Below are 144,179 nucleotides of genomic sequence, written 5' to 3' on the forward strand. Positions count from 1 at the left end.
TCTCTTTGTCGAAGAAATCTACTTCCATCAGAATACATCTGCAAAAGTACCTTGATGACATTACTGTCTTTGGGGAAACCATGGGCAAGCCAAAAGAAAGGCTGATGAAAGAGTTATATCAATTAACAAAATGGCCTAAAGTTTTCAGTCAACAATTTCTAGTTTGCAAAGCAATAGGAACAATGGCACAAAACAATGGCAGGATAAATATGAAATCCCAGGAGAACTGCACCAACGGTCTTAGTTTTTCTCAGGCAAAGTGGTCAGGTTGAAGATGAAAATATATCTCAAATCCCAAATAGGACAAAGCCCAGCATCTTAGGTCCTCTCAGGCATAACCTCTTCCAGTTCATTTTTAGAGTGGGGAATAATAGCAGTGATAATAGGAACAGGGCAGAAAGTGATGCTGGTAAAGGGTCCTAGAAAGTGCAAAGCAGAATAAATTAGCTCCTCTGAGCCATGGACTCTGGTCGTACAGTTTGGAAGGTGGAGCAAGAGTAACAATAGGAATATCCATGGGAGGAAATGGTCAGGGTAAAGGTGAGAACACATAGCAGAGCCAAACAACTTAGCTCCTCCATTCCAGAGCTACAAACACATAGAGAAATTGCAAATATGGATGGATAACAATTTTCTGATTTTTGTCTTGACAGATGCCAAATTAAATGCTGTTTGCCAGGGATAGGTAGCAGTATAAGCCAACTATGAACTCAGCATACCCTCCTGACCAAAGAAGGCTAAAAAGACCCTGTCTGCCAGGCCACATGACACTAAAGCTATGATGAATGCTGTAGGCAATACCTATGGAGTCGGACCTTAAGCAGATGTAGAACAATTGAAAGTCTGCAACTTCCACTGGAGAGCATGCCAGCAGCATATGTGACTTCACTTGTTTGGCCCAACTTCCTTTGCCTCAGTTGTCTGTATATGACTGGAGGCAAGAGCAGATGGCTGATGTAGGGATACAAGAAGTGCTACAAGCCAAGAAGTAAAGCAGTGATGCCAGAGAACTCAAGTACCAGTCCTTCAAAGGGACTTTACTTTTGAAAAAATGGCAGAAGTTGGCAGTGAACAACAGAGGATTGTATTGGATTATAACAGATCCCCTATGTTACCCAGGAAACAGTGGGTGCCATCCACCACGTATTCCTCTATGATAGCAAAATTTTTACATGATGTCTTTGGATATATGGATCGAGAGAATTGACTGGCCCAAGATGGTCACAAATGTCACCAAGAAATGTGACTTGTGCTTTTTGTATGCAAAGAACTATCTGTTTGTAAAACATATTTGGAGCATATAAGCAATTTAAGGATCATAGATTGTAAGCTGGAAGGGACCTTATAAGCCATCTAGTCCGTGCTACACATAAGGAAGATAAGGAAACTGAGGTTCAGAGTAACTTGTTCAAGCTCCTACAGGTCATAAGAGACAGAACTGGGGTCTAAAATTCAGATCCTCCTATTATAAATCTAGAATTCATCACCATGCCAGGAGGCCTTTGCAATTTGTCAGGAGTAGGGATTTTTGTTTCTAAAAGGAGACTCTAGAAACATAAAGTCATATTTTGGTGGTTACTGATCATTTTACAAGGTATTCAGAGAAAGTTTTATGCACTTTCTGTTGGGATCCATGGGAAGTAAGGGAGGTATTTTGAAAGTACACTATTCAATGAGGTGTTAGTTTTGCCTAGAATTAAAAAGATCATAATTATACATTACCACCTTGTTAGCTGGATAGAACCAGTCTTTAAATTGTGGGTGGCTGGAGCTGAATAGAGCAAACTAGAGATAGGAGAGTCAATAATCAAATAGAAGTTTAATTTCAAAGTGAGGGAAAGGGTTTACAAGCAAGGAGGCAGATTAGACACATGTGCCAAGGCCCTGCCCCTAGTGTGGGGGACCTGCGACAGTGTGGGGAGTCTTCTCAGTAAGCAATAGTGCTGACAATGAAGAATAACAGCATTAGTATGACATATCTGAGCTTCATGACCAGAAACAATTCAAGGATTTTTCTGAGTAAGCCAGATCAGCCAGAGAGTAAGCACAAATAATTGTTGTCACTTCAAATTCAGGATACACCTTACTTCTTGGGCCTTCACTCTAGAAAACAGGATATCTTTTAATATCTTGACATTTTCCCTTTGGCCAAAGGGAGGAGGTCTGAAAGGACTCTCTCCTTCTAGCTAATAAAGAAGAGGCAGGTATAAGCTAAGATGCCATGAGACACCAGTTGGGCCTGAAAGAAATGTTGCCCAGAAGATTAGTTTTTGAGAGAAACCACTGGGGAAGTATTCCAGGACTGTTAGCCATTGTTTGCTTACAAGCAGAAAAGGGGGGCGGCAATAATGTACAAGAAGAAAATGCCAACAGTGCTTGAATCAGGTTCTTGGTGGTTGGGCACATATAACAAAAAAAGAAGATGGGAAAAAAACTACTCAGCTCTTATCTGGAACCCTGGGGTAGCTATCTCATTTGGATATTGGCTGCTTCTGAGTCCATAAACCTTGAGGTCCCTGGAGGGTTCTGCCATCCATCAAAGGGTAGGGGCTTTCTTCAGATGAACCAGGAGTTCAACTCCACAAGTATGGCAGCTGTGGGAGTAGTCAGAAGGACCTGGAAGGGCCCCTTAGAAAAATCTTCTTTCAGGAATCTTTGATTCTGAGTTTCTGGTCAGTATAACATAAGTCTTTAGTTATGAATCTCTAAATAACACATAGAGATGATTCAGTTTCCTCTCTATGCAGAGTATAGTCAAACAATGCAATAAAGTTTTTCTCACAATTCCTGTAATTACATTAAGTCAGATATAGATCAAACTAGTTGAGAGTTCTTACAATGGACTATTTCTGAGAAGGGAGATTTACATGTTACCAAGGTTACCAAGAAAACCTAAACGTAAACATTTTAAAACAGAAGACCAAAGCAATACAATATTTATCCTAAATATTAATTAATATAAGTCTCTATATATTAGCAATCCATTCTTAATATTATGTAACTAGCATATTCTGATGTCTCATGTAGTTATCTGCTCCTTAGATGTCTTTTCTTGAACAATATGCTTTATTCTCAGAACATATCTGAAAGGGGCTCTGCTTCTCTGTTCCAAATCTAGAGATTCCTGGATAATGCTGATTTAATATACTTTAGTACAATCACTTAAATTTGGTTCTCTAGTTTTGAAACTTCAGTTTATGTCATTTATTGTTTCTATTCTTATCTAAATCCTGTACCTAATATAAAAATCTTTTAAAAAATGTATAAGAGTACAACTGTAAATGAATTCTTCTGCCTTTTAAAATTATTAGGCAGATAACTTTAAAATAAATTCACTTTCTTTACCATTATCAATACAATTTACATGTAATTCTTAATCCAATTTTTAGGACTTATTACTAAAATATATTCAAAGCCTGAATTTTCATGATAGATAAATTTGGAAGTCAATCATATAATCCTATTGTTTTCTCAAAACTAACTTCCATTTATTTAGAAAACTTTCACATTATACCTCTGTCTTATTATTTTGTTTAATCATTTCCCCCTTAGGAGGAGATCATCCTTTTATTATAATTTGACCTCACAAATACAGGTTAAAATTGTAAGATGTTCACACTTGCATTCTATCATAGCAATTCAGAGATGTTCCAGTAGCAATTTACTATTTAATAGAATTAATATTGGACTTATAAAACTTCTTGATTATAGAAATTTCCAAGATTATGATAATGTCATATATCATAACAGGTTGAAAAAAACCCCTTAGCTCTGTTTGATATCAGGTGTGCATCATATTTGACATCATGTATAACAGGATAAGCCTCAGGATTAGTTAAGTGGGAAAATTTCCTTTTCAAAAGGAAATAGCACAATGGGGAAATAGAGTCAGGAGAGTTCTATCTGGATTAGGTGGAAGTTGTCCCCAGATATCCTTTAGCAGTTTCTACTCTGCAACACATCATTTTCTACTACTGGCTTCATGATAATTCAGACAACTATCCCTGTAATCAATGCTCAAAACAATAATTACAGCTCTCAGGAATTTTTACCTTAAATGGCAAAATTTAACTAACTGCAACTTAGGACATGAATATCTTTCCTGATGTTTCCCTAGCAGTTACACATTTCATTTATTCTTTATTTATAAATTAAAACTACCCACTTTCTCAGGCTCCAGACATAAAACAAATACCTTATAGCTGACTCATCATTAATATTGAAGCTACATCTTTAAATCTCCCAATATACTTTCCTAAGAGCCAGAAATTTCAAATGAAAATTAGCTGTTGCATATTATCTGCTTTATAACAAAAGATCTCATTAAATATTTAAATTTTCAAATATCTATTTTTTTACTAGATCCTTTTAAAAGCTCAATTCATGTACAACAGCATACAGATTAAAAAAGTTGTTTTGTCTAACAGCATTTCTCTTACAGTGAGCTCTCAAATTTTACAATGTAAAAAAATTTAGAAACACAATAATAACATAAACAATAAATTTTATATGACATCAATTGCATTTCCAAATTATCCCATTTAAAAATCATTGATCTTATCTTTGGCATTTTGAAATCATTTAGAGTTAGCAGGTGTGGAACAATTATATTCAATTAAAGAAATAATGTAATACTTAACATATGCCAGTTACTGTGTTAATCACTTTATAATCATTATAATCACCCTGGAAGTGAGTTTCATTATTGTTTTTCTCTTTACAAATCAGGAAACTGGGGCAGAGACAAGATAACTTGTCTAAATTACAAAGCTAATAAATTTCTGCAACCTCAACAGAGAAGAATGGGATCACCAAGGGCAGAGGTTGACTTCCCTATTTCACCTTGTCCTGCCATATTAGGCGCTTCCAGGGGCACTAAGACCTTCCCAGGCATCTGGGTAGAGCCCTGTGGAGAGCAGGGCTACACTAGAGAAACTGATTGGACTTTGAGGAGTACGGCAGAGAGTAGAATGGGAATCCCAGGGACTGGGGTGACTGGTGTCAGGATTTTCCATTAGTAATAATTTCTGATAGTAGGGCAACTCAGATGCTGGCTGTGGATGGGCCCTTATACCTCTCCTTCCCCTTCCCTCCCAGTACCTACAGCTTTGGAACCAAGTGCTGCTGCTGCAGGATTTATTGTGCTTAGGTACCATCTCCAGCCTTTCCTAAAAGGGAAGGTTGCAGGATGCCCAAGGGCACAGGGATTTGGGGACTACTTCTAGTGGGTGGGAAGCCACTGAGGCTGCTATCCTTCCACCCCCAGGTAGGCTCTCGGCAATGAAGTGTGTGGCTGGAAGGATAGAATGTAATTCAAGCTTCTCTACATTTTTCCAGCATTTTTTTCAACATCTTTATTTGGGAATCTAATTTGGGATGAAAGGGGTTAATACAGAAAGGGTCTCTACTTGGGGGAGTCACAGGGGATCTTTGATTTAAACAATGGTTTCTCTTTTAATGGACAGAAATGATAAGGGTTAAGAAGAGGTTGCTATAAGGTGTAAACTGGTTACCTATTTTTTTCTTTCTTCATTTTGGGATTAAATCTAAACTAGTTGCCTTACTTCACTGCCCTAGAACAATGAGGCTATTAATCTTGACATTTATTTTCAAAACTTTTAAAAAATTTAATCCTTATTTTTACTTAAAACAAATTCTACAGAGTAGTATCCACAATTTTGTAAGATATTTCAGAAGAGTGAATTCCTAGAATGATTCTGAAGTCTCAAGAGTTCTCCCTGAAATCTTAAAATGGTTGAACTTTAAACTCCTTAATCTGATAAATGTTTTTAGTAATTTCACAAACCTTGATTATCCAACTTTATTTCTGTGATTCTAACACAACCAAAGCTGAAAAAATTTTTTTTCTAGGAATTCTTCTTTTTTCTTACAACCACATTTCTCATGGAAACCTAAAGTGTAAGTTAGTCCTACTTACTGAGACATTGCTTCAACTATGAAAGTTCATTATTTTTTCCCCAGTGTTCTAAACTCTCTGGCTATGGCCCATATATTAGTGAATGTATTTTAAATCTTTCAAGGTATGACACTTTACAAGGATACAAACACAGACAAAATGACAAAACAGATACAAACAGACATAAATAATTCCAATACAATGCACAATTACAATCCTAATTTTATCTGGCCGAGTTGAGACACATAGTATTGAGTTATGCACACAACTGAGGTGCTGACTATGTTAGGGAAACTTTAGTTGGAACACAGATCTTAGTGGAATCATTGTACAGTATCCATAGGACATACTGATAATTCCTCTGGGAATGAAGCTACAGGATTTATATTTTACCTACTGAGGTTTAGCTAATCACTATGTCTACCTTTGACTTATGCTTTGGAATCTTTCTATTGTTTCCATGCTGTTGAGAGAAGTTCCTTCAAATGTGTTATGATTCACAGCAATAGGGGCTTTTGGAGAACTGATCCATCCCTTCATACTTAGGCATGGTCCTTAATAATTCCCCATTTTTTTGTTTTATGGGAACACAATTATTTTTTCCCCCAACAGCATGGTCAGTAGGTTTATGCAATATTATGTAGCAATTGTTATCTGAGTCTTCATGCTGCAAAATGCAAACAGCACTATCGAAGTCTTTTCCATCCTATTCCTCTGGATGGTTGCAGGGTAAGACTATAGCAGCTGTTGAATCATGTGAGATGTCATGAAGGCAAACTTTCTGACAGAGAAGTAGGATTATAATCAGAGTAGGCATTTTATATAAGTTTCTCATAAGTCTCCTAGTTGGGCCCTTTGGTGTGTTGGCCATTTTAATTACCCCAATGAAAGGGTCTTATCAGGTCTCTTCTCCCTTACCTTCCCCATGGGTTACTGAAGGAACTCTCCTGGGAGAATCCTATTAACGAACCAAGTACTGCAGAAATTTATTAGCTTTGTAATTTAGACAAGTTATCTTGTCTCTGCCCCAGTTTCCTAATTTGTAAAGAGAAAAACAATAATGAAATTCACTTCCAGGGTGATTATTAAGATAAAAAATAATATAATGATTATAAAGTGATTAACACAGTAACTGGCATATGGTAAGCATTACATTATTTCTTTAATTGAATATAATTGTTCCACGCCTACTAACTCTAAATGATTTCAAAATGCCAAAGATAAGATCAATGATTTTTAAATGGGATAATTTGGAAATGCAATTGATGTCATATAAAATTTATTGTTTATTTGTTTCTTGTGTCCCACGTTGGGCGCCATTTGTTACAGAAGCCTGTTAGTGGCTGCTGGGGATCTAATTCTGACCTGCAGAATAGATCCATCCATGTGAGAGGATGATGATGACACAAAGAGGTTGAGAGGCAGTTGATTTCACAAGCAACATCTGTGTCAATAAAACTGATCTGCAATTCCTTCAAGTGTATTATGATTCAAAGCTGTGGGGGCTTTTGGAGAACTGACCTTCCTCTTTACACTTAGGCACAGTATTGTTAACAGAAATGATGAACAGGATGTGCTCAGAAAAACCTGGAAAATTCTCCATGAACTTAAGCAAAGTGAAATATGCTTTGTATAAAATAATAGCAATGTGGGATGATCAGCTATGAATGACTTTGCTATTCTCAGTTTTCTTAATGGGGTGATAAAGGAGAGAATCTGGAATGCCAAAGTTTTAAAAACAAATGTAAAAAATTGTTTTAAATGCACTGGGAAAAATAAAAATATTAAATAAAAAAATACCAGAATCACACAGTTAGTTCAAATAAAAGAAGTCTGAATCTGGAACCTGCATCTTTTCTGCCTAGAACTTCAGTCTAGTTCTCTGATCACTCCTTCATGAGCTCCTTTGAAGGATCTTCATCCAGGTTAAATGTGGTGATCCCAGGGCTCTGTTCTAGACTCTTTTCTATTTCCTCTATAATATTTCATTTAGTGATTTCATCACTTTTGTTGGGGGGTCAAATGGACCCCCAAGATATTGGGGATTCTAGACCAGTATCATGAGGTATGCAAAAGAATTTGTAGGCTTGGATCTATCTCCAAGTCAAGGGGCAAAGTTTATTATAACTTTAACACCAATTAAAGTAAGCTAAATTCCAAAAGAAGGTAGCAAAGAACTGTTGGAATCCTTACAAACTGCTAACTAATTAGAGTTGATCTAATCTTACAAGAAGATGTTTTGGGCAGAACCTGAAACAAGGTACTAAGTAGAACTAATTAATACAAGGCTTGTGTTCACACCTTTACTCATTGGAGTTCACAAGTATGGCAGTTTCACAAAGTAAACTTTGTAACTTCAAGGGAGTTCACACCTCCCTTGAAGCTCTTTGGGCCAGAGAGCACTATGGGAGAAAACCCACAATCCCTCTCTTGAAGGAGCATAAATAGAGCTTCAATGGGCCAGTCAAAGAAGTTTTTCAGAGTGAAGAAGCTACAAGTCGAGATTTCAGCGGAATTACGCCAGAAGCCCTCTCTCCGAGGCAAGGCAAGAGAGAATATATTTTCCACTTGGCTGGCTGGTCGCAGAAGAGAGTTCAGCTGGACTGGAGAGGAGCACTCTGGTGCAGACAGAGAGCACTTTGAGAGATTTCACCGGAATGACATGAAGAGTGGTGCTGGCTCTGGAGGCTGAAGAAAGCAGAGGCTGAAGCAAAGGACAAAGCGGCAAGAGCTCTTGGAACCAAGCAGAGAGATAGGCCTCTAAGCTAACTGGGCTATATTGGAGATAATAAAAGATCTGAACTTTTATCACCTGGCTGTATTTGGGAAGAAGATCACCGCAAAGAACCAGGAGCAGAAGGATAAATTTAGAGGGAAAAGTTAGAGAAAACAAGTGCTCCATATCACTGATATGCTAATTTTATGGCTTAGAGATGAAATTGAGGAGTGGTCTGGTTCTGACTTTCTCACATATACAGTACCCTTTATACACGTACAGTACTCTCTGGATAGAGCTCATGGAGGGGCAGTGGAGTTAGAAGTGGGGGGAAACCTTTCCAGGGTGTGTTTTTAGGCCTAAAAAAAGTCACTAGTGGTGGCCACCTATCAACTTGCATCAACTTTAAGCACCTCATTATTGTTGCTTATTAGTCTCAGAAACCCAATAGGTTATTATCTGACAGTCAGGGATATTTGTGGACTTAATATCCTGGTCATATAAACTGGGGCAGGATAACTGTGGGAAGAAATACACCATTTCCAACTACATCATTACCAAGGCCAGATGGTCTTAGGGTTATTGCTACATCCTTCCTAAGGGCAGCACCATCTCACTATGATTTCAATATTATCTCCAATATTATAGGACGTCCTATAATTTATTCAAAATGGAACTCATTATCCCTCCAAATCTTTTTCCTTTTCTGAAATTTCCCATTATTAATGAGGTGGTATCAATATCCGACCAGTCATCTGGGCCTACAACCTAGGTATCATGTTATATTCATCCTTTCTCACTCTATGTCTAATCATAGGCAGGCAAATCCTATCAATTTTGCTTTCATAACATCTCATATAGGCCCTCATTTCCTTATATCTGGATTATTGCACTAACTTGCTAGTTGGCCTTCCTACCTTAAGTCTCTCTCCTTTCAATCCACCTTCCTCAGCTATCAAATTAATTTTCCTAAGGCATAGATATGACCTTATCACCTTCCCCCCATCCCTATTCAATAAACTCTAGCATCTCTCCATAACCTCCAGAATCAAATATAAAATCCTTGTTGGCATTCACAGGCTTTCAAAACTTGGTCCCCTCCTACCTCCAGTCTTATTACATATATTATACTCCGCCATATACTCTGTGATCCAGTAACCTTAACTTCTTTGCTGTTTCTCTCACAAGACCCTCCTTTTCCAGATTCCAGCATTTCCACTGGCTATTTCCTATGCCTGAAATACCTTACTTTTCATCTCTGCCTCCCTCAAGTTCCAGCTAAAATTCCATGAGAAACTTTTCTTTATCCCCCTTAATGCTAGTGTCTATACTATACTGATTATCTCCAACCAATCCTCTGCATATACTGTTTTGTACATAGTTGTTTTCATACTGTCTCCTCCATTAGCTTGTAAGCTCCTTGAGAACAGGAACTGTTTTTTCCTTTTTTGCTCTCTAGCAGTTAGCAAAATGCCTGGCACATAGCAGGTATGTAATAAATAAATGCCTTAATAAATGACTGACTTGCTGAAAAGGGTCCAGAAAGACTTAAAGTTCAGATTTAGGAATTGGAGACTATTATTCTGATGACAAGTATTTTTAAACATGGTCAGCAAGTCAATGGAAGACTAAGTCTATTTTTACTAAAGTTAAGACTAACTTTTGATGTTTTAAAGGAATTTGGAAAAGTAGATACAGATGTACCCAGCTTATAACATTAATGTAACTATGTAATTTCTGCTCAGATAATTTCATAGGTTCATTGATTGTTGTTTTAATTACTTTATGTTTTGAGTACTCTTCTGTTTTATTATTTGTTTCTGATAGTATGACCTATAGACATTTTAAGTATTAGCTATGCATAACTTCAGGGTTTATTTGAATATATTACTCATTCTGCATATATTGATGTTTTGTAGACCTCTATGTGATTCTATTCCATGACTATAAGTTATTGCTGTAACAGGTGCATATAATATGTCCCGAGCAATCTTTCCAGTAATGTTTTTCAATGTCTTATATCTAGTACATGTACTATTGATGCTTATTTGCTATGAATGGTACTCTGAAATGATAATCTGGGATACTGGGCTAATTACTCCTAGTTTCTTAAGTGCTAATTTTATTTTGATGTATAATTCTGGACATGAGGTGATTTGTCTGATTTTGCAAAGGGATACAAAATTTCTGACTCTAAAGAGAAATATAACAGTCCATTGGAGACTATTGTCCTATTTATCTACTGAACTCTGAAAGGACTTATCCCCTCCTATTCTTAAGAAGATGAAGAGGAAGAGAATCTTTGTGGGAGATGATGACATCAGAAAATGTTAGAGTTAGAAATTTTCACTACTTCTGCACCTGCTACATAACCATAAGTTCAGAGGAAGAAAATGTGAAATTTTAAGACAAAAACTATATATAGTTTAAGTTATAGGGAAGCCAAGTGAAACTGAAGCTGAGCCTCCATCCCTGTTGAAGGCAAAAAGAGATGACATGAAACTTTTTTTCCCCTTGCAACTCATCTTTGTTTTCTTTAAGAGTCTATTTGCTTTCTATTTTACATCATTTTCAAAGAAACTTGTTTCTTTAAACTAATGGGTTTGCTTAATGTATTAGTGGTTTGCAAGTGCCTGGAAATAAATGCTGCTAAATGGTGAGGTACCCAAAAGGAGAGACACAAAACTGGAAGGTAATCTTGTAAAACATAGGGGTTTCAAGCTAAACCAAAGGGATATTTAATTAATAGTTTATAAGATTTTAAAGTAAAGAATGGCTAATTGCAATAATGAACCTGAATCTAAAGCAAGCCAGATGGGGGAAAGTGTCAGTATCTCTTTCCTTTGAAGGTAGCCTTAGATACCGTTAATCCTCCCTTGCCAGGTTCAAGGAAATACCGCTCCCATAGTAAATAATAAGACTAGAGAGAAAGTACTGTTTTAAGACTGAAGTTGAAAATGTCCTTAGTTTTCTTAATGGGGGGCAATGGGATCTGCTCAGTTAATCCATTCAACCCAAGAGGAACTCTACCTAACAATTGCTAGATTTGTAAAGTACTTCAAGTTGTTTAAAATTAAAATACGTATTCCCAGTTTAGATTACAGTCTCCCTTGGTTAGTCCCTTGACATTATCACATCTAAATTCTGTATCTCCCTCAGCATATATAATATGCTGCATTTGTAGATACAATTGATGAGGTCATCCATCCTCTGTAGGATCTGCTGCATTTGGTAGGTACAATTGATGAGGTGCATCCTCTTAGGAATCTTGGGCAGCCTCATTTTACTTGTCAGAAATCCCAGTCATGTCCCTGAGGTTAAATTTTCCCTATAAACTCTTACTTATGGGCCATCCCATGACTGCTGCCCATCCTTGGATCACTCTGCCACAGCACTCTGCTTCTTGGGGTCTTTCCCCTTACCCCTCTCTCATGTCACATGGTCTCTCCTAACTCTATCACACCTTGTGGTGTCTCTCCTTACCCCACTTCTCCTTCTTAAAGCTAATTTTAAAAAATGTTTTTAGTTAAACTTTACTACTCTTCTATCAAAGAATTCTTTCCCTGGAAAGGAGACAATTTTCAGGCTAATAGGATAGGTAATTCCTTGTAGAGAGTCACAGACAGTGGGGAAACTCTGGGTAAGGTATAAGACCTTTCAGCCCAGAGGGAACCTGCTAACAATGTTTGGTTCAGCTCCCCATCTCCCTTAAAGGCTCTCAGCCTTCCTGAGAAGTCAGGGGGTGGTGACAACTTGTGTTGTGATTGAAGCAGAGTGATACTAGGTGACAAACTACATACAATAGCAAGTTGTTTATGTGGTCCCATGTGGAGTATATACTTAGCACATGCCCAGTGTTGTTTTTATTACATAAGGGTATAAGGGTAATAAATGGACTCCATATTTCCACCATCCTCAGGAATCCTGTCTCATCACTTCTCCACTAGGAAGGTCTATCTTAATCATTCCAGTATGGGGGCTCTAGAAAGCATGGTACATTTTGTCACTCCAATTTGAGGGCCCTAGAAAGCAGGATACAATTCCTTTTTTTTTTAAATAGCTAACTCTTTTAGGGTGCTAAGTCCCTTTCAGGGTTTAGCCTGCTAGCTAAGAGTATGCCCCAACTTCATGGAATGCTACTAATTGTGAATTCCACTGAGAAACTTGTCTTTCATATATGCTCTCCCATTCTATTTCATATTTACCATTCCTGGTATCTACTATATTCCTTCATTTTATCTGTAATTCACTTAAATAAGTCTACTTTTTGCCAAAGAGAATGGACATTGTGAATTCTTCACATAACCAAATACCAACTTTTGGTACCAGCCATCATCTGGTGTCTACATCATTATGAACATATATATATTTTTTAAAAACTAAAACTATGATTTTCTAAGTGTAGAGAGCTCTGGGGACTTGGCAGTTGCTCTACAATTTATATTAAGAGAAGTACATGGGGCATGAAGAGACTAAGTGGTATCCTAGAGGTCAGACTCAAATCAGATATGTATGACTGGGACAAACAAGATCCACTATGTCACATGTACTCTTAATGTTTGATGTAATATAATGTAAATTATTTTTGTTTAAAAAGTTGAGTTTTTGTGCATACCCTTTGATCCAGCAGTGTTTCTACTGGGCTTATACCCCAAAGAGATACTAAAGAAGGGAAAGGGACCTGTATGTGCCAAAATGTTTGTGGCAGCCCTGTTTGTAGTGGCTAGAAGCTGGAAAATGAATGGATGCCCATCAATTGGAGGATGGTTGAGTAAATTGTGGTATATGAACGTTATAGAATATTATTGTTCTGTAAGGAATGACCAGCAGGATGAATACAGAGGGGACTGGCCAGACTTACATGAACTGATGCTGAGTGAAATGAGCAGAACCAGGAGATTATTATATACCTCAATAATTATACTGTTTGAGGATGTATTCTGATGGATGTGGATCTCTTCGATAAAGAGAGCTAATTCAGTTTCAATTGATCAAAGATGGACAGAAGCAGCTACACCCAAAGAAAGAACACTGGGAGATGAATATAAACTGCTTGCATTTTTGTTTTTCTTCCAGGATTATTTATACCTTCTGAATTCAATTCTCCCTGTGCAACAAGAAAACTGTTCGGTTCTGCACACATATATTGTATCCAGGATATACTGTAACCTATTCAACATGTAAAGGATTGCTTGCCATCTGGGGGAGGGAGTAGAGGGAGGGAGGGGGAAAATCGGAACAGAAGTGAATGCAAGAGATAATGTTGTAAAAAATTACCCTGGCATGGGTTCTATCAATAAAAAGTTATTTTTTTTAAAAAAAAAGTTGAGTTTTAACTCTAATTATGAATAGATTTGAAAATTCCAAAATTATAGTTTATTAAGTTGGTTCTATATTTTGTTACTTTTGTATATATGTTTTCCCTTGAAGCAATTGGGGTTAAGTGACTTGCCCAGAGTTACACAGCTAGGAAGGTTAAATATCTGAGACTAGATTTGAACTCAGATCCTCCTGACTTCAGGGTTAGTACTCTATCCACTGCGCCACCTAGCTGCCCTTTTTTGTTACTTTTATACTTTAAGCATGGGAGGAAATATAAGAGAAATTTCTATCATATCTCTATTTGCAAAATAATGGCACTCATTTCTTTGACTAATTTTTCATGGTGCACAAGTAAATTCAAAATTGACAAATGGTTTTTCCTTATATCTACTTAAAAATCTAATTTAAAAAACCCTATAGTCTGAGTTATCCATGGGAAAATAAAGGAAATTCAATAATTTACTCTTCGGCTGATAATTAACCTGGGCTAACAGGTAATTGCCAGTGTTTGGAATTTTGGTCCGGGACTCAGGAAGCCCTAAATTCAAATTCACACTTACTAGCTGAATGTACAAGCCACTGAACTCGTGTGCTTCAGGGTCCTCCTATGTAAAATGTCCCCATTTGTAAAACAACCTACCAGAGTTATTGTGAAGACTCAGCACATGGTCTTTAGAAATGTTAGCTATTTATTATTATTATTAGCAACACACTAATTGAGGGCAGAGACTGGTTTTGCCTTTATATTCACAATTTAGAGTATAGAGTTGTGTGTATGTTGTTTTTACATATAGGAGGCTCTTTACAAGTGTCTCTTAAATTGAACTGGATCGTTTGACCTTCACTTCCCATCTCAGTTCCTTCCTTTGTAAAAAGAGCAACTTGGTATCTTAATGCTCTCTTTTAAGCTCTGAATTCTGAACTCAAATGATAACCCTCTTCGAAGCTTCCCTTGGTTGCGCCCTGACAACTTTGGAGAGGAGTGGGAGTTCTGGATGTAATACCACCCCACACCACAGAGGGCGATGCGATCCTCCGTCGGTCTCCAGCAGACGCTTCCTCTCAAGAACTTACCAAAGCAGGACACAGGAGAGGGGTGACAAGATAGAGAGAAGGTGTGCAAGTGGCCCAGCTCTCATGCTCGCCAGAGTAGTTCCTTCCATGAGTTAATTTGGTCTCTTTCCCGCCGGATTCTCTTACTGCCCGCCCTTTACAGAGAAAGCGGAGGCGACGTGTAGAAAGGATTGAACTATCTCCCCCCCCCCCAGTAGAGAGGGGGAAAGATGTGGCCCCCTTAAGGGGCGGCCTGCACCTGGAAGCAGCTTCTGCAGCCGCTGCTCCGTAGGGGTGAACAAATGTTAGGGGCGCGCTTTGGGACCCACTCGTGCCCCTCCTCCTCCCCCTAGCCGCAGTTCGTGCCTTCTACCTTGCCGAGCCAGCCCATGGGTCTCCATGGCGACAGCGGGAGGGGGGGCCACGGAGCCGCCGTCGCTGTGTTCACTGCTGTGTCAGTCGTGTTCATTCTCACGCTGCCCCCTTCATTGCCGGGAGGAGACTCGGGTAAAGTAAAAATCGGGCCATCTTTCCCTATCCTTTGCTCAAGCCTCAGCCCTTCCTTCTCTCCCTCTTCTCGCGAGTTGGTTTGTGCGGCTACACCTTCGTGGCCCGTCTCTTCCCTGAGACGCACGTGGAATCCCTACTCTGGGGCTGTCTGTTGCTGGGGGAAGGCGTCCCGTTTCCCCCTCCTCTTCGTGCGCCCCGCCCCTAATGACCAACCTCTTTCTAGGGAGCGGACGGAGCTATTACTCTGAGGATTGGTTAGTTCTCTCTTTCATGTGCTCATGGCCCCACCCCCTCATACTTAGCCTCTTTTTAGAGAGTGGATAGAGCCTAAGCTTGGAGTTCTCTTCTCCCTTTATCATTCCTGCCCCTCACTAAAGACTGTGTGGACTTTTATATTGTAGCTACCATTTGTCCTTCCGCTCTGTAGTTGGTCCTCCTTCCCCCCTCTCCCCACTTCGCGCTAGGCACACAGTAAGCGCTTAATGAATGCTTGTTGACTGACTGTATAGGCCAAGATCGAGTTACTTTGTTCTTAGACCTGGGCTGCCATTTGACGAGCCCCTTCCTTTTCTCTCTGTATTTTGGGCCCTCCACCTAGACGCCTGTCTTTTTCAGCATCCAACTTAAGAATATTTTGTCATTTTAGTTTCACCTCTTGGAATTAAGGAAGACTTGTTATGAAAACTAACAAACATTTCCACTTTATTTAAAATCCTAATTCTCCAGGTCAGTTGCTCCATTTTATATATGAGGAAACGAGAGAAATGACTTGACCAAGGTCACAGTTAAATGAATTGTAGAGTTAGAACTTCCTAGATTTAAAGCAGGAAGGTAGTCGGAGGCCATCCAGCCCATTGTGCTCATTTTATAGATGAGGAAATTGAGGCTTTGGAAGGTTATACAAGCAGTCAGCATTGCAAGTAGAACTGGAAACTGACTTCACAATTGTTCTTTGGGACAGTGTTTTCCTGCTACCTACTAGTTACAGGGAACCATTTAAAACCCTCACATCTTTAGCTCCCTTCAGCTGAATTGAGAAAATCGAGGTACAGTGCTTTTGTAAGTTAAGTGAAGAGATGAGCATATAGTATAATAGCTCCAATAAAGTTTTAATGGGGCACTTGATTAAATTTGTCCATATGTAACATCTTTATTCATCAAACTTATGCTAGGGTAATGCTGTCAGTTTGGCTAAATTGAATAAACAGGATTAGTATTGTTTCATTTTAAGGTACTGTTAACATTATTACTTGTCACAATATACTTCAAGCCATTTTACATGAAAGCCTGGAATAATATAACATTTAAGGAAGAGAGAATAGAATTGCAAAAGATAGTTTATTTTATTTAGAAATGAATTTTTTGGCCTACTTTGCAACCTCACAGTCTTTGCAAAAAGAGGAGTTTTTCCTGAGTTTCACTGTTACTCCTTTCCCAGAGGTATGAGATGACATTATTTTTAGTGAAGAAAGTGTAATTCTTCCCAAAGATAGCATAAATCTTCAGAAGACCTTTTAAGTTTTCCATCCTTATGAGGCTGTAATTTAAAGACATTGTCAAATCATTAATCATATTGTACTTAGATCTTACTAAGTATTTTAAAATAAATATTTTTCCAATATAAATATTTTGTCCTTCAGATAGATGTCATTTTAAAGTTTTTCTTATTTGAAGTTCTTACTTTCATTTATTTTTGTATTTGGTAATGATCAAAAAACTTATTTCTATTATATATATACTTTTTTTTTTTTTTGGCCTGGGTAGAATGAAGTATTGTACTTTAAAAAAAAGTGGAATGTTTGTATTTATTTGCAAATAAATGTTCTTTTAAATAAACTTCATATCATAAAACCAGCATAAAATACGAATTTTTCTCCGTAGTGTGTCCTACAAATTGTCTTTTGTGTGTCAATTGGAGATATATTATCATATTGCTCATCTTCCAGTTATGGAAAGCTGACTTTTTAAAAGTTCCAGAACTAGAATGGCACAAGTATTTGAAGTCCTCTGACCAAATTGTTGTGTGTGGGGGAAAGGGCTTCAGTATAAACTAATATTTTGGGGGACTAATGAATTTTTATTACTTCATTAATTAACGGCAAGTGAATCTACTAAGATTTTGCATTAAAAGTATCTGTAGATATTTTATTCAACTTCTTCATTTGAGCCAGACTCCATAGGTTGGGAAAAAGTAGATTCTCTCAAGAAGAGCACATTATGGTACTTAACATATTTTATTATTATTTTCTCTTCTTCAGGTCCAGTATTTAATATTGATACTAAAAGTATCTATATTTAGCTTCTTGTCAAGTATGTATTTTATGCTTTGTACCTGATGCAATTTATCCTTTTTCTCTACTTTTAAGTTTTACTTTAAAGATCTTTAATAGCTGGCAATGAAAATTTCATACATCCCAGATTTCTTACATATTTGAAGCACTCAAGTGTAGGAAAAGACACTATTAACTTTTTGGTAGGGGAAATAAAAGAGGAATACAAATTTTAAAAGTCTTTTTTTTAAGTCAGGAGCTACTATGCTGTCTTAACACATTCACTTTTATGTTATTGACTTTAATAGTGAGTATTTATGGCATGTATGGTAATTTTAAAATTTTGATCCATAGGATCCCTTCTACAATTCTGAGGATTTAGGTATACATGTATATCCATTATGACATATAGAATCACTCAATTTAACAATTATAGAAATAAACAGAAGATTAACACTGCCGTTTTTTTTTAAAGTACTTCCTGGCATGGCTCCTTTCAAATAGGATGGTCTTATTTAATATTGAATCAAATGGTATCAAAGCATTAAATAATCTTGACCTTACCATGAAATATAACCTCCACAGTTGTGTTAATTGCCTAATATTCCACTGCACTTTGAATTGTATCTACTTGGTCCATTAAGAAAATTTTAGATCTGTCTATTTCCTTAAAGACATTAAGAAAGTATTTGTGGTTTACAAATAGTATCTGATGTTTAGTTTTCTAAGTTGATTTTAAGGATTTTGATGAGAAAAATTCAAGGATAAGCAATTGATCCATGTAGGCCAACTTTGTCTTAAGCTGCAGAACGCCTCAAAGGTTATGGATGGATATTAAATAATTCCAAATTGATTTTTGAGTTTTTGAATTGGATCTATGACATTGGCATAGACAACTCTTAGTGAGTAATCTCTCCTTCTCAATGTGAATCAGTGTCTACTCTGCAAATTATAGTCTTAAAAGAGTTGTCTGGGGCAGTGAGAGGTTAAGTGACCTGCCTAGGGTCACTTAGCTATTTAAGTGTTAGTCACAAGACTCAAACCTAGATTTTCCCAATTGCTAGGCTGGCTTTCAAGCCAGTATGCCATGCTGCCTCAGAGTAACTAGCATATGACAGACAAAAATCTAATTATAGTTTTACCATAATTTTCTAGCATTTACTTAGCAGCAAAGATGACAACTTTACATGTTTTTTCATATCTTGAAATAACTAAATATGATAAGCATCTTTAGTCCTCTTAAAGCACAAAATATTGACATTGATGTAAATTTCCCAGTGGTTTTTATTTTAAAATAAATGATCGAAATTGCGATTTAAAGTAAATAGATTCTTGGAGTTGTATTATCTGTTTTTAAAAAATAGTTTCTTATTTAGAAAGTAGAACTATGCCAATAATAGTTAATATAAAATAAATCATTTTATAAAAGCCTTATTCCATCATGGCATAGAGATGACCTCGGATCAGAGAGGATCATCACCAAGTTGGCTTCAAAGTGATGAACTTTTTGCCCATAATTAGTATGAAAGAGCATGTATTACAGAGGATTTATGTTCTTTAGATTAAGGAAACATTTACAATATATTTACAAAAACACAGGTCCATGAAATGTTAAAGTAGTCTCCAAGTCAAAAGTTATCCAGACCCTATATATCTGAATTACTTACTTGAATCTTATTCCACTTGACTTTGAATTGTGGTGTTAGTTTGGTAAAGATAAGGTAGCCAAATATCAAAAAGTTATTGAAACGTATAAAGCAAGCATTGTTTTACATATAATATGTATGTTTTACATATAATAAAATTATTTAAACCACATCATATATGCTATTTAATATATAATTGCAGGCATATTTTACTTGGTACAGTCATATATATTTAAAGAACCAATGTAGGCAGTTCTATACTGAATTCTTAAAGACCAATGCACTGTTTGATAACAGTTTTGCTACTTTTCAGCATTCCTTAGATCAAAGCATTTGTATGTTTTCAGGTTTTAAAAAAATAATAAAATGCAAATAACTTAAGCATATTTAATAAAACTCACCTGTACTTTCACTGACCAATTAAAAAGTACCAAAGACATTTTGTGCAACAAGATCAGAGGGAGAAAATATTCTAAGAAAATTTCATGCCGTTAAATCTCTACAGATTTACAGTTTTATCCAGTCAAATTAATGCAAAACCCCAATGCAAGCATTTGGATTTTGAAAACTTTGGAGGAGTGTCATTTCCTAATAGTAATTATTGGTTTTACATTATTTTTTCACAGGGGAGCTGATCACAGCCGCATATGAGCTTGGAGTAAGTATTAGTTTTATTGTTTAATCAATGCTCTCATTAACAGTTTTAGGAATTAAGAAAGTTTAATTAAGCATGGAGCAAAGTAGATTAATTTATTTTCAAACCACATTTTTTACTAACTTATAAGTACAGTATGTGACAATTTACTTTAAATTTGCAATCCAATTATACTAAATTATAAAGCAAAGGCTTTACTGTATATATAGTAGCTGTCTTATTATCAACCCAAATTTTGTATAAGCTGTGGAGAATAAAATAAATCGGGTTAACAGTTTTAATAAGTTTTATTATTTAATAAACTTTATTATGGTGCATGATCCCTTTAGGCAAGACCTTAGGACTGTCAGCATGGTGGTAATCCAATATGAGTGTGGTCTTTCAACTTTCCAAGTAATGAAATATTTGGAAATCTCCTTTTTTAAATAGCCCTTTGAATGACCCTAATTTACTATGAACCTAATAAACAAACTGTTTAAGAACTGACAATGAAATCTATCCCCTTTCTAAGTAAAGGGCTTTGATTATATACTTTGCTAACCAATTAAAGAAAATACTTGTTTATATTGGCATGAGAAGATTGTTTCAGGGAAACTGTTCAAAGATATAGGATTCTAATCTTGATATTTTAGTTGAGAAAGGAGTTGTTTTTAAGTTAATGTCACTCAAATTGTTTTGACTCAATGAAAACTAAAACTTTGTGACTCTTGCTATTTTGTCCATAGGTTGCTCATCCTCCTGGTTATCCTTTGTTCACTCTCTTGGCCAAACTTGCAATTGGTGTATTCCCTTTTGGTTCCATTGCCTACCGAGTAAATCTTCTCTGTGGCTTATTTGGAGCAGCTGCAGCATCATTACTTTTTTTCACAGTTTTCAGGTAAAGTAATTGATAAGTCAAAAGAATTAATTTTGAGTAACTGGAAAGGTGCTTAAAGGTAGCATTCTTAAAATGAGATCTGAGTTATAAAAACTCAAAATATTTTTTCCCAAATGGTTTTTCTAACAATTTTTTAAAAATAATTTCATATTAATGTCAGATAATTCTCTTTCAAACAGCTGCCCTTTTGGGTTTGTTGCCTACAAAGAAGTGATAGTGTTATTCTGTCTCATTATCACATATCTCTTTTTAGGCAGAACTAATGATGTTTGTCATTTCTGAAAATGCAGATGGTCCTGTTGACAATATGAATTGCACCTTTTGATAAATGGTAAACATAATTTCATTACTTACATTGTTCTTAGTAGACAGACGCTTTTCTATTACCAGAAATGATTTCCCGTTAGGTTGTATTTGGATGTTATATTGTCCCATTTATTTGTTTTCAAAGACTAAAAAAAATTATACTCAGTATAAGTTACAGGCATTTTTTTACTGTTAGAAAAGTAAATCAAAATCAAAATCAAAACCTTACTAATTTTGCCCTTATGTGGTAAAGGCTGCCTCATTTTTTTTTTTTTTTAATGAGGTAGTTATTGGTTTATTATTATTTTTTCTTCTATTTGATAATGATGGACTCTATACTCATAATCTTACTGTGATCTGAATTTCAGAGGATTATAGTAAAAAATATAAATTAAAAATTCTTCTTGAAAAAGAACAAAATAAAAAATTTCTTCTTCCTAAAAACATTGGTATATTTCGTGTTAAATAGTTTTTTAAATGATATTTTTGTCTTTGAGTAGAGAAATATTCTCAAAATACCAAGTGTATACTTATCAAACTGATTTTTTTTTTACATTGTCATTTTTGTTAAATTCATAATTTTATTTTGTGGTAAAGTTTTTAGCAAGATTTTGTTGTCTCCTTTTTAAAAAAAACAGTCCCGTTAACTCTAAAATCAGAAACTAGGTGATTATTTGTCAGGTATGATTTTAGGAATTCCTTTCATATGTGGCTTGGATTAGGAGACTACAGAGTTCCCTACAAACTCTCAAATTCTTTAATTCTATGAATTTGCATCTTTTTTATTTTATTTTTTATGTTACTCCTATATAGTCATAGTTTTTTCCTCTATCATAGCAAATTACCTATGTTTTATATGATACTCTTATATCTTTTACTTACATATATTAAAAGTTATTTCTAATCTTAAAGGTGAGATTAAAAAATAATTCTGTTTGGATTGATAACTGTTAAGAATCCTTTTTTACTTTTCTCTAAGTTGTTCAGAATAATCTTTATTATAGCTTTTCCTACTGGGACTGCTATAATTAAGAATCTGTCAGTCTTTTCATTGAGAGGGAAGCTGAGTTTTCCGGATTTTAAAAAACCTGACATAATCTCCTCTAGTTTAGAATTTGGAAATGCATATTTTTATGTGTATACATTTAAAAATCATATTTTATAAAGAAAATATATTTAAAATTTGTTTATATTTCTTTTGACAGTTCATTGATGTTTTAGAAAGTCATACAAATATTAACAAATATTGTCCATACCAATATTGCATATAATTTATTAATATATAAATTACTTATGCCATTCAATATGAGATTCTAACAATGGAATACCATATATAAAAAGCAACATATTAAAATATCCAAGATAGAATATAGTTTTCTTTTAAAATAACACTTAAAAAAATAAAATTATCTGCATTTTGTCCTTGACAGTAAAGGCCTTTACATATCATAGCATATTATCCATGATGTATTTTTTTGAAAGATTATAATCTTTATTTGGTATTGCTAGGTGTATATTTACATTTGTTATTGTTTTCTATTTTAAATCAAAACTGATTTGAAGAGCTTTATTAAATCTCTACTACATTCTTTTAAAACATTTATTCATACTATAGTTTTACACATTTTAATATGAAAATGTTTCATTATTTCAAATACAAATAATTGACAAAGTACATATCCTTTGGGAACAACATAGTTCAGTTGACAAATCTGTTTTGTCAAACAATAGACACCCTTCAGTAGGGAGCAAGCCATCTCTATGGTAATGGGACTAACAGTACCCTATTGATTGAGTGGAAGAAGACATTATACAATGTCAGTTGGGTTGTTACAATTTCATTTGTCGTGTGACCTGAACTTAACCTTTAAAACCTTTCTTCTGTGAACATAAACCCAACAGCAGGGCATAGTTTTTGTACCGGCATTATAGTCAAGGGTTTTTTTCAACCTGAGTGTATAATAAATGTATTTCTTAAACAGATTTATACTTCTGTTAAGCATTTGTTTGAGATACATTTCACTTCTTTTTTTCATTTACATGTCAAATCATCATTACATTTTGATATCAAATTCACTTTTGTATACCTTAATTTTTTGAGAATCTTACCATACATGTAGGATTAATGCAAACTGGTGTGCAGTAAATTAATTCTTTTAACAGGTTTATGTTTTTCCCAGGTAATTGTTCACATGTCATTCACTATATTTAACTCTTAGGGTGTACATAAAGACCTTTAGTTCCATTTTAAACAAAGATTATATTTTAAAAGCAAATTTCTATTTAAGTGTATTGGTGCAAAGACCTTCAATTTTCAGTAAACAAGACTTTGAAGAATAATTTACTCTGTCTTTGATTACTATGTAATTTTTTGCTTTTTTTGCATCTTTTTACAAACTCATGTAATATTATTAACAATTATTTTATTCAATTCTTAGAAATGATTGTTAGCAACACAACTTAAAATTAGCTAGGCTCTTAGGTTGCATGTGCATCAGGAAAATAGCTTCGTATATTACTGTTTTAGAAGATATTCTCATGAAGTAAACATTATCATATTGTTCAATTATGTACATTTTTTGTAATTGTCAATGTGTTACTCATCTATAGAATATATTTGGGAATATTATGTATATTCATAAAATCACAAGTCAAGAATTAGAAAGGATCATAGAAATTGTCTAGTACTCTCATTTTACAAAAAAAAAAACAAAAAAAACAAAGGGAAACTAAGGCCCAGGGAGAGGAGGTAATTTACTTAAGGTCACACAGATAATAAATCTCAGAAATAGGATAATAGACTTCATTAGCATAAAATCACATACTCATTCAAGGTAATGCCTTTTTCAATATAGTACTATATAACATGTGAATTAAAGTAGCCATTGTGTACTGAAATTTGGTAGAATGATTCTTGAAGTGTATGTTTTGAAATTCACAAAGCCTACTAATTTAAAGGAAAAAAGTTCTTGTAATAATGCAAACTAATGTAGACTTGATGAAAGACTATTATTGGTTATTTGACTTATAAAATTATTTTCCAAGAGGTTATGGAATAGAGAAATCAAATAAAAAGTTTGGGTAACCATGAATGAGGAAAGATTTATGAGTTTCCACATATAACAATGATTACCTTTCTTTTTTAGTGAAAATAGTTGGGTGTTTACTTACACTCACAATCTTACAATCACTGTCAGTTAAACCTCTATATTATTAAGTTTTATGTGTATTACTACAGTATTCTGATATAAGAGTGAGGCATGAGACTATCAGTGAATATGTAAAAGCATTATTCTTTATATTGGGCTTAATTTGCTTTTCGTTCTGGAATCTACCAGATTTTTCTTAGAACTTTTTGCTTGTTTTGTGTTTTGTAAGTAAATACATTAGAAATATATTGTTAGAAGTGCATTGTCACTGGGCATTAGGATGGATAGAGATAGCATTTCTTTTGAAAAAATTAAAGCAAAGTTTAGTTATTTAAAATGTTATATTAAAGAGAATTTCTTTAACACATTTATTGAACACATACTATAAAACTGAAAATGAAGTTCTCTTTACAATAGAAAAATCTAAGGTAGTTTTAAAGAACATTGGAGATGGTTGCAAAACATTATATGAGAGCAAATAGTTTTGAATGATAAAACTGAAAAGATAATAAGTAGTAAGACAATAATATGCACTTTACTGCATAGTAATTCAAACAAGTGTGTGATCATTAAGCTTAATGTAAGGTATGTCATACCTGTGTACTATAATGGTACTGCAACTAATAATATATGCAATTTAAGATTGTTTGGTTCCAGTAAATTGCTCTTTGTCCATATTATTATTTATGGAAATCAGAGAAATTATTTTAAACTTTTCGTTGCTGTCAAAAGATAATTTGATGAAACTTTTGCAAATTAATCCAAACTATTATTATTATAGCTTTGACCATGATTCCATTCAATAATGAATAGAAAATGTAAATTCCATACCTTAAAGAATGTAGAATCTCCTGATTAAGGAATATTACGATTTTCCATTTCAAATATTATTTTAGATTATTGCTAAAGAGAATAATGTGGAGGTTTTCCTCATTTCAGAAATATCTATGCATAAGTAACAAATAGTTACCAAGTTTTAGTAGTTGAAGAATGGAAAGTACTGAAGCATTAATTTCCTTTTAGAAGAATATCTGCTGTGATCCCTAGCTAATTGATCATATATTTTTTACATACTTGTAATAACATTGCATTGAATCAAACTGTTTAAGTACGTTAAAAGCTTGATTCATTTGCATTTTTTTATAAAGCAGACATATTAGGCTCAAGTAGCAGTGTTTCATTGTTGAAGGAAAAAAGCAGGGCAAAAACTCTTTTTTTTTTTTTTTTTTTAAGACTGTGGAGTCTATTCTGACAGCTAGTCAGAGTTAGAATTAGTTCAAGGAAATGTTAATAATGCACTGCCTAGCCTAATCCCTTTGATATCACCAGGTATCCTCCTGTTCATGGGTTAATTGCTTTAAAAGCGAAGGCAGTATTCTGAGCGGTGGGCCGCTTCACCTTTTCACAGCTGTTACCATTGAGTGACAACTAAATCCCATGTGTAAGATGAGGAAGAGCTCAATCTCCAATTGGGAGAAAATTTATGTAAACCGCAATCCCTTCAGAATGTTCGGAAGTCATAGACTTTCTTGATTTACTCTGCTTTTCCCAGAAAGCTCTATTGTTCACTTTCCTAAGTCCCATCAACCCTTTGTAGCAGAATATCACAGCAGCAGCAGATAGCTTGAAATATATAAATGCTATCATAGCTCTGATTAATAGCAGTGCTTATGAGTCAAGTCTGATAACAGTGCAGCTCTCCACTCAATTTCAGATACTGCTAATGGAATCTGTCTTCTTCAATTGTAATATGAGAAGGCCTAATTTGCTATGGAGCTTGGAGCTGTCACCAGTAGGGGATTGTGGGGTCAGATGGGAGCTGCCAGGTTTTTGCCCTGCAGCTTGTATCTCTCACTTTGAATAGAGCAGCCCCCTGCCTGCCAGTTAGCTGATAGGCCGCTATGGGGTTTATGCCACTATATACAATAGGAAAGGACTACATAGGCTGACTTTATAATTGTGAAGTGAGCTCATATTTCCACAGCTACTGTGCTGCATAATTTCTAATAAGTGGTTTTAACAAATGTCAGATTATGAAAAGTTTCCTCAATTACAAAAACTTATAAAACACTTAAATTGCTAAATCTGTTTCCTGCCAAGATTTTGCTACTGGAACTAGTCATCACTTATTATAGTTGTAATATTAAATGTTCATATTTCTTTGAAATTATAAATAAAATAGTAAGTTGGAATTAATATAACTTTTCTGCTCTTTAACAACAGAGTGAAACCATTTTAATGAATTGAAATAAATATGCTGATTATAATTTGAGTAATATAGCTATTAACATTAAAATATATGTTGTTTAAAGTCCATATCAATCCAAATAAAGTTGCTTAATATTGCTAATGAAAAGCATTTCACATCTTTCATTCTTTTTATTTTATTATTTTTTATTTTTGCTGAAATTACCTTGGTTTATTAATTTTTTTAAAAAAGACATTTTGAAATTTTGGAACATATCCTTAGATTTTAGCTTGCAAGTTACAAGGCTTTAGCTGTGATGATATTCCTTATTCTGTGCCTCTAGGAATAATATGTTGGTTTATACTTTTATCCAGTTTTAGTAGTTGTTGAATGCAAAATATACTCTAGACTGAAATACATTCTAGACTGAAAAATGTGATAGCATTTTTTAGTCTTGAAATACATATATATGTATGTGTATGTGTATGTTATATATATATATATATATATATACACACACATATGCATATATGTATGTGTGTGTGTATATATATATATATATATAAATTTCCAAAATGTGGGCCAATCTTGAATTGGAGAGTATCAAAAAAAATCATTGGTAATTTAGGGAATTGATTTGGGTTGGAATTTTATGACTGCTTTTGGATTTTGATCATTGTTTCCCACTATGCCTGATGATTGTCAGAAATTAAGTAATTTTAAGGTTAAACTTTACCCCCTTAAATGACATCTTTCAGGAAAAATGTAATAGAAGAAAGCAATATTTTTTTAGTTTTTGTTTAAGTTGAATATAATTAATTTATCTCCATAATAAATTGAATATAATAAATTCTGTCTCCATAATAGCTCCGGCATCTATACTGTATTTCTATTCATATGGCCACCAATCTATTTTAGACTCATATCACCCCTCATTTAGATTATTACAATGGCTTCCTAATTGGTTTCTCTACCTTAAATTTTTCAGATTTCTAATCTATGCTGTTTCACATAGCCACCAAACTAATATTCCTAAAGCACAAATCAGCTTGGGTCACTCAAACTCCATTGGTCCTCTTTTTGTTGTTGCTGTTGTTGTTGTTCAGTCATTTTTTAAAAATCCTAATAGATTCATCATGACCCCCCCCTTTTTTTTTTTTTTCAAAGATACTGGAGTGGTTTTGCCATTCCTTCTCCAGCACATTTTATAGATAAGAAAACTGAGACAAATAGGAAAAAAAAGTGACTTGTCTAGGGTTAAACAGCAAATGAGTTGTCTGAGGCCAGATTTGAGCTCATGGAGATGAATCTTTCTGATTCATTCCCACTCCTATATCCACTGTGCCATCTACCTGCTCAATTCTCAATTAGCTTTAGAATTACATAGAAAGTCCTGTTTGGCATTTAAAGCCTTTATCATCTAATTCCAACCTACTTTTCCAGGCTAATTAAATGTTATTTCTTTTGACAAATTCTATAGCCTAGTCAAATTGACCTTGCTAAAGAGTATTTCATCTCCTGACTCCTTGCCCTTGTACTGTTTGGTTTTATAACTATAACACTTTTCTTCTTTCCTTCAACATCTTAGAATCTTGTTTTTATCAAAGCTCAAATCAACTATCATCTGAACTAATCTGTTGTTTCCAACCTGAAGCCTTTCCTGATTCCCCAATTGCTAATGTATCCCTGCACTGAAATTGCCTTGTTTTTATTTTATATATACTTATTTGCTGACATGTTGTCTATATGATAGAATGTATACTGTCTAAGGGCAAGAACTTTTATATTTGTCCCAGCATAGAGCATAGAGACTGGCACTTAGTAGGTTTTTAATAAGTGTTGATTGAATAACTGATTAAATAGCTTTATATTTATATTTAACCTTTAGTTATAGTGGACCTTGTATGATTAAATAACATGCTAATAGAATTCTTATTGATTGCATTTATCTAATTTTTTTTCATTTTAGCTTTTTTCTGATACTTAAAATAAAGAATAAATTAGCTTTTTTTTTCCCTTTTAGTAGGAGTAGTTAATAGATAATTTGAGAGTTTGGAGTGGAGGAAAAATCCTCTTTTGTTTAACTCTAGAGTTCCAGGTGATTTGGCAAGTAGATGTAACTATGGTAGGATTTGATTTCAAGAGATAGTAGGGAGTGAGTTATTAGATACTTGTTGAATGAATGGATCAGTCTTTGATGTAAGAAGAAACTGTTTGGTTTACTTATAGTTTTAGCAATGCTGAATTTATTGCTTATTTAAAACTTTTTAGACTTCAGATTTAGCTTTTAGACTACATTTTGTATGTGTGTGTATATATATATATATATATATATATATACATATATATATATCTTTCAAAACTTTGAAAAACATACACATGTACATACATTATACATACATACATTTGCTTTTCATATAGTTGACTTGAAGTATTTTAGGGACAACAAGCCTTATAGACAGCTAGAAGTAGAATTAATTTTATCTCATAAAGGGATAGTGATTTGTTTGAGCCAAGTATGAAAATGACTTTTTGATGCAAAATAATCCTGTGTCATAAATGGCTCCTAAAATTGAATTAAAAAAAATTGTTTCCACAATTCAACTATTAAGGAGATAGGAGATTGCTTGAAATTAGGTAGCAATTGTGTGTATAAATTGGAAGGGTCCTAGGTAATATTGTTTTGTGAACAAGTCTTAGAAAAATAAGATTCATGATAGCATTACCAATTTATTGTTAATCATTTCCTAGTTTAGGACGTGATTTAGAAAGTTTCTTTTACTACATGTTCTCATGGTACCAGTATCAATTTAAGACAGAATCCTTCCATTTCTCTCCTCATCTTACATGTATGTCTTGGACATCAACCCCACTTTATACTTGCCAACTTTGATTCCATTCCCTCCTGTCTACTTCAGCTGATTGCCCATCTCTACCAACATTCCTCGTGCATCATTTCTTTCCTCTCCTTCCTTTCCTTTCTCTGTTTGTCTCCTTTCACCCTTCCCTTTCCCCTCCCCCATTTCCCAAGCTTTTAATCTCTTCTCTTCTACTGGTTCCTTCCCTGCTATTTACAAACTTGCTTAAATCTTCCTCTTTTTAAGAGATCTTACTATACTTGCCAATTGTTCCCTTTTGACCTTTTTGACTAAATTTGAATAAGCCATTTACAAGTAATACTTCCACAAGCTCTCCTCTAACTTTTCTAAACCTTCTCCAATTTAGCTTCTTCATTATTCAACTGAAACTGCTATTTTATGCTTTTTTTATTTTATTATTTAATGACGGAAACTGTCATTACCATACTCTCTTCATCAGATTTAATGGCCTTTTTTTTTTTTTTTTCAAACTTCATCCTTCTTGAACTCTCCGCACTGCATCTGTCACTGTTGAACATATCTTGCCAATACACACTTCTCCGGGTTTCTGTGACAGGTCTCTCTTGATTCTGTTCCTCTGTCTCTCTTGCTGGGTTTCCATGTCACATCATGGGTTCCCCAGGGCGGGGTCCCGAGTTCTTGTCACTTTCCTCTCTCTACTCAATTTTGTGATCTCTTCGGCTCTCCTGGGGTGCAAGTGATCATATCAAAACATGATTCCCAGATCAATTTATCCAAATATAAACTCCTGAGCTCCAATTTCTATTGGTCTTTTTGGACATTTCCAACTAATGTCCTATGTATCTAAAACTCAAAATGTTTAAAATAGAATTCATTATCTTTCCCCCCAACCTAACCCATTTCTCTTTTTAACTTTCATATTACCTTTAAGGGTACCACTATCTTTCCTTATTCTCACTTACCCCACACGTTCAGTCATTTGTCAAATCTTGTAATTGTTTTAATTAAGTATAAACTCCTCTGACATTTAAAGCTTCACAAGTTGGCCCTGTCTTTCTAGTCTTTTGACATATCTATACACTCTAAGATCCAAATCCCATCTTCATGTGCTTGTACTGGCTGTCCCCTATGCCTGGAAGGAATTCCTTATCTCTGCCTCTTAGATTCTCTAGTTTCTTTTAAGACTCAGTTCAAGCACTATTTCCTCCAGGATTTCTTTACAAATCCTTATAGTTGTTAGTGCCTTCCCTTCTATAAGACTACTTTTTTTCTATTTTGCATTTATCTTGTGCATACTGACTTATCTATATCGTCTTCCCCATCAGGGTCAAAATTATCTGAGAATGGCAATATATTTGATTTTTCTTTGTATATCTAGCACTTAGTGTAGCATCTAGCATATTTGTTGTTCAGTTCTTAAATTGTGCCTAAATCTTCATGACCCTACATGGAGTTTTCTTAGCAAAGATATTAGTTATTTGCCATTTCCTTTTCTCCTGGAGTAAGCAGATGGAGGTTAAGTACCTGCCAGGGTCACACAGCTAGTTTGAGCCTGCATTTGAACTCAGATCTTCCTGACTCCAGACTCAGCCCTCTAGCCACAGAACCATAATGAATAGTAACAGATGCTTGTTAATTGACTAGTTAGATGGTTAACTGCACAGGTAGATTCCATTCATGTCAGGTAGCAATGCTATCTTTTCTGTTCCCTAGCGCAACATTGAATAGGAATATTTTAACGAATGTTATGGAGAATGTCAATTATGTATTTAGAAAGAAAGACCTATCACAACCTAACAGGTGGTTATAAATGAACATTTATAATTTTATAATCTCGTAACAGAAAGAGGAAGTCACATTATCAATCGCAAGCCTTTATTACTGGCGTAAAATGTAATGCCCTGATTTACCCAGTGTATCAATACATGAATATTATTTATTGGTAAAACAAAACAAACAAACAAAAACTATTGTTACAATTAGTATTCTTTTAAAAATTTTGTTCAAGGTTCTAAGGAGTCAATCTCTCAATGCTAAAAAAAAACCCCACTAATTCTTTCTTTCTATTGTTTTAATACTAACAAGCTTTAATTATGAAAGTAAGGATTTTCTGCTTTGTGGATAATCTTGGGAGAATTTTTAATATCACAAGGCTACCTTTATAATATTTAGCATACTTCTAAAAGATCTTCTTCACTATCCAATCAATTCTGTTCAGGAATTATATATTTCTGCAATTTTATCTTAATTTAGGTAAATTGTAATTGAAAATAATTTATAAATATCCAACATAATGAATTTTAAAGCCTACTTTAAAAAAATGATTTAATATACTATTTTCCTCCCTTAGTGTCAGTTTGGAGGATTGACCTGATAGTACTACTCTGTTGCATAATATTTTTCCACCTATTCTTGTATCTTTAGTTGACATTTTAATATCTTTAAATAGTTTAGTACTTCTATTATTTAAAATAATAAATATTAATGATAATGATGAAGTGATGAAAAGAAATATTAGAAAAATTGCCACAAAAAATTTAGCCTTCTAAAAATATGAAATTCAGATAAAAATATTTTGATCTTGTTATATTATCAAGTAGATAATTAAGATTAAAAATAGAAATCATATCTAGCTTCACAAACTACTTTTAAGATATGACAGAAAATCATAATTTTCTGTTGATTCTGTTTCATGGTGTATCAGTTGGCTAATTGCCAAATGAGAAAAATTTTTCTTATGAAAAAAAACTTTCCTCTTTTTAACAGATGACCACAACTTAATTACTATGATTATGTTGCAATTATTGTTTGGCTATTGAAGTATTACCTGCTTGAAATTTTTAAAAAGTTCATTTAATGTTCAAATTAATTTTTAATTTTAAGTAATCATCTTAGTGTGGTATTGTAGTTAAAATAAAATAAATAACCTCTTAATTATTTATACTTTTAAAATAATTGGTATCTGATTGATAAAAGAAGAGAAATAATATGACAATTTTAAGTATGATAGCTTGATTGTTGAATGAAAGCAATATGTAAATCTTGATATAATTTTTTCAATTATGCATTTTTTATTTGCCAATAATTATTTTTTTTCCTAGAAAATGCCAATGAAATTCTAGTTCTAATTTTTTTTTTTTGAGGCTATTTATACAAATAAAACTAATTAAACTCATCTGCATAGTGGCCTTTTATTTATTCAAAATAATTCTGGATTCAAACAAAGCAATTTTATTTAAAACTCTTGCTTAGATAATGGACTAAGTATATTTCTTTCCAAAGAAAGATTATTTATAGAGTTACAGAATCAGGCCAACTACACAATTCATTTAATAAAATTGAAAGTTCTAATATTTGTGAATATTGCTTCATTCTTGCTATAGTTTTACTGTTTTGATAACATTTCTATTTTGCCTTTAAGCATTATATGCTCAATTATTTGTTTGCCTTTCAATATAAAATAATAAAGTAATTTATTTTCCAACTTTTGAAATAAATATCTTGCAAGATGAATTTATGTTTTGTTTAGACCCATTCCCAGGAGACCTATTTGATCCTGATTGTAAGGAACTCTGAATAAAGTGGGGATCTTATTAGCCTGGTCTGTAAAATACCAGAATCTCCTATGGCTGATTTGGAAGAAAGGAAACAAATATTTATTCAATGCTTACTATGTGCCAGGTACTGTGCTAAGGGCAGAAGATAAAAAAAAAAATACTGAAAAGAAAGACTTTTCTTCCCTTGAGTATCTAACATTCAAATAAGGGAAAACAACACATAAAAGAAAAGCGTAAGTGGTAGTGGCAGTAGTGCTATGTGATAATACCTTGTAGTATGCCATAATTGTAAAGTACAGAAAAGCAGGAACTAGGGCCATGAGAGGAATGAATAGAAACTAGCCTATTTTCCTTCACAAAATGGAGGCTTCACAAGGAATTTCTGACTAGATTGTATTTCACCGTGAGCAGATGGCAGAACAAGTTGGCATATTGGTAGAATGATCTTGAATAAAGTGGTTTTAGGATTAGACTATAGTGAGGCTGATTTGGAAATCCAGAAAAAGTCTAGAACATGGCCAGGGGAAGGTTTGGAGAGATTCCTAAAGATATTGGCTATTCCATAAATTAAAAGGGAAATTCCCCCAATTTATTATTTTTTTTAAGTTTTCAACATTTACTTTTATAAGATTTTGATTTCCATCTTTTTTCCTCCTTCTTGCCCTCCTCTCAGTGATCTGATGTAGGTTATAGATGTACAACTATATCAACCATATTTCCACATTAATAATTTTGTGAAAGAACAATCAGAATAAATAGGAAAAACCACAAGAAAGAAAAAAAATCATAAAAATGTGAAACTAGTTTGCTTTGATCTGCATTTAGATTCCATAATCTTTTCTCTGAATGTGCATAATATTTTCCATCATGAGTCTTTTGGAATTTGATCATTATATTGATGAGAAGAGCTGAGTTTATCACAGTTATCATCTCACAATATTGTTGATATTGTGTACAGCATTCTCCTGGTTCTGTTCATTTTACTTAACATTAGTTCATATGAGTTTTCCCAGGTTTTTCTGAAACCTGCCTGCTCATCATTCCTTATAGAAGAATAATATTCTATTATGTTTATATACTACATTTTGTTCAGTCATTCTTCAATTGATGGACATCACTTCAATTTCTATTTTTTTTGCCACTACAAAAAGAGCTGCTACAAATATTTTTGCATATATGCATCCTTTCTCCTCTTTTATTATCTCTTTGGGATATAGACCATGTAATGACACTTCTGGATCAAAGAGTATGCAGTTTGATAGCCCTTTGAGTGTAGTTCCAAATTGCTCTCCAGAATGGCTGGATAAGTTCACAATTCCACCCCCACATCCCCTCCAACATTTATTATCATCTTTTCCTGTCACCTTAGCCAATTTAATAAATGTGAGGTGGTATCTCAGTATTGTTTTAATTTGCATTTCCCTAATCAATAGTGATTTAGAGCATTTTTCCATATGACTAGAGATAGCTTTAATTTCTTCATCTGAAAATGGCTTGTCCTTTTTCTTTGCTCATTTATCAATTGGGGAATGATTTATATTCTTATACATTTCACTCAGTTCTCTAGATTTTTAGAATTGAGACTTTTATTAGAAACACTGGATGTACAATTTGTTTCCCAATTTTCTGTTTCCTTTCTAATCTTGGTTACATTGGCTTTGTTTTGTACAAAACATTTTTAATTTAATAATCAAAATTATCCAGTTTGCATTTCATAATGTCTTTCCATCTCCTGTTTGGTCATAAATTTTTTCCTTTTCCTTAGGTCTAACAGGCAAACTTTCTTGCTCCCTAATTTGCTTATGGTGTCACTCTTTATATCTAAATCCTGTCCTATTTTGATCTATTTGACCTTTGCTAGTTGGTCAGTGCCTAGTTTTTGCCATATTATTTTCCAGTTTTCCTAGCAGTTTTTGTCAGATAGTGAATGAATTCTTATTCCAGAAGATGGAGTCTTTGTGCTTATCAAATAGTAGATTACTATAGTCATTGGCTGTTGTGTCTTATGTACTTAATCTATTCCTCTGATTCACCACTCTTTTTCTTAGCCAGTACCAACTAGTTTTGATGATTGCTGCTTTATAATATAATTAAATCTGGTATTGCTAGTCCAACTTCCTTGCATTTTCCCCCATTTTATTTTTCTTGATACTCTTAAACTTTTGTTTTTCGAGATGAATTTTGTTATTATTTTTTCTAGCTCTATAAAATAATTTTTTGATTGATCAAGGCACTGAATAAGTAAATTAATTTAGGTAGAATTGTCATTTTTATTATGTTAGTTCAGCCTTCAAATGAGCAATTGAGGTTTTTCCAATAAACAATTTGTGGGGAAAGTGTTTTATAATTCTGTTCATATAGTTCCTAGGTCTTGGCATGTTGAGACCCAGATATTTTATATATCTACAGTTATTTTAAATGGAATTTCTCTTTTCATCTCTTGCTGCTGGGCTTTGTTAATAACATGTAGATATGCCAGTCATTTATATGGGTTTATTTTATATCCTGCAACTTTGCTAAAGTTGTGCATTATTTCAAGTAGCTTTTAGTTGATTCCCTAGAATTTTCTAAGTATACCTTCATATCAGCTGCAAATAGTGATAATTTTATTTCCTCATTGCCTATTCCAATTTTTTCAATTTATTTTTCTTTTCTTTTTGTAAAGCTATCATTTCTAGTACAATATTAATTTTGTATGATGCTTGCTGATGGTTTTAGATGGATTCTGCTTATCATTTTAAGGAAAATTCCATTTATTCCTATGCTGTCTGCTGTTTTTAATAGAAATGAGTGATTTATTTTGTAAAAAGCTTTTTTGTCATCTATCAAGAAAAATCACATGATTTGTTTTTGATATGGTTAATTATGCTTAAAGTTCTCCTAATCTTGGTTAATTATGCTTAAAGTTCTCCTAATCTTGAACTAACTCTGCATTCCTGGTATAAATCTCATCTGGTCATAGGGTATTGTCTGGTCATTTGGTGATGAATTGCAATACTCGCTTTGATAATATTTTTATTTAATTTTTTTGGCATCAATTTTTTTTCTTATTCTTTTCCTTTTTTTTTTTTTTTTTTTTTTTGGCTGAGGCAATTGGGGTTAAATGACTGCCCAGGGTCACACAGCTAGGAAGTATTCTGTGTCTGAGACCAGATTTGAACTCAGGTCTTCCTTTAGGGCTGGTGCTGTATCCAGTGCATCACCTAGCTGCCCCTTGGCATCAATATTTATGAGGAAGATTGGTCTGTAATTTTCTTTCTCTTGTTTTTGCTTGTCCTGGTTTAGGAGTCAGGACCATATTTGTGTCATAAAAAGAATTTCATAGGATTTCTTCATTTTTTTTTTTCAAATAGTTTATATAGTGTTGGAAGTAATTACTCTTTTAAGTGGTAGAATTCACTTGTAAATTTATCTAGCCCTGGAGAATTTTTCTTAGGGAGTTCATTGATGGTTTGTTCAATTTATTTTTCTGAAATAGATTTATTTATTTTATTTCCTTTTATGTTAATCTGGGCAATTTTTAATTTTGTGAATATTCATCTATTTCACTTAGTTTGTCAGATTTATTGGCATACAATTAGACAAAATAACTTGTTTTAATTTCTTCATTGGTGTTGAATATATACTTTTCATTTTTGATAATGGTAATTTGTTTTTTTCTTTTTTTAAAAAAAAATTTAATCACAGGTTTATTTATTTTTGTTTCTCTCCCTCCCATAAAACCAACTCTTAATTTTATTTGTTAGCTCAATAACTTTCTGACTTTTGATTTTATTAATCTTTCCTTTGATTTTTAGAATTTCTGATCTGGTCTTTAATTGGGAATTTTTAATTTGTTCTTTTTCTAGCTTTTTTAATTGCATGTCCAAATTATTGATCTCTTTCTCTGTTTAATTCATGTAAGCATTTAGAACTATAAAATTTCTCAGAACTGCTTTGGCTGCATCCCATGAGTTTATCTCATGATTGTCATTCTCTTTGATGAAATTAACTGTTTCTCTGATTTGTTATTTGACCCATTCATTCGTTAGGCTTAGATTGTTTAAAATTTCTAGTTAGTTTTTAGTCTATTTTTCGATAGCCTTTTGTTACATGAAATTTTTGTTGTATCATGATCTGAAAAGGATGCACTTACTGTTTCTGCCTTTCTGCATTGGATTGTGAAGTTTTTATGCCCCAGTATGCAATCAATATGGAATGGGTACAGAAAAGAATATACTTTTTTTCTCAGTGGTACATGGAACTATACAAAAATTGACCATGTAGTAAGGCATAATAATCTCAAAATCAAATGCAGAAAAGCAGAAATAGTAAATGCATCTTTTTCACATCATGATACACTAAAAATTATATGTAGTAAAGGGCCAAGGAAAAAATAGACCAAAATTAATTGGAAACTAAATAATCTAATCCTAAAGAATGAGTCATGAAACAAAAACTCATAGACACAATTGATAATTTTATCCAAGAGAAATGACAATAGTGAGACAACATACCAAAATTTATAGGAAGCAGCAAAAGCAGTTCTTAGGCAAAATTTCATATCTCTAGATGCTTATTTGCATAAATAGATCAAAGAGAAGATCAGTGAATTGGGCATACAACCAAAAAAAGCTAGAAGAAGAAAAAATTAAAAACCCTTAATTAAATACCAAATTTGAAATTCTGAAAACATTGAAATTGAAAAATTAATAAAATTGAAAGTAAAAATACTATTGAACTAATAAACAAAATTAAAATTTGGCTTTGTGGAAAAAAAAAACCGAAACAAAATAGATAATCCTTTAGTTAATTTGATTAGAAAAAGGAAAGGAAAGAAGAAAATCAAATTGCCAGCATCAAAAATGAAAAGGGTAAACTTTCCACCAATGAGGAGGAAATTAAAGTAATAATTAGAAGCTATTTTGCCCAACTGTATATCAATAAATCTGATAATCTAAATGAAATGGATGAATACTTACAAAAATAGAGATTGCCCAGATTAACAGAGGAAGAAATAAATTATTTATATAGTCCCATTTTAGGGGAAAAAAATTAATCATATTAATGAGCTCCCTGAGAAAAAAATCTCCAGGGCTAGATGGATTTACAAGTGAATCTACCAAACATTTAAAGTTAATTTCAATACTATGCAAACTATTTGGAAAAATAGAGAAAGAAGGAATCCCTACCAAATTCCTTTTATGACACATATATGGTGCTGATACCTAATTAGGTAGGGTTGAAATAGAAAAAGAAAATTGTAGACCAATTTCCCTAGTGAATATTTATGCAAAAATCTTCAATAAAACATTAGCAAAGAAATTATAGGAATTTATCAACAGGATAATACACTATGACCAAGTAGGATTGCAGGAATGCAAGGCTGGTTTCATATTAGGAAAATTATTAGTACAATTCCAATCAACAGGAATCATATGATTGTTTCAACAGATGCAGAAAAAGCATTTGATAAAATCTAATACCTATTCCTATTAAAAACACAAGAGAGCATAGGAATAAATGGAGTTTTCCTTAAAATGTCAGGAGCATCTATCTAAAATTATTAGCAAGTAGCATATGTAATAGGGAAGAACTAGAAGCATTCTCAGTAAGATCAGGGGTGAAATAATACTGCCCACTATCACTTACTATTCAATATTGTATTAGAAATGTTAACTTTAGCAATAAGAGAAGAAAAAGAAATTGAAGGAATCAGAGTAGATAATGAGGAAATCAAATAATCACTCTTTGCAGATGTTATGATGGTATACTTAGAGAATCAACTAAAAAACTAGAAACAATTAACAACGTTAGCAAAGTTTCAGGATACAAAATAAATCCACACAAATCATTAGCATTTCTCTATTACCAACAAAGTCCAGCAGCAGGAAATCAAATAACTGTAGATGATATAAAATATTGAGGAGTCTACCTGCCAAAACAAAGTTAGGAGTATAATTACAAAATACTTTACACAAATAAAGTTAGATGTAAACAATTGAAAGAATGTCAAGTGCTCATAGGTAGGCCGAGCTAATACACTAAAAATGACAATTCTACCTAAATCTGCTTATTCAATGCCATACCAATGAAGCTGCCAAGAAATTTCTTTACAGAGCTAGAAAAAATAATAACAGTGTTCATCTGGAAAAACAAAAGGTCAAGAATTTCAAGGGAATTAATGAAAAAAATGCAAATAAAGTAGTCTAGTTGTACCAGACCTAAAACTTTATTATAAAGCAACAATCATCAAAACCTTGGTACTGCCTAAGAAATAGAGTAGTCAGTTGAATAGGTTAGGCTCACAAAGCACAGTGGTCAATAACTTGTAGTAATCTAATGTTTGATAAACTCAAAGACTCTAGCTTCTGAGATAAGAACTCACTATTTGACAAAAATTGCTAAGAAAATTGGAAAATAGTATGGCAGAAATTAGGCATTGACCAACACCCAACATCCTATATCAAGATAAAGTTAAAATGAGTTTTTGATTTAGATATAAATGGTGATACTGAAAGCAAATTAGGAGAATAAGGGATCTGTAGAGAAGGAAGGAATTTATGGTCAAAGAGGAGTCAGAGAACATTATGAAATGCAAAATGTATAATTTTGATTATATTAAGTCAAAAAGGGTTTGTACAAACAAAACCAATGCAGTCAAGATTAGAAAGGAAACAAAAAACTGGGAAAAAATTTTATATCCAAGGGTTCTGATAAAGGCCTCATTTCTAAAATACATAGAGAATTGACTCAATTTTATAAGAATACAAACCATTGTCTAATTGGTAAATGGTCAAAAGATATGAGCAGACAATTTTCAGATGAAGAAATTAAAACTATTTCTAGTCATATGAAAAAATGCTCTAAATCACTGTTGATTAGAGAAATGCAAATTAAGAGAACTCGAAAGTAATCACTACACATCTCTCAGATTGGCTAAGATGATAGGATGGCAAGTGTTGTGTAGGGTATGTGGGAAAACTGGGACACTAATAATATGTTTTTGGCGGGGTTCTGAGTTGATCCAACCATTCTGGAGAGCAATTTGGAACTATACCCAAAGGACTATCATACTGTGCATACCCTTTGATCCAGTAATGTCTCTACTGCGTCTGTATCCCAGAGAGATCATAAAATAGGGAAAAGGAACCACATGTATAAAAATGTTTGTTGCTGCCCTTTTTATAATAAAGTGACAAGGAACTGGAAACTATAAACTGAATAAGTTATGATATATGAATGTTATGGAATATTATTGCTCTGTAAGAAATGATCAGCAGGATGATTTCAGAAAGGCCTGGGGAGACTTTCATGAACTGATGCTGAATGAAATGAGTAGAACCAAGAGAACATTGTACACAGCAAGCAAATTATATGATGATCAATTCTGATGGTGGTGGCTCTTTTCAATAATGATGTGATTCAGACCAATTCAATAGTCTTGTGATGGAGAGAGCCATCTGCATACATGTGGGGACTGAATGTGGATCACAACATAGTATTTTCATCTTTGTTGTTGTCATTTGCTTGCTTTTTTTCCCCTTTCTCATTTTTTCCCTTTTCAATCTGATTTTTCTTGTGCAGCATGATATGTTTAGAAGAATTGCATATGTATTTTCACTTTTTTTGTTGTTGTTTGCTTGCATTTTATTTTCTTTCTCATTTTTTTTCCTTTTTGATTTGATTTTTCTTGTTCAGCAAGATAGTTTTTAAAAAATTATTATTATAGCTTTTTATTTACAAGATATATGCATGGGTAATTTTTCAGCATTGACCCTTGTAAAACCTTTTGTTCCAATTTTTCCCCTTCTTCCCCCATCCCCTCACCCAGATGGCAGGTAGATCAATACATGTTAAATATGTTAAAGTATATGTTAAATACAATATATGTATACGTAGCCATAATTATTTTGCTGCACAAGAAGAATCAGATTTTGAAATAATGTACAATTAACCTGTGAAGGAAATTAAAAATGCAAGTGGACAAAAACAGGGATTGAAAATGCTGTGTAGTGGTTTGCACTCATTTCCCAAAGTTCTTTCATTAGGTGTAGCTGGTTCTATTCATTATTGAACAAATGGAACTGATTTGGTTCATCTCATTGTTGAAGAGAGCCACGTCCATCAGAATTGATCATCATATAGTATTGTTATTGAAGTATATAATGATCTGGTCCTGCTCATTTCACTCAGCATAAGTTCATGTAAGTCTCTCCAGGCCTTTCTGAAATCATCTTGGTGGTCATTTCTTACAGAACAATAATATTCCATAATATTCATACATCATAATTTATTCAGGCATTCTGCAAATGATGGGCATCCACTCAGTTTCCAATTTCTAGCCACTACAAAGAGGGCTGCCACAAACATTTTTGCACATACAGGTCCCTCAGCAAGATAGTTTTATAAATATGTATGCATATATTGGATTTAGAATATTTTTAAAACATGTTTAACATAATTGGATTACTTGCAATCTGGGGGAGAGGGTAAGAGAAAAGAGGGGAAAGTTGGAATGTTTTACAAGGGTCAAAGTTGAAAAATTGTCCATGAATATGTCTTGAAAATAAAAGGCTTTAATAAAAAAAAAAATTGCATATGGTTAAACCATATTGGATTACTTGTGGTCTGGGGAAGGATGTTAAGGAAGGGAGGGAAAAAAATTTGAAACACCAAGTTTTGCAAGGGTGAATGTGAAAACTATCTTTGCATATGTTTTGAAAATAAGAAGGTATTGTTAAAAAATAAATTTAAAAAATTCCATCACCCCCTTAACTTTTTTTTATTGTTTATGGGATTTTCTGTTTAGTTATGGTCTTTTCATCAGAAATGATTGAAAACCTTCCTTTTCATTGAATAATCATCTTTTCTCCTCAAAGATTATTTTCAATTTTGTTGAATAGTTGAGTTTTGGCTGTAGTCCAGGTTCCTTTGTCTTCTGGAATATCATATTCCAAGCCCTCCATTTCTTTAATGTGAAAGCTGCTAAGTCCTGTGTAATCCTGATTGTGTCTCCTCACTATTTTGTTTCTGGCTGCTTCTATTATTTTCTCCTTGACCTTGACATGATCATTCTCAATTTTAGCTAAAATATTTCTTAGAATTTTCAATTTGGGCTCTCAGGAGGTGATCAGGATTCTTTCAATGACTACATTACCCTCTGGTGCTAGGCTATCAGGGCAGTTTTCCTTGATAATTTCTTGAAAGATGCTGTCCACAGTCTCTTTTTTTGATCACGGTTTTCAGGTAGTGCGTTAATTCTTAAATTATCTCTCCAGGAACTGTTTTCCAGGTTGGTTATTTTTCCAATAAAATGTTTCCTTTCTTCGTTCTTTCATTCTTTTTATTTTGTTCAACTGATTCTTAATGTCTCATGGAATCATTAGCTTTTGTTTGCCTAATTCTTATTTTATTTTTTTATTTATTTTTGCTGAAGCAATTGGGGTTAAATGAATTGTCCAGGGTCACACAGCTAGAAAGTATGAAGTGTCTGAGGCCACATTTGAATTCAGATCCTCTTGATTTCTGAGTTGGTGCTTTTTATCTACTGTGCCATTTAGCCGCCCCTGCCGCCCCACTTTTATTTTTAAGGAATGATTTTCTTCAGTTAACTTTTGTACCTCCTTTCCTATTTGGTTAATTTCACTTTTAAAGGAGTTGTTTTCTTCAGTCAATTTTTGTTCTTTTCCAAGCTATTGACTCTATCTTATGAACCTCTCATTTCTTTCCCCAATTTTTCTTCTACCTTTCTTATTTAACTTTTAAAGTCCTTTTGAAACAACTTCTTGTTGCCTGTTTTTCTCGGACTAACAATTTGCCTTTTTTTGCTGGGGCTGGAGGCTCAATTGATGGCCTGCTTTCCAGAGGCCTCTTGAGTCAAGATTGAGGTTCTTGATTGTTGATCTGTGTTGTGGCTAAGAGCCCCCTGCTGGCTTGCCCTGGCACTGTCTGTGCTGGGCTGAGCTCTACTTGTATCCAAGTGAGAATGATATTTTCTGAAGTCCTTCCAAGCAATCCTAAACTGGAAAATTGTTTTATTTCGTCTTTTCATGGGTTTTGTTGCTTCAGAATCTGTTCAGAAGCTTATTTCTGTTGTTTCTGAAGAAAACTAGGGAGAGCTCAGAGAATTTTCTGGCTTCTACCTACCATCGTGGCTCTGCCTTCCCCAATCTATCCTTAAAAAAAACACTTTACAAAAATCTTGTCCCATTCTTTTTTTTTTTTTTCATTTACTCTGTGATCCAGTCAAATTGGCATTCTTGTTCTTTCCTGCATAGAACATTTCTGACTGTGTCTTTGCACTGGCTAGTTCTCATACCTAGAATTCAATCTCTTCACATTTTTCTCTTGGAATTTTGTGTCTGTTAAATGTATGTGTATCTATCTGTCTATCTATGTGTGTAAACATGTATGTTCAAGTTGTCTTTTCTATTAGAATGTACGTTCTTTGAGGACTGTTCACTTTTGTCTTTGTATCATATTGTTGGCATATCATATTTGTTGATTGATTGTATAGGTTAGCATTTAATGTCTTCTCTGTTCTTTCTATCTGTATTTGATAACTATTCACCTTCATGCAACTTTATGTTGCAGCCAGATTGGATTGTTCTCTGAATTTGACTCCTCACCTTGATAGTTGTCTGTACATTTGAGTACAATGTTTGTTATAGCTGTAATGTACTTTTTTCTTGTCTCTGCCACTTCAGAATCCTAATCTTCTTTCTGGGTTTTGCTTAGATGTCACTTCTTTTGGGAAGCCTTTCCATGCCCACTCCATTGGTTGGTGCTCTCTCTATATTCAGCTACAATGTGTCTGTTTCTGTATTCTTTATATAGAATGTAATACCCTAGAGAACAAAATTGTTTTCTTTTTTGATTTTGTATTTCTAGCTTTGCACAGTACCTTTTATACATAGGAGTAGAAGATGCTAAATAAATATTGTTTGAATAGAAGATAAAGTTTCTATTTAAAAAGATATTAAGGTTTTGTGGTCTTTTTTCTTTTTTGAGAAATATGCCCATAATTTGGGTCCTTGGTAAATGTTTATTAAGGTATGTGTGTGCACATCTGCATGTAATTAATATCATTTAGTTTATGTTGTATTTTTTGTAAAAACTACATTGTTTTTTATTTTAGTATTCTAACTCGTCTGTTTGCTGAGATATAAATATTTACAGTATTGTAATTAATAGTTGCCAGATGACGAGTTATCATTTAGCTATTTGGAAAGGAAGGGTACTATGTATTATTTCCCCGTCTATGTTAACACTTTTAGACTTGAACTGTTAAGAAGCAGTAATCAGTAAAATTCCTTGTTATTGGTTAAAAATAGAAAAGTATATTAGAAAAAAATTTAGACAAGCAACATTAAGAAACCACTTAACTCAATAACTTAGTGCTTTTTGAATCCAAGGATATAAACTACTTGGAGGACTCCCTTTTTCATAAGAATTTCTGGGAAAACTGAAAAGCAGGTTGGCCAAAAAAAGATTTGAACATTTTATGCCACGTGTCACATCAATTCCAAGTGTATACTCAAAAATAAAAGGTCATATATATTTTTTTAAATTGGGAGAATATCTTTTACTGCCATGACTAGAGGAGATTATTCACCGGACAAGGAATAAAGGGGAACTCAGTGATAAGACAGACAGTTTCAGTTATATAAAATTGTGGGGAGAAACCAAAACTTTTGCACAAATAAAAATCAGTGCAGCTAGGATAAAGAACAGAAGCTTAATTTGGAAAATATCTTTGCATAAAATATCTCAGATAGGAATTTGATATCCAATATAAGTGGAGAATTAATGCAAATATATTAGACCAAAAGCTATTACCAGATAGATCATAAATTTAGGAGCAGAAGTGGCCTTGCAAACAATCTAATCTCCCTCTTTTTATAGGGAAAACTAACACACAGGTATGTTAAGTGATTTGTTGATGGCCATACAATTACTGAATTTCTGAGTTAAGATCTAGATATCTTCTAAGCCCATCGTTCTATGTACCTGTGTTACCAGTTACCTAACTTTAGCTAAGTAATTGGTTAAAGTGTATGAACAATTTTTAAAAGAAGAATTGTAAAATATTAACCTTGTGAAAATTTCCTACAAATCACTGATAATGGTAATGCAGATTAAAATGACATGGAAGCTTTACCTTATATTAAGCAAATTGGTAATCATGAAAAAAAAAGATGGAGATGTTGGAGGAGCTTCTGGAAGACAAATACACTCGGTATGTTATATACTGTGGAAAATTTGGATGTCTCATCATTGTGGCGCTCCACAAATTATTATTAACAAAATTATGTTAATTTTTGACAAAAGCACTTTGGTGTTAACAGTTGGTAAAAAGTAATTTCCTATTAAGAGATAGTTAAACAAAACACAGATTGTGAGTATAATTAAATATTACTGCAATATAATGAAGCCAAATGTATATAAACATGGAAAAGACATATATGAACTGATGAAAATAAATCACAACTGAGAAAGGTATGTATATAATCACATATAGAATGATTACAGTAATGTAAATTGTTTAGTCATTTTTCAGGAATGACTGACTCTTCATGATCCCTTTTGGGGTTTTCTTGGCAAAGATAGTGGAGTCGTTTGCCATTTTCTTCTCCAGCTCATTTTAAAGATGAGGAAACTGAGGCAAACAGGATTAAGTGACTTGCCTAGAATTACCCAGCTAGTAAGTGCCTGAGATCACATTTGGACTCCACATCTGACTCCAGGCCTGACATTTTATTCACTTTATCACCTATCTGCCTGAATATAAATTGAAAGAATAAAACAAAGCAAAACAAAATGAAATGATATGTACTTATTGTATTGAACTAACCAAATTCTGGAAAAAAGATAAGAAAAAAAATGAATCTTTTTTTTTTTTTTTTTGGGGGGGGGCTGAGGCAATTGGGTTTAAATTACTTGCCCAGTGTCACACAGCCAGGAAATATTTTAATGTCTGAGTTCAGATTTGAACTCAGGTGCTCTTGATTATAGGGCTGGTGCTGTATCCACTACACCAACTAGCTGCCCCTGAATCATCTTTCTTTAAAAAAAAAAAAAAAAAAAAAAAAAAAAAAAAGCTTTTTGTTTCTAAGTCATAGTGTTATCTTTCTCAGCAGTTTTTATCAAATGTTATATTCTTGCCTCCCTCCCCCCAAATTATTTCTTAAATTTATCAAACACTAAGTTACTATGGTAATTTCCTACTATATGTTCTGTTACCTAATCTATTTCATTGATCCATCCTTCTGTTTCTTAGTTAATACTGGAGTATTTTGCTAATTACCACTTTATAATATAGTTTGAAAGGTGAATTTGATAGGCTGCCTTCCTTCACAATTTTTTTCATCAATTTCTTAAATTCTTGATCTTTTTTTTTTTAGATGAATTTTGTTACTATTTTTTCCTAGATTATAAAATAGTTCTTCAGTAATTTGATTGGTGTGCCAGTGAACAAGTAAATTAATTTAGGGAAAATTGTAATTTTTATTTTGTTGATTCAGTCTATCCTTGAGCAATTCATATTTTTTCAATTATACATCTCTCTTTATTTGTGTGAAAAGTGTTATGATTGTGTTTATAAAATCTCTGAGTCTGTTTTGGCAGGTAGACTCCCAAGTATTTTATAATGCCTGAAGTTATTTTAAGTGGGATCTCTCTCTCTCCCTGCTGGTTTTGTTGATAGTTTATAGAAATGCTGATGATTTATGGGAGTTTATCTAAATCCTTCAAGTTTACTGAAGTTGTTTTTGGGCTCAGCCAGTTTTTTGTTTGATTCTTTAGAATTCACTAAGTATTATATCAAAATATTTGCAAAGAGTGATAATTTTGTTCCTAATTACTTAGTTTTATTCCTTCAGTTTCTTTTTCTTGTCTTGTTATAGACGGCATCTGTATTATAATATTGAATAATAGTGATGAAAATGGACATCCTTACTTTGCTTCTGATTTTATTGTGAAGACTTTTCATTTATTCCTATTATAAATAATGCTTTTTAGCTGGTTTTAGATAGATATTACTTATCATTTTTAGAAAAGCACTACTAATTCCTATTCTTCCTAGAAATTTTTATAGAAATGGATAATGTATTTTGTTGAACACTTTTTTGTGCATCTTTTGATATAATCATTTCTTTTGTTATTGTTACGGTCATTAGAATTTTGTTACTATTTTTACCTAGGTTTATAAAATAATTCTTCAGTAATTTGATTAGTGTGCCAGTGAACAAGTAAATTAATTTAGGTAAAATTGTAATTTTTATTTTATTGATAAAGTTTTCCTGATATGAAATTAAAATATCAGAGTTTTCCTGATATTAAATTGGATTGCCATTCCTGATATAAATCTCACCTGATCATAGTGTATGATCTTTTGTGATATATTGCTATAATTTCCTTGCTAGTATTTTATTTAAAATTTTTTTAAAAAAATTTTATTTTCATTAAAGAAGTTAGTGTATAGTTTTCTTTGTTTTTTTCCCCACTTCCCTCCTCCTTTGCTCCCCCCCCCCCCATTTTGATATCAAAACAATATTTGGGTCATAAAGGGAATTTACCTATTTCCTCTTCTGTTAATCTGGTAATTTGGTTTTCTTATTTGTTTATTCTTTTTTATTTACAATTGTATTAATCTTTTTCTTTTTTTAGAATTTCCATTTTGGTGTTTAATTGGGGACTTTTAATTTGTTCTTTTTATTTATTTTATTTTATTTATTTAGTTAGTTAGTTGCATGCCTAATTCATCAGTCTTCTCTTTCTCCTTTTTATTGATGTATGCCTTTAGAAATATAAATTTCCTAAATACTGCTCTCCTAGAAGAAATTAAAATGGATCTTAAGAGAGAAGCAAAAGAAAAATGGGGAAAAGAAATGAAAACTTTGCAAGAGTATTCGGAAAAGGAATATAACTCATTAAAAGATAGATTTGATAAAATGGAAAAAGAAAACAACTCTCAGAAAAACAGAATTTGTGAAACAGAAAAGGAAATAATTCCTTAAAAAACAGAATTTGTGAAATGGAAAAAAAAATTCCATAGAACAAAACAACTCATTTAGAAATTTAATTGGAGAAATACAAAAAGAAGTTAAAAAATGTGAATGAAGAAAATAATTCATTAAAATTCAGAACTGAACAAATGGAAATGAATGACTCAATGAGACAAGAATCAGTCAAGCAAAACCAAAAAAAAAAGAAAAAATGTAAAATATCTAATTGGGAAAACAATCAACCTGGAAAATAGATCTAGGAGAGACAATCTAAGATTATTGGATTCCTTGAAATCCATGATGGAAAAAAGAGCCTAGACACTATTTTTCAGGAAATGATCAAAGAGAACTGCCCAGATGTCATAAAATCAGAAGGTAAAATGGCCATTGAAAGAATTCACTGAACACCTCCTGAAAGAGATCCCAAAATTAAAACTCCAAGGAATATTGTGGCTAAATTTGAGAACTATCTGAAACCAAGTAAATACAATTCAAATACTAAAAAGTCACAATAAGCTAGGTCTCAAGACCTAGCAGCTTCTACTTTAAAGGATCAAAGGGCCTAGAATCTGACATTCCAAAAGGTGAAGGAACTTGGAACATATCCAGAAATAAATTACTGCTAAACTGAGCACTTTCTTTCAGGGAAGAAGGTGGACATTCAATGAAACTAGTGAATTCCATTTATGTTTGATTTTTGATAAAAAGACCAGAGCTAAACAAAAAATTTGACGATACTACCTAAATTAATCTAGTGCTATGCCAATCAAACTCCCAAGAAACTATTTACTGACCTAAGAAAAATAACAACAATAGATTAGGTTCTCAGAACAAAATAATCAATGACTATAGCAATGTAATATTTGACAAACCCAAAGACCCCAGCTCTTGGGATATGAATTCACTATTTGACAAAAACTGCTGGGAAAATTGGAAACTAGTATGGCAGAAAGTAGACATAGACTCACACCTAACACCATATACCAAGATAAGGTCAAAATGAGTTCATGACCTATACATGAAGAATGATATTATAAATAAATTAGAAGAACACAAGATAGTTTACCTCTCAGCTTTGTGGAGGAGGAAAGAATTTGGACCAAAGAAGAATTAGAGATCATTATTGATCATAAAATAGATAAATTTGATTACGTTAAAAAAATCTTGTACAAGCAAACTATTTTATAGACAAGATTAGAAGAAAAGTAGTAAACTGGGAAAATATTTTTATATCCAAAGGATCTGATAAAGGCTTCATTTCTAAAATATATAGAGAGTTATCTCAAATTTATAATATTTCAAGCCATTCTACAATTGATAAAGTTCAAAGGATATGAATAGACAATTTTCAGATAAATTAAAACTATTTGTAGTCACATGAAAAGGTGCTCCAAATCACTATTGAACTAGAGAAATACAAATTAAGACAACTCTGAGATAGCAGTACACACCTCTCAGATTGGCTAAGATACCAGGAAAAGATAATGACCAATGTTGGAGGGGATGTGGGAAAACTGGGACACTGATACATTGTTGGTGAAACTGTGAATGGATCCTACCCTTCTGGAGAGCAGTTTGGAACTATGCTCAAAAAGTTATCAAACTGCGCATATCCTTTAATGAGCAGTGTTACTACTGGGCTTATATCCCAATAAGATCTTAAAGGAGGGAAAAGTGTGCAAAAATGTTTGTGGCTGCCCTCTTTGTAGTGGCAAGAAACTGGAAACTGAGTGGATGCCCATCAATTGGAGAATGGCTGAATAAATTATGGTATATGAATGTTATGGAATGTTATTGTTCTGTAAGAAATAACCAGCAGGATGATTTCAGAAAGGCCTGGAGAGACTTACATGAACTGATGCTGAGTGAAATGAGCAGAACCAGATCATTATACATGGCAACAACAAGACTATACAATGATTAATTCTGATGGACATGACTCTCTTCAACAATGAGATGATTCAAACCAGTTCCACTTGTGCAGTGATAGAGAGCCATCTACACCCAGAGAGAGAACCATGGGAACAGAGTGTGGACCACAACATAGCATTCTCACTCTGTTGTTATTTGCTTGCATTTTGTTTTCTTTCTCAGTTTTTCTTTTTCTTCCTTCTTGACCTGATTTTTCTTGTGCAACAAGATAGTTGTAGAAATATGTATACATATATTGGATTTAACATGTATTTTAACAGATTTAATGTGTATTGGACTACCTGCCAGCTAGGGGAGGGAGTAGGGGGAAGGAGGGGAAAATTTGGAACAAAAAATTTTGCAAAGGCCAATGTTGAAAAAATTACCCATGCATATGTTTTGTAAATAAAAAGCTTTACTAAAAAAGAAAGGAAGGAAGGAAGGAAGGAAGCAAGAAAGGGAGGGAAGGATAGCAGGAGGGAGGTAGGGAGAGAGCTGAGCTAGTTCCATAATTGTGTCACAAAATGGAATCAGTGTAGTTTACTCAATTTCTACAACTAATCATTTGGTGTACTAATTCCCTTATTTCTCTCACTTCAACATTTGTTATTTTCCTTTTCTAATATGTTTAGCTAATATGATAGATATGAGGTGATAGCTCAAAGTTGTATTAATTTGTCTTTCTCTAATCAATGATGATTTAATTTTTTCACATGAATATGAATAGATTAGATTTTTTTTCCTTCTGAAAATTGCAAATTCATATTCTTTGACTACTTATAAATTGGGAATGGCTCTGACTTTCTTTAAAAATAAATTTGATTTAGTGCCCTATATATTTAAGAAATGAAATCTTTGTCAGAGAAACTTGTAAAAAAAATTTCCCCCAGTTTCCTGCTTTCCTTCTAATTTTGGTTGTATTGGTTTTTATTTGTGGAAAACCATTTTAATTTCATGAATTCTAAATTATAGATTTTACTTCTTGTGATCTTCATTATCTCTTGTTAATCATAAGCTCTTTCCATATCCATAAATCTCACAGATACATTTTATTATATTCATCTTCATGGATTTATTAAATATCAATATTTGGGCATTTTAAAATAACTTCTAATTCAATTGCCAAAATCTAAGTTTAACAATATAATTAAAAGTTATTCTTTGCATTATATTGTTATATTATACATTCTTTTCATATATATATATGAATTCATGAGTATGCAAAGCACTATTCTAAGTGTTAAAAATACAAATAAAAAAGCAAGATGGTTTCTGCTCTTAAGGAGCTCACATTCTAGTAGGTAAAGACAATGCATATAGGAAGTTTCATTTGTAAGTCGGATGGAAAGAACCATTGCTCATTAGAGAACAGGTGCTACATAAATGATAATGCATTTTTATTTCCATTGATAAAACTATATCTGTTGCTAATGTTGAAACATTTGATAGCACCAAAAAATTTAGTAGTGAGAGCCTATCTTTCCTGCTTATTAATAGTTAGGGCTCCTAAAAATGTAAGAGCTGTAGCCTCTCCAGGAACAAGTCCCAGGGGTTGATTGCTTGTAAGATGGATGCCGGAGGTATGACCAGTGGAAAGGGGGAGAGACTGGCAAAGTTCAGAGAGTGGCAACTATGTGGAATAATAGCTCTAAAATTTAAATGTATATAGTTATGGAAATATAATTGTTCATAAAAGCTTTAAGCAAAAAAAAAATCACTTTCTAAACAGGTTTTCAGGCTGTTAATTCAAGTAATAGTCAACAAATATTTATTATTATTATCTGGAAGGGACAGAGTGAGTCTATAAATAGAAACTGGACCTGTGATTTTATTAATAACTAGGAACAAAAACCTGAGTACAGAAAGTCCTGCCAAAGCAAGATGTTATTTTATCTTCAACTTATAGTTTTAGAGAGGTAGGTTTAGAGAGTTGGAGGTTAAGCAACTTTTCTAGGGTTATAGAACTAATGTGTATTGGAGGTAGGATTTGAATCCAAGTTTTCCTAAGAAGATCACTTCTTTATGCCATGCTACTTCTTATAGGCAAAATTGCTGTATTTACATAGTGGTTATAGATCATATATGTATGTAATATGTATAAAATATGTAATATTTTGTTTGCAAATCCCTTTGCATATATTATGTCACCTCCTTATTACGACCCTTTGAGTTAGATGATAAAAGAATTATTTTCTCTATATTCTTGTTAATATTAGTTCAGATGCATTAATACTTGACCAGAGGTCACATTGTTAAGTAGCAGAGTCTTGATTTGAATCTAGGTCCTTTGACTTCAAACTAGGTTCTCTCTCTGTTATGTCATAGTAATCTCTCTGCTTTTATGGTTCACATAACCCTGATAGAGCACTAGCATATATATAAATACTTCTATTAAACAAATATTTGTATTAAATAAGGAAAACTATAAATGACCTGAGAAGAGCAAAGTACTTGGAGAATATGGAGAAGGAAGAGGTTATTCATCTTTGGGGAGATTGGGGAAGCTTTCAACTGAGTAGGTAAAATATAAACTGAGCCTTAAAGGATAGGTAGAGAGATAGAGGGAATAATGTGAAGGGAAAAAACCATGGAGATGGAAACTGGTAGGGTCTCTTTGAGGAACCATGGATAAAGTCAATTTGTGTTAGTCAAGGATATGTGGATTTTCAATTTTATGGATACTATGTGTTACCTTGATAAGAATTCTGTATTTGGAATTAGAAGAGCTGGGTTTGAATCCTGCCTTTGCTACTTACCAGTTCTGTGACCTCATATAAGACAGTTAACCTCTCTGGACCCATTTCCTTCTCAGGAAAACTGGAACTTTAATTAAAATGGGTATTAGACTTTTCCATCTCTAGACTTTTAAAAACAGTTTAAAGTTACCATATTGGAGTACATTGAATTTACATTTCTCTTTTCAACAACATTTTCTTTCTTAACAAATCTGTTATTAGACCAGTTGGTTTTCCTTTGTTTAATTTAGAAAATTTTGGCTAAAATTTCACAAAACATTAAAGATCTGGAAAACTTTAAACCATTATGAAAAGCAGTGTTGATTACGTTTATTGAAAACTAACAAAACTCATCCTAATTTACATATTGTTTAAGATAATGTTGAAAATTTCTTTGCCCTTCCTGAACACACTCAGTTTCTTATCCTAAGTTATTTCCAAAGGATTCAGGCACCATTCAGCTTTTTACTTAAGATGTGAATGGGATAATTGAAAAGAGGTGCTTGCAATCATTTTACTAAAATTAAAACTAAATACAAAAAAACTACAGTTATTTCAGGTTAGAAATCAAGAGAAAGCCGAACTGGTGGAACATATAAGGCATGATCTTTTTTTCTTTTTTCTTTTTTTTTCTTTTCTATAATTTCCATTGTGCCAGATTGCTTTTATTAAATAAGGCTGCAGGACCCTATGTGCAGACATGTTACTATACCAACTAATGATGCAGAGGAAACAGCTGGGTAAAGGTATATGTAGGTGTGGCGAAAAGAACCCTAAGTTTAAAGTCAGGGGAGACCTAGATTCAAATCCCACTTGAAACTTTACATCTCTTGTGACCATGGGCAAGTCATTTAACTGTAGTTTTCCCAACTGTAATATAGGGATAATTTTATTTGTAGTAACTGCTTCACAGTATGCTATCACATGATGTAAGGTTTGGGAGAACAAATAAAATAATAATCCTCATTTATATAACTTTTTAACATTTACAGGAAATTGTCCTCATAATAACTTCATGGAGTAGGTAATGTAAGTGAGAATAGGAGGTATGATTGAACAAGTTCAAACCCACCAGTGACTCTGGAGCTTTCTATCATAAAGAAGTTCCTGATATTAGCTTACATTTTAGTTATTTGCTTCTTTCATGTAAAGCTACATGCCTTCCTGAGCAGAACAGAATGACTGTAAAATTACTCTGCTAATCAAAGGCTCAAGCAATTTTTCTCAACTTGTTTTCTCTCCTTCCAGAAAATCATCTTATTCATTACTGTTGATATCAATGTCTTTTGACATATTAGCATCACTGAATATATAAACTTTCACTTCCATTTCAGTATCACATTGGACCATGTTTCCTCATTGAGACCACAATTCTATCACACTTATACTAAGTTAGTTCATAGTATGTGAAGAAGAAATATCCCATACCACATCAAAAATCTGTGTTAGGGTGTTTGAGGGAAAACTTATTCCAGAGCTTACAAATTTATCATCACTAGAAGACATTTCTGCTGACATGAAACCAGTCTGCAATTTTCTCCAAGCTTTCCTTAATATTTGACTTTGAAGAGAATTCCAGGCACAAGCAACATTTAAAAATGTATCTTTAATGTTACAAGATTGAAAGTCTTGCATAGTATCTGCCTGATGGAGCAACTCTCTCATGAAATTCACTCTTTTAATAACATTCCATATTTTGAATGACATTGGTTAAATCAGGTAATATTGGGGGAATGGGAAGGTGATTAAAAAAAATTTCTCAAACTAATCCTAACTCCTTAGAATTTGTTCTGCAGTTTGTCTAGGCCTATATTAACTTTACCATCCTCCAGTATCCCTATGATTCTAAAATGATTTTTTGCTAAAGGTATGAAGTGATAGTACTAATCAGAAAAAGTTTTGTCCATCTATACAAAACAACAGGTAGAGATCCTATTGTACTCTATTGAAAACTTTAGGATGATGATGAAATGTTCCAAACACCAAAGAATTGATTTTGTGGGCTCTGTTGTGTTATTATATACATAATGATCAACCCATTGTATTTAAATTTCAGGGAAAGTTGATTGACAAGCATTAGCATAGTAGTTTGCTTTTATTTGTGTGGTAAAACTATACTGGAATTATAAGATTATTAATTGTAGCCCTAAGTCTTTTGCCTTCCAGAAAAGGGTATTCCAGGACCTCCAGTCTTTTATTGTAGAAGTTGCCAGATCCTGGGTAATCCTGACTGTTGCTCCTTGATATTTGAATTGTTTTTGTCTGGCAGCCTGTAGTATTTTTTCCTTGAGATTGTAGTTCTGGAGTTTCTGAGCTCTTTTTTTGATCATGGCCTTCACGTAGGCCTATCATTTTTAAGTTGTCTCTTTTAAATTTATTTTCAGTCGGCTGTTTTTCCAGTGAGGTATTTCACATTTTCTTCTGTTCTTTTTTTTTTTTTTCATTCTTTTTAGTTTGACTTATTCTTGTGCTATCATAAGAGTAGCTTCCATTTGCCTCATTCTAGTTTTTAATTTGTGATTTTCTTCAGTTAGCTTTTGTATCTCTTTTTCCATTTAGTTTATTCTACTTTTGAAGGTGTTGTTTTCTTTAGTGGATTTTTTTTTTTTTTTTGCATTTGGCCAATTGTTTTCTTCTACCTCTCTTATTTGCCTTTTTAATTCTTTTTTGAGCAATTACAACAAGCCTCTTTGGGCCTGAGATCAGTTTATCTCATTCTTGTAGTTTTCCTCTGTGGACATTCTGTCCTCCTTTGAGTTTGTGTTTTAGTCTACCCTGTCTATGGGTAGACTATGTCCACCATAGTAGCTTTCTATGGTCAAGGATTTTTTCTGTTTCTTGCTCATTTTCTTTCTTTTTCTTTTGGTATTTTCTCTTTTTTTTACTTTTAAGGTAGAACTCTGCTTCTAGGGTAAGGGCGGGGGTGGGGGTGAGGTGGGGTGGGGGGAGCAACTATTCCCTTATCTGTGCAGCTCTGAGACTTGGCTTTGATCACAGGGGCCCTTGTGCTTATAAGGGGTATCTTTGCCTGCTCTGTTCAGGAAACTGCCTGGTTTCCCAAAGTTTGCCTTCTTAACTGGGACTGGAAGCTGCCCCGTGCTGTGCTCCTCTGCTGAGCCAGGACCAAAGATCTTAGCTGCTGATTTGCTGTGATTAAAACCCTCTCCCCGGATTTCCCCAGTCTATCTGAGATGACCTAAACCCTTTTCACCCCAGTGAGACTGACCTTTCTTGAAGTTTTTCCAGTCTTACCATGAATTAGAGAGTGGTTTCATTTCATTAGACTCTATTCAGAGACTTGGTTTTATGTGGTGGGGTTTTTTTTGTTTTTGTTTTTGTTTTTGTTTTTTTTATAAAATAGGAGAGCCCAAGCAAATTCTTAGCTTTACTCCATCATCTTGGCTCTATCCCATTTCTCTACATTTTTAACTTAACTGTCTCCTCATCCCATAGTAGAGAAGGCCAGCATTTGACAAGCTTATAATATGCTGATGATTCTTTTTATAATTATTATTATTATTATTATAGCTTTTTATTTACAAGATATATGGATGGGTAATTTTTCAGCATTGACAGTTGCAAGACTTTTTGTTCCAACTTTTCCCTTTCTTCCTCCCACCCCTTCCCCCAGATAGCAGGTTGACCAATACATGTTAAATATGTTGAAGTATAAGTTAAATACAATATATGTATACATGTCCAAACAGTTATTTTGTTGTAACATGTATAGGACTGATTGCCATCTGGGGGAGGGGGTGGAGGGAGGGAAGGGAAAAATTGGAACAGAAGAGAGTGCAAGGGATAATGTAAAAAATTCCCTGGCATGGGTTCTGTCAATAAAAAATTATTTAAGAGAAAAAAAAGAAAAGAATCGGACTTTGAAATAGCGTACAATTAGCCTGTGAAGGAAATCAGAAGTGTAGGCAGACAAAAATAGAGGGATTGGGAATTCTATATAGTGGTTCATAGTCATCTCCCAGAGTTCTTTCCCTGGGTGTAGCTGGTTCGGTTCATTATTGTTTTATTGGAACTGATTTGGTTCATCTCATTTGTTGAAGAGGGCCACATCCAACAGAATTGATCATCATATAGTATTGTTATTGAAGTACATAATGATCTCCTAGTCCTGCTCATTTCACTCAGCATCAGTTCATGTAAGTCCCTCCAGGCCTTTCTGAAATCATCCTGCTGGTCATTTCTTACAGAACAATAATATTCCATAATATTCATATATCACAATTTATTCAGCCATTTTCCAGTTGATGGGCATCCACTCAGCTTCCAGTTTCTGGCTACTACAAAGAAGGCTACCACAAACTTTCTTGCACATACAGGTCCCTTTCCCTTCTTTAAGATCTCTTGGGGATATAAGCCCAGTAGTAACACTGCTGAATCAAAGGGTATGCACAGTTTGATAACTTTTTGAGCATAGTTCCAAATTGCTCTCCAGAATGGCTGGATGCATTCACAATTCCACCAACAATGTATCAGTGTCCCAGTTTTCCCACATCCCCTCCAACATTCCACATTATCTTTCTCTGTCATTCTAGTCAATCTGAGTAGTATCTCAGAGTTGTCTTAAATTGCATTTCTCTGATTAATAATGACTTGGAGCATCTTTTCATATGGATAGAAATAGTTTCAATTTCTTTGTCTGAGAATTGTCTGTTCATATCATTTGACTATCAATTGATGAATGGCTTGATTTCTTATAAATTAGAGTCAATTCTCTATATATTTTGGAAGTGAGGCCTTTATCAGAACCTTTGACTGTAAACATGTTTTCCCAGTTTATTGCTTCCCTTCTAATCTTGTCTGCATTAGTTTTGTTTGTACAAAAACTTTTCAATTTGACATAATCAAAATTTTCTATTTTGTGATCAATAATGATCTCTAATTCTTCTTTGGTCATAAATTCCTTCCTTTTCCACAGGTCTGAGAGGTAAACTATTCTATGTTCTTCTAATTTATTTATAATTTATATAAATATAAAATATTTATAATCTAATTCCTTTAATCTCTTTCTCAACTCTTATTGCCAAAACTAGCATTTCTAATACAATATTGAATAGTAATGGTGATAGTGGGCAACCTTGTTTCATTCCTGATCTTATTGGGAATAGTTCCAGTTTGTCCCCATTACATATGATGCTTACTGATGGTTTTAAATAGATGCTATTGATTATTTTAAGGAAAATTCCATTTATTCCTATACTCTCAAGTGTTTTTAATGTTGGATTTTATCAAATGCTTTTTCTGTATCTTTTGAGGTGGTCATATGGTTTTTGTTAATTTGGTTATTGATATGGTCAATTATACTAATAGTTTTCCTAATGTTGAACCAGCCCTGCATTCCTGGTATAAATCCTACTTAATCTATGCTGATGATTCTTAAATTATAATTAAATTTATAATTTATAATCTTTATGCTTAGGTCATGAACCCATTTTGACCTTATCTTGGTGTATGATGTTAAGTGTGGGTCAATGCCTACTTTCTGCCATACTAATTTCCAATTTCCCCAGCAGTTTTTGCCAAACAGTGAGTTCTTATCCCAAAAGTTGGGGTCTTTGCGTTTGTCAAACACTAGATTATTAAAGTTATTGGCTGTTTTGTCTTTTGAACCTAACCTATTTCACTGATCAGCTAGTCTTATTTCTTAACCAATACCAAATGGTTTTGGTAACTGCTGCTTTATAATATAATTTTAGATCTGGTACAGCGAGGCCACCTTCATTTGATTTTTTTTTTCATTAGTTTCCTTGAAATTCTTGACCTTTTGTTTTTCCATATGAACTTTGTTGTTATTTTTTCTAGGTCATTAAAATAATTTTTTGGGAGTCTGATTGGTATGGCACTAAATAAATAGATTAGTTTAGGTAGTAGTGTCATCTTTATTATATTTGCTTGCCCTATCCAAGAGCATTTAATATTTTTCCAATTGGTTAGATCTGACTTTATTTGTGTGGAAAGTGTTTTGGAGTTTTGCTCATATAGTTTTTGATTTTCCCTTGGCAGATAGATTCCTAAATATTTTATACTGTCAGTAGTTACTTTAAATGGAATTTCTCTTTGTAACTTTAACTGTTGGAGTTTGTTAATAATCTATAAGAATGCTGATGACTTATGTGGGTTTATTTTATATCCTGCCATCTTGCTAAAGGTGTGGATTATTTCTAATAGCTTTTTAGTAGAATCTCTGGGGTTCTCTAAGTATACCATCATATCATCAGCAAAGAGTGATAATTTGGTTTCCTCATTACCTACTCTAATTCCTTTAATCTCTTTCTCAGTTCTTATTGGCAAAGCTAGCATTTCTAATACAATATTGAATAGTAATGGTGATAGTGGGCAACCTTGTGTCATTCCTGATCTTATTGAGAATTGTTGCAGTTTATCCCCATTACGAATGATGCTTACTGATGGCTTTAAATAGATGCTACTAATTATTTTAAGGAAAAGTCCATTTATTCCTATACTCTCAAGTGTGTTTAAATAGGAATGGATGTTGGATTTTATTACATACTTTTTCTGCATCTATTGAGATAATCATATGGTTTTTGTTAGTTTGGTTATTAATATTGAGGCTATTCTTTTTAAAACATATTTTTATGTTCCACCAATTACATATTAAAACATTTTTAACATTCCTTTTTTTAAAAAATTGAAAAAAAATTTGAGTTGCAAATTTTCTTTCTCTCCTTTTTCTCCTACCTTCCTGAGACAGTAAGCCATCAGATATAGTTTATCCATGTGTAGTTATACAAAACATATCTATATTAGTCATTAAGGATAAGAAGACTTGAATAAAAGAAAAAGAATGAAAGTGGAAAAATAATATACTTCAGTCTGTATTCAAACAAAATCAGTTCTTTCTCTGGACACAATATATTTTATCATTAGCCCTTTGGGATTGTCTTGGATCATTGTATTGCTGACAATAGCTAAGTCATTTACAATTCTTCATTGAATATTGCTGGTACAGTTACAATATTCTCCTGCTTCTGTTCATTTTACTTTGCATCAGTTCATGTAAGTCTTTACAGGTTTTTCTGAAGTCATCATGCTTGTCATTTCTTATAACACAATAATATTCCATTATAATCATATACCACAGCTTGTTTAGTCATTCCCCAATAAATGGGCATCCCCTGAATTTCCAATTCTTAGACCATAAAAAGAGCTGCTATAAATATTTTTGCACAAATATGTTCTTTTCCCTTTTAAAAAATATATCTTTGGGATACTGCATTATTGGATCAAAGAGTTTTACCAATTTTATAGCTTTGTAGACATAATTCCAATTACTTTCCAGAATCGTTGGATCAGTTCAGAGCAGAGAGACAACATTCGTAATGAACATATGAGAAAGGGGAAGGTATGCTTTAATCAAGATTAATTGACAGCAGACTACTTTTTTATAATTCCCCAGTTGCATATGATAGGATAAAGAATGTAATATCACTTTTATTAATATTTGTTGAACATTCAAAAGCTCCCAGAAGATTTAAAGGTATCTAACAATATGTTTTCATTGTATATTTATTTGAATCATGCAATATTCCTTGAAAAATTTACAACAGAAATAACCTTGTTGAATGATCACATCATAATTATGCTCACTAAAGTTTGCTTCTTTAATAAAGGATATTTAAATACAAATGGAAGAAGAAGGGTGCTTCCTGATGCTCCTCTATGTGAATGACATTATCCGGAGTGCATTAAGCCTTAAAATATTTTAAAGCTTCCTAAATGAGAACAATAAATTCTCAACTGTTGGATTTCTTATTCACATAGAGAAGTACTTAAAAAATATCTATTGTCTCCACCAAACTGTACAATAAGATGGACATCCCTAACATTTGGTCCTTCAGCATTTCTATGATATACATTGAACTCTTAGTAGAGTGAAATAGAGGAACAGAGTAGGATGTATTGCAGTTATGAGAGTGCCTAATGCTTTTAAGAGCAGCTAAGTGCCATATTGTATAGAATGCCAGGAACAGTTAGAAAACTCATTTTTCTTAGTTCAAATCTGGCCTTAGACACTTACTAGCTGTGTGATCCTAAGCCAGCAAGTAATAATTAATGGATAGTCCTTGGGCTCCATTGGTATCCACACAATATCTAGAGAGCTAGAGAAAAACCCAGTAGCACATTGTGTGGACTTTCCTGGAGAGGGTTTATGACCTGGCAGTTAAAAGCAGCACAGGATATAAAATCATAGCAGGTGACAATCTTTGTCATTAGGAGTACCCAATTTGATAAGACAATAAATCCATTACATTGGATAGAAGTAAACATTGTCCCATTTTTTTTCTTTACTTTTAATATGATGGCTTAGGTTTATCCCTCCTTGAACAACCTTGTAAAACCATCATTGCTTTCAGAAATGGATTTCCTTACCTTATTTTCAGTCTGATCCAGTATCTAATCTCAACTTAGCCTTTTTAAATTCATTTTAATGGTTTAAATCGTTAAAATATTAAATTGCTCCATTTTCTATCTTATTGTTGTTCTTTGTCAATTTTGTCTGTTGATTTTCTTGGGATGATATGGTTTAGTTTGAATCTCTTGCCCTGATTGTTGTACTTATTTGTTAAGTTAGTACTATTTTTTTTGGTGTGGTTTTAAAAGAAAAAACTGTAAACTTCTGACATGTTCATAATAATTTTTACAAATAGATTTGTATCTTAAAAAGTAATATTCCCCCTGGTTGCTATATTTTTCTGCTTGACATAGAGATCTAGATTTTTAAAATATTTTTTGTAGATTTTGCTTTATTTCATTTAAATTTTGTAGAAAATTGTGATAATAAAGATTAATATAGTTACCTTTTTCATTTTCCCATTATTCAGCATTGAAGATTTGTTTGAATAGATTGGGTTGAAGTTATTAAAATGACATCTTTTATCCTTATCTGTCTATTTTTTTCCTGATTTGATATTGATTTTAATCTTTACCATAACTGGTTAATAGCCTTATTGTACATATATATTTGCTTTGGAAAGAAGTACCACTTCAGTTACTAGTCATTTTCTAATTAAGACAGAGTCATTTTCATTTTTTATTATTTGGTACTTGTTGACTTAGTTTGGAGGGTGTTGCTAAATTCTTCTTAGTCTTTTTTACTACTTCATCTTATGGCAGATGTTATTGCATAAGTTGAAGTTATCTTTATGAAAGTCTTTTTTTGCTTTTGCTTATCATGAGCACTAAAATATTCCCCCATTAAAATATAAGTTTTTTGTGAGTAGGAATAGTTTCATTTTTTATATTTGAGATTTCCAAATTCCCTTAAATTATGTTGTTATGTTTTGGTTACACAGTGAAATCATCCATTGCACCATAGTTGATTCAACTATTTTCCGATTCCTAAGCATTTCTTTTGTTTCTAGTTATTTATAAGTAATATAACTTCAAATGTTTATGTAGATTTTTTCCTTTTAATGAAGTCCTTGGAATTTATTTCTCATATGGTCATTTTTATATTTCTTACTACACATTATCTGCTTGCCTTTTTAAATGATTGGGCCAGATTGTGTTTATATCCACAGCGTCTGAGTATACTGTTTCCCCACAACTTTGTCATCGTTGTTTTGTTATTTTTATTATATTTTGTTCAACATAATAAATGAAGTTCTGAATCCAAAGAAAAAAGAAAGATTCCCCTAAATATTTTATGTTCTACCAAACACACATATTTATTAATATTTTATTTTTAGTCATATTCATTCTTTTGACTCCTTCCCATTGTCAGCTATCTTATATACACCATTAACTTGTTTATTTTTAATGAATTTTTCTGTTATAATATTTATATTCTTCACATTCCATCTTTTCCTTCACTGAAATAAAAAAAAAAACTTGCTATGACTATATCAGAATTGCATTATAATCAGTGATTCCCATGAAAAGCATAGAAAAAGGTAATTAAAAGCAGAGATAGTGTCTCCTTTTTTCTATCATAAAGGCCACAGTTTGATTCTTATTTTCCTTTTGCTCATTAACCAGAGACAATCTCACTTAGCAGTCTCACAACTACCTATCATTGAGAGGTCATTAAAGGAACTGGCTAAATTTCTGTGCTTATTTCAAAGCAAAGTGTCATGATCTTCTAATTCTTGCTTCATGGATGATAAATCTAAACTGTCATCTTCTTTTACAAAACACATATCTTAAGTGTGCTCTAATAACATAACATTATTTAACACATCAGCAAATTGCTGGCTAAATTCACTAGATTAATTTATTTTACTTTAATTCCTTCAAACTCAAATAATTTTGTGAAATATTTAAAAATTATTTTATTAATAGCTTTTTATTTTCAAAATATTTGCAAAGGTAGTTTTCAACATTCACCCTTGCAAAACCTTCTATTCCAAATTTTCTCTCTCCACCTTAGGCAGCAAGTAACACAATATGGATTAAACATGTGCAGTTCTTCTAGACATTTCTACATTTATCATGAAAATTTATTAAGAAAAATCAGATGAAAAAGGGAAAAAGTGAGAAAGAAAAAAAATAAGCAGACAACACCCAAAAAAGGTGAAAATACTATGTTGTGATCAATATTCAGTCCCTATAAGTCCTCTTTCTGGTTGCAGATAGTTCTCTCCATCACATCTATTTTAATTGGCCTAAATCACCTTATTATTGAAAAGAGCCAAGTCTTTAAAGGATTGGCTCATCAATTGATCATCATATAATCAATCTTCTTGTTGCTATATATGTCCTCTTGGTTCTACTCATTTCACTTAACATCAGTTCATGTAAGTCTCTCCAAACCTTTTCAAAATTATCCTGCTGAATACAGAAGACAATATTCTATAACATTCATATAACATAACTTATTCAGCCATTCCCCAACTGATGGGCACCCACTCAGTTTTCAGTTCCTTGACACTACAAGAAGGGATGTTGCAAACATTTTTGTGGGTCCTTTTCCCTTTTTTATGATGTCTTTGGGATACAGATTCAGTAGAGACACTGCCGGATCAAAAGGTATGTACAATTTGGGCATAGTTCCAAATTGCCTTCCAGAATGGTTGAATCAATTCACAGATCTATCACAATGAGTTAGAGTCCCATTTTTCCCATACTCTTTCCAACATTTATTTTCATCTTTTCTTGTCATCTTAGCCAGTCTGAGAGGTGTGTAGTGATTATCTCAGAGTTGTCTTAATTTGCATTTCTCTAATCAATAGTGATTTAGAACATTTTTTCATGTGACTAGAAATGCCTTTAATTTCTTTATCTGAAAATTGCCTATTCATATCCTTTGACTATTTGTCAAATGGGGAATGGTTCGTACTTATACATTTGAGTCAATTCTATATATTTTAGAAATGAAGCATTCCCCTCAGTTTTCTGCTTTCTTTCTAATCTTGTCTTCATTGGTTTTGTTTGTACAAAACCTTTCTAATTTAATCTAATCAAAATGATTAGATTAGAAAAATGCATTTCATAATGTTCTTTAGTTCTTCATTGGCCATAAATTCCTTCCTTCTCCACAGATGTGTAAAGTAGACTATCCTTTGTTCTTCTAATTTGTTTATAGTGTCACTCTTTATATCTAAATCATGAACCCATTTTGCCCTTATCTTGGTGGAGGGTGTTAGGTGTTGGTCAATGCCTAGTTTCTGCCATACTATTTTCCAATTTTCCCAGCAATTTTTGTCAAATAGTAAGTTCTTGTCCCAAAAGCTGGAGTCTTTGGATTTATCAAACATTGGATTATGATAGTCATTGACTATTGTGTCTTGTGATCCTAAGCTATTCCACTACTTTATCTGGCCCTGGAGATTTTTTCTTAGGTCATTAATAACCTGATCAGTTTCTTTTCCTAAAATGGGATTATTTAAACGATTTAGTTCCTCTGTCAATTTGAGCAATCTACATTTTTATAAATTCCTCTTCATTGATAAGTTAACCCTTTTCATTTTTGATACTGGCAGTTTGGTTTTCTTCTTTCCTTTTGCTAATCAAATTAACCAGAAGTTTATCTGTATTAGTTTTTTTTTTTTTCATAAAACCAACTTAGTTTTATTTATTAGTTCAATAGTTCTTTCAATTTTATTAATCTCTCCTTTGATTCTAGAATTTCAAATTTGATATTTTACTGAGGGTTTTAAATTTATTCCTTTCCTAACTTTTTGTAGTTGCATGCCAAGTTCATTGATCTTCTCTTTCTACATTTTATTCATGTAAGCATCTAGAGTATAGAATTTTCCCCAAGAACTGTTTTGGCTGCATCCTATAAGTCTTGGTATGTTGTCTCATTATTGTCATTCTCTTGGATGAAATTATTGATACTTTCTATGATTTGTTGTTTGATCCACTCATTCTTTAGGGTTAGCTTATTTAATTTCCAATGAATTTTTGGTGTATTTTTCCCTGGCCCTTTATTATACATAATTTTTATTGTATTGTGATCTAAAAAAGATGCATTTACTATTTCTGCCTTTGATTGTGAGGTTTTTATACCTTTTGATAGGGTCATTTTTTGTGTAGGTGCCACTTTCTGCCAAGAAAAAAAGTATATTCTTTTCTGACCCCATTTTTTCCAAATGTCTATCATACCTAACTTTAAAAAAAATTCTACTTCCTTAAATTCTTTCATGTTGACTTGGTGATATGATTTATCTAGTTTTCATAGAGAGGCTGAGGTCCCGCCTTAGTATAATTTTGTTGTCTGTTTCTTCTTGCAACTCTCCTAACTTCTCTAAGAATTTGGATGTTATTCTTCTTGATGCATATATATTTTATATTGCTATTACTTCATTATCTGTGGTATCCTTTAGCAAGATGCAGTTTCCTTTTTTATCTCTTTTAATTCAGTCTATTTTTACTTTTTGCTTGATCTGAGATCAAGATCACTATCCCTGCCTTTTTGTTTTTTTTTTAAATTTTAGCTGAAGCATAATCGATTCTGTTCCAGCCTTTTACCTTTACTCTGTATTTCTTATAAACAAAATATTATAGGTTTCTGGCTTTTAATCTAGTCTGCTATCCTCTTCCATATTATGGGAGACTTTATCCCATTCACATTTACATAAAATTGCTAATTCTGTATTTCCCACCATCCTATTTTTCCCAAGTTATACTTTTCTTTCTCCTTTCCTCCTTTCCCTCCCCACCTGTGTTTTGCTTTCAGAGCATCACCTCCCTCAATCTGCCTTCTCTTTTTTCAGCCCTTGTTCCCTTCTTATCCTTTTCCTCTTCTACTTCCGTTCTCTCTTATTTTAGCCTCCCTCTTTGCTTTCCATTTTCGCCATCTATTTCCTTATGGAGTGAGACAGATTTTCAAATGAAACTAAATATGTCTGATATTCCCTCTTTGAGCCAAATCTGACAAGATTAAGGTTCAATGTTCATCCATTTCCCTTCTTTTCCTCAATTGTAATAGGTCCTTTTTTTTGTCTTATGTGATGTGATTTACTGTTTTACCTCCCTTTAACTCTTCTTTTAGTACAATCTTGTTTCCACCTCTAATTTCTTTTTTATATTATCACATTAAAAAATTATGTCTATACCCTCTAAATATACCCCTAACAAAGATACGTTCTCAAGGGTTACATATATTATCTTCATATATAGGGATATAAACATTTTAACCTTTAAAAAACATAGTTGCGTTTTTTCCCCCTTCTCTTATTCCTTCTTATACTTCTCTTGAGTTCTGTATTTGAAAATCAAATTTTCTGTTCAGCTCTGGCCTTTTCATCAAAAACAATTGGAAATTCCCTGTTTCGTTGAATGTCCATCTTTTCCCCTGAAAGATAATTCTTAGTTTTGCTAGGTTGTTGATTCTTATATTATTATATTTCAAACTCCTTTGCCTTCCAGAATATCATATTCCAGGCCCTTCAATCCTTTAAAATGGAAGCTGCTAGATTCTGGATAATCCTGATTGCATCTCCTTGATATTTAAATTGTTTCTTTTTGGTTGCTTGTAGTATTTTCTCCTTGATCTGATAATGGAATTTAGCTACAATATTCCTTGGACTTTTCATTTTGGGATATCTTTCAGGAGGTAATTGGTGGATTCTTTCAATGTCTATAAGATATCAGGAAAGTTTTCCATGATAATTTCTTGAAAGAAGTGGTCCAAGTTTGTGTTTGTTTGTTTGTTTGTTTGTTTTTCTATCATGGTTTTCAGGTAGATCTCCTAGATTTGTTTTCCAGGTCAGTTTTTTTTTTTTTTTCTCCAATGAAGTATATTCTGTTTTTTCCCCCCTATTTTTTCTTTCTTTTATTTTTTGTTTGATTCTTTATGACTTATTGCGTCATTCACTTCCATTTGTCCAATTCTAATTTTTAGGGAATTATTTTTTTCAATTAGCTTTTTTACCTCCTTTTGCATTTGGCAAATTGAACTTTTAAAGGAGTTGTTTTATTCATTTGATTTTTTTTTTCCCATTTCACCAATTATATTTTTTAAGGAGTTTTTTTTTTTTTTCCATTTTGCCAAATCTATTTTTTTAAGAAGTGGTTTTCTTTAGTACTTTTTTTTTCTATTTCACCAATAATTTTTTCAGTAGTGTTTTTTTCAGACGATTTCTGTGTTTCCATTTCCAAACTGCCCTGTAAAGCTTTCATTTCCTTTCTCTGTTTTTCTTCTTTCTTTTACAATCCTTTTTGAGTTCTTTCAGGATAACCTTTTGAGTTTGAGATCAGTTCATATCTTCCTTTGGGATTTCATCTGAAAGCATTTTGCGTTTAGTTTTCTCAGAGTTTGAAGTTTGTTTTTCTCTGTCACCATAATAGCCTATCTATAGTGAAAGTTCTTTTTGCATTTTTGCCCATTTTAAAAGGTTGAAGTCTGCTTCTAGGACACAGGGGAGATTGTCTCAAGCTTCTTCTATAGGATTACAGGGATTTTATAATGCCCAGTGGTCCTGCAGACTTCCTCCCTGAGCTGGGTGGGTGTGGCCAACTACCATCTGCTATGTTGGGGTTCAGGGGTTTACTATTTGCCTTCTATTGTTGTGTTGGAGGTCTCCCAGCTAGTCTTCTGATCCACTGGCTTCTGAACTGACAGAGTAGCCAGTGCTGCTGTATTTTGGCCAAGGAGCCTCCCTATTAGATTCTCCTTGAGGTCTCTCTGCCCTGGGTTTCCCTGCCCTGTGCCTGTGCTGGGCTGTGTTAAGACAGACCTTCCCTGAAGTCCTTCCAAGTTATCTTCTGCTGAAAATTTGTTACGCTCCAAATATTTGTGGGTTCTGTCACTGCAAAATCTATTCAGAGTCTTGATCTAATGTTGATTTTGGGAAAAGCCAGGAAGAGCTCAAAATCCTGTCTACTCTTTGCGATCTTAGCTCTGCCTTGAAATATTTTTAAAGGAATAAATTAAAATAATTAAGAATTCTTTTGACAGATGTTAATATCAATTCTTGGATCATCATAATTTACCAAATATAATATTATTATTTTATAAACTTATGTGTATAAATCTTGATTCTTGTTTTTGGGATAGTATATATTCAGAGAGTAATTTTAATTCTATTAAATTTGCTTGTCATGTGCATTTAGTGTGTGCAAATGGTGTGGAGCAGAAGCTTCACTGTGGCCCGGACCAATTATAAACTATTATATTATAATATTATAATATTATAAAATATATTATAAACTAAAATATTATAAACATAGTCAAAGTTAATTTGTGGTTTTCTAAGTCAATGTACAATCCACAGGAATCCATTTCCATTTGAATTTAATGCCACTGATGTGTTGTATTTTTTTACTTTCATGGCCTGAAATTTCATTTATTAAAACTTGGAAACAAATACTTAACTTCTGATGCCTAGGCACTCTGACACTGAGTTACAGCAATGTCAAACCAGTAATTTTCTATACTGATAAAATCCTAGATCTATACCAACACACACACTTATTAAAAAATAATTGTTTAGTATATCCTTGCTCAGAAATGCCAATGGCTTTTTACTACCTTCTGAATAAAATACAAACTTCTTATTCTGTCTTGCAAGACTTTTCATTGTCTAATTCCAGCCTATCTCACTTAAATTTTATTTCACTCTGTTCTCTTTCACATTATACTGTATGATCCTATTAAATTGACTTACTTGTTCTTCCCTGAAATCATTTTGCTTTCTTCCTCTCTTATGCCACTCCATCATCCATGCCTAAAGTAGACTTCCTTACTACTACTGCCCATTTCAATTTATTGACATTCTTTCCTATTTTTAAGGCTCAGCTCTGGAGCAGCTTCCTCCAAGCAATGCTTTCCGGTTTCTCTTCTCCCTACAGCAAGAGTTGATCTCTTTAATCTTTCAAGCAAATCCAGTAAACATTTAAGTGTCTTGCTATGTGCAAGGTATTGTGCTAAGCAGTGGAGAAAAAAGGCAAAAATGATATAGTTCTTGCTTCAAAAGAGCTTCCATCCTACTGAGGGATAGAATGGGTATATTGATAAGTAAACTTAAAGTAATTTCCAGAGGAAATGAGTACTCAGAAGTAGGGAGGCCAGGAAGTACCTAATATTCAAAGTAGCTTAAAGTCAAATGGAAAAGGTTCAGTGGTGCTTGGGTTGCAGTGGCAAAGAAGATAATATTGTATCATCTTTAATTTCATTTCTGTATCCATTTCTCATGCTAAACCATTTGACCATCCAACTTGATAGTGAGAACTTTGTTTTTTGTGTCTTCAAGTAGCTGTAGCTGCTGAAGAAGTAGGGATTATAGCATTTGCAAAAGTAGTTGCTAAATCACAGTCTATAAAAGTTGGTTCCCTGGATGGTAACTTCAAAGGCTAAGCTTTATTTAGGACCCTACTTTCTCCAAAACTCTTAGACCAAAGGTCCTGGAATAATCTCTACTGGAAAGTGATAGCCATAATAGTAGCTTGGTTTGATTTACTTGGCACATCTTGCATCATGTCTCACCCTCAATGTAGTGTACTTGTTTAGCTAGTCCCTTCTGTATGTGGCACTTGGTTATCAGTTGGTATGGTTGTCTCATTTCTTTTCTTGAGGGGTTGCTTCTGGGGAAAATGACTACAGGGCCTGGATTAAAAACAAAGTAAAACTGAAAGGATGAGAGCCATGTTATGAAGGCTTTAAATGCAAGTTTAAATTTTTGGATTTTGTACTAGAGACAATGGGTTGCCACTGAAGATTTGAGTAGGGGAGTACATGGTTAATTAGATTTCTATTTTACAAATATCAATTTGGGAACTGTGTGAAGAATAGAGTGGAAAATGGAGAAGTTGGAAGCAGAGATGCTGATTAGGTTCATAGTCCCAACAATGGGGACCATGGTTCATAAAAGATTAGGGAAGAAGAGAACCAGATGGCCTCAGAAGGGCTGTATGAACCTCATGGGATGTGTGATCGAAGTGTCAGAAGGCAAGCCATTTGTGAGGCTTTTCTCTTTCACAACTATTATATATCCTTTATCTATTAGTTTCCACATTATTCCACTCCACAACCAGCAACTATCTGAGCTACATTGGGTGTTAGTTCTGTAGTATGTTTATTCTCTAACCTCAATCCCTGCATGTACAGCCACAATTTTACCCCTCTGTCCTTATCTCTTCTATATTATGGGGTTGTAACTGGTAAGAGGCTTGCTGTTATTCTTTTATTTTAGATGGGACAGAGCAAATTGTATAGGATGAACAAATATGTATGGTTTGCAATGTACACCATTAAATTATTTTTCTCCCAAACTCACTTGTCTTTCAAACTTCCTTATCTCTATTGAAGACACCATCATTTTTAATGTTACCCAAGTTCACAATTCTGTTATCATATTTAATTCCTTACTTATATATGTCCTACTTATTCATGCAGTTGCTAGTGTCATTTTTTTATACCTATATCTTCATTAGTCCCCTGCTCAACTATCATTGTCATTTAGACTTATACTCTGATCTATTGAAATCGTTTTTTAATTGGTTTTCCTCCCTCAAGTTTCTCTCTACTTCAAATAATATTTCATATACCTACCAAAATGATTTTCTTTAAGGGCAGCAATGATTATATCATTCTTCTACTCAGTAAAATTCCAATGGCTCCCTATTGACTATAGGTTCAAATATAAAATTCCATGTTTGGCATTTAAAGCCCTTGGCAACTTCAATCCAACCTACATTTTTAATATTTTTATTTTCCTTCCTACATTCCATAATCCAGCCAAATTGGCTTTCTTGTTCTCCTCACGTATACAAAAACACAACTAAAATATTGAGACATGAATAAAAAATTTAAACATGATATAAAGCATTAAGTACAGTCATATAAAGAAAGAGGAATGAAAAACCTGGAAAGACTTACATGATCTGATGCTAAGTAAAGGGAACAGAACCAAAAAAATGTTCTTTTGGACTTGGCTGTTTTTAGCAATAAAGTGATGGTCTAAGACAATTCCATTAGATTTGATGGAGAGTGCCATCCACATCCAGAAGAGAACTGTGGAGACTGAATATGGATTGAAGCATATATTTTCATCTTTTGTTGTTGTTGTTTGGTTGCTTGTTTTTTTTTTAAATTTCTCATGTTTTTTTTTTTTTCCCTTTTGATCTGATTTTTTTTTTTTTTGTATAGTATAATGAATATGGAAATATGTTTAGAAGAGTTGCCTATATTTAACCTATTTTGGATTAATTGCTTTCTTGAGGAGGGAAGAGGGATAAAGAGGGAGAAACATTTGGAACACAAGGTTTTGTAAGGTGAATGTTGAAACTTATCTTTGCATGTATTTAGAAAAATAAAATAATATTAAAAAAAGAAAGAAGAATGGATTTTTACTGAAAACTTAGTTGGAATCAGACAATAAAAATATCTTTAAAACAGAAATTCACACATTTTGCTAGCTCCACTGATCAAATTAATTGAATAATTACTTTAAAAAATCACCACTTTTTATTTATAAATCTATTTTATCTCCCAGGGTTATGTGAAGATTTTTCTAAAGTAATGAAATATTTTACAACATTACTTTCAAGAGCAAAAAATGTTTTTGTACTTTAGGTAAATAAAATAAAATTTAAAAAAACTGTTTCATCTTTCTTCTAATGTCTATTTTATATAGTTTATATAACTCTTATAATTATATATTATATATAACAATAGTACATGCATGTAATTTACTAATAAATATATATTTGTTGGTTAAGACTTCTTTATTGCTAAGAATGTATGATCAAAAAAATTTGGAGGCCATTGAATTATGCTCTTTATTCAACCAAGAATTCAATAGTTCAGATATAAACTAGAATACGTTTCATATGAGTGTAAAGGAGATGCCAAGGGAGAGGTATTCTAGAATAATTGATAGGATTAGGTTACATCTATACGGATATGGAGGATAAAAAGAGGACAAGGAGTTAGGGAAGACTTCAAGGTGGTAAAACTTTTATAACTGGAAAGATATTTCAATAGAAATAGAGATTTTTGGAGGAGATAAGGGTTTTTGGGAAAATATAATAAATTCCATTTTGAACATATTGAAATTGAGATGGCCACTTTATACTAAATCATTACAATTATGATTATATATTTTTAAGGGCAGGATCCATATCATTTTTGATTTTTTTGTCTTTGGCATAAGGCCTTTATGTAATAGCTGCTAATTGGTGATTATTGATTAATTAGAAGTCTGAACATCTTTCTCAGAAAGAATCCAGAGGAGCAACCCTTCAGTCTCATGTCACTTTTCTGAATGATCCTTAAAAAGGTAATTCCAGAATCAGATCAAGGTCATTCCAGCCTGAAATCTGCAATGGAGGAAAAATAGAACTGAAAAGCAATAGTTTTTAATGGAGGAGGAAGGAATTTCATTTGCTCCCTGCGCCCTCCACTGCCTACATCAGTCATGTCAGTTAATACTAGAACTATTTAGCTAAATGTAGACACCGCATGCAATAATTGGATTAAGTTTCAGAGACATTGAGACACAGAAGGTACAGAAACATGTGCTTTAGGTGCTCAAATATGAAAATGCTCAGATACAGAGATTTAGTCATTCAAGACTAGAGTATGCTTCAAAGAAGCATATGTCCTTTGGCAACAGAGAAGATATCTGGGTGTGAACTTTCAAGAGACACTGTGTCATGTAAGATGACTCTGGTATTCCAGCTGAACTGTCCACTCAGCAGAGATGCTATACCAAGAGGAAGGAGGGACTCTTTGAGGACTCCATAAGAAAGATTTGGCACTAGCAGTGTTATGAGTTACCTTGATCAAATGTGTGTGTATGTTCCTCATGATGTCATACTCTTAAGTTTGTGCCCACTCTTCTCATGGATACTGTATTTTGAAAAAGTGTGCTTCCGTTTTATGGGGAAATGTTTTGTGGTTACTTTTAGTTATTGTATCACCTTAGTATATGCCTTTCTATGAGATAATGTATCTACTGGATGATTTTTAAGAGGAAGCAGTCTAATTGATGCTTGGGAGCTTTAGTTTTATAAGTAGTTAATCAAAGGCAACCCTGGAACCTGGGAATAGTTGCCATCTCTGCAAACTAAACTCACAAATGTGGGTACAGGTTAGGGGAGTATCCCAGGAATAGTATTACGTTATTATTTGAAAGGACCTCATTTGCCATTTAGACCAACACAAACATGAAAAATAATCCGCTTTACAATATACCAAAACAACCTGCAATGAAGTCCCAAGGCAGCCCATTTAATTTTCAGATAGCTCTGTTAGAAAGTTTTTCTTCTATCAAGTCTAAATTTGTCTTTTGGCAGCTTATACCCTTAACTCCTAGTTCTGCCCTCTGGGGCTAAATAGAGCAAGGCTAATCCCTCTTCCACATGACAACCTTTCAAATGCTTGAAGACAGCTATCATGTCCCCCTGGAGTCTTTTCCAGGGTAAATATCCATATTTTCTTCAACCACTCTTCACATAGTGGGCCGTTTCATGTCATAAATAAGAATAATGATCCAATTTTATATAGGTCTCTTAATATTCCCCAAATTATTCACTAAAATAAAGATTTATTTTTGGATCTAAGCATATAGATCCTCTTTAACATCAGGAGAATCTTCTTTTTTGTGCCTAAGAGCAAAATTTGATTATTTTGTTTTTAAAATTCACATCCTTTCCTTTTCTTAATATTGTGGTTTACTTTCAGGTAGACACATCTTATCTCCAGAAGAAACATTAGTGAATTAAAACCTTCCTTGTCCCAAAGTTTTCTGTCTCCAAATGGTATTAGCCATATTTCCCTTCCCATCTACATTCAAATATTCATCTAGAAACTAGAGTGAATGTTCATAATTTTGTCTTGCCATTTCATCACCTTTCCATTTACACATTTTACTTTTAGGTTCATTTTACTATCATTCCTCTTGTTAAAACAAGAAAGATCATAGTTTTGTTTCGTATATCTCTAACCATTATCTTATCAGAGTTTCTAAAATAACTCAAGCATCAGATATTTTTAGTTTGTTTGATGAATCCAGTCCACTCTCTACATCATATACTGAGCCATGTATCTTCCCTTTGCTACATACTAGACTAATATGTGATTGTTCTAATTAAAATCTGGTAGAAAAAAATTATTACAAGAAGTAATGTATTAACCATATAATGTTTTGGAATGGTAGTGGGTGACTGTCATAATTTCTGCTTCTACAGTATATGAAAATGGAAAATAAAGTAGTTTTTTTTTTTGTTGTTGGGAAAGAAGATTTCACGTTATCTGTATTTGCAGGCTTTCTGGCTCATATGCTGGAGGAATCCTTGCTGCGGGGGTGTTTTCATTTTCTCGCCTAACATGGCAGTGGTCCATTGCAGCAGAGGTTTTTAGCCTAAACAATTTGTTTGTGGGGCTGCTTATGGCTCTTGCTGCACATTTTGAGAAGGCAACAACTGCAGAAGACAGATCAAAGGTAACCTATTTGATCAAAGTAAAATTATTTTTTGTTTTAATTTTTGAATAAATGCTGTATTAAAAAAAGAGAGAACTTTAATTTAAATACTAAACTTATACATTCCCCTTACTGTCACAGCAATCTGTATAATATTGGCTGAATAAGTATATTTGGTTATTTTAGAATACTGCTATTCTACCCTTCATATACCCTTCTCAAGTTAAAAAGTCAATTATATATGTCATGAACTCTTTCTTTGCATGCATGTAGTGGGAAAAAATAATTTTGCCTTGATTAAATGTTGAATAACTTAAAGCTAACTTTAGATGCCAGTATCATATCCCACATTCTACTTATGTTGTCCTGTTATTAGTGCTTGTTGAAGAGTATATCACAAATTTTGCTAAGAGTGTCCTGAATGGGGTAAATTTCTTTATTGATTTATTCATTTAGTGTAGATTTGTGAGTTCATCAGTTTAGAGAAAAATTCCTGAGAAACTTTTTCAGCATAGATCAGCACCTTTTTTTGAAACTTAAGAGACATCTTAGAAGATGTGCCTAGGGAACTTCAGAGTTTAACATTTTACTATATGACCTTAACCTCTCTGGGCCTTTATCTGTAAAGCAAGGGGATTAGGCTAAATCACATTTAAAATCTTTTATAACTTTAAATTCCATATTAGTATGAGGTATTAGGAGTAATAATTCACATGTACATAGTGCTTTTAACTTTCTTCAACCTGAAATATATCCTCCATTTTATAGAAGAAATTGAATTTCAGAGCTGTTAAGTGATTTGGCCACAAGATATATTATTATAAAATGCCAGAGTTTGCTTCCACAAGGACATTCTTAGAGGGACAAGTTTCCCATCCCTTCACATGACTCACCTACTAAGGGCCACACACTGGTTACATAACCCTAAGCAAGTTACTGAATGTTGGTGCCCCAGGCAGCTGTGTTAAGAATTGATGCAGCAGAGAACATTATTACCCTTGTAGGGAAAGAGAGTGTCCTTATCTTGGGGTTCTCTGTGCTAGTGAAATAATAACTCTTATCCTTATGCTAAATAGTCATCTCTGCAGCATCACTAAAAAATAGATTCTTCAAACATCCATGTTCCTAACTGTGGAGAACCATTAAAAATAGCAGAGGATTATTTTGTGAAAGCTTTGATTTCTTGTGTTAATATTATTTTCTTTTTTTTCTAGATATCCAAGATTGGTGCCTTCTGCTGTGGTCTTAGTTTATGCAATCAGCATACAATCATACTTTATGTGTTGTGCATTGCATTGTGGGTTCTCTTCCGACTTTTTAAAGAAATGGTAGGTGTTTAAATCTTGTTATATGGTGCAGATGAAAAACTTTTTAAAGGTTCTTATTTGTGGTTAACATAATTAGCTAGGTAGTACAGTAGATAGACTGATGGGCCTGTAGTCAGGAAAACTCATCTTTCTGACTTCAGATATGACCTCAGATACTTACTAGTCAATTAACTTTGTTTGCCTGTAAAATGAGCTAGAGAAAGAAAAGGCAAACCATTCCACTATCTTTGCCAAAAAAATCCCAAATCAGGTCATAAAGAGTCATTTATGACTGAAAAATGACTGAACAACAACAGAAACATAATTATCCTTAAGAAATCAGAGAACCTGTGTCCATGATCTTTCCCATGGGAAGAATAATCTTGCTCATTTGTGCAAAATGTAAATAATCATAATCCCTAAGTACATCAAAAAATATTTTTAAAGGCTTTATAAAAATTATACAACATTGACCGTGTCCCCTAAAGAGGTCAAAGACAAAGGGAAAATATATATATATACAAATATTTTTAATATTTGTTTTACTAAAGAACTGGAAACAAAGTAGTGGCCATCAGTTGGGAAATAGCTAAAACAAATTATGATATATGAATGTAATTGGATAATTTTGTGTGATAGAGGATGATAAAAAATGATGGCTTCAGAGACATCTAAGGAGGATTGTATTAACTGATGCAGAGCGAAATGAGTAGAACTAAGAATGTGATGTAAACAGCAGTTACAGTAACATAAAGGAAAATGGCTTTGAAATTTTTAAGAATGCCAATTAATGCACTAACCAGTCGTGAGTTCAAAAGGTTGATGATGAAATTTCTGTCTTTAAAAGGGGGCAGTGGATCAGAGATGGAAAATGAGACATACATTTTCAGTTACAACTGGTTTGTGGAATTTTTTTTTTTGTTTGACTCTACTTATTTGTTACAAGGAAGAGCTAAGGGGCAAGATGAGAAAAAGGGAATAGGGAAGGCAGTTAGTGGGTAATGGATTATTGTCAGTCCATCAGGTTAAGCACTTTATATTTGTCACATACTATGCTGGGCTCTGGAGATACAAATACAAATTGAAATGATCACTATTCTCAGTGAGCTTATATTTTAAAGTTGATTAAACAAAAATACACAATTATATAAAGAATAAACATAAAAAGAATAAATAGAAATATGGAGTAGTTTAATAAAACATGTTTTGGGAAAGAGAGTCCCTATTGGCAGAATCAGGAAAAGCTGCATGTAAAAGGTGGTGTCTAAATTATATCTTGAAAAAAGGATTCTTTGAGGTAAAGAAGAAGAGCATTCTAGGCATGGAGATTGCTAGTGCAAAGGAACAAAGATGGGAGATCAAGATGGAGTATCCTGTGAGGAGCAGAAAGTCACTTTGACTTGACCATATAATCCTTGAAAGGGAAAAATGTAATATAAGGCTAGAAATAATTGATTGTTTTCTTAATTTTAAAGTATCCTTTTCTTATTCTTACTATAAACCCTTGATCACAATGGAAGTTTAAAGGAAAGACTTATATAGTTTTATTCATGTTTGTAGTTAACATGTTTATAGCCAGCATTTATGTAGTGCTCTTGGGTTTGCTAAGTGCTTTATAAACATTAAAGTGGGAGGCAAATTCTACTGTTATCCTTATTTTATAGATAAGGAAACTGAGACAGAGGGTAAGTGATTTGTCCACTCACACAGCTAGTAAGTACCTGAGTCTACATTTGAATTCAGGTCTAAATCCACAGCTTATATACTTTATTATATTATTAGGTATTACTATTAACTAATGATATTTTATTTTTCTGCTTTATTGTAGTATATATTTTTTAATTTACATACTTGTTCTTTCAGTTTTCTTCTGATATTTTTCACGTGGCACCTTAGTAATTATAAGTATTAAATATTCTCATTACATTGTTTTATTATCTTTTTTTTTTTTTTTTTTTTGCTTTTTGGGACAGTTCATTTTTTTCCTTTGGAGGAGGGAGTGCTATAGAAGGATCCAGACCTGTAACTACAGAATTGAGGAAGTTTCCTATTCATATCATCATTTGTTCTGCAACTTATAATTTTAGAGTACCCTGAAACAATGAAAGGTTAAAATATTCTCCCCAAGATCACAAGTCATTATTTTTCAGAAACAGGATTTAGATCCAGGTATTTCTGATGCAAGATTAATTTCTTGATTACATCAACTTGGTTACAAGCATCATCTTCCCTTGTGAAAATGGAAATAGTTTAACTTTGTTTAATTCCTTATGATTGCTCTTTCTTGTTTACCTTTCAGTACTTCTTTTGAGTCTTATATCTGAAAGTTAAATTTCCTATTCAGCTCTAGTCTTTTTATCATAATGCTTAAAAATCCTTTTTCACTAAATGTCCATTTTTTCTACTAAAGGATTATATTTGTTTGCTGTGTCAGTGGTTCTTGGTTGAAATCCTAGATTCTTTGCCTTCTGAAATATCATATTCTAAGCCTTTTGATTCTTTAATTTAGAAATTACTAAATCTTCTATTATTCTGACTCCTGCTCTATTGTCTTTGAATTGTTTCTTTCTGGCTGCTTGCAATATTTTCTTCTTGACTTGGGAGCTCTGAAATATTCCTGGGAATTTTCACTTTGGGATCTTTCAGATTGGTGGTGATTGTGTTTGTTTGTTTGTTTGTTTTTTTCCAGTTTCTATTTTACTTTCTGGTTCTAGAATATTAAGGTAGTTTTCATTGATAATTCCTTGAAAGATAATGTCTAAGCTCTTTTTTTTTGATCATCTCTTTCAGATAGTCCAGTAATTCTTAAATTGTCTCTGCTTGATCTATTTTCTAGGTCAATTGTTTTTCTAATAGGATATTTTACATTTTCTTCTATATTTTCTTTTTTGTTATTATAGCTTTTTATTTACAAGATATATACATGGTAATTTTTCAGCATTGACAATTGCAAAACCTTTTATTCCAGTTTTTCCCCTCCTTCCCTCCACTCCCTCCCCCAGATGGCAAGTTGACTAATACATGTTAAATATGTTAAAGTATAAGTTAAATACAATATATGTATACATGTTCATATAGTTATTTTGCTGTACAAAAAGAATTGGACTTTGAAATAGTGTACAGTTAATCTGTGAAGGAAATCAAAAATGCAGGTGACAAAAATAGAGGGATTGGGAATTTTATGTAGTGGTTCATACTCATTTAGTGAGATGATTTTACAATAGGGATGAAAAGTCTATCAAACTTAATGATAGCTGGTTGTCCAAAAAATGAATTCAAGTTCAACTTTAAATTTAACTCACTGCTCTATTGGAACTGATTTGGTTCATCTCAGTGTTGCCACATCCATCAGAATTGATCATCATATAGTATTGTTATTGAAGTACATAATGATCTCCTGGTCCTGCTCATTTCACTCAGCATCAGTTCTTGTAAGTGTCTCCAGGCCTTTCTGAAATCATCCTGTTGGTCATTTCTTACAGAACAATAATATTCCATAATATTCATATACCACAATTTATTCAGCCATTCTCCAATTGATGGGCATCCACCCAGTTTCCAGTTTCTGGCTTCTACAAAGAGGGCTGCCACAAACATTCTTGTACATACAGGTTCCTTGCCCTTTTTAAAAATCCAGACACTGCTGGATCAAAGTTTGATAACTTTTTGAGCATAGTTCCAAATCATTCTCCACAATGGCTGGATGTAGTCACAATTCCACCAACAATGTATCAATGTCCCAGTTTTCCCACATCCCCTCCAACATTGGTCATTATCTTTCCCTGTCATTCTAGCCAATCTGACAGGTGTGTAGTGATATTTCAGAGTTGTCTTAATTTGCATTTCTCTGATTAATAATGACTTGGAGCATCTTTTCATATGGCTAGAAATAGTATTAATTTCTTCATCTGAGAATTGTCTGTTCATATCCTTTGACCATTTATCAACTGGAGAATGGCTTGATTGCTTATAAATTAGAGTCAATTCTCTATATATTTTGGAAATGAGGCCTCAATCAGAACCTTTGGCTGTAAAAATGTTTTCCCAGTTTATTGCTTCCCTTCTAATCTTGTCTTCATTAGTTTGTTTGTACAAAAACTTTTCAATTTGATATAATCAAAATTTTCTATTTTGCGATCAATAATGATCTCTAGTTCTTCTTTGGTCATAAATTCCTTCCTTTTCCACAGGTCTGAGAGGTAAACTATCCTATGTTCTTCTAATTTATTTATAATCTCATTCTTTATGCCTAGGTCACGAACCCATTTTGACCTTATCTTGGTGTATGATGTTAAGTGTGGGTCAATGCCTAGTTTCTGCCATACTAATTTCCAATTTTCCCAGCAGTTTTTGTCAAACAGTGAGTTCTTATCCCAAAAGTTGGGGTCTTTGGGTTTGTCAAACACTAGATTATTAAAGTTATTGGCTGTTTTGTCCTTTGAACCTAACCTATTCCACTGATCAACTAGTCTATTTCTTAGCCACTACCAAATGGTTTTGGTAACTGCTGCTTTATAATATAATTTTAGATCTGGTACAGCGAGGCCACCTTCATTTGATTTTTTTTTTTTTTCATTAGTTCCCTTGAAATTCTTGACCCTTTTTTTTTTTTTTTTTTTTTTGTTGCTACATCTTTGACCATTTATTAATGTACTTGTTTTTTTTTTTTTAATTTAATTTTATTTAATAAGACCCTTTGTTTTTCCATATGAACTTTGTTGTTATTTTTTCTAGGTCATTAAAATAGTTTTTTTTGGGAGTCTGATTGGTATAGCACTAAATAAATAGATTAGTTTAGGTAGTAGTGTCATCTTTATTACATTTGCTTGCCCTATCCAAGAGCATTTAATATTTTTCCAGTTGGTTAGATCTGACTTTATTTGTGTGGAAAGTGTTGTGTAGTTTTGCTCATATAGTTCCTGATTTTCCTTTGGCACATAGATTCCCAAATATTTTATACTATTGGTAGTTACTTTAAATGGAATTTCTCTTTGTAACTCTAACGGTTGGATTTTGTTAGTGATATATAAGAATGCTGATGACTTATGTGAGTTTATTTTGTATCCTGCCACCTTGCTAAAGGTGTGGATTATTTCTAATAGCTTTTTAGTAGAATTTCTGGGGTTCTCTAAGTAATATCATCATATCATCAAAGAGTGATAATTTGGTTTCCTCATTGGCTATTCTTATTCCTTTAATCTCTTTCTCAACTCTTATTGCCAAAGCTAGCATTTCTAATACAATGTTGAATAGTAATGGTGATAGTGAGCAACCTTGTTTCACTCCTGATCTTATTGGGAATGATTCCTGTTTATTCCTATTACATATGATGCTTACTGATGGTTTTTAATAGATGCTACTATTTTAAGGAAAAGTCCATTTATTCCTATACTCTCAAGTGTTTTTAATAGGAATGGATGTTGGATTTTATCAAATGCTTTTTCTGCATCTATTGAGATGATCATATGATTTTTGTTAATTTGGTTGTTGATATAGTCAATTTTGCTAATAGTTTCCCCCAATATTGAACCAGGCCTGCATTTCTGGTATAAATCCTACTTGGTCATGGTATATTATCCTGCGGATGATTTTTCTGTAGTCTTTTTGCTAATATTTTATTTAAGATTTTAGCAGCAATATTCATTAGGGAGATTGGTCTGTAATTTTCCTTCTCTGTTTCAACCTACCTGGTTTAGGTATCAGTACCATATCTGTGTCATAAAAGGAATTTGGTAGGACTCCTTCATTCCCTGTTTTTTCAAATAGTTTATATAATATTGAAGTTAATTGGCCTTTAAATATTTGGTAAAATTCACATGTAAATCCATCTGGTCCTGGGGATTTTTTCTTAGGGAGTTGATTAATAGCTTGTTCTATTTCTTTTTCTGAAATGGGACTATTTAAGCAATTTACTTCCTCCTCTGTTAATCTGGGAAGCCTATATTTTTGGAGGTAGTCATCCATTTTACTTAGGTTATCAAATTTATTGGCATAAAGTTGGGCAAAGTAACTCCTTGTTATTCTCTAATTTCCTCTTCACTGGTGGAAAGTTTTCCCTTTTCGTTTTTAAGACTAACAATTTGATTTTCTTCTTTTTTTTTCTAATCAGATTTACTAAAGATTTACTAAAATAAAATATATTTTATTATTTTTTTTTCATAAAACTAACTCTTAGTTTTATTTATTAATTCAATAGTATTTTTACTTTCAATATTATTAATTTCTCCTTTTAATTTTAGAATTTCAAGTTTAGTATTTGATTGGGGGGTTTTAATTTGGTCTTTTTCTAGCTTTTTAAGTTCCTAGCCCAACTCATTGATCTTTTCTTTCTTTATTTTATTCAAGGAAACCTCTAAAGATGTAAGATTTCCCTTTATTACCACTTTGGCTACATCCCACAAATTTTGGTATGATATCTCATCATTGTCAATTATTAATTGTGTCTATAATTTGCTATTTCACCCAATCATTCTTTAAGATGAGATTATTTAGTTTCCAATTACTTTTTTGGTCTATTTACTCCTAACTTATTGTTGAATGTAGGGTTTTTTTTTGTTGTTTTTTTTGTTTTTTGTTTTTTGTTTTTTTTGCATTGTGATCTGAAAAGAATGCATTTACTATTTCTGCCTTCCTGCATTTAATTTTGAAGTCTTTATGTCCTAATATATCGTCAGTTTTTGTATAGGTTCCATGACCTGCTGAGAAGAAAGTATACTCCCTTCTGATACCATTCAATTTTCTCCAAAAATCTATCATACCTAATTTTTCTAATATTCTATTTACCTCTTTGATTTCTTTCTTATTTGTTTTGTGGTTTGATTTATCCACTTTTGAGAGTGCAAGGTTGAGATCTCCCACTATTATAGTTTTGCTTTCTATTTCTTCTTTCAACTCTCTTAACTTCTCCTTTAGGAAGTTAGATGCTATACCACTTGGTGCATATATGTTTAGTATTACTATTGCTTCACTGTCTATGTGAACCTTTAGCAAGATATAATTTCCTTCCTTATCTGTTTTAATTAGATCAATTAGATCAAATTAGATCACTTTTGCATGATCTGAGATAAGGATGGCTACTCTTGCTTTTTTGACTTCACCTGAAGCATAATAGATTCTGCTCCAACCTTTTACCTTTACTCTGTATATATCTCCCTGCTTTAAATGTGTTTCCTGTAAACAACATATTGTAGGGTTCTGACTTTTCATCCAGTCTGCTATCTGCCTCCACTTTATGGGAAAGTTCATCCCATTCACATTTATGGTTAAAATTACTAATTCTGTATTTCCTGCCATCTAATTATCCCCAGATTATGCTTTTTTTTCTTACCCTCCCCTTACCCCCTTTCTAAGTATTAAACTTATGAGCACCACTTGCCTCGTGCAGCTCTCCTTCTTTAGGATCCCTCTCACTCCCTTTGAATCCCTTCCCCTTTTTCCCCTTATTGCTCTTTTCCTTTTCCCTTTTCCTCTCCCACTTTTTAAAGAGGTGAGAGAAATTACTCTGTAAATCCAACTATGTCAATTATTTTCTCTTTGAGCCAAGTCTGAGGAGAGTAAGATTCACACAATGTTCCTCCCCCTCTCTAAATTCCCTCAGATATGATAGGTTTCCTTTGCCTCTTCATGGGATGTAGTTTCCTTCTTTTCATCTCCCCTTTCCCTTTTTCTGATACTATCCCCTTTCCATTTCTACTTCACTTTTTTATATTATATCAGTAAAATCAAATTATACATGTACTCTTTATGTATATCCATAACAGAAATACAGTTCTCAAGAGTTCTTTTTACCTTTTTCTGCTTCTCTTGAGTCCTATGGTTGGAGGTCAAATTTTTTGTTTAGTTCTGGTTTTTTCCTTAGAAACAAATGGAATTCATCTGTTTCATTAAATGTCCATCTTCTTCCCTGGAAGAAAATGCTCAGCTTAGCTGGGTAGTTTATTCTTGGCTGCATTCCAAGTTCTTTTGCCTTTCGGAATATCAGATTCCAGGCCCTTTGGTCTTTTAATAAGGAAGCAGATAGATCTTGAGTGCTCCTTATTGTGGCTCCTTGGTATTTGAATTTTTTTTTTCTGGCTGCTTGTAATATTTTTTCCTTAGTCTGATAGTTCTGAAATTTAGTTACAATATTCCTTGGAGTTTTTATTTTAAAGTCTTTTTCAAAAGGTGTTTGATGAATTCTTTCAATGCCTATTTTACTTTCTGATTTTATTACATCTGGGCAGTTCTCTTTGATGATTTCCTGTAAGATAGTATCAGGGTCTTTTTTTCATCATAATTTTCAAGAAGTCCAATAATCCGCAGATTATCTCTCCTAGATCTATTTTCCAAGTCTGCTGTTTTTCCAAGTAGATATTTAACATTTTTTTCTAATTTTTCTTTTTTTTTGTTGTTGTTGTTGTTATTGTTGTTGTTTTGCTTGACTACTCTTTATGTCTCCATGAATCAGTCATTTCTGTTTGTTCAGTTCTGATTTTTAATGAGTTATTTTCTTCATTAGCTTCTTTTTGTGTATATCCAATTGAGTTTTTAAATGAGTTGTTTTGCTCTATGGAATTTTTTTTCCATTTCACTAATTTTATTTTTACTGAGTTATTTTCTTTTTCCAATTCACAAATCCTACTTTCCAGGGAGTTCTTTATCTTTTTCAATTCACAAATTCTGTTTCCCTGGGAGCTCTTTACCTTTTCCAATTCATCTTTCAGGAAGTGGTTTTCTTTTTCCACTTTATCAAATTTTTCTTTGAGTTATAAGCCTTTTCTGTACTCTCTTGCATAGCTTCTCTTTCCTTTCCCCCTTTTTCTTCTAAAATCTTCTTTTTAAGATTTTTTATAGTTTCTTCTAAGAGAGCCTTGTGTGATGGGGATCAGGTTACATCCCCTTTTGGGGTTTTGTCTGGAGACTGTCTGCTATTAGTCTTCTTGGGGTTGAAAACCTGCTCTCTTTCTATATAGAAGCTATTGATTGTCCTTTTGATTTTTTTACTCATTTTTTAAAGCCTTTAGGGTCTGCCTTCAGGGCAAGGAGGTTACCAGCTTCCTCTGCAGAACAGGGATAGGTATATGGACAGTAGCTATCCTGCCAATGGGCTGCAAAGAGTGGCCAAACTGCAGAAGTGCCCTACAAAGAGCCCCACTGTGTGGATAAGCAACTACCCTGGGGCTAGAGGCTGAGCCGTGAAAGTGTCACTACCCCCGACAGAAGCCCACTGTGGATATTAGCAATAGCCGTGCATGGCACTGGAAATATCTCTATCCTGGGGAACGCAGTTGTGTGACGGAAGTTCTATTGCTCCAGGCTGAGCCCTCACCTCCTCCTGCAGATTAGAGGCTGCTCCGGGCTGCACCCCCTGCCTTGTAGATTTGTGACTGCTCCAGGCAAAAGCCCCATGCTATAGAATGTGGCTGCACAGCTATGCTGTGGTCTGTGCTGAGTCACTCACGTCCAGTTTTGGGTGGGTGTAGCCAGATCCTGTTAGATTCTGGCGTTTTTTGGAGTACACTCTATGTTTGGCTTTAATTTCTCTGCTGGTCTACTACTTTGCAACCAAAGCAGAGCAGCCAACCTGTCATAGAGTCCTCTCTGTAAATTTTCCAGCCACAGAGACTGCCCCCACCCTGGTCCACTCAGTATGCTAGCCTCTCCTATCTCCTTGCTTGTACTGGCCTGCTTCCACTGCTCAGGACAAACCTTTTCTGGCGATCTTCCAGATTATCTTAGGTGGTAAGTTGTTGTACTTCCATCTTCATGAATTTTACCAGTCAAGCGCTATTTTTGAGGCTGAATTTAGTAATTAAGTTAAAATTAATTAAAATTTAAAAAATTAAATTAAAATTTAAAAAGGAGCTTAGAATGTCATGTGTGCCTTCTCCACCATCTTGGTTCTGCCCACACCCCTTTCTTCTGTATTTTCACTCATGGAGTCATTAGTTGTTACTTGCCCAATTCTAAATTTTAAAGAATTATTTTCTTCATTCAGCTTTTGCATCTACTTTTTCATTTGAACAATTATATTTTTTAAGGAATTCTTTTCGTCAATAAATTTTTGTACTCTTTTTCCATTGCACCAATTTTACTTTTTAAGATTTTCCTCTTCATTGGATTTTTGTGCTTCTAAGTTCCCCACCCCCACCCCACCCCCTGCCACCCACAATGCATTTTGTATCTCTTTTACCAAGTTAGCCCTCTTTTCTCCATGAAGTTTTTGCATCACTGTCATTTCTTTTCTCTATTTTTCCTTTAGCTCTCTTATTTGATTTTTAAATTTCTTTTTGAGATCTTTTGAGACCTGAAAACAATTCAGATTTTTCTTTGAGGCTTTGAATATAGCAGTTTTGACTTTGTTCTCTTCTTTGGAATTTGCATTGTGATCTTTCCTGTCACCCTAGTGACTTTTTATGGTCAGGACCTTTTTTTGTTATTTGCTTATTTTTTTCAAATTATTCTTGACTTTTAGCTTTATATTAAAGTTGGACTCTTCTTGGGCTAGAGGGGACACCAAGATTCAAGTTTTTGTGCATCTGTTTTCAGAGCTAGTTTGGGGGGTCAATAAATTTTCAGTTCTTTCAAAGTGGTATGACCTAAGGAGAGTTATGCTTACTATTCTTTTCGATTATGCTCTGGTCAGTGAGCAACTACAAGCACTCTTTTTCACCTTGGAACTATGACCAGAATCCTCCTTCCCTTGTGATCAAAAGTTCTGGTGTTGCTGCTAGTGTTCGTTGTTGCCCTGGTGTCTTATCCAGGACTGTGGATGGTATGGGTAATACAACAGAGTCGTTCCCTCAGGGGAACCCCTGCAATCTTCTGATCAGTTGTCCATTTCCTTTCTGTCTGTCGGCTGGTTCATAAGTAGCTTCTGTCCACTGATGATTCCATCACCTCCAAGGTCTGTGGCTGAGTTCCTGTGGCATGGCCTGTACTGACACAGGCTGCTTTAGAATATACTACACTCTCATTCCTGAATGGCAGACCTTTTCTGTCAACCTCCTAAGTTTGTCTCAAGATGGAAAATTGTTTTATCCCATATTTTGTAGATTCTGCTGCCCAAAAACTTGTTTTGACGTGTACCTAAAAATTTGTTTTGAGGTATTAAAGTTGTTTGAAGGGAAATTTGGGAGCCTTCACGTGAGTCCTGGCCTTTTCTCTGCTATCTTGGCTCTGCCTCCCTCCTTTCTTAAATAACAGAGGTTAGAAGCAGAAAGAAATCACTGTATCCACCATTCTAGGAAGAATTAACACATCTCACTAGCATGGTTACTTGAGACTTTGTGTGAAGATCTATAGTTATCTAGATTATTGGCCAATTTATTTGTTTCCTTATTCGCTGCCTGTTCCAGCAGGAAAATATATCCTGTTTGTTAAGTAACTATTTTTTAAAACTGTGAGGACTCCAGTTTCTGGGATAAGAATGCATTATTTGACAAAAATTGCTGGGAAAATTGGAAATTAGTATGGCAGAAACTAGGCATTGACCCACACTTAACACCGTACACCAAGATAAGGTCAAAATGGGTTCATGACCTAGGAATAAAGAATGAGATTATAAAAAACTGTGAGACATTTTGATAAAGCTGTCCTTATACTCTTCATTTAACATTTAATGTATTTTCAATATTGTTATACTAAATATTTTATTTTCCACTATATTCAATTGATAATGCTAATGGTAAAATTTGATTGTGAGCTCCTCCATAGTAAGGATTGTTTTGTTTTTGTATTCCCAGTACTTAGCAAAGGAGTAGGTAGGTGGTGTAGTTGATAACACGTTGGGTCTTGAGTCAAGAAGACTTGAGCTCAAATTTGATCTCAGACACTTATTAACTGTGTGATCCTGGGCAAGTCACATTATAACCCTGTTTGCCTCAAATTTCCTCATCTGTAAAATGAGCAGGAGAAAAAAAGGCAAACCACTCCAATAGCTTTGCCAAAAAAAAAAAAAAAAAAAAAAAAAAAAAACCCAGACCCAAATAGAATTACAAGGAGTTGGACATGACTTAAATAAGAGAATAATAGCAATAAAGTGCTTAATACACTGCTTGTCACATATTAAGTGCTTAATAAAGATTCAGAGACTAAATTTGAGTCTTAAGTTTGTTCTTAAATGTGAATGTCCTTCTCTCCCTTAAAGTAAAACCTGAATCTTCCAAAAGAGTCATTATCATTTTTTAAAATATCCAACATTTGAACTTTTCAAATTTACCAGGGGACATAACTCTGAGCTATTCTTTGCAAAATCTTGTGGATTTTCCCCTTTATTTTAGAATATAGTTTGATGAGGGAAAATATTCTCTAATTTTTAAGTACAGTTGCTCTTCAATATCATAGGGGATAATTGCTACCAGAAAAAGGCAAAATAAAGTAAATCTTTAAAACTTAGATGATTGTTTCATAAAAAGTAATTTTAAAAACAATTATTTGAGGCTTTTGAAAAATGAAAATTAATTATTGAAATAGTGTATTTTAGTAATCTTATATATTTTTTTTAAAAAATGAAGTGTTTACAATTACAATTATGGCCTATTTCTTACAGTAAACAATTTATTGTGGTGGAGGTATCATTTGGTGTGGTTTTTGGAAAAAGGCATATGATATGACATCCTTCAAGTTTTATTTGACTTTCTCAGCAAGAACATATATCTTATATATGCAAAAGTAACAACAGTAAGATGATCAGCTGTGATATAGTTATTCTCAGCAAAACAATGATCTAAGATAACTCTGAAGGATTTATGATGAAAAATGCTATCCATACTCAGAGAAAGAATTGATGGGATGTGAATACAGATTGAAGCATACTTTTAAAAAATTCTTTATTTTTCCTAAGGGTTTTTTTTTTTTTCACAATATGACTATTATGGAAATGTTTTGTATGACTACACATATATAACCTATATTGAATTGCTTGCATTCTCAATGTGGGAGTGGGGAAAGAGGAAGGGAAAGAATATAGAATTTAAATTTTCAAAATGAATGTTCAAATTATTTTTACATGTAACTCAAGAAAAGTAAAATACTAAATATAAAATCCAACTGCATACCAAAAAAATGTTGAAAGATATTCCAGGGGTTTACCAATTTTTACAAACATTGCTTTTTTTAAAAAGTTAATTCTTTTCCCTCTGTCATCTGCTTCCCTCTGTCTCCTTCTGTCTTCTTTCCTTCTTCTCCCTTTTCTCCCTCTCCCCGTTTCTCCCTCCCTCCCTCCTTTCCTTCCTTCCTTCCTGCCTTTCTTCTTTTTTTTTGCCTTAAGCCTAAGATTAACCTACAAACATTTGGTCAAATGGGCTAACTTAGGCAGGAATAGGTATTTGAATGCAATTATTCCCCTAGAACTTCATCTTTTCTCCTTTTCCACATCTCACTATCATTTGATCTTTCGCCCATCTTCTCCTTTACACTCTAGTCTCTGATAAAGAGGTACGTGACTGCTTTTTACCAATACCAACTTCTATACAAATATAGTTAATCTTATCTTTTCCCACTTATTATTCTCATAATTCTCACCCTACCTTTTTCTTCATCTTTTTCTATTGTACAGGTTCCTTTCCTGGTGCTTACAAAAATGTCTAAATTTCCCAATTTAAAAAAATCATATTATATATATATATATATATATATATATATATATATATATATATATTTTATAGGATTTATTAAATCCTATCATTTCCTCCTGCGTTTCATCTTCTGTCTTTCCTGTTTATCAAACCTCTTAAAAAATCTGTCTATATTTTCATCCATATCTTCTCTTTTCAGTTTTCTAAACTCTTTGTAATTTGGCTTCTAAACTTATTACTATGTGGAAACCATTTTCTCCATAGTTATCAGTAATCTTTTATTTGCTAAATCTAATGGTCTTTTCTCCATTCTCTTTTTTCTTGACCTCTCTGTAACCTATAACAGTGTCTGTCCTTTCTTTTTAGATACTTTCTCCTTTCTGGGTTTTCTCAATACTGTTCCTAACTATTTGTTCCAATTTCTTGACTAAGCCATCAATCACAACATGCTCTCTAACTGGATATATCTGAAGACTGTATTCTGACCTCTCTCATTTCTTTCAACTCTTTTTTGGTGAGCTCATTAGTTCCCACAGATTTAATCATTTCTATGCAGATAACTCCCAGATGTCTATATATATCTTGGATATTTCAAATTGGATATCCTTGAGATATCACAAAATTAAAATTTACAAATCAGAATTCATTATCTTTTCCTAAACCCATCTTTTTTTCAGTTGGAAATTCTAGAAGAATTGCAATGTTTAACATATATATATATATATATTGGATTACTTGCCATGTAGAGGAGGGAAAAAAATTTGGAACACAAGGTTTTACAAAGATAAATGTTGAAAATTATCATCTTTCAAAAAATTATCAAGGAAAACTATTCTGATATTTTAGAACCAGAGAGTAAAATAGAAATTGAAAGAAACCACCAATCACTTCCTGAAATAGATTCTAAGGTAAAAACTCCCAGGAATATTTTAAACATATTCCAGAACTCCCAGGGCAAGGAGAAAATATTGCAACCATCCAGAAAGAAACAATTCAAGTATAGTGGAGCCACAATTAGGATAACACAAGATTTAGCAGCTTCTACATTAAAGGATTGGAGGACTTGGAATGTGATATTCCTGAGAACTATGGAGCTAGGATTACAATTAAGAATCACCTATGCAGCAAAACTGAGAATAATCCTTCAGGAGAAAAGATAAAAAGTCAACAAAATAGAGAATTTTCAAGCATTCATGATGAAAAGACCAGAAATGAATAGAAAATTTGATTTTCAGATACAAGATTCAGGAGAACTACAGGAGATAATCAGAAAAGGGAAATTAAAAGTGATTTAATAAGGTTTGTCTGTTTATATTTCTACATGACAGAATGAATTTGTAACTCATAAAAACTTTCTCCTTATTATGGCAGTTAGTTAGAAGGAGCATCTATAGATAGAAGGCATAAGTGTGAGTTGAATATGAAGGTATAATATTTTTAAAAATTAAATTAAATGATAAGAGAGGAATGTACTGGAAGAAAGGAAAAGGGAGAATGAGAATGCCATAAATTGTCTGCCATAAAAGAGGCAAGAAAAAGCTTTTTCTATGGAGGAAAAGAGGGGAAATGGAGGGAAAGTGAGTGAACCTTACTCTGATCAGAATTGGCTCAAAGAAGAAATAACATAAACACTCCATATGGGTATAGAAATCTATCTTACCATCCAAGAAAGGAGGGAAAGGGATATGGTGGGGTGGTAATTGAAAAGGGAATATTCGCGGAAGGAGTGGTCAGCAGCAAAACTTTTGAAGAATTACAGGGTAAAAAAGAATGGCATAAATAGGGGAAGGGGGAAATGCAGTTAGCAATTATTATTACTGTGAAAAGCATTTTAGAGTAAGTTTCTCCAAAGAAGGCTGCTTTTCTCAAAATATACAGAGAATTGAGTCAAATTTGTAAAAAGTTAAGATATTGTAATACGGGAGCCACCTGACAGTGGCTGCTGGAAATCCAACCCAGACCTGCAGAATGGATCTCCTCTTTTGAGAGGATGATACAAGGAGACTGAGAGGCAGTTGCTATTCTCTTACCTCTCTGACTGAGAGGCAGTTGTATCGTCTGACTTCTCTCCTCTTCCCTCTGCCTCTAATTTATCTCACTCCCAGTCTGCAACACCTATGTCAGCAAAGGCTGCCCTGCAACTCATTCAGATGTTATGATCCACATTTGTGGAGGCTCTCAGAGAATTGACATGCCCCTTAACAGTAAGAGCCATTCTCCAATTTATAAATGATCAAAAAGAGATATGAACTATGCTCAAAAGGCTATAAAATCATGTATTTTTGACTTGGTTAGCTTTCTTAAAGGCCTTCCAGAGTCTTGGTTTCAGTAGCGAACCTAAAGAGGAGAGTCTGCCACCACAGGGTGTGAGATAGGATGAATGAATCTGAGTCCAAGGACTTGTGCTTCAGCCTCCAGTCTGCTTGTCTTCCCTAGCTCTAACTCTGGCTGAGGCTTCCCGTTGATATGCTCTACACTGAGTATAAACCAATCATTATATTACTAGGAAACCATTATTTGTTGTAGGATTACATCAATCATACTGAATTTAGAGAACTATTAAGCATCATGCTAAACTAAATAATCATTGTCTCATCAATTCCACTGACTTACCACCTTATAAGAATCCTTGTTTCAAGTTCAGAGTTCTGATCCATAACACTGAGTGATAGTGGTTTTTACAACTTTCTTTTGTTTGTCATCAGTCTTTCCCTCATTAGATTTTAAGTTCATTGATAACAGGAACACACACACACACACTCTCTCTCTCTCTCTCTCTCTCTCTCTCTCTCTCTCTCTCTTTCTCTCTTTTTTTTTCATATTTGTATTTCCAGAACTATTAAAAAAGCATATAAATTCTTTCAGGACAGAGACTATTTTGCTTTTGTCTTTGTAAATGTGACTGGTATGTAGTAAGCTATTAATGAATGAATACACATTATTAACAAATTTCCTAAGTGGCTCATTCTGCTTTTCAACATGATTTCAAATGGAGGTATTGTGGTACAGTTAGATAGTTAACCAGCCTCAGAATCCAGAAGAAGACTCTACTACAATCCTGCCACTGATGCATTCTGTCTGTATTACTGGCAAATCATTTATATCTGAGAGCTCTAAGTAATTCTCTTAAGACTTTGTTACAAAATAGTTGCTGATCTGCATCGACAGAGGAATTTTTTCCAACTGTATAGTATCCTATAGAAGTCTTTGCAATCATAGATTCAAAACCAAAAAAGTAATCTTTAAAGACTTAGATAATGAATAATAAGATAATGAGAATTCCCTATATATCAAGAAAATGCTTTAAAATTCACTTTTAATACCCTATAGTAATATATGGTGCTTATTTAATACCATATAGTACTTTATATATTGTTGGTAAGAAAAGTTATTTTTAAATATTAAAGGTCAAGGGGCAGCTAGGTAGTACAGTAGTTAGAGCACCAGCCCTGAAGTCAGGAGCACCTGAGTTCAAATCTGATCTCAAACACTTAATATTGCCTAGCTGTGTGACTTTGGGCAAGTCACTTAACCCCAATTGCTTCAGCAAAATATACATATATATATATATATATATATATATATATATATATATATATATATATATATATGATAAAAGGTCATTTCAAAACAATAGTATAATGTAAAGACTACAGTGTCAATTTACATGAAGAATCTACTGTAGCTACCTAAGACATACTTGTAGTGGTATTCCATAAATTGAATATGTTATATAATTGTGATAGAGAAAATGAATCCTCTCTATTGCTGATGAAGACAAAGAAGTATACCAACACTGGAGGGACATTTTCTGGCATTTGCAATACAAGTCAACAAAACTTAATCACTTTAAAGTGGGTTATCTCAGCTTTGCAGAGCTTCAGCCATTTATATATATCATGACATGATTTAAATGTAAAAAATGCAATGAATATGATGATACTCATGAGTCTTTCCTAATGTCATTTGCTTCACTAAAATTTCACCCAGCCATGCAAAGATTAGACTGATGAACTTTTCTTAGTAATCCATAGTATTTGAAAAGTTTAACAAAGTAATTTTGTGGTGACTTACTACAAATTGTGAGATCAGCTCTATCAATATATTTCATATTTTTCTTGGTGGTGTTTTTAAAGTTTCAAATAATTAAACTAAACATTTTTAATACAATTTTATGTGTTTTGATACAGGAACTCTCTCTAAAACATTTGCTAAAACTGAGTCTATTCTTCTCTGCTGGTTTTCTACCTTATCTCTACCTGCCTATCTCATCCTACCTCAATCAAGCTCGTTGGACCTGGGGAGACCAGACAACATTTTCAGGATTTCTGACCCATTTTCTTAGGGAAGAATATGGAACATTTAACCTGGTAAATTTATTATTTAAATTCTTTAAAAATGCAATTCCCAAGAGAACTTTCTTCAGTTTTCTAGCTGGAAAGTGATTAGAAAAATCACATTTGTTAAACTTTTCATCTTATTTATATGACAAACTTTTCTTTGGGATGTGCCTTTGAGGGTGCCTTAAAAAGAAATTGAATCATACTCTACCTTTTGTTTTTTATTTTTTTACTATTGAAGTAGTATAATATTATTTTCAGAATAACAAGCATTAAAATAACTTTGCTGCCTAGTAATGGAAACAACATTTCAATAGCTTTAGCAGTAGGTGTCACTGTGAGCATTGGGTTTATGAATAAAACTATTATAGGAAAGTTAAATAATAAATCCAATATTTTTGGTTGCCTTGATTGAATTATGATCATTCATAAATTTATTGTGCAGTGTGAATGGGTGATATTCAGCCTAAAACTAGATAAGTTTTTTTTTTTTGAAAAAAGATATTTGTGTGTATGTGTATGTGGTTCCTATTTTTGTAGAAAATATGTTTTTGAATGAGTTTAAAGAAATAGTTTCACCAAGATAACTATTAACATGTCCTATATATAAAGTAGAAAGTAAGGAAAAAACAATCTAAAGTGAGATTGCAGTATGTTTGATATATATGAAAAGTGGAAGAATAATCAGTTATCTCATTGAGAGACTTTTAATTAGGATGAGCAGGATAATCATTTATTAGTTCCCTTGTGCCATGGTCAAGATATGGAAATGTCATGCAATGGAGTAGTTCTGGTTATGTGAAAATGTTAATTCAGGTTCAAGAAGAATTTAGAACTGGAGAATGAAATTCACTTATTCCTTGTGGAATCTGTAATTATGTACCAACAAGCATATTGATTCCATTATTTACATACAGATGATTAGAATTTACATACAGATGATTAGAATTACCTATAAAATTATAGATAGAAAACTAATGAAAATGTTAATTAACTCCTCCTTCTGGAAACATTTCATTTGGTGTTCAGTGTATGATCTAAATCATAGAAAAACATATTTACAGTTGAAAGATACCTTAAAGGTAATTTCACCCAACTCCCTCATTTTAAAGCCATGGACCTGCCCAGTATAACACAAATAATAATGCCAGTTGATACTTTGGTCGTTATTTTCTGAAGTTCTTTTTAAAACATCATAGCAGCTTATAGAACTATGATTTTTTAAAAATATATATACTTTTTTAAGATTCCAAAATAATGATTTTGAAAGATAAAATCTATTATATGTTCTAGATGTATTATTCTTACATTTAAAAAGCTAGCATATACTATAGTTTAATCCATGTATATCTCATTGAATGTAACTTTCTCTCTTATGACCAGGCCAAATCTGAAATAGGATCCAGTATGTCTGAAATATTGCTGTGAGTAAAAAATATCTGGAATAACTTTTAAATGCATTTTCTGTTATTAGAGTTTATTTACTAGAACTTGTCAGGATTATTGGTTTTCCTCTGAGGAAGTGTCATTCAATTCTGATATGTATTTCTACCTTTCCTTGTTTCTTTGTATATTGATATTTGTTCTTGAATAGAAAACAAAGCATAGAAAGCAAACAAAAATTTTCTGAGAGTTGTATACTAAAACTTGACATTGCTGTTTGCTGCAAGATGATCCAAAATGGAATTTTTAGAAATAACATTTCTTGTCCTATACTTTTTGTAATAACTTTTCTTTAGAAATTATTATTCAGCCATTTTATCTATAAAAATTTAAACAAATGTTTTCATATAATTCATTTAATGAGCTGAAATTTTTAAATTCTTCAGAGATTCATTTATTTATGATTTCACAATATTTTTAAGCTGTAGTTTATGTAGAAATAGAAAAAATTCTTCTTGATTTATGTATTGATTAATATCACTCCTTACAGAGAACATTGTAGAGCAGGACTGTTGAACACATGGCCAGAAGGTATCTGCAACTATGGCCAAACCAGATTAAAATGCAATTGGCAAATATTTAACAAAATAAATGAATATGCATTAAAACATAGATAGGGTTAATTTGTGGTTTTCTAAGTCATTATGTAGCCACCAGGGATTCTTATGTAAGGTTTGATGCCTGACATTTCTCTTTTGGTTTGGCACCACTGATGTAGTAAATAGAAAGCTAATCAGTGGGGTTCATATGCCACCGTGAACTCAGGCTGATTTTGAGAACTGGGTAAGTTACTTGATTTCTCAGTGATCCAGGTAGAACTCTAAGACTATAAATTGGAGAGCAAATACTGATCTGCATTGGTCAAGGGAATTTTCTCATCTATATTTCCTTATATTGGTAATATCAAAGTTAAAGTCAAAAATCATCCTTATTAGAACCAAATTGCAGTTCAACCACTTGCAATTTATTATTTTTTTTAATCTTTTTTTTTTTTTTTTTTGCTGAGACAATTGGGGTTAGGTGACTCCCCCAGCGTCCCATAGCTAGGAAGTGTTAAGTGTCAGAGATCAGGTTTGAACTCAGGTCCTCCTGACTTCAGGGCTAGTGCTCCATCTACTGCGCCACCTAGCTGCCTCTAATTGCAATTTATTTTTTCAACAAGTATTAAGATTTACTAAATCTTAAGCTACAGTACTTGAAAAAGGGACTTGTTGAAGACAAATCAAGACTACTTGAAATCTATCTTGTCCTACAGAGAAATAGGAGAGGAAGGAGATATTAGAGGAAGAAATGGGAGGACTGATAGAAAGGACAGTGAATTGGGGGAGGTAGTGGTCAGAAGCAAAACACTTTTGAAGGGAGAGAGAAAGAAATGGGAAAAATAGGATAAAGGAAAATATACAGTAAAATTATAACTGAAAAATATTTTACAGCAACTTTTTCTGATAAAGGTCTTATTCCTTTAATAGAGAGAACTGAGTCAAATTTACAAGAATCCAAGTCATTCCCTTGATAAATGGTCAAAGAAAAAGAACACAGGTTTTAGAAGAAATCAAAACTATTTACAAAAATATGGGGGGGAAAATGCTCTAAACACTATTGATTAGAGAAGTGCTAACATTTGAAACAACTCTGAGGTACCACCTCATTTCTATCAACTAGCCAAAAATAACAGAAAAGAAAAGTAACAAATATTTGAGAGGATATGGAAAAATGAGACATTAGTACACTGTTGGAGTTGTGAACTGGAGAGTAAATTCTATTTTTGAGAGTAAATTGGAACTATGCCTAAAGGATTGTAAAATTGTAAATATTTTGACCTAGCAATATCATTACTAAGTCTATATCTCAAAGAGATTTTTTTAAAAGGGAAAAAGATAGATAGATAGATAGATGCCCATCAAATGAGGAATGATTGAACAAGTTGTGGTATATGATTGTGATGGAATATTATTGTACTATAAAAAAGGGAAAGTGGGATATTTACAAGAAAACTTGGGAAACCGTATGTGAATTGATGCAAAGTGAGGTGAGCAAAACCAGGAGAAAATTTTATACAAAATCAGCAATATTGTATGATTGTATGATGATATAATGACTTAGCTATTCTCAGTAATACAGTGATCCAAGACAGTTCCAAAGGCTTATGATGAAAATTTTACTTCATCTCCAGAGAAAGAATTGATAGAGTTGGAATGCAGATGGAAGCAATTTTTTTTCTTTTTTCTTTTCTTTTTTTTTTTTTTTTTTGGCTAAGGCAATTGGGGTTAAGTGACTTGCCCAGGTTCACACAGGAAGCACCTTTTTTTAAAATTACTTATCTTTCCTCTTTGGGTATATGTATTTATGTTTTCTTTAATAACACAACTGTTAGGTTTTTCCATGACAACATGTATATCCTTTTTCAAATTTTTTTGCCTCCTCTGGGAGGAAGTGGAAAGGGAGGAAAGGAGAGAAGGTAGAAATGAGAATTTTTTTTAAATGAATGTTAAATTGTTTTACATGTAATTGGAAAAAAAATATTTAAAATAAAAAATTAAATGATTAATCATGAAAAAGAAAAATGTTCCTATTTACCTTTATTCTTTTAACTGAACTATGAATCTTATAGTATCATTAAGTAAAAATATAAGGAAATATATCTTTAATGAGAGAAAAGAAAAAAATAGCTTGTCAGTAGTTATTTCTGTACATTATTTATTTAGAGGCAAAGTATATTATTTATTTAGAGTTGGAAAGGACCTTAGATATCTTTTATTTTCTTCCCCTGATAAGGAATCCCTATACCCAGAGATATTAAATGACTTCACTCAAGTGTCTTCTTCTGCTAAGGAAATAAATATCCAAGTCATCTGTTTGCTTTTGATCCATTATTTGTTTATTCTTCTTTCATTCAATAAATACTTACTATTACCTATTGTACACAAAACACTGTGTTAGGTGTGAAGGTTGATGCAAAGATACATCTTGTGTAATCCCTGCACTAAAGGAGTTTACAATTTTATAGATTAAGTGACTCTACTTTAGCTCCCAGTTTTTTCTAAATCCTTTCCTTAACTTTTGAGAACCCTCTCCCCTTCTTTTTTTTCTCGTTTACATTTTCATTATATTATAAATATTATATCTTTATTCTTCTAATGGCTCTATTACTTTATTTTTCATTCTTTATTAGTTTATCTCAAAAATATTGTCAGTCTCTGTGTTCTTCCACTTTTTTCTTTACCTTTATTATATGGCATCTGGAAATAAAAATATATATTGGCTTGGAGAATCATTACATGAATTATAAAGAACTATAGCATTATGGAATTACATTGCAATTAATTCTTAGGTGTACAGTATGATAATGTATTATGAGTGTGTATGTTTAAATCCTTCTTAGTAGAAAGAAAAAAAAACTTATACCTAGAAAGAAACCTCAAGATTATCTGTTGTGTCACATAGTTACCTGTAATAAAAGAAAGATAAAAGATAATGAAAATCTAATGCATTCATTGATTGGTTGAGTAAAAAAAAGAAAATAATAATAATAATAATTCTGGGTATTAAATGTTCATATGAATTAGAGCATTGAGGGGGATGTTTCCAATAATGTAAAAGAAAAATCTTTCATTATGCTAGAATTTAATCATATATCTTCTATTCAAGCAAATTATATTCCTTCCTAATTCATATCTCTAAATTGTAAACCTTGACAAGGAAATTAATGAATCTAAGCTTAGGCAAAGACCATCTTTCAGAACTCCCATTTAAGCAAAAGTTCTTCAGAAATTTATTTTGAAAACTTGACTCCCATTCTTTTTGACGAATAGTTTGAAATGAATGAACCTTTATGATGGAATTAGAATAATCTTATTTCATAGTAGATAGGCCTAAGAACTAATATGTGCATGAGAAGAAATTGACAGAAAAATTATCTCTAGGGAGAAATATTGGGGAGTAGATAGGGAGCAGGATAAATGGAAATCTGTTTTTACTACATTTCTGTTAAGTCTAGGAAATAGATCTTCTCTGGAAGGGACCTCCAGAAACTAATATAACTTTTAATATTTTAATTCATTTAAGCTACATCTGTAGCAACTGAAATGGTTGTAAGACCATTTAAACTATAACTTTTGCTGAAACTAGTTAGATATAATCTGACTCCTTGATTGACAAACTATGATTATTGAGCAGTAATCAAGTTTTGGAATTCTTTTGAAAGTGTATGTGTCTATATATGTGTCTGTATGTCTGTGTATAAATATAATCTCAGTTTAATTTTCTTTCGTGATGTTTTTTTCTCCTAAAATTCAATTTTTGAAATTTTAAAAACAACATGTTCTAATATTATTCTGATGATAGCATATATTCTGGATTTCATTAGACATTGTTATGAAAAAGTGCTTGATTTAGAACTTTAAATCATTTAGAATTTAGAATTGTTTGCTTTCTAATGAAAATGATAAATGAGATGTTTCCTTTAAGTTTTCAGATGGCAAATATGAAGGTTGAATTATCGATTAATATTCAGATTCTTGCGGTTGTAGCTTGTTTGAGTTTAGCAAAACAGTAAGTAATATCTACCTTTGTATTGTGTTTTTTTCCTCTGTTAAGTGAATAAATTTTCAATGTCTTGGTATATAATTATATTCTAAAAAACCTAATGTCACTATTTCTGCATGTCAAATCTGCACACTTTGTGAATACTATATGATTTCCAGATTACAAAAGAATATTGAGAAATTGAATTGAAGAATGTTGTATTTTCAGGATGACCATATGAGTCTCATGATAGTCTTAATCTTTTAAAGTATTTGTAGTAATCATAGTATAAAATAATTTACTTAGACACCAATTAAAGTTGAATACAATCAATCCACAGTTTACATTCGCCTGGATTATTATGTGTACATCTCTTACTCATGACAAGCTAGGAGCTGAAGGAATTCTTTTAGTGTTGGGTTTTTTTTTTTTTTTTTTTTTTTAGTACTATTATAGGTTTTTTTTCTATTCCCCTATACATTATTTCCCGTTAGCCATATTTACTGCCTGGAAGTGCCTACTAAATCAGGACTAATGATAGGAAATGAGGAGAGGAGCCCAGGTAACAGCTCTCTTTTAGTATGTCTACTCTGTAGCTAATTCTACCTCCATTTCATCTCTTTAAAAGCTATTGCTACTTGCTATTTCTCTAAGTGTGCTTTCTCACCTCCAAATGAGGAAATATTTATTACTTTCCTTTAAACTGTAGACAGATCTTTCCTAAATCTAATTTATACAAAAATCTACCAAAAAGCATCTCTTGCCATTTAAAAAAGTTCCCTTAAATTTTTGTTTACTTTTTATTTTAAATCCATAACAAACAAACAAACACTGTTGTATTATGTCTTACAGAGACCAAAAAAACCCACCACTGGTGTGGCTTTTTGTTGGAATGCTTTGTATTTATTCATTATTCTTTGCTTGGAGAGCAAATTTAGATATTTCAAAACCTCTTTTCATGGGTGTGGTAAGTTTCACAGTTATTGCCCTTCATTTAGATTTTTATAAGATTTTATTAGTTTGTTTGTTTGTGTGTGTGTGTGTGTGTGTGTGTGTGTGTGTGTTTTTCATCAGTTTATTTCTTTACAAGAATTTTAGAAGTAAAAATTAATTATGAGATTGTAAAATTAGATTAGGGTTATGACCTTTAAAAAATTCATCACTTTATTAATAGCAAGTAAATAATAAAAATAAATTCAAAATGGCTTCATTTAGTCAATTACTACCATCCCTTTTGCTTTGTTCCTATTTAAATATAATTATTTCCAGGATATGAAATTTTTCTGTGCCCTCCTGAAGGCAATCTCCTGAAGGAGATTGGAATTATATATGATCCCCACTTCATTGCTCTTCCATTTTCATGAGCAAAAAAATTCAAGCTTCTCTTTTCCCTTTGCTTTCTTCTCATATTTTTTCCCTTGGTAACCTCAGCAGCTCCCATGAGTTTGTCAGCAAAATACAGATAACTTCCAGATCTATGTCCTTCAAGCAAACTCTCCTGAGCTCCACTTCCATACTACCAACTGCACAGTAGTTTATTCAACTGGATAGACATTTTAAACTCAGTAGGTTCAAAGCAAGAACTCATCTTTCCCATCAAAACCATCTCTTTCTTGAATTTACCTGTTTCTGTCAAGGACACCACCATCCTTATATTTGCCCAAGTCTGCAACTTTGATACTATCTTTATTTGTCATTCTCCCTTCCTCTGAGGGTCTGTTTGATTTCCCAAATCTTTTCATTTCTACTCCTACCACCTCTCTCATATCTGATCTCCTCCCAGTCATATATCTGTTACCTGATTTTATTCAGTCTATCAGTCATTAAAGTTAAGTGCTAAGTGCTGTCAGGCACTGGACCGGGCTCTAAGAATACAGGATTTAAGTATTTGAATAGAAAAGTTATAGGGGCAGTGAGTAAATAGGTCAGAGTAATTGGTTTGAAAGACTTACATGCCAGCAAACTAACGGGGCAAAAGTAATTAGTTATTGTGGGAAAGCATTTAAAAGATATTTGCATGTAAGGTACAATGACACCTGCTGGTCTGCTGAATATGTCACATTCATTTAATGCTCCACAGGTAGAGCGCTTCTGGATGCAGAGCAACGCGGTGGTGACTGTTCTGGCTGGCCTGGGCTTAGCTTCCTTTTCCTCACTGAGTAAAAGGATGCTGAACAGCAGCTTTGTGTTTCATATTCTGGAATGGCTTTCAGCAGCCATTTTTGTGCTCTATCAAATTTATTCCAATTACAGGTAATAAATTAAGAGGCATTTTCAGAAAAAGTAACCAGTGTTTATTTGCACAGATTTATGAAGAATACAAGTGACAGTGTGATTTCAGGCTTCTGAGATTATCTAATCCCTCTGTACTGTTTGTAACTTTTCAGAACCCCCATTTCTTATTATGACCTAGAGATATAAATTGTTTGGTATTGTTCAATTTCTTTTTCTTTCTTTCTTTCTTTCTTTCTTTCTTTCTTTCTTTCTTCTTTCTTTCTTTCTTTCTTTCTTTCTTTCTTTCTTTCTTTCTTTCTTTCTTTCTTTCTTTCTTTCTTTCTTTCTTTCTTTCTTTCTTTCTTTCTTTCTTTCTTTCTTTCTTTCTTTCTTTCTTTCTTCTTTCTTTCTTTCTTTCTTTCTTTCTTTCTTTCTTTCTTTCTTCCTTTCTTCCTTTCTTCCTTTCTTCCTTTCTTCCTTTCTTCCTTTCTTCCTTTCTTTCTGTGGCAATTGGGGTTAAGTAACTTGTCCAAGGTTACACAGCTAGGAAATGTTAATTATCTGAGACTAGATTTGAACTCAGGTCCTCCTGTCTTCAGGGCTGGTGCTTTATCCACTGCCACCAGGCTCCCTTTTATTTCTTTTTTTAAATAATAGCTTTTTATTTTTCAAAATACATGCAAAGATAGTTTTCAACATTAATCCTTGTAAAACCTTATGTTCCAAATTTTTCTCCCTCCAGACAGCAAGTAATCCAATATTGGTTAAATGTGTGCAATTCTTTAAAATATATTTCCACATTTATCATGCTACACAAGAAAAATCAGAATAAAAGGGGAAAAAATGAGAAAGAAAAGAAAACAACAATAAAGGTGAAAATACTATGTTGTGATTCACATTCAGTCTCTATAGTCTTTTCTCTGGATGGCACTTTCCATTAGAAGTCTATTGGAACTGCCTTGAATCACCTCATTGTTGAAAAGAGCCAAGTCCATCACAGTTGATCATCACATAATTTTGATACTGTATTCCATGTACTCTTGATTCTGCTCACTTCACTTAGCATCAGTTCATATAAGTCTTTCCAGGCTTTTCTGAAATCATTGGCACAATTCTTTTCAAAGGAAAACTGATTTGGGGAGAAACTGTGTGGGAAAACGAGTCAGGCAGATGACTTTAAATACTTTGAGTTCAATTTTCCATTTGTCTATGGCATATTACATGCCCTGAATACAGGAGGAATAAATTGTAAAAAAAAAAAAAAAAAAAAAAAAAAAAAAAAAAAAAGCTGAAAGTTAGTGAAAGGCCAGGTATGAAGAACTTTAAAGGGCAGTATGTTTAGATAGGGCAGGAGCCAAAACAACTGGAAAGGTGTGATATATATACCCATAGGAGCATTCATTTATAGTTTCTGAAAGTTGCTTGGGATAAAGGATAGATTAGCCTTTGCATAAAGTATCAAAAATATGTGGAGACTTAAAATAGAACCATAAATGCTTTATCAAAACAGCAATTAACTAGAAATTTAATTTTCTTTACAGATATATTTGTTTGCTTTATAGCATTACAATGGTTATTTTTTAGTTATTTTAAAGAACCAAAATTAAATGCTACATTTTTATTATGTATAATGAAACTAATATTAATTACAATTAATTCATTTGCTCCATTTTTTGACAATGCTTCAGCTCATCCTTTTTGTTTTGTTTTGTTTTGTTTTCATGGGAAGCTTTCAGAATTCATGCCAGGTTTCCAGGTTCTAAGAAAGTTGACTTCATGATTAAAGATTCATACTGCTGTTATGTGCCACTGCAAATAAATGCTCACTATATTAATAAAGGCAAAATAAAGTCTATGCTCATTAATTCTTCTCTTTCTCTTTATTAGAGTCTATTCCCATTGCTCTCTTCCTGAACAGTTGGGAAAGAGAAATAAAGGAAGCTTACAGAGAACTGTTCATATCTGCCACCTGGGGGAAAAGTTCATAGGGATGTAGAATTTGTATTTTAAGAAAATAAGGAAATTTCTTTGTATAATTTGAATATTCCCCAAGAAATAAATGGGAATTATGTAAAATTATGCAAAATTCCAAATTAAATTAGAAGTCTTATTTCAGTCAGTGTTGTCTTGCTTTAGGAATCCACTTGTTCTTTTGCTTTCAAGGAGTTAATATAGCTTTAGAGTTGAAACAGTAGACTCTTTTCAGTAACAGAACTTGGCCCTCTCCTTGATATCTTTTCAAGTGGTGTTTTAAATTTGGATATCATCTCCACCTTGGATTATTAATGTTATAATACTTTCTGTGGATTATATAGAAAAGGGGAAAGAGAGTATCATGTTATAACTATAGTAAAACTATTTTTAAAAAGATATTTTGTCCTTTTTATTTAGTGTTTGTGACCAAAGCACTAACTATGTCATTGATAAATTTGCAAAGAACCTTCTGTTCTCTATGCCTCATGATGCAATCATCTTACTCAGAGGAGATTTGCCTGGGAATTCTCTTCGTTATTTACATTACTGTGAAGGTCTGAGGCCTGATATTTCACTGGTGGATCAGGAAGTAAGTATACTAAAAATATACCAAGCATATTATAATTTTAATTTTAAAAAATTCATGCAGATTTTATTTTTTGAGAAATAGATTTTATTTTTGTGAAGATAAAATTTTCATGAACAATGTAATAATTGGAATGCAACTTGATATTCTCTGGCTCTTTTGACAATTCAAACAGGTTAATAAGATTTTTTTCCTATTTATCATGGTATTAAAAATTAATGAACTTATTAAGATTCATAATAAAATTCTCACCAGACATTATAAACTATGAAAAATTTTCAATGTATGGTAAGTTTATTTTCAAAACATTTATTATAAGTAATGATATCTGAGCTATTCAAGCAAACATTCCACACAAGTTTAGGGACTGAAAGAAATTATGATAATCCTACAAGAAATAACTTTATGAACAAATAAAAATTTCACTAAAATTTTAAAATTAGGTTACTGCAAATTTTCTTTATGGGCTTGTTACTCCTTTATCTTAGAAAAAATTTATTTCATTAAAATAATTTCAAAATCTGAAAATGATTTTTTAACTAGTAGGCACAATGATAAGAAGGATTCTTATATCTTATATCTTATATCAATTCATCAACAAGCATTTATTAAATTCTTAGTGTATGCCAAGCACTGTGTTAAGCACTAGGGATACAAAGGGAAATTGCCCCAGCCATAGAGGGACTTATTGAGAAAGATAACATACACATAAAGAAGTAAACATTGGTGTTATGAAAAACACTGTTTGGTTTGGAAGTTCTTATTTTTAAGGTGCCTCGATAAGAGTTGAGCATATTGTAGAGCAGGTCAAATATTTAGTGAATGAATGAAGGTTCATAACCATTTTTAGGAGATACTGTGTTTTTATTTGATTTTGCAAAGATTTGTACATTTAAAAAATTTTTCCACCTCTTATTTAGGTTTAGGTCAATCTGAATGTTATTCTGTGGAATATGAACCTCCCAGATTATTTTTTAGGATTCTCCTATATAGTATGATTATTATCACTGTTAATGAGCACATAAAATTCAGGCCTAAGGTCAGAAAGATGGAAACTATTCTGTGCTTTCTTGGGTCCATTTATACCTTTCAATGTCTATAAATGAATTTATGCAGTTCTAGTTTTGTAGGCTATTAATTGTATTTGTTCACTTGATTTCTTTTTTAGAAACCTGAAATTAAGTTTGAAGTTATTTATGATTTTTCTGGCAGATGTTGACTTATGAGTGGTATTTACCTAAGATGGCTAAGCATTTACCAGGTATCTACTTTCCTGGGAACCGATGGAATCCTGTGGAAGGAATATTACCTAGTGGAATGGTCATGTTTAATCTTTATCATTTCCTCAAAGTAAATAAACAGTAAGCATTCCTTTCATGTAATAGCTTTTCTAAAATCTTTAAGCTTTTCAAAAATTGTTTATGTAGCAGCTGTGCCTCATCCAAAAGAACAATTTTCTACACTGATTTCCCTGTCACTGGTGAGATTATCTTTGTAATTAAATTGAATATCTGTGCAGAAATAAGTCTAGGCAGAAATAAATGTTATTTTTCTGAGTGAAGTAAAAATAAAGACAGATTAGCAAGAATGGCATATGAGATCTTAGCACAATTGAGGGAAATTAGAGATGTGCCTGCCTACTTGAAATCTTTGTGGGTGGATAGCAAACAATTAGTTTCCCATTGATGAACACCATGGACACCTTTTTAATGTAAAGCAAATGTTTTCCAGGAATAATCACTGCACAAAAATAGCCTAAGATTTTTAAAAATAAAATGAAGTATTTTTATGACTAAGAAAGCACCTATAGTTGTACTTACTAGCTGAGAGAAATTATAAGAGTTGTCAACCCCCATACTTTTAGCCATGTAGTATTAGCTAAGTAGATCAATGGCACTTTGTCTGTCTTTTTTTTTTTTTTTTTTTTAAAGACTGGATTTTGCCTGGATCTGGTAGTGGAAACTTAAGTGGATTATTAATTTATTTAAGGATTTGTTTTCTGTAAAGGTATCGTGAGGAATCCCTTGGATTTTCAAAGTAAAGTAGATGAAAGCAAAGTGATGGTGTTTTGGATACTCAAAATCATAACTAAAATTTTTAGTAGTTATTAATAATAATATATTCTTGATGAAAATGAAAGGTATGAAATGAATATCTGCTAAAAAAATAAATGTTTTCTAAGAGCAGTGTTCAATATTTTCTAGTTTTATTGATGAGGAACCATAACAATATCAAAATTAGATAGTGGTTGCCGTCTTTTGTTCTTAGATTAGTAAAAACTAAAAGGAACTATAAAAAATATACTACCATTATATCTTTGAATGATTTTTTTATCAAAAGTCTCAATATCATATCATGGTCCAATATATATTGGATTAAATTAGCAAAAATTTATTTCTTTAGAACCTAACTTATAAACAGCTATGGTGAACCTCTAAAAATTGGGATTAAAAAAACCATACCAGTAACAAGCTCCATAAATGGTAAAAAAAAACCACTAAGTAATAAATTTTTTTAATTAAGTTTTTTAACTCATTACTAAAAAATTTTCATGTTCCTTTTCCCAATTTGATTTTTCCCACCTAATCTGGCTTCATGTACCTATCTATGAAATGAAAATTTAGTATCAAAACATACATGTGAAGGTATATTTATATATATATAAGTACCATAAAGATTTTTCTCTTATCTTTCCATGGTGGTTATAACATTAGCAGACATGCTTTCCCCTTTGTCATTTTTTTTTATACTCAGCTGAGTTATTTTTTTTAAGTAATTCTGAATGAAACTGAATTGCTTATAAGTGTTATAAGTAACAGTGGACTGTGATATGAGTAGTATAAACTAAAACATAACTTTAAAATAAATCACTTTTGTTTTCAATAGCAAAGAAACATTTGTTTGCATAGGACTTCATGAAGGTGATCCCACTTGGAAAGAGAACTATTCACTTTGGCCATGGGGTTCTTGTGACAAATTGGTTTCTTCAGAGATTGTTTTCAACCCTGAAGAATGGATTAAACTTACTAAAAATATATATAATTGGACTGAAGAATATGGAAGGTATGAAAAATTTACATTTTGTTTAGGTGATTGTGCCTGCAATAATCATAAATATTGGCATATTTTGTATTTTCCATTCAGCCAACATAAAACTTGAATCTATGCCATATAGAAATAAAAGGGTTCATTCAATCAATCTTCATCTTCAGATTTCCATTTTTCTAGTTCAGTCTAAAATGGAATATCCAAGTTGGCCTTTATTACTAAAAAAAAAAAAATACAGTTTAGAAAGTTATACTTAGGAACCTAAAAACCCCATTTTATAACAGCCTTCATTTGATGACAACTTTGTCTTCATGAAAACCATTAGTGATCTAGAAGATAGACTAGAAACTGATGTTCCTAGCTACAATAAATAAGAATTATATAAGAAGCAGGATGAAGATGTGGGTACTTTCCCAGGAAATACAGTTTTGAGGGCTATTTACTCCTTGGTATAAAAAGTCTGACTTTTCACTTTGAGAACAGAGCAACTGTAGTAAATCAGAATACCAGGGCCCCCCAAAAATTGATTGGGATAAAAATGATGACACATGGTTCCAAAAAAGTACAGAGCCAAGTGGCTTGGCTACTCTCTGTGCTGGTATAGCTTCAAGAATGGAATGAAAGCAGCAAGAAGAGCATATTTTATATATGGGACCTTTCTTTCTGCCTTTAATAGAAAGGTATATTCCCAGCAATGGGAACTACAGATCAAGGAGCACAGACATTTTAATCAGTTGGTTAGACTTTAGTCAGTGGGTTTAAAATGGTAAATGGTTAGATCAGATAAATTATCTTTCCCCCAAATCCTTACAACATTGACTATTTCTATCTTTTGTCACCTTAGCCAATTTTCTGAGTATACCTCAGAATTATTTTGATTTGCATTTCTCTTATTAGTGATTGGGAGTAGTTTTTCAGATGGTTGTTGATAGTCTGCTATTTTTCTCTTGAAAACTATTTGTTCCTGTCATTATCCATTGGGAAATAGCTCTTAGTTTTGCATATTTGTATTCTCTACATATTTTAAATATTAAATCCTTATTAGAGATATTTGATTAAAGATTACTTCACAATTAATAGTTTCTCTTGCCTTTGCTGCATTGATTTTTGTTTCTGAAAAAGTTTTTAATTTCATATCAGAATTACTTATTTTTTCTTCTATGATTGTTCTGTTCTTTTATTGGTTAAAAATTTTCCTCCTAGCTATAGGTGTGAAAGGCGCCTGATCTGCTCCATCAACATTTTTATAATTTATTTTCTTGTATTGGGACATTATGTCATAGAGACAATATATCATTAACATTTTATGTAAATGCAGAAACAAATTACCTTATTCTAATTATAGGTTTGACCTATCTTCTTGGGAAGCTGTAGCTAATGAAGAAATGTGGCAAGCAAGGTGATTCTGCATTTGTATATGCTAATAATTTTAATGTGTTTTGAATAATATAAAGAAGTGACTGATAGTACATTTCATCCTGAATGGTGATAGTAAAACGTTGTTTAATTAATAGAGCCAAGAAGGCAGAATTTTGTGAGTATACTTTCAACCTTTCAGACATAGTATAGAGCTTTGAAATCCACTTACTCTTGGTGTTTTTCAGTTTTTCCTGCATGTCAGTAGGAAATTTTACATTGATCAGTACTCTCTGGCAACTGAAACATAGTAGTATTGATACTTATTTTTTAAATTTGAATTCATCTTTTTTAATCCTTTTCTTATCTTGGAATCGTGATGTCCATCTTCAGGTAATCACTGTCCTCTCAATCTTCTATTCTTGAATCCTGATAGTTGTCTTTGACTCAAGTCTTTTTCCTTATCCCCTACATCTAGTCATTTGCCAAATCCTGACAACTGCACAATTTCTCTTATTTTCCTTTATTTTTATTTTCTTAAGAATTTCTTCTTCTGAATTGAATATTTTTACAAGTTAACAGTCTAATAAGAGGGACAAAAGGAGGCAAAAGTATATCATATATTTAATTACTTAGTCCTAATTTGTAACCAATACATTAAACTTCAGGGAGAGCTAAACACAATAAATATGCAGGTCCTTATTTGTCTTGTTTTGCGTGCTTTGAGATTTGGAAGATTTAATTTTATAAAAGTGTATTCCATCTTTGGAGAACTAACTTTCATATTTGAAAAACTAAGTAGATGTATTTATAATGAAGTCTGAGACATATATTGATTATTTGACAAGTATTCCTTCTCATGTTACTTTTATGGAATACAATTTATCTGGAGGAGGAAATTGTTTTTAATAGCCAATTTGATTTTCTTAGATGGCATTTCAGCTTAAACTTCCATAATGATGAAAGTTTTAATATTAGTACACAGAAAATATGATTTGTACATTCATTGCCTGTAGGATATTTTTTCAATTTGCTTTGAATGTGAATGCTATATTATATTATTTTATTTTGATTTTATTTACATGTATTTTCTTTTCTAGGATGAAAACAGCATTTTTTATCTTTAATCTTGCAGAAACTGCTGATGTACCTACAAATATGAAAATACAACTTTATGCTCTTGCATATGATGTATGTAATTTTATAAAACATTTTTTATTTGGGAATGGTCACATGGGGAACTTATAGAAAATAATTTATTCTTTTCTCTTCATTTTCTCTGGCCTTTGTAGAGTGGTAAGCTTAAATAGATAAATACTTAAATATATTATTTTACAAAACAATTTATGAGCATCAAGTGAATATAAAGAACAAATCCTATCAAACAAATGTTAATTTTCTTCTTGTCTTGTTTATCTGGACTTATATACTATTGACTTTGAATGTAAAATTAATTGTTATTTTAAAATAATACAATATGGTAGTAATAGCTTCATTTCTAATTAGATTCCTAGGGTTGGGGGAAATATGGTATACTAATACTAGGCCAGTCTCTTTGTGATTGGAATATGGAGGACAGAGGAGGACCTTTCTACAGCTATGATATTTATTATCTAAAGGTCTTTCTAAGGAATCATAGAAATCTGACTCTAGGCTTTCTTAGTTTAAGTATTCTAGGAACCTGCTCTATAGGAATAGAAGATATCTTGACCATACAGATTCACAGAACTAGAAGTGGAAGATTGTGGTATACCCTATTTTCTATAGGAACAACTGTGAATCTACTTAGCTGGAATATATGGTCAAGTGCTCAGATTAAGAGGATAATATGTTTTTTTTTTTTGACTTCTAATCACCAATTGAAGGATTACGTGCACAATTGTAAGCAATGGTTCATTGTCAAGCTCACATCCAATATATGATATAATGTGAAACACTGGAAAGTAGAGTGACTTGAAAGTCAGTAGATTTCCTGAAATAGTTGTTTGTTTTTTCAGATGATTTATTCAAAAGTCATCAGTCTTTTAATTTTAGGTCCCTTTTTCCCCCCAACAAACACACTGTGTTCTGGTTTCATCTTTGCCTGATCATAAACTACTTGAGGATAGTAATTGTTTAATTTTTATCTTTGTGCCCAGTCTATCCTTTGCACATAGAAAATAGAGACTTAAATCTTCGTTTAGTGAATGTATTATCAAATAGGTATTAGATAATCTCTCTGAACTTCCATCTTAAGTAATATACTAAAGATTTAAGTAATTTATAAGATCTCCTTCATCTCAAATTTTATGTTTCTTTGAAAAACAAGTGGCAGGATTGTATTATGCCCAGTGCTATTTGTCATATCAGTAAACTGATCCATGGCTAGTTAACTTACTTGTTTAAATTATTGAAACTCTGATTATGTGTTTGATACCACTTCGGACCAGCCAGATTTGCTCTATTTTATAACTAAAAGTCTAGTCCTTTCTATTTGTTCTCAAGTGTGTGTTCACAGTGCTAGGTAAAACAATGTGAATGGTTGAGTACACACCATACCTGTTGCTTTTACTGGGAAGATTATTCATAACAAATGTTTTATTGATAGTAACTCAGCTGTAGCATTATGTATAAAGGATAATATGATTATTTATGATGATCCAAATGAAAAGGTGATAACCTATAGAAGTCATGTTTACTAAGTTCACAGGCTAAGACAAACCATGGTAGATGATGAGCATCTTAGAAACTTGGATTCAGATGCAGAGTACTTACTATATTGAAAATGTCAGAAACATCAGAATATGTAATAACACTTAGGAACAAAACAAACTCTCCAGATACACAATGAGAAATAATTGGCTTCAAATGATACACATGGTAACTTTCAGTAAATCTCAAAAAAAAAAAAAGTAAATTATAAACATGCAGCAAAAGTTAGTTAAAAAGAACAGTATGATATGTTGATGGTATAGCAGAGATCATGGTATGTAGAACTTGAGTTCTTAATTCTCTTGAAGTTGGTGAATTTTTTAAATAGGAAAAAGTTCATGGAAATGGAGCACGAATGTTAGGGAGAGGAGAAGTCTATATAAAAAGTTAGAAGAACTTCTATTATTTTACCTAGAAAAGAAAAGCTGAAAGTTTATGAAATAGTGGTCTTCATGTATAGGAATCTATATAGTGACCATTCTGCCTTCACTGCCTGAAAACTAAAAGAAATGGGCTAAGGGTTTAAGTTAGCTGTGAGAAACAGCGTTCATTCAATCTTCAATTCTAATGTTAAATGTTGCAATAACTTATCAAAAGTGGTTTCTAGAAATCCTTTTTCTTGCATTAAAACGTCCCTAGTTGGTCTAGTTTGGCTTAGGGTAAGTAAACATTATAATCTGTTAGGGTCCCTTCCTTCCTAGTGATTCTGTGAATGTTGCCCTATGAAAAAATAACATCTCATTGGCAAAAATATTTTGCTCTATACTTGGAGCCAGTCTAATGATAAGTTCAGGCTCTTGATAAATCTACATATTAATGTGGAGGTCCTATTAAAGCATTTGTTTTTTGCAGATTTCTATCTGACATTTATTTGTTTGTTAGATTTTGGTTGTGCTTTTCTTCCGGTTTCCTCTGGAACACCCAGTTATGCATAATATCTCTGATGCTTAAAATCTTGGAATTCCTGAAGGGAAAATAACTCACTTAGAGTTAGAAGATAGTATCAACCAGGAGTTTAAAAAAAATTTAAACTTATTGCCTTAAAGAAGGCACAAATTTGAATGTTGTACTTAAAGATAATGTGAAAATTATGAGTTTGTTGAAAGCTAATATGGGAATATGCTTAAAAAAAAACAATAACTACCACATTTTAAAAAAATAAACTAACTGTAAAGGATATTTTTTCCTCTAACAGCTAAATTTAGAGTCTCCAACCTTTCTGCCTGTTGAGTAAATAGCTTTCCATGAATTACAGCTAAATCTCTTTCCCAGAACATCTTTCTGGAGGAAGAGCATTCTGTTCTAACACAGTGTGCCTTAGATTTCCCCCAGCAGTATCCTAAAAATCCCAGAAGCAGTTTTATATGAAACATATTTGCCACCTGTTACTGTAACAATTACAGTAACATCTTCACATTTTCTGCATCATGCAGCAAATATTATATTTTATTGGTTTCTTGACCGTTGATATGTGTGTTACTTAGGTTTTCTGGTTTTTTTAAGTTTAGGAATTCTTCTAAAATGAAATATTGAATATGTACTTTTTTTTAGCTATATAAGGAAATTATATATCTACAAAAGAAACATCCAGTAAATTGGCACAAGAATTATGCCATTGCATGTGAAAGAATGCTTCGTTTTCATGAAATCGATGTGAATCCTGAAGTCCTGTTATCTGAGACAATCAAACATTTCCACCTCTATGTGGAGAAAGTACAGGATGATCCGCAGCGGGCTGACATTTTAGAGGCTCTTCGGCACCTCAGAAGGGAACTGCAAGAACTAAAAAAGACCAAAAGAGTCTGAGGCAGTGATATTTGTTTAAAAAAAAAAGTGCCTGTCATCTTACTTCATGTTCCTAAGGCCTGAGAAATGTTCAACTTTTCTTTCTGTTTTTAAAATGAATTTTTTTAAGGAAGCAGAAATGCCAAGTAACTTCTAGAAATCATGAAAACAGTAATGTAGTAATGTGCCTTAAGATACAGAAATGTTCCCCGTGTCTTTTAATGATGAAGGTAGAACCACATGGAAAATTGTTCTGTATTATAAAAAATGAAGATTTCAGAGAAATTTGCTGGAAATTTTTGTTAAAATAATCGTGCAGAAAATTATTCTATATTTTATAGGAATGTAAGGTAAAATTAACATTTTTCTTATTTTCATATCCTTTAACTTACTAATGTATAACTCAGGAACCTTGTTTCCTGTGACCAACTTTGACAAAGTTACATATTTAAAAAGAAATCCTAAGACTTTTCTATTTCTTGCCTGTAGATGTTGAACAGAAATGAGTCAACAGGAAACATCCTCTCTCCCTTTTTTTTTTTTTTTCTCAAATCACTGGATTGTTTGCACAAAACTTCTGCAGCTCTGTCCTAATTCCTAGTCTGATGAAATGCTGATAAACGTACAGTTGTTATTGTCTCATCTTAGGTTGTGCTTTCAGATTATCAAACAAGTAAAACTGATTTGGTGTTCACTTGTCTCAGTAGCATGAATTGTTTGGCACTTTCCCCTTTTCTTAGCTATTTTAATATTTGTGTTTTATCTTTATTTGTACCCTCAGACATACCAGATAGTCCCAATAATTAGTAGACTCATGCTGCCAAAAAAAGAAAAGATTATATAAATTCTGTTACAACCATCTTCTATAGATATTACTAAAGAGAACATACTAAGAAATGCAAATAATGGTTCTTTATTTTATTATGACAGTTAATTAATAGCAACCTGTTTTAATGAATAAAGTCACTTAGAGTACTTCAGCACTTCCTAAGTAGAGGCCAGAATCGGTAGGGATTCTCCCTCCTCCCCCCCCCCCCCCAACAATTGTATAGCTCTTAGACTCCAAGCACTATATAGGCCCCTGTATAGAAATGCTCACTAATGAAGAGGGAGGGCTAGAAGCTTGTCTGCATTCAAAGATCACTGGTGAGTCATTCAGCAAGAAAAGGCCCCTTACCAGGAATAGTCACAGTTCCGTGGCATTGTACTAGCAAAAGGGTCTGATCAAAGGTCTCCTGTGGAGCTTGCATGGTTCCCTTTCATACTACGACCATAATTAAAACCACTAATTCTCTTTTAAAATGCTGCAGGATGCCATGTAGGCATCTGTCTGGAGTGTCCTTTGTGATGTCATAAGCTGTTAAGGACCAGTGCCGAGGGCTTTTGAGTGAAATGCCAGTCATGAAGGTGCTTCAAGACAAGGGTGCCTCTAAAGGCTTGACAGGGCCTTGACTGCACAATTCGAGCTGAATTTGCCCCCTTGTCAGCTGCCAGTAAATAAATCTCAAAGGGGGAAAAGCTGAAGTTTCATTACCTGATCCATGGGGCTTTGTTGGTTTTGGCATCACACAGGGGAAGCTCTTGCCCCTCCATTCTGTGGATTTGAAGATGTCCATTGGAGCCTGCAGAGCCTGGATAGGGTTCAGAGCAGAACCTTTTGAAGAGTGTCAATAGTTGTAACAGTTCAGCTGTTAGGAAGACAAATAAATGGAGGAGCTCATTAATCCGCTTTTGGCTCTCAGTGCCTTTTGCCCTTTTATCACAGCCCTATTAGGCTCCTACTCATCTTGAACCAGAAAAAAATGAATTGAAGTTGTTGAGTACTAATTGGCAAAGACTTTTAATCATGGGCCAAGAACTTTCACTGACTTGAAAGTAACTTCTCCACAGGGAGGAACCCAAAATCTGGTTTACCCTAAAACAAAACCCAGTTGGAGTTCAGTGTAGTATAAAAATTTAAGGAAGCATTGATAAATTGTCTAAGTTTATCCACTTGAAAGAAATTATGTACATGATTATAATTTATGCTGTTTTTTTAAAGCAGAAATACAGTTTTAAAACTTATTTTCTTGGAACTCATTGTCATTATTGGCTTGAATGTGAAGATGACGTATATATTTGATGCATGGATATCAAGGAATGTTTCCTGTTTTCACTGTAAGGAATGCTAAATAAAGGCCATGTTTTGTGGATGTCTTGCTATTTTGGGGTATATGATGTTTTGTCTTATAATTGTAGTTATACCTCTAATATCTGATGAGTAGACATGTAGCAAAGAGAAAGAAAGGACTTTTATAATATGAGATGATAAAAAGCAAGATATACTTCAGTGATTTGGCATTTTTGACATATAAAATTAAAAGGTGATTGCTTTCTGGGTAGGGGATTTAAGAATGTTAGGCTTCATTCCCAGTTGTAATACTTGAAAGAGTTCCATATTATTTTATAAAGTTGAGCAAATTGCTTTTGTTTTCCCCGATTCGGCTTTTCTCTCCCACTATATCTTCAATGATGCAAAATCTGACAAAGGAGACTTTTCTGTAGTGTACTACCTCATATATTTCAGGAAAGCGAGGGAAGGTGATTTCTTGTAAGATTTTGGCCAGTATTTTCTGAGCAGCATCCTGGGAGCAGAATGGGTTGGCAAAGGTATAGAAACTCTACAATGCCAACTTCTGCCTGCACTTTGGCCTTAGGAGCAAAGGAAAACCAGACATACTGTCAGTATGCGCCACTGTCCTGCTGCCCTCATAGTGAGGCTGTCATAATAAGACTGTGTGGCAGACAGAGAAAGGGGCTACAGCTTCCCATGTTATCTCCCAAATCACTGGGGCAACAGTCCAACCTGCTGTGTACTGACTTCTCTGCCCCTCCATTACTATGAGGCTGCCTGAAACTTGTAGTTCCAAGTATTAGCTGCTGTTAAGACTTAGTAGTTGTTGACAGTGCCTGTAAATTCTTATAATATTGCCTGATTTGTCTTCCCTTTTTTTTTTTTTCTTAAAGGATCCATTTAAGCCAAGGAGCCCTTGTGTTCTTTTGGATAAAACATTAAATTATCATTGATATTTTGTATTCAAAAATAGAAAATATTGGTGCTCATATTCATTTTTTTCCAAGTTAGGCAGATAACTATATTTAATAGTTAATCTGCTGAGTGTGAACCTCCATTTTATGTGAGATTGTTTAGCCATACATAGTTCCCAACAACAATGCTTAAACACAACATGCTACTAACAGGCCCATGAAGAACAGGGGATTTGTATTAAAACATATGACATAAAGAGCTTGCAGAATCATGTCCACTTAGTATAATCTATTATTATTTATTTTATTATGTGTATATATATATAGAAACATCACTTTTGTTGAGTCACCTCTCCTGATTTTTCAGACTGGTACCATAGTACCATTTGGCTTTTTATAGAAAATAACTTGAATTTCATTGGACATAGTTTGCATTGAGCATCTTCATATTTGTTATACAGTAAAAAAGGTGCTAAGATTTCCAGGAAATTCTGGGAACATTTATTAAAAGTCAAGATTTTGGCATAGCATTACAGAGCAAACATGAAGCTTAGTCAATTCGGATATTAAATGAAGATATCATTGTCAATACCATCTAAAACTCTGTTTGAATATGAATTGGCATGGAAAGTCTAAATCAAGCACCCAAAATAGCAGTTTTCTTTACTAGATAACAGAGAGCAAACTCAGGAGGAAAATGTTTGCCATTTTCTTTGGACGGTATCCTTGTGACTGCTTTTCAGTTTATCAGCCTACATTTAGTTAATCTTTAAAATGCAGTTATGTAATGAAAAATACTAATTTATCTTGAATTGAACTAACAATGTCATAGATTTGCAAGATGGAGAGATGATTCTGAATAGTTCACCAATAATTGCTAGCTTGGAGTTCCTTGTAAATGGGAGTTCCCTGTGTTTTTTCTGCATCATTTACTAAGATGGATTTTCATTAATATTATGATATTTTCAGAGTTGAAGTAGGGAGATTGAACAAAGTTCAGATAGCATGGAGGGCACAGTTGGACCCTGTTCATATCCTGATGATCCATCATCATAAAGCATATGAATATTCCTTAAATATCTGCTAGTATGGAGAATCCAATATATGCATTTTTTTAAAGCATTTCTGTTTTGTTAAATGGAGTTTTCATATAAATATGTAGAAAAGGTACAATATTCAGAATTTAGTAACGTTATTATGTAGATTTTTGTCTTTAATAAAAATTTGAAATGGGTGTTGTAAAAAAGTCCATTTTATCAAATCCTAATTTGTAATGTGATGTAATCTTCAAAATCTATAAAGATTTAATAGTGTGATAGTTTGATATTTATTTGGTTCTGTGATCTCATTAATATAGGATTCACTTGAAGAATGCAAGTGCCATTTCAGTCATATCTTCTTATTGTGTGTGGCTCTTGCCCACATCATTGTATAAATTTTCCACAAATGATCAATCTAACCAACATACTGGGGACCTATAAATAGAATTCTGTATAATGAGGGCACCAGTGCAACAGATAGTTATTTCTTGCTAGAACTACATGTCCCGTCTTCCTTTTCTAGACTTTAATGTCATTTACTATTCTAAATGGAATCATAGATTTTGAACTGGAAGGAGCCTTAGAGGTCATTAAATCTAGTCTTGCATTCCTTAGATCCAGTATCTCATGGTCCATGTCTGAGGCATGGTTTTAATTCAGGTCTTCTTGACAAGTCTTATACTCTATCCCCTACACCCCAGAATTTTTTATATTTAATCTGCTCTGTTCTATTCCTCTTATTCAATTCTGGACGTATTGAATTAATCAACCATCTCTAGTGTCTACTCAAAATATACATGCTGATGCACCAGTTCAATAGTCTGTTCATTCAGCTGCATGTCATCATCTAGACAATAGAAAATCTTTAATTGTTTTTTTTTTTTTTTTCCTTTTTGGATTGTCAGACCAAACTCTTGAATTATTGTAGATCTTAAAGAGGTTCTGCAGTATTTTAAGACTAGAATATCTTTGAAAGATATTATCATCTATAAAATCTTTTTTATCTGGGCTCTGTTCTGGTTGATCTCTTTGACAATGGCAAATATCTTCAGTAAACATTTGTTACTGTTATAGCTTGTTTGATATTAATAATAAGATTTTTCAGATAACATTATCATTGCTGTCTCTTGTTAAGAGATTTCATGCTGAAGAGAAAAGAGGATTTTACTCATGATTAAAAGAGACATAGATTCAAATCTTGCCTCAGATATTTACTAGCTGTCTGAGAATTGAAACTTTCCTAGTCTCAATTTCTTCACTTGCAACATATGGATAGGATTACCTATTGAACTTCTTGTAGAATTATTATGAGATATGAGAGATTATGAGATAATCTCAGTCTGTCTAATTAAGACTGAGATAAGTTACATACAGCACTTCACAAACCTTACTGTGCTGTATGAATAAGTATTATTATTGCATATTTCAAAGAATTTTGTATGTTTTCAACATATACATAGGAGACATTTTTGGAGGAGACTCTTTTAGTTGTCATGTTTCTCTAGTCAGTCTAAAAAGCATTTTTAAGTGCTTATTGAATTCCAGGTACTATGCTAAGCACTGAGCATAGAAAGCAGTAACAATCTGGCCTGAAGAAGCTCACATTCCAGTAGAACTGAAAACATGTGAAGAGAAGCAAAGAGATGAAGATGAGAAGGTAGAACATTGCAGACACTGGGACTGCCAGTGCAAAAGAAATGTTCAAATGCTTTTTTTTTAAGAAACAAATTCAAATAATTAATACAGAAAATCTTTTGTTTCCTGTACCTTTCTGGTAGTTGTATTACTGGGAAAAAAATTTGATCTGCTTTAAATTATAAATTTGCTTTTTGCTGAAGTCTACCTGTTTTCTCATATTTTCAGCAAGGGTATCCCTTTTATATATGTGTAAATTATTCTCTTAAATATTTTCCTGAGATAATATATACATCAATGAATCCCTACTCAAGAGGAGCTTGTATTCTAGACAAGTACACATAAAAGTATTTACAAAATAAATATAAAGAGAATTGAGTGGTTAAATTAATTAATTTGGGGGGGGGGAACTATCAGTTGAAGGAATCAAGAAATGCTTCATTTTGACTGTAGTGCTTGTGTAGTATCTGGAACAGAACGGGGGAAGATAGGAATTTGCAAAAAAATAAGTTGTAAGAACCATTTATAGAAAACAGCAATTGAAATAAGGGGTGCATTTTGAGCATGGAGGACAGCAATTCGAAAGTATGTAAACAAGTAATTATTGATATATTCTAAATCACCTTTAGGTTTTTTGAATTGTATTTGTTTTAATTGTTAAAAGGTCCATTCATTCACTATACTCCTTTTTAAAAAAATTTCAGAATCACTCTGTAACTCTTCTCCCACACACATAATCATATCACCTTCAAAATGTCTTGGTTCACCTGCTTTTCCCTCTCTCTTCTCCCCCCCCACCCCAATTAGCACTGGTTTTAATCCCTTATTATGATTATTAGAGTCCAAATGTAATGGCTACACTATCATCTATGGAGAAAATAGTTTCTTATAGAAGTAGAAATGGATTTTCTATTTTTAAAAATTTGTTGTTATATTTTTATCCTTAAATATTTTTTGGAATCATTTGGCTTCATTGAGTGTATTAATTTAATAGATAAGCTAGTTAGTACGAATTTAAATACTTAGGTATAGAAAATGACTATATAAGACAGACTATCATAAAATCAATTAAGATTTATTATTGGAATGAATAGGAATGGGTATAAACCAGCAGCCTCATCAATGCTGAGGGTAATTCAATGCAGGACCTGCATCAAGAATGTAAAGTGGCAATCAAGTTCACTACTCCAAGTGCTAGGTGACTCAAAACCTTCAGAGATAGAGGCCATTTTATAGCCATCTAGAACCCCATGGTAAAGTATTATGCAGCTTTTTTTTTTTTTAAACCCACTGAGGCTAATTTCCATAGGATCAAAAGAATATAGCTGGTCAGTAGTCCTAAACTGGAATTTTTTATTGTTTCAAAATGAAATTAATTCTAGCTTGGTCCTGTGTGTGGTAAATATTTATACAAAGAGGAAAATAGTGTCCATTTTCTGGCAAACAGAAATGTAAGCCAAAAAAAAAAAATTGCATGACCTTACTTTAGGCAAAGATTGGGAGCAATGGGGAGAGGAAACCAGAAATACGGTCATCCATGTCTATAATTATGGAGATTGTTTTTTTTTTAATTATTTAAGAGCAAGTAATTCAGCTGATGTCCTTCCATACTTAGCTCATATATCACATTTCTATTAATTCCCATCGTCCTTGATGGTTTGCAGAAAAAAACTTTATAATTTTCCATCATCCTCTCCCCACCCAGTGCTCATAAAATGTTGCAAATGAGTATCAATCAATAAGTAAACAAATCCTTATTAAATATTTGTAATATGCCAAGTTTTATACTAAGCACTAGGAATAAAAGTCAAAAAATAGAATACTTATCCTGAAGGAATTCACATTCTAATGGTGGGCACAGAATACAAATAACTATGTATAGACACGATAAATGCAATGTAAATGGGAGGTGATTTTATAGGGAAAGCCATAGTATTTGGATGGGGCTCCTGAAAACCCAAGATAATATTCTACTCTAGTGATACCTGTGGATGCCATAACTTTTTCAGCTGCCAGAAGATCAAGTATGAGCCAACTGAGGTTAACTTATTTGCTCATTTTACCTCCATGTATTATTTGCTTTACATCAGTTTAACTTCTGACGTCCATATAGAAATGAAATATATTCCATTTTCTCCTCTCCAGCCCATCTTGTTTTCATTTTTACATTAGTAGCATTAACAAAAAAAGCTAGGTTGGAACTATTTTAATTGCATGCCATATTCCTTCATTTTAAGTTTTCTACTTTGGAATTGCTCTTGAACTCTTCTCTAATAAATAAGTGGCTTTACTACTTGATATTTGCAAAAAATGCAAAAAATTCAGATTGGCAACTAGACATTTCCTATCAGTTTCATTTTGTGTGTATAAAATTATTTAGTGCTCACCATCCAATGTCTTCCAATTCTCTTTTTCAATAAATAAATATATGCATATAATGTGATTATACATTATATTTTATATAATATATATGGCTTCTAAAGACCTTTGACCTATCTAGAAAGACTTAAATGGACTGATACCAAGTGAAATGAGCAGAACCAGGAGAACATTATACACAATAACTGTAAGATTATGTGGTGATCAACTATGATAAACTTAGTTCTTCTCAACGATACAATGATATAAGACAATTCCAGTAGATTTGTGATGGAAAATGAGGTCTGCATCCTGAGAAAGAACTAGAGAAACTTAATGCAGATCAAAGCATACTATTTTCCCTTTTTTTTCTTTATTGTAGCTTTCCCTTTTGTCCTGATTTTTTTTTCACAACATGACTAATGTGGAAATATGTTCAAAATGATTGTACCTATATAACCTTTATCAGATTGCTTGTTTTCTTGGGGAGGGGGGAAGGAAAGGGGGGAGAAAAAATTTGGAACTCAAAATGTTACAAAAATGAATGTTGAATACTATCTTTACATGTAATTGGAAAAAAATAAAACTGTTAAGTAGAAGAAAACAATAAAAGCCTTTGATCTCACATTTCTTACTCCGGACTGTATTTTTCAAAATCTTTTATGCCCATTTTTTTCTTTGAAGCCATTAAGTTCAAAAGCACATGTTGATTTAATTTGGAGAGGCTTTATCAAATTCTGTCAAGTGAGATAGACATAGAGATTTTGTTCTGTTTGTTTTAATGTTAATGCAATCTAATTTTATTCAATTGTCTTACCTGTGGAAAAAGTGTTCTTGTGATATCAGTGTATTTTAAATATTATCTAAGTAGGATTTAGTTATTTAAAAATATATTCACTGAATGGCTTGCAGGGGTCCTCAAACTACGGCCTGCAGGCCAGATGCGGCAATTGAGGACGATTATCCCCCTCACCCAGGGCTATGAAGTTTCTTTATTTAAAGGCCCACAAAACAAAATTTTTGTTTTACTATAGTGCGGCCCTCTAACAGTCTGAGGGACAGTGAACTGGCCTCCTATTTAAAAAGTTTGAGGACCCCTGATAGAAATATGTGTTTGTGGTTTACGTGGAAAAGTTTTGTTTAAGATGAAAGCTAAAACTTGAAGATTCAGGCTCATCCCAAGTGATCAGAGTGATAATTAAGGTGGACTCCTGAACTCACTGTCAAAGAAAGGGATTTGAGAATACTCCAGGTTCAGAGAACCCAAACATATTCCTGACCTGGCTTCCATATTCCTTATAGCAGAATAGAGATGATTGTCTTTCATTGCAGAACAACCTCCATTCTTTTGAAAGACACTGAGAGCTATTGGAGCATCTCCAAAATTAGGAGGAATCCTTGTAATTTTGAAAATCCTGACAAATTTGAAATCTGAAACACCCACTAGCTGCAGAAGCTACAAATTAGGGTAGAGGGATTTGTGCAGTTCCTTATAGGAAAGGGTAAAAAATAGTGCTAAGACTAGAATCTTCCCACAGCTTACTCCCCAAAAGTGAGTTTGGGGCATATAAAGAAACCCCTGCAAAACATTGTTTTGAAATTGTTTTGTTTGTCTCTCCTGAAAAATTGTAGAGGCTAAGTATCAGAAAGATAAATGATAATTGGAGATGAGAAATTAAAAGTGTTTCTTAAAGGAAAAAGGAAAGCCAAATTTCAGATGGTCTCCATTCAGAAATTTGTCTGGTCCCAATGTGTTGACACTGAGGGCAATAGTACATCAGTAAAGTTATAGGAATACAATCTCCTAAACTGGATTTTTATCTTAAGGATATTCCAGAAGCTGTTGATGACTGAAGCTGTAGTTCTCTGAACCAAAGAAATCTGGGACCTTTTAATCCTGCTATATTTTAGGGAAAAACTAACAGCCTACATGCTAGTGATCTGAGTAGATGTCACATAAGAGAAGATGCAATCTGTATTGGCAAGGATGGCCTACCCCTGATCTTATTGGGAATGTTTCCACCTTATTTCCATTATATATAATGTTTGCTGATGGTTTTTGTTCAATGGTACTTATCATTTTAAGGAAAACTCCATTTATTCCTGTGCTTTCTAGTGTTTTTAATAGAAATGTGTGTTATATTTTGTCAAATGTTTTTTCTGCATCTATTGATAATTATATGATTTTTGTTAGTTTGATATGGTCAATTATACTGATAGTTTTACTAATATTGAACCAGCTCTGCATTCCTAGTATTAATTCCACTTGATTATAGTATTGTTGCTTTTGATAAGTTGCTATAATATACTCTTTGTTAATACTTTAAGATTTTATACATCAATATTCATTAGAAAAATTGGCCCTGTTTTGGCCCTTCCTGATTTAGGTATCAGCATTATATCTGTGTAAAAATAATTTGGTAGGCCTTCATCTTGTATTTTGCTGAATAGTTTATATAGTATTGGAATCAAATTGGTAGAATTGGTTTGTAAATCCTTCTGGTCCTGGAGATTTTTTCTTAAGGAGTTCATTAATGACTTGGTCAATTTTTTTTTTCTAAAATGAGACTTTTTAAGTAATTTATTTCCTTATCTTTTAATCTAGGCAATCTATATTTTTGCAGATATTCATCCATTTCATTTAGGTTATCAGATTTATTGGTATGCAATTGGGCAAAATAACTAGTAATTTTTTTAATTGAATACATTGATTTTATTATAGACTTTTTTTAATTAAAGCTTTTTATTTTCAAAACATATTCATGGATAATTTTCAACATTGATCCTTGCAAAACCTTGTGTTCCAAATTTCTTCCCTTCCCCCCCACTCCTTTCCCTAGATAACAAGTATTCTAATATGTGTTAAACATGTTAATATATATATATGTGTGTGTGTGTGTGTGTGTGTGTGTGTGTGTGTGTGTATAACTGTTAATTATTGCTTTAATTTCTTCATTGAGAGTAAATTAACTCTTTTCATTTTTGATACTGGTAATTTTGTTTTCTTCTTTTCTTTTGCTAATGAAAATAACCTATCTTATTGGCTTTTTTTCATAAAACCAACTCTTAGTTTTAATTGATCAAAGATGGACAGAAGCAGCTACACCCAAAGAAAGAACACTGGGAAATGAATATAAACTGCTTGAATTTTTGTTTTTCTTCCCGGGTTATTTCTACCTTCTGAATTCAATTCTCCCTGTGCAACAAGAAAACTGTTCGGTTCTGCACACATATATTGTATCTAGGATATATTGTAACCTATTCAACATGTAAAGGACTGCTTGCTATCTGGGGGAGGGGGTGAAGGGAGGGAGGGGAAAAATCAGAACAGAAGTGAATGCAAGGGATAATGGTGTAAAAAATTACCCTGGCATGTGTTCTATCAATAAAAAAGTTATTAAAATAAATAAATAAATAAATAATAAAACCAACTCTTAGTTTTGTTATTAGTTCAATAGTTCTTACTTTTCAATTTTGTTAATGTCTCCTTTGATTTTCAGAATTTCTAATTTGGTATATTGGGGGTTTTAAATTTGTTCCCTTTCATGCATACCCTTTGATCCAGCAGTGTTTCTATTGGGCTTATACCCCAAAGAAATACTAAAAAAGGGAAAGGGACCTGTATGTGCCAAAATGTTTGTAGCAGCCCTGTTTGTAGTGGCTAGAAACTGGAAAATGAATGGATGCCCATCAATTGGAGAATGGCTGGGTAAATTGTGGTATATGAATGTTATGGAATATTATTGCTCTGTAAGGAATGACCAGCAGGATGAATACAGAGAGGCTTGGAGAGACCTACATGGACTGATGCTAAGTGAGATGAGCAGAACCAGGAGATCATTATACACTTTGACAACGATATTGTATGAGGATGTATTCTGATGGAAGTGGATTTCTCTGACAAAGAGACTTAACTGAGTTTCATTGGATAAATGATGGACAGAAACAGCTACACCCAAAGAAGGAATACTCGGAAATGAATGTGAACTATTTGATTTTTGATTTTCTTCCCGAGTTATTTTTACCTTCTGAATCCAATTCTCCCTGTGCAGCGGGAGAACTGTTCGGTTCTGCAAATATGTATTGTATCTAGGATATACTGCAACATATTTAACATATATAGGACTGCTTGCCATCTTGGGGGGGGGTGGAGAAGGGAGGGAGGGGAAAAAACGAAACATAAGTGATTGCAAGGGATAATGCTGTGTAAAAATTATCCTGGCATGGATTCTGTCAATACAAAGTTATTATTAAATAAAATTAAATTTAAAAAAAAAATTGTTCCCTTTCTAGCTTTTATAGTTGCATGCCAAGTTCATTGATTTTCTCTTTCTACATTTTATTCATGTAGGCATCTGGAATATAAAATTTCCCATAAGAACTGCTTTGACTCTCTTAGATGAAATTATTGATCCTTTTTATGACTTATTGTTTCATCCACTCATTATTTAGGATTAGATGATTTAACTTCCAATTAATTTTGGTATATTTTCCCCTGGCTCTTTATTATATATAATTTTAATGTATCATGATCTGAAAAGGATGCATTTACTACTTTTGCCTTTTTGCTTTTGCTTGTGAGGTTTATTTCACCAAATTTATTTTTAAAAGGAATAGTTTTCTTCAGCATGTATTTTTTCCATTGTATAAAATTTATTTTTAAGGAAGTTATTTTCTTTGATATTCTGTGCTTCCTTTTCCAAGCTGTTGGCTTCCATCCCACCCCCACCCCCCAACTTTCATATCTCTCCTGCATAGCTCTTATTTTTTTTTTCCAATTTTTCCTTTTTGATCTCTTTCAAGAGAGCTTTTTGAGCTTAAGTCCAGTTCATATCTCCCTTTGAGGCTTCACCTGAAAGCATTTTGCCTATATTTTCCTCTTCTGGCTTTGTGTTCTGATCTTCCTGTTCTTTATGGTCAGGGCTCTTTTTGCTTTTTTTTTTTTTTCTTTCATTTTTAAAGGTTGAGGTTAGGGCACAGGTGAGATTGTCCCGAGCTTCCTCTACAGGACATCAGATGCTTCTAACTGACCATATTGGGTCTGGTGGTGCTGCAGGCTCCACCACTGCACTGCCTGAGCCTGGCCAAGTCCCACATATTATGCTGGGATTCAGGGGCTCACAATTTGCCTTCTGAAGTTGTATTGGGCTGATCTGCTGATCTACTGGCCTTCTGAAATAGGACGAAATAGCCAATGTTGATGTATTTTGGCTAAGAGTTTCCCCACTAATATTCCCTGTGCCAGGCCTCCCCATGCTAGGCCTCCCCATGCAAGGCCTGTTCACACACTCTCTCCCTCTCTCCCCCCCCTTCTCCCCCTTCCCCTCTTCCTTCTCACCTTTCTTCTCTCCCTCTCTCTCTCTTTCTCCCTCTCCCTCTCCCTTTCTCTCTCTCCCTTTCCCTCTTCCTCTCTCTCTCTCTCTCTCTCTCCTCTCTCTCTCTCTCTCTCTCTCTCTCTCTTTTTCTTTCTATCTCTCCATCTCCAGACCTAGTAAAACAATTTATACACAATAATAACAGTGTAAAAAAAATAATTCTGAAAGACTAATTCATCTAATAACCAACATTACGCCAAAGGATCCATAGCAAAACAAATTACTACCTATTGACCAAAAGATGATATAATAAAAGTGTAGAACATGACATACTTTAAGAGAAGACCAATTTATAGATCTGTTTTGCTTGACTATTTTTATTTGTTGCAAGGGATTTTTCCTCCCCAGATCAGCTTTTCAATTGGGAGAGATAGAGGGATTTGGAGAAAAGAGGGTCATTGAAACAGTTAAAAAGAAAACATCCAAAAGAGAATAGAAGGAAATTCAGAATAAGGTGCAAACAGACAGCACTGCTTCAGAAATATCAAGCTGAATTTTTAAAATATTTTTTTAAAAAAAGCTATATATAAATAGAAATTCATAGTTTTTTTAATATGCAAACCTGTTTTCTTTTGTATATGGAAATGCTTATTTTCGGGATATTTATGTACAAAATAAAAATAATTAAAAATAAAGTGAATAAAATAAAATTTGTTTTTCTTTGCAGTTAGTTCAATTTCTTTTAAGAAATTGAACTAACTGCAAAGGAAAACAAAAATAAACTCAAATGAATTTACAGGGAAATTCTATCAATTTTTTTAAAGAACTATACAGTATAAACTGGTCTTAACAGTTGATAATTCTTACAAATTCCTTTTATTTGACAAATATAGTACTAATGCCTAAACTAGAGGACAAAGCAAAGAAACAGAAATGTAGACTAATATCGTTAATGAATAACAATTTTAAATTTAAATAAAATTTTGGCAAAAAGATTACAACAATTTTATTGCAGGAATACCAAAAAAACAAATATTGCAGACAACATAATCATATTAAAAATAAAAACATTGCAAAACACATAAATATATTAACAACCTAGAAAAAGCCTGTGACAACGTGCAACATTCATTTATATAAACCCTCCAAAATATAGACATGAAGATCTTTTTAATACTAAAAACATTTTAAAATATTTTAAAATGTTAAATTTATCTGAACCATACCCATGCCATATCTGACATGAAGTAGCATATAAATGTGAAGATCGAATTAGCACCCTGGATACCTTAGCATCAGCTGGAGTCAGAATAAGCAAAAGTCCTTGGTCTTTATTCTTGGTCTTTAGGAGTAGAAGTGAATTGGATGGATGGAGAATCTCCACTACGGTTCCCAAAGGTGACTCTGGCTAGTCTTATTCCATCTTCTAGTCCCTCCTACAATTCTCTGTATACATCAATTATAGAGCCAGAATAGAATAGTGGGAAGGACCATTTTCCAAGAATATGCTAATAGAGTATTGTCCAATCGGTAGTTAGCCTTAAGTGCTCAATTGTCCATCCACACAAGAGTTTCAGCCCTTTACATATAAAGGGAAAAGATCTTCCTCCCCAGGAAAAAAAAAATCCTATTTGCTTATGTCACTAAATACAGAAACTTTCTGGACTAAGATAGCAACATGAAAGGTTGTTGCGGACTACAGCGCTTGTATATTTTACTCTAGCAAGTACCTAAATTATTACCAAAAAGAACAAAGATCTAGAAAATAAACTGCTCTATTCACTCCAGGATTGCATTTTTTAAAAAATGGCTATAAGACTGTGCAAACTGGTAGAGGCAAAATACTAAGACAGGTGGAATCCAGCTTGTATTCTAGCAAATGGCCTGAAGCTTTGAGATTGCCCAAGGACCTCGAACCCATTCTTATGTTAAAGGTCCTTAAACCTGTAGGTAATCTGAACAGAAATTTATTGTATGGAATGGAAGCCAATGCAGACTCTGATAATCAATACCTAAAGCCTTGCCTGTCTAAAAGTAGTAAGGGATACACCTAGCTCCCACAAATCATTGTGCATGGAGCCAGAAGGGGGTCTCATGCAGCTTGAAGAATTTGGAGTCACAAAGGAATTAAAGGAAATTTTAAATTAACACCTGTCGAGAAATCACCTAGGAGGATTAGGAATAGTGTGATGCATAACATTTGAATGAAGTCTATTAAAAAAGAATCTGTGTAGTTTTCCAGAGAGATTGGTCAAAAGCAAAACAATTTTCAAATTCAGAGATAATAGCTAAAGGGAATTTATATAATACTTGATGATTTGCAAAGTGCTTTGCATATGTTATGTTATTTTGGTGAGGTTGAAATTTGGCACTAAATTATGGGGTTCAGTAGCAATTTACATGTAAAGAATTCACAATGGCTTTTTCATTGCCAAAAAGTACTTTTATTTGTGAGAAGAGTTTACAGACAAAATGAAAAGGTAATATAGACACTAGGAGTGGTAAATATGAAATAGTATTGGGAGAGCAATAGAGTTAGCAAGGAAAGGGATTTCAACAATTAACAAGGGAAAAGACAAGTTCTCCAGTAGTACTCACAATTAACCAGGAAAAAGGGAATATGCCAAGATGTGGGAATATGCCATTGACTGCCAAGGCTAAATCCATAATTAAGGTTATCATCCTAAAAGAGTTAGGTAGCTATAACAAGGAGAAAGACACCATGAGGCATGGGGAGGCAGGAGAAGAAGAAAGATACCACCTCCATAGTGGGCTACAAAAAGGGATTCAGCAGAAATGGTGTGAGACACAGATTTATAGGGGAAATTTAACTTCAGGGATTTACCATCACACTTGGCTTTCTGACTGGATATAGTAATCTGGGGTTTCCCAAGACCTCCACAAGGACATCAACAAAACCCAACAGCAAGAGATACAAAGAGAAATTCCATTCAGAATAACTGTTGATACCATAAAATATTTGGGAATCTATCTACCAAAGGAAAGTCAGGAATTATATGAGCAAAATTATTAAAAAGTCTCCACACAAATAAAGTCAGACTTAAATAATTGGAAAAATATTAAGTGCTCTTGGATCGGCTGAGCGAACATAATAAAAATGACAATACTCCCTAAACTAATCTATTTATTTAGTGCTATACCAATCAGACTTCCAAGAAAATATTTTAATGATCTAGAAAAAATAACAACAAAATTCAAAAGTCGAGAATCTCAAGGGAATTAATGAAAAAAAAAATCAAATGAAGGTGGCCTAGCTGTACCTGATCTAAAATTATATTATAAAGCAGCAGTCACCAAAATCATTTGGTATTGGCTAAGAAATAGATTAGTGGATCAGTGGAAAAGGTTAGGTTCACAAGACAGAATAGTCAACTATAGCAATCTAGTATTTGACAAACCCAAAGACCCTAACTTCTGGGATAAGAATTCATTATTTGATAAAAACTGTTGGGATAATTGGAAATTAGTATGGCAGAAATTAGGCAAGGACCCACACTTAACACCATATACCAAGATAAGATCAAAATGGGTCCATGACCTAGGCATAAAGAATGAGATTATAAATAAATTAGAGGAACATAGGATAGTTTATCTCTCAGACTTGTGGAGGAGAAAGAAATTTGTGACCAAAGATGAACTAGAGACCATTACTGATCACAAAATAGAAAATTTTAATTACATCAAATTAAAAAGCTTTGTACAAATAAAACTAATGCAAACAAGATTAGAAGGGAAGCAACAAACTGGGAAAACATCTTCACAGTTAAAGGTTCTGATAAAGGCCTCATTTCCAAAATATATAGAGAACTGACTCAAATTTATAAGAAATCAAGCCATTCTCCAATTGATAAATGGTCAAAGGATATGGACACACAATTTTCAGATGATGAAATTGAAACTATTACCACTCATATGAAAGAGTGTTCCAAATCACTATTGATCAGAGAAATGCAAATTAAGACAACTCTGAGATACCACTACACACCTGTCAGATTGGCTAAGATGACAGGAAAAAATAATGATGAATGTTGGAGGGGATGCGGGAAAACTGGGACACTGACGCATTGTTGGAGTTGTGAACAAATCCAACCATTCTGGAGAGCAATCTGAAATTATGCCCAAAAAGTTATCAAACTGTGCATACCCTTTGATCCAGCAGTGTTTCTATTGGGCTTATACCCCAAAGAATTACTAAAGAAGAGGGACCTGTATGTGCCAAAATGTTTGTAGCAGCCCTGTTTGTAGTGGCTAGAAACTGCAAATTGAATGGATGCCCATCAATTGGAGAATGGCTGGGTAAATTGTGGTATATGAATGTTATGGAATATTATTGTTCTGTAAGGAATGACCAGCAGGATGAATACAGAGAGGACTGGAGAGACTTACATGAACTGATGCTGAGTGAGATGAGCAGAACCAGGAGATCATTATACACTTCGACAACGATATTGTATGAGGACATATTTTGATGGAAGTGGATTTCTTTGACAAAGAGACCTAACTGAGTTTCAATTGATAAATGATGGACAGAAGCAGCTACACCCAAAGAAAGAACACTGGGAAACGAATGTGAACTATCTGCATTTTTGTTTTTCTTCCCAGGTTATTTTTACCTTCTGAATCCAATTCTCCCTGTGCAACAAGAGAACTGTTCGGTTCTGCAAACATATATTGTATTTAGGATATATTGCAACATATCCAACATATATAGGACTGCTTGCCATCTAGAGGAGGGGGTGGAGGGAGGGAGGGGAAAAATTGGAACAGAAACAAGTGCAAGGGATAATGTAAAAAAAATTACCCTGGCATGGATTCTGTCAATATAAAGTAATTATTAAATAAAAATTAAAAAAAAAAAAGACCTCCATAAGGCTGGGACTGTAAGGCTGAGCACTGGTCCCTTCACTGCTCTTCCCAGCTTGCCTCAGGAAGTATTATAATCTAGTTATCCAGGATCTCATCAATTATATCTTCACAATGTTCCTGGGAGATAAGTGTTATCCCCATTTTACAGATGAGGAAACTGTGACAGACAGTGGTTAAGTGGTTTGCCCAGGGTCATACATCTAATCATTTTGTTTGAGGCAGAATTTGTAAAGTTTTCTCAACTCCAGAAAGATGAATAAAAAGAAAGAAAAGAAAACACCATCAAAATCCAATGAACAATTAAACCCCAGACCATCAACTATTTGAAAATTAAACTTTCACATGACCTGTGTAAAGATAATAAATAAGAGGATAAGTATTAGATCTATGATTTTACTCCTAGGTGAGGAAATTTCCCTAATCACTGACCTTTTTCTATAACTTACAGTTTTTAGATTATTACCAATCAAAATACTGTGTGTTTCTTTATGGAATTGATTAAATCATAATTAAATTTGTTTAAAAAAATCAAACAGGTTAAGAATATTAATAGATAACCTTGGAGAAAAAAAGCAGGTGAAAGTTTTCTTGTATATTCTCAGGTTTGAAATACATTATAAAGTAATTATGAAAATTATTTAGTTCTAGATGAAAAATAGATTTATAGAATTGTATCGAGATATTCGGTTATATCCAACCAAATATATACAGAAAATTGGCATTTTTTAAACTTTTGAAACAATTTTAAATGGAAGTAAGAATTTGTCATTATAAAAATGTGCTTGGGAAAATTGACTAGTAATTTTTTTTTCTTTGGAAAATGGCATTTAGACCAGAATCTCCTACAATATAGTTAATTCCATCTGCACAGTATATTTAAATTAAAAATGCAAATTATATAAAAATGAAAGAAAAGGGAATAATTCACTTATTTTGCTTATGAAAAGAAATATATGTTAATTTAATTTTGAAGTTTTAAATCAAATTCTTTTTAGAATTTCTCACCTTAAGTGCAGAAGGGGATAGGAAAAGAGAGAGAATTTGGAACTAATTTTTTTAAAAAGAATGTTAGAACAATTTTTTAAAAAGAATTTCTCTCTTTATAACCAGCAATTAATCTTGGTAAATGTGCTTATTTTTATGTTGGACTTTGTATATATTTTTATCACTAGTATTATAATGCTACTGGACAAATTTTTATTGTTTTTTATCACTAGTATTGTAATACAAGTTGGATAAATAACCTATATATATTTTTGTTTATTTGTTCCATTTGGTTGTAAAATATCAGTTCTGTCAGTTTCTTTCTTTGTCATTCCAAAGTATTCTTATGAGCTATTCATCCATTAGCTGTAATTTTTTTCTTTCTTCTTGTTTTATTTATAAATAAGCATGGCAATACTCACAGTCTGTGTAGAATTAATCTACTCTTCATGATTATATCCATTTATTCACCCTAGAAATTGATATAACATTTAGGGTACCAATATTTAGATTAAAATTTAGAGATGGTTTAAACACTTTAATTTTTAGCACCTTATGTCCTATTCCCAACCAATCTGCCACAATCCCGGCAGTGTATAAAGGGAATGTTAGGACTGAGGGCCATTATGCTTTGTTTTATGTTGTTTTTTGTTTCATGAACAAAAAATTCAACATGAGGTAAGATAGATAATTTAGAAAGTGCTACTGTCAAACTATGTATCAGGCAATGTGATAAATTCTGGGCACATAAAAATAAGCAAGGCAATCATTTCTTTCAAGGAACTTTCATTCTAGGGAAGAAAGGATATAAAAGAGAATAAGAAAGTGGAAGTAATAGAAGGATTTGTACATAGCAGCATGGTTTGGAGCTGGCAGTCAGAAGATGAATTGGAGACTTGGTTTTGGGGATAATAAAGAAAAAGTTCACCTATCAAAGCCCAGGAGACCTCACTAAGCAGTTATCCCAACTGCATATAAGGACAAAAATATAGTGAAGAAAAATGAAACCGATTTACAGAGATAATTGTAGCAAACTAATGTCCCCCTGAAGGACATTGGATATTAACATTATAGACCTAGAGTGGTTAAAGGAAATTAAAATGGCACCAAAAAGAATAAATTGGGGAAAATCAGCTGAATTAGACTAAGACTATATAGAGGAGGTTTATTATGGAGGTAACAAAATCATCACTGTGTTGTAGAATAAACAATCTACTGAACATCATTTTCCTTAGAATGAACCTTACCTGCTTCATGTACTTGGTCTCCAAGCTGTATAAATAAATGGCCAGAATGATATTCATGGAAATCTGATTATTTTCTTCACTGATGTATGCTGGTGTTTCTCCAATCTTGGGTATTGCCTTGACTTGACTTAGGGGAAGTATATACATGACTGTAAACCCTATAATAATAATTTACTTGACAAGTGTTAGTCCTAAAACCTTAGGACTTCTGAGCTTTCTAGGCAGTACCTTCCCATCCCTAGCCTGACTTCCAGTTCTTTTTTTCTACATCTTTAACTTTTTCAAGTTTATTCTCTGATCTTCCTGGTCACTGCCTCTATAAGAATCCCATGAGTAACTCAGTTGTGGCTTGAATATACTCTCCCTTATATTTCCCACATTCATCTTGTTAGCTTTTGCGTCCCCACCAAAGTGTTTTCATTTACGCAAAAGCCATTCATAATCATGACAATATTTTATCATAAACAATCATTTGGCTAAAGGAAGATGATCCTTGGATAATTCTTTTGTGTATTCCTGTCCCCTCCTCTTAATTTCTTCTGCTTTTGTTAAATACCTATCATTTTGATCTTTTGATGGTATTGGCCCATTCAAGAATATCTGTACCATATGAAGACAATTCTCTGTTTACTGCTGCATTCATATTCTTCATCCCTTTCTGATAAGGTTTGCCAGATTTTGTTGTAATTGATAAAGTCAATGAAAGGGAAGTAGATTTTTTTCTGGAACTCCCTTGCTTTCTCCATAATTCAGGGAATCATAGCAGGTCTCCTGCCTCTTCAAAAACAAACTTGGTCTTTTGTTAATTGTTGGTTCACATATTGCTGAAGTTCTATGCAGAATCTTAATCATAACTTATATGACTTGTGAAATGAACACAATTTGGGGGTAATTTGAACAGTTCTTGGCATTGCCTTTTTTTTTTTAAGAATTGGGATATAAATTGATTTTTTTCCCAATCTAGTAACCACTAATGTATTTTCTAAATTTACTGTCATATTGAGTATAACACTAAAAATAATGAGGAAAAATAAAGAAAGTGAAAAAAAAGTATGCTTCAATATGCACTCATTGTTTACCACTTGTCTCTCCAGAAGTGACCTGCTAGCACTATTCCACCATCTCCACTAATCTTATTGCTAGCAATGCTTCCTAAGAACCCATTTGGTTTCATTCTCCAGGATATCTGGTGCTAGATCAGTGGTTATACATCATGCTTATTGGTGATATTAAGATGTTCCTTGGATAGTTCTTTTGTGTATTCTTGTCACCTCTTCTTAACTTTTTCTGCTTCTGTTAAATCCCTACCATTTTGGTCTCTTTTCATACCCTATTCTTGTATGAAACATTTCCATGATACTTCTAATTTTCTTTTTTTCTTTTTTTTTAAATTATAGCTTTTTATTTTCAAAATATATACATGGATATTTTCACAAAACCCTATGTTCTAATTTTTCCTTTCCCTTCCATCGCCCAAGTCAGCAAATGATCCAATATATGTTAAACATCTGCAATTCTTTTATACATATTTCTGCAAATATCATGCTGCACAAGAAAAATCAGATCCAAAAGGGGAAAAAAAATGAGAAAGGAAACAAAATGCAAGCAAACAATAACAAAAAGCATGAAAATTCTATGTTATGGCCCACATTCAGTTTCCACTGTCTTCTCTCTGGGTGCAGATGTCTTTCTTCATCACAAAACCATTGGAACTGGTCTGAATCATCTCATTGTTGACAAGAACTATGTCCATCAGAATTGATCATCATATAATCTTGCTGTTGCCATCTATAATGATCTCCTGGTTCTGTTCATTTCACCTAGCATAAGTTTGTAAGTCACTCCAGGCCTCTCTAAAACCATACTGCTGATCATTTCTTATAAAACAATAATATTCCATAACATTCATATATTATAATTTATTCAATCATTCTCCAATTGATGGTCACCCACTCAGTTTCCAGTTTCTTGCCACTACACAAAGGGCTGCCACAAATATTTTTGCACATTGTGTCCCTTTCCTTCTTTTGTGATCTCTTTAGGATACAAGCCCATTAGATAGCCAATCTCTTTGCTAGCGTGAAGGCAAGACTCTATTGCTCTTTCTAAGTGAAGAAGAACACTAAAACACCAGAGCTTGAGGCCACAGTAGAGCAGAGACCCTCTTCACTAACCCAGGGCATACAGTGCTTGTGGTTGCTCACAGAACAGAGCACAGGTCAGGAAGCACACGTCTCCTTGGATCATACCACATTGGAAAACTAAAAACTTACAGGTCCCCAGAAGGATCTCTGAAACAGCTACACAAAATCCCTGAAGTTTAGGACAATGCATGCTCGACCCTGGAAGTAGAATTTTACTTTAATAAAGAGTTAGATGTGAAGTAAAAGATTGAGAAAATAAGTAACAGAAAAAGATTCTGACTTTAGAAAGTTACAGTGGTGACAAGGAAAATCAAAACACACACTCAGAAGATAGCAAAGTCAAAGATCTTACATGCAAAGACTCTTAGACAAATATGAATTGGTCTCAGGCCATGGAAAAGCTCAAAAAAATTTTTGATTACCTTTCAAGTAAAAGAAGTAGAGGAAAAATTGGGAAGAGGAAAACAATAAATAAAAAAAATAAATAAAAACAATAAAATTTAATGTTTTTTTGAAACAATAAAAACCAAAACAGTGAAAAAATAAAAGATAATGTGAAATTAGAAAAACAACTAAATTGGAAAATAGATTTAGGAGAGATAATTTAAAAATTATTGGACTACCTGAAAATCCAAATTAAAAGAGCCTAGACATCATCCTTCAAGAAATTGCCAGGGAAACTGCCCTGATAATTCTAGAACCAGAAGATAAAATACAAATTGAAAAAATACACTAATAACTTCCTGAAAGAGATTCCAAAAGGAAAGCTTCAAGGAATATTATTGCCAAATTCCAGAGCTTCCAGGTCAAGAAGGAAACATTGAAATAGCCAAACAGAAACAATTTGAGTATCCTGGAACTACAGGCAGGATAGCACAAGATATAGCAACTTCTGTATTAAAATGTCAAAGGACTTGGAATATGATATTCCAGAGGGGAAAGAAGCTAGGATTACAACCAGGAATCAACTACCCAGCAAAACAGAGTATAATCTTTCGGGGGAAAAGGTGGATATTCCAAGAAACAGAGAACTTTCAAGCATTGATGAAAAGACAAAAAGTGAATAAAAATTTTGACTTTCAAATATGACTTTAGAGAAGCATAAAAAGATCACAAAGTCTAGTGACAAGACATAGGACAAAATAACTGGCAATGGCCTGAGATGCAATGGGTAACTTCAGCATCTGCCTGACCAAGCTCTAAAGCATTTAGTACATAATTCTTCCACTTTCATGGCTATTAGAACAAATTGTCCTCATCTGACCATTCCACTGGGGGAAGTCTTCACATCCTTGGGATACATATCCCTCTAGCTCATTTTTAGGTTTAAGGACCTCTGTTCTGTTACCCTCATCCTGATTTATGCAGTCTGCCAAGACTATTTTACTGGTATTTGGCTGCTTGACGTTCTAAGACTTTTTGGAGCCACAGTTAAGAGTTTGGAATCAGGTGAACGCCAAAGACCAAGTGTATGGAGTTTTCAAAAATGACTAGAACCTTTTGTGTGAAGGCCTGCCAAGTTCTCTTCAGGGTTCTACCAGCCTGGAGAAGCTTAGAGGATTTTCTCCTCCGAGACTATTATTATCTCATTTTTTTTTTTACCCAATCTTTCATGATTGAATAGGTATTGTCTTAGACAAATTGAGGACTGGGAAATTTCTTTAACTTAAAAAAGAGCTTTTGGTATTTTTTTCCCCTTGTGGATAAGGTTATTTCAGAAACGGGATCTTCCCTTTTATTTCTACATTTTCTCATTTTTCTATTCATAGGAAGTAGAGCAATAATTTTGTTACTTCCTAGTTATAGCTTAGATTTTAAAAAAAAATGTAATTTTAGTGGATGTTTCCATTCTGGACTCTCCTAAGCAAGAATCTTCTTTATGTGTAGAGTCAAGTTGTCTTTCAGCTTTGAGAGAGAAGAAGGAAGACCCTTCTTGCACTTTGCTAAAGGAAAAGACTGAGAGAAGACATAGTAACAGCCGTCATGTCCTGATGACTAACTTGTTTCTCTAGATTTCAAGGATAAGATCCAGAATACTATCTTGGTTAAACAGAGTTATCTTGCTCTCCATGGGAGAGCATCTTCACTTTGTATCATATGGCATATATTCTCTTATGTATATATTCTCTGATTTCGGTTTTTTTTTAAATTGATTTGGATAAACGGATTTCTTTGCTGTTCTCTGCATGTGTTCCTTGTAGAACTAGTATTAAGTAGGAAAGCCTTGCATATAGAGTCCTCCTTTCCTGCCAAAATGATAAAGCATTCAAAATTTAAAAGAAATCTGAATATATTGAGCATATACTTCTAGCCCAATATTCCCTTCCTCAGAGAAAAGCAGAGTGGTAGCTACTAGTCCCAAATTCATACTTGTCCTATTTGGTGAAGATTCAGAGAAGAGATTAGAGATGTCTATTCTACTTCCTTTTGAGTCACATACAAAGATAAAATTCTCACTACTCTCCAATTCTTCCAGCAGTTTTTATCAAATGGTGAATCCTTATTCCAGTAGGTAGGGTCTTTGGGTTTATCAAACACGAGGCTACTAAGTCTGAGCATTTTTGTGCATTTGCTTTTCTATGTTTTGCATCCAATCTATTCCACTGATCAACTTTTTTCTTTTTTCTTTTTTGTCAATATCAAATAATTTTTGTTGATTGCTGCTCTTGTAGTATAGATTGAGATTTTGAATTATTAGCCTTCTTCACATTTGTTTTTCATTATTTCCCATGAGATTTTTGACCTTTCATTGAGTAAGATGAATCTTCTTCTTCCTCCTCTTCCTCCTCCTTCTCTTCCTCCTCCTCCTCCTCCTCCTCTTCTTCTCCTCCTCCTCTTCCTCCTCCTTCTCTTCTTCTTCTTCTTCTTCTTCTTCCTCTTCTTCTTCTTCTTCCTCTTCCTCTTCTTCTTCTTCTTCTTCTTCCTCTTCCTCTTCTTCTTTCTCTCCTTCCTCTTCCTCTTATTATTCTTCTTCCTCTCCTTCTTCCTCTTCTTCTTTTTCTTCTTCTTCCTCTTCCTCTTTTTCCTCCTCTTCTTCCTCTTCTTCTTTCCCCTCCTTTTCCTCATCTTTCTCTTTCTCCTCCTCTTTTTCTTCCTTCTCCTTCTCCTCATCCTTTTTTCTCTATAAAGTAGTACTTTGATACTTTGATTGATATGGTAATGAAAAAAATAAATGTATTTAGGTAATATTGTCTTTTTTTATCGTAGTCATTCAAACTACTCACAAACAATAATAATTTCTCCAGTTATTAAGACCCTCCTTTAAAATAGTTGTGTAAAAAAAGTCTCATAATTGTATTTGGCACTTAGATTCCTATGTATTGAATAAATTTTGTACTAATTTTAAATGAAAAAAAAAGAGAGAATGGCTCTTTATTTCTTTTGAACCTTTATCATGTGGGGAATAGCTCTTATTTGGCTCCATTCTTGATTTATTTGAGAAATGAGGCTTTTATCAAAGAAACTTGCTGTAAACTTTTTTTCCTGGTTTCTTGCTTTCTTTCTAATTTTGGTTGTATTAGTTTTGTTTGTACAAAAGCTTTTTAATTTCACATAATCAAAATTATCTATTTTACTTCATGATCCTCTTTATTTCTTGCTTGAACATAAACTCTTATGAGATTTTCTTTGTTCCCCTAATTTATTTTGATATAATCTTTCATATCTAAAGTATTTATCCATTTTGACCTTGTTTTGATAGATAATATGATAGACAGTTGGTCTATGTCTAGTTTCTGCCAAACCACTTTCTGGGTTTTAAAAAAAAATTTTGTCATGACAAATTCTTGCTTTAAAATCTTGGATCTTTGAGTTTATCAAACAATAGATTACTATAGTTACTTACTACTATTTATTGGGTACCTGATCTATTCCACTGATCCACCACTCTGTTTCTTAGTACCATATTGTTTTCATGATTTGCATTTTGTAATTTAGTTTTGAATCTGGTACTGTTGGGCCATGTTCCTTGACATTTTTGTTTCATTGATTCCCTTGATATCCTTGACCTTTTGTTCTTTCAGATCAATTTTGTTACTATTTTTTCTAGCTCTATAAAATAAATTGGTATGACATTGAATAAGCAAATTTACATGTAGAATTGTCATTTTTCTTATATGGCTTGACCTACTCATGAACAATTAATAGTTCTCCAGTATCTTTATTTGTGTGAAAATTGTTTTATAATTTGTGTTCATGTAATTTCTGGGTTTGTTTTGTCCAAAATATTTTATATTATCTTGAACAGACAATTCTCAGATGAATAAATTAAAACTATTTATAGACATATGAAAATATGCTCCAAATCATTATTAATCAGAGAAATGCAAATTAAGACAACTCTGAGATACCACTACACACCTGTCAGATTGGCTAGAATGAGAGGGAAAGATAATATGGAATGTTGGAGGGGATGTGGGAAAATAGGGACACATACATTGTTGGTGGAATTGTGAACACATCCAGCCATTCTGGAGAGCAATTTGGAACTATGCTCAAAAAGTTATCAAACTGTGCATACCCTTTGATCCAGCAGTGTTTCTACTGGGCTTATACCCCAAAGAGATACTAAAGAAGGGAAAGGGACCTGTATGTGCCAAAATGTTTGTGGCAGCCCTGTTTGTAGTGGCTAGAAGCTGGAAAATGAATGGATGCTCATCAATTGGAGAATGGCTGGGTAAATTGTGGTATATCAACGTTATAGAATATTATTGTTCTGTAAGGAATGACCAGCAGGATGAATACAGAGAGGATTGGCGAGACGTACATGAACTGATGCTAAGTGAAATGAGCAGAACCAGGAGATCATTATATACCTCAACAATGATACTGTTTGAGGATGTATTCTGATGGAAGTGGATCTCTTCGATAAAGAGAGCTAATTCAGTTTCAATTGATCAAAGATGGGCAGAAGCAGCTACACCCAAAGAAAGAACACTGGGAGATGAATATAAACTGCTTGCATTTTTGTTTTTCTTCCCGGATTATTTATACCTTCTGAATCCAATTCTCCCTGTGCAAGAAGAGCACTGTAACCTATTCAACATGTAAGAAATCTGCAGGAAGTATAGTTTTGTCAGCTAACAACAGTAGTTTTCGTTTTCTCATTTAACAACTTGGCTCATTCACTTTGTAGTGGAATTGATAAACAAATTAATAAACAATAACAAAAGATGATAAGACAAAGAAGCTATTTCAGAGGAATAAGGAAAGACATGAACTGATGCAAAGTGAAGTGAAAAGAACCAGGTTAACTAGGACTAAAGTACAAGGACTAAAATAATGTGAAGGAAAACATCTTTGAAAGATTTATGAACTCTGACTAATTCAATGACCAATCATGACTTCAGAAGACTAATAATTTATCATGTTCCTTGTTAAAAAAAAAAAAGATAGACTCAAAGAATGAAATGTTCATTTCTAAACACACAATGTATAGATTTGTTTTGTCTATGTTTATTTGTTATAAGGGAAGATCTTTTTTGGGAAGAAGAAAGTTGTGGGAGGTAGGGGTGAAAAGTCATAGTGAAGATTAAAAGAAGAAAAGAAAGAAAAGAGCCTCAACAAAACACTTTTTTAAAAAACCTGTATAAATATGAGCATAAAGAAGGTTAGAAAGGTACAACCACAAACAGGATGTATTAAATTTGATAAATATATATTTTAAAGTAACAAGTGGTTTGTGATTGACATTCACAACAAAATTGACATTTCTTCCTATTCTTTGAAAAGTTCATGTTTGTAAATGTTTGTGTAAGTTCATAATAAATCAAATTAAGGACAAACAAGATGGGAAAAAGATTTAATGACCTGTGCTTCATTCAAGTGAAACATGTCAAAAGTTTGGCATTAGAACTGATTATTTGAAATTCAAAGCCTCTTACAATCTGGCCCAACCTTCTTTTCCACCCTTATTGTGCATTGCTATTTCCACATACTACTAGCGAGCCAAACTGGCTGGCCTTCTTATTGCTCTGATTACATAGAACTCTATTTCCTGTCTCCTTGTTTTTGAATTGGCTGTCTCCCATTGGTTGGAATGCCTTCTCTCCTCAGCTGTCCCTTGGAAACCTGAATTTTGCTCAGCTTAAGCACCACCTCCTAGATGAAGCCTTTCCTAATCTCCACAGGGACATACAAGAGCTAACTCCTTTGGCCTTTGGAGAACTGATGATTAAATTTTCAGTATCAACTTTTACACTCAGGAAATTGACAAACATTACTAGGGCTTGATTGTTGTCTTGTGGAATCTAGCCTTTTAATAAAGTGATGGAGAAAATGTTAAAAATGCAGATTAAAATTAAAAGTATGTCAAGCCTACATTTTCCCCAAAGTGAGCCTGTTGTTTAACATTTACCAACATACAATTGCTCTCTCTCTGCCCCCTCCACCATTGCCTTATTAAATCTGTTGTATATCTATTTTTTATATATAGCTGTATTTGTAAATGTAGTTTCATACTCTCCTTCTATTGCTCCAGGGAAGAAATTATTTCATTTTTGTCTTTGTATGGCACAAGATGATAGGTCTCTCCATCTAATAGGCATTTCATGCTTTTTCTTTGATTCCTCATCTCTTCTCCTATACCAAATACTACATGAGAGATAAGTCATTTTCTTTAATGGTATTTGCCTTTATAAATCACCCTCTCCACTAACTAGTTCTTTTCCTTATGAGCTCTACTATATGTGAAATGAGGCAGGGTGGTTGATGACCTTTAAGGTCCCTTTTACTTTTGATATTGTCTGATTTTGGAGCATCTAGGTGCCTCAGTGGATACAGCACCAGCCCTGAAGAGAGGAAGATCTGAGTTCAAATCTGATCTCAGACACTTAACACTTCCTAGCTGTGTGACCCTGGGCAAGTCACTTAACCCCAATTGTTTCAGAAAAAAAACCCCAAAACTCATTATATTATCTGATTTTTCAAACTTAGCCCTAAGATAGCTAATAATTAGACATATGCATAATTTCTTTATGAAGCCCCAAAAGGTAATAGAGTGTGACAAAGAGTGGAAGAATTTTGTTCTTTTGTTCTTTTCAGAAAGCACAATAAATTGCAGACAAGGTGATCAGATTAGAGATTTCTTGAGGTGTGTGAAGTAGCCAGATCATGGGAATCCTCCCAAAAGAATAACGTAATACATTTATATGAGAGATGAGCATCTGACCTCACAGGCCACATAGAGCATGTGATTTCATTAAGACCTGCCAGGTGGTGCCATAATGCACACAGTGACTGAACAACTGTAATTTCATTAATACAGGGAATTCATTGCAATTTACAATCTTAGAAACTTGTCTAAAATTCAAGGTATAGAATAACATCTACCTCTTTGAACAAAGTCAATGCAAGAATTTGTTTGCTTAACTATCCATATTGTTATGAGGGTTCCTCACCCTTCTCCATTGGTGAGGTTAGGTGAAAGAAAAAATAAATGCTGGTTAATTGAAAAGATGAATTTTTTTTAATTGCCTAGAGTATTGAGAGATTTAGTGAAAATTCTTGAATTTTTCTTAGCACTAAGGCCAGCTTTCTATTGATCTCTCAATGACATGGATAGTTTTGTTAAAGTAGAGAGTTTTTTGGCTCAAATCATCCAGACATTTCAATATTCCTATCCCTACTCCCAACTCCACAAATGTTTCTTCCTTGCCTCCAATTACTAAGATCAATCAGACTAAATTAGTTTTTTTCTAGTCTCAGTTATGAGATTAATTCATATACCTCATTGATGTTCTCTTGCCCTTCTGGCCTTTGTGACTTTTCTGCCCAATGTATTTGAAGGACACATTGTTATAATAGGAAGCGTACAGGACCAGGAATCAGAAGATCCAATTGTGAGCTGCAGTTCAAACACTTGACTAGCTATGTAGACTACACAAATAAAACAACCTTTATGATCCTCACTTTTCTTATTTATAAAATGGAGGAATAATATTTTAATACATTTGATTTTTTTAAACAAGCTGTCAACAGGATAAATAGGAAATAATCCACAGAGGGAGGGAATTAGAATAAATTATAAATGCTCCTTATAAAAGGTGGAGTTATAACTGGGACTTACAGGAAGCTAAGGAATCCAGATGATAAAGTAATATCACAAATTTTTAATAGTAAGAAAGATGATGACATACCATAATATGAAAAGTCAAAATTTGAAGCTACATTTGAATCATCTAGCAGAAATCTATGCCAAGATTTTTGCTATTAGAGGGTGATGATTTATGTGCAAG

The 144,179-nt window shown here is 33.0% G+C and overlaps 1 protein-coding gene across 1 annotated transcript; it reads left to right on the forward strand.

The window, feature by feature from the left end:
• Window positions 1–13,934: 13,934 nt before the first annotated feature.
• TMEM260 (transmembrane protein 260) lies at window positions 13,935–115,510 on the forward strand. The gene is made up of 16 exons (XM_051977723.1): window positions 13,935–15,515; window positions 20,061–20,092; window positions 20,815–20,966; window positions 74,328–74,505; window positions 75,699–75,812; window positions 93,538–93,717; window positions 95,071–95,111; window positions 99,598–99,681; window positions 100,507–100,621; window positions 101,735–101,907; window positions 104,260–104,431; window positions 105,641–105,789; window positions 107,315–107,491; window positions 108,822–108,875; window positions 109,933–110,023; window positions 113,075–115,510. The coding sequence occupies exons 1-16, from the start codon at window positions 15,398–15,400 to the stop codon at window positions 113,327–113,329; spliced, it is 2,085 nt and encodes a 694-aa protein (XP_051833683.1). The 5' UTR covers window positions 13,935–15,397; the 3' UTR covers window positions 113,330–115,510.
• The last annotated feature ends 28,669 nt before the right edge of the window (window positions 115,511–144,179 follow it).

This window comes from Antechinus flavipes, chromosome 2 (assembly GCF_016432865.1).
Source record: "Antechinus flavipes isolate AdamAnt ecotype Samford, QLD, Australia chromosome 2, AdamAnt_v2, whole genome shotgun sequence".
In the NCBI taxonomy this organism is placed as follows: domain Eukaryota; kingdom Metazoa; phylum Chordata; class Mammalia; order Dasyuromorphia; family Dasyuridae; genus Antechinus; species Antechinus flavipes.

Bases quoted from the DNA above. Each gene is read 5' to 3' on its own strand.
- TMEM260 (XM_051977723.1), top strand. From the start codon at position 15,398: ATGGGTCTCCATGGCGACAGCGGGAGGGGGGGCCACGGAGCCGCCGTC. The intron at 20,967-74,327 runs GTAAAGTAATTG...CTGTATTTGCAG, and splicing joins CTTTTTTTCACAGTTTTCAG to GCTTTCTGGCTCATATGCTG. The intron at 101,908-104,259 runs GTAATAAATTAA...CTTTTTATTTAG, and splicing joins CAAATTTATTCCAATTACAG to TGTTTGTGACCAAAGCACTA.